The sequence below is a fragment of the Dermacentor silvarum genome, chromosome 1 (genome assembly GCF_013339745.2).
Source record: "Dermacentor silvarum isolate Dsil-2018 chromosome 1, BIME_Dsil_1.4, whole genome shotgun sequence".
NCBI lineage: Eukaryota > Metazoa > Arthropoda > Arachnida > Ixodida > Ixodidae > Dermacentor > Dermacentor silvarum.
In genome coordinates, this window is record NC_051154.1 from 284,592,312 (window position 1) to 284,719,578 (window position 127,267).

Here is a 127,267-nt window from a genome sequence, read left to right on the forward strand (position 1 = left end):
TCAATCACTCAGACTTAGTTTCGATAAGGAACAATAAGCGGCAGGATTCCTTCAATAGATAAGATGACTTTATTACAATGCGGTGCATTGTGTTCTATAGCATGCAATCCTGACCTTTTTTGGTAAAATATGGAAGCTGTCGGGAAGTAGCCTGATCAGTTTACTTGTAGCGTTCGCTTCGAATCAAAATGCTCTTGTTATGTCTCACAGCAATTCATTTGAACTTGCCGTAAGTTTTGTAAGTGATGTAGTCATTGATAATTAGCCTCCGATTTCTTGGTCAAACAGCTCCCAATAGCATTATTTTTGAGTTGTCATCCAAATTACAATCGAAAGCAGTCATCGTCAGTTTTTTTTCGCTCTTCTTTGCAGAGCGACCATCGTACAAGAGTTCAGGTGTATATACGCGGATCTGAAGAGCACGGTGAAATGGAGCAGCCTTCTGCCACGGAGACGGTGAACTCCAACTTCACCAAGATGGTGAATGTGTATTTTACAGAGATGTACATAAATGAATTTGTATTTAAAGGGAACAAGATGGGCTGACTGAATTCTTGGGACGCCGAGCTACTTCAACATCTGACATTCAAACTAGCCATTCAGCGTCTTTCATTTTTCAGCACTACGGTGGTTTTACAATATTGTTATAAAAATGACATTTTTTGTTCGTTACACATGTCTTTTTTAAGAAGGAAATGCACGAGACTGCTGGCTACCTGGTTACTGAGTCGAAAAAAATATGATTGACAGGACTCCGGCTCCTCTCGTCCTGCCGACGATTGCTTGATCGAATGAGTGAATGAGGAGACCGCAGCCGTTTGCCGAGCGTCTACGAAAGCAGTCGAGACGTTGAAGTACTAAATATGCTTAACAATTCTGCCTCCGCGTGGTGCACTGTACAGTGCATTGCCGCTCTGATGTGACTCCCTAAGGTAGGCGGAGTTCATTGAAATAAATACATGCATGCGCGTAATGAAAAGAAGTGCTACACGTACGTAAAACAATCATCAGTGTAGAGTCAGGTGAAACAGAAACAGAGCCGCCAAGAACATTTATTCTTCAAGGACGTGCTCGTGGCATAGGAAAACATTGAATCACACTACATTCGCACTGTTGCATAGCACCTTTTATCGTTGAGGTGTCCACCATCGAGTGAGGCCCACAAGTATCGGAGGAAGTACCGGAGGAAGTTCAGAGGATGAATTGGCGCTATTGGTGTTGTCCACCAATAGCCACTTCCTCTTCTAAAAACATATCCGTTGTTTACTTCATGTGGCGTCTATTTAAAGGCATGTTCGCGTAACTTCTAGGCTCCTTTGACGAAATACACTGCTCGTTAAAGGAGGTAAGTTGCATCACACTCAGACATCACTTCGTACAATTGTAGAGGATGTTAATGCGAATAATATCATGGCTGCTCAGCCCAGGTTTCTCGTAGACATCCATGAGCCTACTGCCATTTTTTGTCAGCATGGATGGGCAACAGCGACTACGGGAAAATGAATCCGAGCCATACAGCATAACGGAATCGTAGTCGAATGGCGTCAGCAAGCGGATGTGACTAGGCTTCACCTCCTTGAATTGAGACAGGAACCCTGCGAGTCAAAGGAGGAGCGGAAATTCATTGCGCACGGAAGAAAAGCGTTTGCCAAATGACGCGGTTTCAAGTTCATTTGAAAAACGTTTCAAATGTAACAATGAATACACCATTCTTTATTGTTATTTTAATGAAGCGTGTTATAATTTTTGTTCTAGCAATGCCGGCATATCGACATCAAATATCACCAAACACCCCGATTTAGAAGTGTGCATCAGCTTTTTCCTTTTCTTAAAGTTCCAGCCTAAAAGAAAAAGGGCTTTACATTTCGCTACATGGACGACAGGGGCGAACAGATAAATATGCAAGACATAAGAACAGGCAGGACGAGTGTGATGACTGTCGTGTCAGTCGTCCTGTCTGTCCTTATTTTCTGTACGTGTCTCGGTTCACGCCTATTGTCCATGTCGTAAAACTGCGTCGTTTTTGTTAGCTGTGCTGTTCAGTTTATTTGCTTAAAGAACCAGTTGGAGCTGTATTACACAAGTTATTCGCGCTCGCACGACTGGTGCCTCGATGCAAGGTGCTTCGATGCACGCGCGAGAGATGGCGCGTGCATCGCCCACCCTCGCTAGCGAAAGACGGCAGCAACGCTCCCCGCTCCGCTTAGGCAGCTTGTAAGCGGACCGTGATTCTCGCTCCGCTAGCCCGCTTGCGGCTAAGCGGAGAGCGCATGCGCATTCGTGCTTCCGCTCCGCTCAGCAGCTAAGCGGAGCGTAAAAACGCTAAACTAAAACTGTCTATTGTCGACTGTTATGTCATGAACTTGAAAAACAATTTTTAAAATTTGCATACCACGGATAGATACCAAAAACTCTGTGTTCATGTACGTGAAAAAAAATGAAAATCTCCATCATCATCCTCATGTTAGCTATGGTAAAAATTGCATTTCATTGTTTAAACGCTGAGGTGAAGATGGAACTACGTGTAGTACATTGCCATGTTGCAGCCGCGTCCGGTATTTTCGCGCAATCTGGGTGACTGCGAAACAGGCCTCGAAGTCTTTCGACCGTTTGCGACGACACAGAGGTCTAGACCAATTTATTGTCGAATTTCTCGAAAGCGGATGACAAGAATATGAGCAAACCACTTCTTTACCGTTACACATGCACCGTATTTCATACCAAGGGTGAATATTTTCCGTAATCACTTCCGGGTGAATTTCGAAAAAACGTTGAAGGCAATGTGCAATGCATTGTACAAGGGGTCTCAGGAAGATATAATTAAATTTCTTGCACAAGAAACCGCATCGAAAGGAACAATACATAGGCGTTTAATGAATGCTGATTGAATATTGCAGTATGGATGGAAATAGAAATGTCCAGAATGGATATTCGCAATTTAGTAAAGACCCTCGTTTGAACTCAGCAAGAGTTACATCTCTATGTCAGTGTCCAACAAGCCGGCATCGAGGGGAAAAAAAAACTGCACGAGGGAGCGTCACGTGACAATAATGAAGCCTAGTCATAAAAAAAAGATATATAATGGAGAACTCACGAAAGAAAATGCACCATAGTCACGTGACAGGCAAGCGTTAGTTCATTGCGCCTCACGCGGTCGCCCATCCGCCCTGCATGATATGTGCTGCGTACGTGCATGCGTCTGTTCAGTGCCGTGGAACGTTTACAGGAGGAACGCCGTTCCCTCTGCCGTTCCTTCGTAAAACTGACGAGTTACCGTTACAGTTCCACCGACCCTAAAGGAACGCGGTGGCGTTCCTCCGTTCCTCCCAAATTGAACTAGTTCAAGGAATGGCGTTCCATGGAACGCCGTTCTGTACAACACTGGTTCTAAGTACCATGTTTTGCAATATAAGCAGACTAGAAAGTGGGTGGTGTTGCTTGCCAAGAAATGTGCGTAACAAATCTTCTCTGCATTTTTTCTTTTTCATATTAAAGGTACAGAAAAGCAGTACCTGTCTTCACTTGACTCTTTAATTTATTATGCCACCAATATATATATAACGAATCTCCCAGTCACTATACATACTGCTGCCTGTGTTTGCTGAGTTTACTCACACGTTCCCCACTGCTACCCAACCACGCTCTTCGCTCAGTAAAAGCAACTTGTTCACTGTACCCAAAATGGTCTTCTGCAAACGTGACCAGTCCTTCAAAGTTTCAGTGGGGTGAACTTGAGGTAGAAGTCACAGTGTCTCCCCAGTCCAGCGTCTATCATACGTTCGACCGCAAGGTATATTTATTAATTTATTTATTCTGTTATCTCACAAGCACCCGAAAGAGTATTGCATTATGGGGAGGATACAAAGGAATTAGCAAAAAAGGAGTACAAAGAAATTACACAACGTTATAGCGGGTTACGTTGAAAGAACAAGTCTCTAATTTAAATAACGCAATAAATGAAGCAGAAATGATTGTATACAACTTCGCTAGAGATAACAGGTGCGTAGTAGGGTTACTTGCGATAAATTATAGAAATAATAGGCTTAAGCGTGCTCTCAAGGATGCAGGTTCAAGAATGTCAACTATGTCGTTTGGTAGGTTATTCCAATGCTCAATGGCACGTGGCTATGCGGATGAAACTAAAGCATTGGTTCGGCCAAGGATACGCTGGAAACTGAGATGATTATGCAGCCACTGAGATGTTAAATTAAAATATGGTATTTTACGTGCCAAAACCACGATCTCATTATGGGGGACGCCGTACAGGGGGACTCCGAAGTAATTTGTACCACCTGGAATTCTTTAATGTGTACCTAAATATAAGTACAAGGGTGTTTTCGCATTTCGACCACACCGAGATGTACAAGATGGACAAGTGAACGGCAAGGTGGACGGGCGCGTCGTATGGATTATTAAGTGCGAAGCACTTTAAGGGGACGGGCTGTCGGCGTCTAATGTGATGTCATGTCGTCGTGGTCACGCACAAAAACAAGATCTGCCGAAAACTCGCGTCTCGTTCACTTTATATATACCAAAATGGCATGGCTGATAGGTCATGACACCAATCACATTACATGCTCGTCAGTTAGGTAATTAACGATAATAAAATCAACTGTGGCGCATACCCGCATTGGATATGCGGGTATTTCCACGTTAGTGGAGCTGCATTAGCGCTGGATTTGAACTACACAAGCCCATAATTTGAATCCAGCGCCTAATGTAGCTCCAATCCTGCTCACAACCTGCTTTTGTGTAGTTCAAACCAACCGTGTGTTAACATAAGGTAAACACCGGCGCATCACTGCTTCGCACTTCCCCAGGTTTCACGTTAGTGGAGCTGCATTAGCGCTGCATTTGAACTACACAAGCGGGGAACTTGAGCAGGATTGGAGGCACATTAAGCACCTTATTTGAGCAGGGCTTGAACTACACAAGCGCAGGACTTTTAAAGTTTAGCCCAAATCAAGTGAAACACCACATACATTCGGAGCACAATTTAATGCGCTTTTCAAGATCCTTTCAATGTTGATGTTCAATATAGCTCCAACAATATTTTTTTTTGTGAAACAGGCAAAGTAGTGTTATGGTTCTTCGTGATTGAAGGATAACGATTACTTAATGCCGGTTACGCTAGAGTAGCGGTTATAATCTCTGACAATGAAGCGGGCAGCGCGGTTTTGAACTAGCTCGAGAGTTGCGATCAGGTAAGCTTGCTGAGGTGACCAGAGAGGGGCCGAAAATTCGAGTTGAGGCCTCACGAACGTCTGATAGGTGATTTGTCTGGTGCACCGCGAATGTTACGTTTAAGATAACCGAGCATACGTCAAGCTCTAGCAGTTACTTTTTCGATGTAGGCAGACCATGAGAGGTTAAGTGTAAGGAGAATACTGAGGTACTTGTTTGAGTTGGTGCGTGTAACGGGGTTCTTATTCAGTAAGTAATCGAAAGCAGAAAATGTCTTTTAGCGGGTGAATGTTATTAGTTTGGATTTATCAGTTATTTAGGGTCATTTGCCTAGAAGAGATAACCATTAGTAATACGGTCACGATCACGTTGAAGAACGACGTGATGATACGGTGATCAGGGCCGCGATCGGAGATCTTTGTTCATTTCGCGTTCTGTTCAGTTGCTGCGACGTCACAGAGTGGCAGTATGCAATTTTTTTTTTTGAGAACGGGAGGGAGAGAGCTTCCAATCGGCAAGTGGTGAAGCATGCCGTAGCCGCAGTCACCGTTTGGATCCAATGCCATGCGAAGCCGGTCTCGTAGCGAGCGGATCATCGCTCCTTCAATTTCTCTCATCGCGTTTTGCTCCTAGCAGACGACGTTCTCGTAATCAAAATGATTGACAGGAGCGTGCCGTCATTTTGACGTCATCAAATACGATGAACTCCCAGAACGCTCACCGATTGCCGATTGGCTGCTCTCTCCCTCCCGCTGTCACAAATTTTGCATACTGCCACTTCGTGGCGTTGCAGCAACTGAACAGAACGCGAAACGAACAAAGATCTCCGATAGTGCCCCAGATTTGACGATAGGTCACGCAGTCGTCTGCGAACAAGCGACAGAATGACGCTATTTTGGATGACAGGTGGTTAACGTAAATCCGAAAAAGTAATGGTGCGAGTACAGAACGCTTCCTTGTGGTATGTCAGATGTTTCGTCGCTAATACAGGAAGTGTAGTTATCGAAGATACCGAATAGCTTAGGGAAGGACAGAAGACTTCTTATCCAAAGTCCGGTTACGGAATCAATGTTTAAGCATGAAAGTTTAGCTATGAGACGTCAATGAACAACGCGAGCGAAAACCTTAGCGAAATAAATGAAATTGGGATATGTCTATGGGCCCGTATCCATGTTTAGAAAAATATCTGTAGTAAAGTTGATTTGCGGCGTTTCACATGATAGCCCATGCTGATGTTTAAAGAAGAAGGAAATTTCCAAATGATGTGCTACGTTTGAAAACATTATGTGTTCAGTTACCTTAAGGGGAACGCTTGTTAGTGATATTGGGCGGTGATAGTTAACAGCGATCTCATCACAGGACTTAAAAAAGGGTATAATTTACCGACCTTCGAGTCACACGTAACTCCCCCTCTTGAGAGGGACTGTTGAAACAAGCGAGAGAGGATTGTGCTAGACGGGGCTTCTCCATATTTTAAGATTTTTTAGTTTATGCCACCCATGCCGGAAGCAGTTGACATCTTGAGGTTCTTAATCAACTCAGCAACACGAGTGGTTGTTATATTGATAGGGGGCCATGTATGGATAGTCGAGTTCGATGGGTATTGGTATTTGCTAATGGTCTTCTTTTGTAAATATGCCCATGAATTAATTGTTAAAAACAGATGCAGAAAATTTTCGAACAATTGACAAGCCAGAACTATCAAGAAGTGGTGCAATGTCGGAATGTTCGGCAGGAGACATCGTTTTCTGAATTTATTGGGGGTAATCTTGAAGCGGAGACTTCAGATGCCAAGAGAAGTACTTATGCTTAGCCTATTTTAGCCAATTTCCATTCTTGGGGCAAATCTCTCTTGGCCCAGTACTCGCTATTTAAAATCTCTGGTATTATTCATGATCCCCAAACCAAAAAAGAATCCCTCGATCGATACTCTCCGGCCTGTATCGCTCACGTCCTGCCTCGGTAAGCTCTATGAGAGGCTGATCCACAGCAGACTACAGCGATACCTGGAAGAGCGGAGCTGGTTCCCAGACTCCATGATAGGATTTCGCACAGGTTTATCGTGTCAAGACGCATTCCTCCTACTTAGGGACGAATTCTAATCAATATGCCGTACGGTGACGAGAGACTAGTCCTAGCACTAGACCTCAAAGGAGCCTTCGACAATGTCGCTCACTGCTCAATACTCGAGGAACTCGAACTCTCGGGTTGTGGTGAGCGCACCTACAATTACATAAGGGCGTTTCTTTCCAATCGCGAGGCCAGCATCAGTATTGGCCAAATCACATCGCAGATATTTAAAATGCCGAGCAAAAAAACCCCTCAAGGAGCGATAATATCTCCTCTGCTATTCAACATGACGATGTGTCACCTCACGCGCGATCTCGATCGAATACCCGACCTAGGTTACACGATTTACGCAGACGATATCACGCTGTGGGCGAGCAGAGGTTCCCTAGGGGATAAAGAATACACGCTCCAAACCGCGATACTAGCGGTGCAGAAATTTTATCGAACGAGCGGGCTGAAGTGCGCGCCCGAAAAATCCGTGGTCATCCGGATACACGCGAAAGGTCACAAATCCAGAGGGTCGATTAACATTGTGGTTGAGGGCAAAATGGTCCGAGAGGTACCTACGATGCGAGTCCTGGGTTTGTGGCTTCAGAGCGACGGGAGAGCAGCACAGATGCTCAAAACCATCAAATCCGCAACCCCCAACATAGCCCAAATGATACGTCGAGTGACGTATAGAAAGGCGGGAATGCGAGAAATCGATACCCTAAGGCTCGTACAGGCCTTAGTGGTTAGTCGAATGACATATGGCTTGTCCTACCAAATCCTGAACAGGGAAGAGGAGAGGCAGGCCAACACGATAATTCGAACAGCTTTCAAGGCGGCTCTGGGCCTGCCTAAATCTACCTCCACGGAGCGCATGCTAGCTTTGGGAGTACACAATACTTTCGACGAACTGAGGCAGGCCACTCTGATGCGACAGAGGGAGCGCCTCATCTTCGCAAAAACTGGCAGGGCAATATTGGCACGACTTAATATCCCAGCATACCCGATTTATCTCACCAAACAGGCCGTACCTCTCCCTCATTCGGTGAGATCTAAAATTACAGTAGCTCCAATTCCCAAGAATATGCATCCCGAGTACAACAAGGAAAGGCGCAAAGCACGCGCACAACATATTCAATCGATGTACTCCAATAACGCTAGGTACAATACGTACTACACGGACACAGCTGCGTATGCAGAGGCTACTGGGCAGCGCTACCAAAGGAGGTACGCCCTGGCAGTCGTGAACGCGATCAGCCAGCAGCAAATCACCGCATCGACCACGGCGGGCTCTCCCACCTCGGCCGAAATGTTAGCAGTGGCGATCGCGCTCGCTCAGGTGGAGCGTTCGGAAAGGGACTCGGTCGTGGTCACTGACTCCCGGGAGACATGTTGCATGTTTCTCAAGGGGCACGTGACTGCGGCTAGCCTCGCGATAATCCCCAAATCGTTCAAATACCGCCATCGCCTACTCTGGTGCCCGGGACATGCGGGGGTACAGGAGAACGAACAGGCTAACGCGTTAGCTCAAGGGTCTACTAACCGAGCGATGGCGTCCTCTTCGAACCCCAACCCCTCACACTATCCCTCACAAAATCCCATCAATTTAAATGTCAAAGACATCCTTGCTCATCAGCGCGGAGTCCGCAGAAAATACCCGCCGCCTCACCCACAACTTAGCGGGGAAGAGGCCGCCGATTGGCGCAAAATACAGACCGGGGTATTCCCCCATCTAAAACTGCTAAACGCCATGTATCCCACCCGCTATAGGGCCACGTGCCCTTGGTGCGGTGGCATACCTACACTAATACATGTAACCTGGGAGTGTACTAAGCACCCTCATAGGCCAACCAATACCACAATGGAGCAGTGGGAGGCACAACTCGCCCGTTCCGACTTGGCAGGACAAAAGTCCTTAATTAGCCAGGTCAGCCAGGCGGCAGAGGCCAGTGGGGCCCTGGAATGAGGGGCTCCGACCACCACTCTTTAAAATATTTTCCAGTCAAATAAACTTTATAGATATTGTAATGAAGAAGAACGCCTGGACTTAGGCAGCAGGATTGCCAACAGCATCGCGTGCCGCAGAAGCTCGAGCTTAGAGATTGTGCTCGGTGGAACGCTCGACCCGTCCTCGGCCTTTCATTCAATAAACCTCCTTTATAATATATATATATATATATATATATATATATATATATATGCATGCTTAGTTTGACGCATAGTATAGCAGTCGGCTTTATCACAAATTTTATGTTTGCTCCAGGATTCAGGTGTGTCGTCATGTTTGGCAGACCTGCAGAGACGCTTTTTATTCGTTTTTTTTTTGGAGTACGCAGGGTTTTACTGAACCATGGTTTCGATGCGGTTACGCGAAATCAAACCTATGGTATATGTGCATGTGCTAGCTCCATTAACATTTTTTTTTTTGTACAGGCACCAATTCTCGTTCACTGCCCGCTCAGAAAAAGTTGTCGAGAATGACGACATGAAGCTTTCCGAACCACTGCTAATAGTGCTAACGTCTGCTCCTTTGTAATCAAATACTTGTTGAGTCTTCAGGTGACATGAGCATGAAGGTGTATGAACCGTTTGTCACTGAACCCATCCACAAAAGTGATAGTGTTAACCTTCTCGGGTGCGGGCGTTAGAACGAGATCCATAGTGTTATTGATACGAGTTGGTTGGTCGGTTAAATGCACAAGTGAAAAATCAAGTGTCAGTTGAGCGAACTCACAAGATGCACGTGATTGGCCTCGCAAGTTTTGCAAGTCAATGTCCGGAAAGTTAAAGTCACCAAGAAGAAAAATGTGGCATTGGATCGAAGAGAGCTAATGTTAACGTGTAATTCGAAAATGAAAGTGGATGTGCTCACGGATTGTCTGTAGCATACAACATAAACTGAACTTGATTAGGGCAAGGATATGCATGCCCACAAAATTTCGTGACTCGCAGGCATGGGCACAAGAAATGACGCGATGTTTTTTTTTTTTTATGGCCAGAAATCCCCACCTCCTCTTCTGTCGTCGCTATCTCGGCGATAGGTAATGTAATTGGCAGAATCGGATAGAGTTTCGCCATCAGTAATTTTAGAGCTGAGCCAAGTTTCCGTAAGTGCCAATACGACGCATTTACAATCATCGCAGTATGAAGAAATTTCAGTGCGATTAGGAAGAATGCTACGAATGTTAGTGAATGATATGGGTAGGCGCGAGGGCACGATAGGCGCATGTGGTGAATTGGTTTTTTTCTTAGATTTACGTGTTCCCAGGCTAGCTCATTGCTATCGGGGTAAGAGAACTACAGAGGCGGATGCTGCGTGATATGTGTAGACTATGTTATCAATTCACATTTTATCGAGAGTTAACTTAAATTGCGCATTTTGGTTTTTGCGAAGTCGATGGCTTTGCTTCGAGCGATACGGGTTTGCAATGAAAAATAATCCCCACGAACAGCAAAACTGGTGTCTTTGAACTTGTAGACTTTATCTATTACACGTTGCTTGTGCTTGAAAAATGTGAACTTGACAAAGACTGGTATATTCTTGTCACTGCTGTACTGGCTGAGGTCATGCGCGCGGTCTAATTTAGCTGGATCGATAGTAATGCCAAGGGGGTGGTTACTTATGTCAATGACTTATGATTTTGATTATGGCCTTGATTCGCTCTTCTCCTGGAGAATTCCAAAGAAGAGCTAGTTGCAGCGGCGAAATTTAGTTTATGTGTCTTCACAGCATGATTCTATTGTCTTTAACTGTGCGTAAATGCCGTTAGACATATGTTCAGTGATTCGAGCGATGCATTAGTGACGTAAATTTTTACTGACACAATACAGACTTCAAGAGCACGAAGCCTACTCGACAACTGCTTTACCTCGACATCAACTGGCGCCTGCCAATTTTTTAGTGTGCGCAAGTGATTACGAATGTCGTCCTGGCCGGATTAATTACGTTGCAAAATTGCGAGCACGTTATCGAGCACATCCGGCCCGGAGTTAGATTCGACACCACCGGATAGAAGTAGGCGCAGGCGACGTATGCATAAAGAAAACAAGTTTTTGCAATGCTTCAGTAATGACAGCAGCTCATTGGGGCACGACACCGCAAAAAGAATCTACAAGATCGAACAATGTAAACGCGTGGTATCACGCTCCTTTCAGAGTTCAACTAGAATATACGCTCACCGCTTATAATATTTTCTGGGAAGATGTCAATGTAGCAGTCTCTGTCGGGCCGGGTGTGCTCGTGGAAGAAGCCCACTGCGTGCAGCAGCTCGTGCATCACTGTGCCGTTGTAGAGGCAGCCGCGGCCCAAGGACAACGGTTGCTCACCGCCATTGCGGCCGACGTACGAGTAGCACCTGTGCATGGTGCACCACATTTCCAGCCAGGCAGGTGGCGGCGGCAAGAAGCACACGAAATTCAAAGCTTAGAATGATTGATGCCTTACACATGGTGTCGCATCTAACATCAAACGTACATGGATGAACTGCAATATTTTAGCGGTGCAAGAGAGACCTGCAGGCATGCGCGCTAACACGCAAGTAAGCACATGCAAACACGCACGAAATGTGCTTCTGATTATTGAGATCTATGAGCCTTGAACCTTACATTCGTGTTCCTAGAATAAAGCGCGAGTAAAGCATCGAAGTCAAAAGTTTCAACAGACGTATACTTTGTCTCCCGATATCTTCTACAGTGGGCCTATACGCCGGATCGCGGCAATATTACTGGGCCGAATTACGCATTTAACGGCAAAAGCTAACGCTACAGTTGCGTGCGTTTGCGTCTGACGGATCAATCTAATACAATTTTACTAGGAAAACAAATGTGGAATGTCGAAGCAAATGCTTAATTATTTCTCACTTCTAAACAAAGTGAAATACAAAGTTTTCGCGTATAGTCTGTGCAACAAAACAACACCTATTTAAATCCTGTAGTTTGCGCAACAGATAAATGTGTGTTTACAAGGCTTTGTTTATCATCATTACGACAAGCGCTATCCGCTGCAATTACGTGTGCGTACCAGCCCTGAAGTCTCCTACTGTTAATAAAATGCGCCTTGCAAGATGCGAAATATTCGCTAAGAAGCAGGACAATATCGGGACACCAAAAGTGTATCAAAAGACACTCAATTACTCTTAGCTCAACGCTCGTAACTGTTTATGTCGCATTCATATCGGAGCTAAACATCTATTTTGCCAATCTCAGCAGCCTAATCAGTAAAAATACTAATTCATATATGACAGACAACCCTTTATTTGCTGAAATGCACTGCGTGCTCTACTCACGAACTCGCTTTTCCCCTTATTGGTCCGGCAGGGTACGCTGATATCGCATTGAGTCGGTAGAGTGTACCACGTTACACTTAGCTTCATATATGCAATATGTCATCACATCTAGCCAAAACAAAAATAGCAGAAGCCCATTTCTCTTTTGCAGTGATTCCGGCGTTCCGCTGCCCAAAGAAGGCGTATTATGACGTCGTAACCGGTAGCGCCATCTAGTTCTTGCTCCGAAGATTAACTGCTGTAAACGATCTGCAGCGACGCAAGTTTTCGTTTGCACAACGGTGACCACGTGTAACCTAGCCGCGAAAAGTGGAAACGTCTTTAAAAGTAGATTGTCAATGCACTCTGCCGTATACCTCTGTGTCATCCAACTAATAACAACAGATGTTTTGTATGCTTGCGCCAGGTATGCGAGAAACAGAGCTCCATTCCCAAGTCACTAAACCGTATTTCTCATGACCACGAGAAAATTCGACTTTGCACTCCCTGTTGCTTAATGCCAAGGCCGTGGGAAAGCTTTGTGTAGGGATACGGGTGCTCATATCGAGGCAAGAGTCTTGAGATTCCGCGTCTTTCTAGCGTAGCATTCCTTGTTCGCGTCCGCGCTTTTTTCACACAGGGCCCGACTGTAGAGTTGGCTCCAATTTTTTTTTGGCGCGCTTCTATAGTGATTGCCGAGTGTAACGAAGAAAAAATTCCTCCTAATGCGATTTGGTCAAGGTTAGATTGCGTATATGCACATGCGTATTACTAGACAGGAACGCCAGCAGGCTAAGCCCGCTCATAGCGTCCCCGCGGAGAGCGACGTAGTACAAAGGCACGCAGCTTGCCTATGCCTAAATGTGACTCGAAGAAAGCGGCTCGCATGGAAGTCCCTGCGAGCACACTTGAGAGTTTTAAACTTGCACGTGTGTCTATTGCCGTTTATGGATACCGGAAGACCAGAAAAGAGAACGCAGGTTGCAGCGCTGGTAGCGACAACTCTTGGCGCTTTCTTTAACTAGAATATCTTAAAAACGTTTCGATTTTGCATGGCCGCTTGCGTCAAAAGGAAACAGGACTGTTGCTTAATTGATTGTGTTGCTATCGACGTCTTTATTCCAGCAGCTATGCACCACACAATCTTTATTGCATTAAGAGTTTGCAATAACATCTTGTAATACGCGCCACAATTAAGATGGGGAACCAGCGGTGGTGATCACGCTGACGCCTCCTGTAGTCGGTTATTCCATTAACTGCAATGCGCATACGAACGGGTTAAATTTCTCTACCGCGTGCTAAATAAAGAAACGTCCCTTACCTCACGTCTTCCTCCAGATATTCCCTTCAGTGATTTTTTTCTTCCTTTTTTATTCTCCTTAAGCTGGCTTCTTAGTGTTGCTTGCAATTAAAATGAATACCTTTTAAGTGCACGGTAGTTTTTATGTGTTGGACCAGCAGCCTTCTCGATCAATAGCTCGGCTGCTCGTGAGAGCAGGCGTGAAGGCACTGCACTGTGCACGAGTGAAGGCGTCAGTAGTGGTCAAGAAAGATCACAACCAAGTATACTGAGAAATTGAAGTGCAAATGGACAGCCCGGAGTCACCAAAAAGAAAGTGAGAGAAACAAAGACAGGAAATTGGCTGCAAATGACGGAAGCAAGTAAGACCGTGGAAATTTACAAATATGGCTAAAAACAAATCAGGAGGGAAAATCCGTACGATAACACAAAGGGCAGTGCCTCGTTATTTGATGTCCTAGCTGGTTGCCCGCGGACAAAAACATACAGCAGCAAATATTCGCAACAGGATCACGCATGCATCTGGTGCAGCAAAGGTCAGGAAACTAATCCGCACATCGCAATGGACTTCCCAGATATTCATCCAGTAAGGACCCTAGATTACATGGACCTTCCAAAAACGCTGAGATACGAAGAGCATGAAAGCGTTAACTGGTGAGCAGTCTAGATAAGCGAGACTCGTTCAGAGTAGTGGCGGCAAAAAAAAGCAGATAAGAGATTGATAAAACCGGAGTCGTCACAGGCATAGGTTCTAGAGATAAAGGTTCTAATTAAGAGAGAAATATCAAATAAAGGTAGGCAGAATGCTAGACTGCTATGCATGTATTTAATGTCTGATTAGAGCTCAAGCAGGCTAGGTGACTATTTGTCGCCGCCCCATTTCGAACGGCATGCCAATAGAAATAGTAGTCGTTATCATAATTATCATCATCATCACCGTCATCATAATCATGTCTGCTCGTTTCTTGTTGTTTTCCTTGCATAGATGCCACCTTTCTCACTTGTCTGTGCAACCCTATCCACACGTTCGAGCCATCTTATACACAGATATGTAAAAGGTGTATTCGGCACCAAGCGGAGAGGTTACCGGCATTATGCATACTTGTTGCTGCGCCAGTGTCGCTGTTGGGATAGGGAAACGTGTATGGGCAACCAGCACTAAAGACCCGCTTGCCAGCAGCAACGCCAAAACACACAGTCTAGTAAGCGCAGGAAACAGTTTTAAGCAGCACACGTGGCGATTTCGCGTCAGGAAATGAACCGCTTATCTTCAGGCGCTTGTGTGGAACTTCTGACCTGACTGGGCAATGGCGTGCTACGGCATACCGCCACGACTGTGGCTGGCAAGATGAACAAGGGAACAGTATGCAAAGCAATGCGGTTTCCTCAACATCCGCGTTGGTCGATGAGTATAGGCGAATCACTACTAAAATTTATCCTGTTATAGGTTCTGTTTTGAAAAATAGTAAAGAGTCACGGCAAACTTTTTTATTTTTATTTATTTCAAGACGCATCGATTATAAAAAAAACAATGAAAAGACAAGCGATGTTGGCGCTTACCCTTGTTTGGATGCAATGCGGACATAGTCTTTCTGGTTGTCCCGAGAAACAAAGCGTAGACAAGTCTTGTTCTCGATCCAATCCATCGCATTCCTGATTATGTCGATATTTGGACTTGTGCCTATGAGAGAAGGGACAGTATGCTTGTGGCGGTTAGAAATGAGCGTTGGGTTCGCACGGCTTTGCATAGTTTTGTTTGAAACAGGTCAGGGTGTCGCAGACATACCCAACGAAAAAATACCATTACCGAGGCAAACCACCTGTCTGTTTTATTGTAAGTGCCTTGCGTACGTCGACGAAACGTGAAACTTTGCTATACAGTATAAAAAACGAGAGCGATCAATGAAGATTCATGCGACAGTAATGCGTTAGCTTAGTTTACAGCGTTTCGAACCTTTTGCACGTTCCCGTTTTACGCGGAGTGATGAGACAAATACCGACTAAAATTTTGACATGGATGGTTGCGCTGTCTTTATTCAGAGTAAGTCGGACATGTCGGACGACGATATGCCGTCTACTCATAGTTCTGGAAAGGAGTCTTTTTGCAGAGCCACGAGCATGGCTTTGTGGTCCATGAAATGGCAGGTAAGGTACAGGGTCGTCCACTCTTGGGGTGAACACGGCTCAGCGTGGCCGCGCTCCGCGGAGCGCCAGTGCTTCCGGCGCACAGCCACCTAGGGGAGGTGCTTCGCGTCGTCTGCTACAGTGCTGGAGCGCACCGCTCTAGCATTGCTGTGAAGTACACTTCACTAAACGTAGGCGATCAAGCGGCCGAGGCGGCGTCGAGGGATAGCGCGCTTTACTAACTGGAGTTTTTTCCCGCTGGTTTTGTCTACAGCTTCTGAACAGCCTGTTTAGTCAATATGCGTAAACAGAAACAAGCTCCTCAGCACATAATCGACTAAGCGTTTTTTTTTTTTTGTATGAGGGTAAAATACCAGATAGGTATTGTTTGCGAGCTATTTATTAGGCTGGAAAATGTCACATGCATATTCTCAATAAAATTTAATAATTTGCTCATTGTGGCGTATACGTCCTGAAGCGACACATGGCCTCTGCGTTACGCCGTAGTGGTGGGCACGAGATAAATTTGGTGAATATTATGAATTAATTTTTTTTGGGGGGGAGGGGAACATCTGAATGTGAATACAGGCAAAATAACGCTAGTTACGGACAAGCTTTGTTGTTGCCGTCGTGCGGAAGTCACCGGCCTGTTTGTCAGCCAAACGCGGCCACGATGATGTAACCGACGGTCATGATGCCGGCCCGGTTTCGTCTGGCGACCGCTTACCGGTGGCCGGCAAATGGGCTGGCCATTTGTAAAAGCCAAATCCGGCCCGATCCGGATGCCTGAGGTTAGGCCGTCTACTTTTTAACTGGCCATGGGCGTCGGCGCAATCTACCGCCGGCCGAGCTCTTTTTTTTTTTTTTTTTGCTTGGGTAATGCTGCCCTCTCTTATCAGTTTACGATGCTGATACGCTGCTGCCCACGACTGCTCAACTAAGTGGCTGGTCGCTCGCAAGTGAAAGATTCTGGGATGGTTCGTTAAAGCGAAAGGACACATGAAAAACGCTCCTGAAGGGTTCTCCGGATGCACTAAACCAACAGCTGCGGCAGTAAAATAAAATGGCACCATAAAGACCAAACCCTGGCCGTCCAGAGTGCCCGCGATCGGGCCGTCAAGCTCGGCTTGCCGGTCCCTACGTGGGACTAGACGGGTGGCGCGGGGTGTCCCCTGCGTCTTCTCTGGACCTCAATAAAGTTATTTCACTCACTCACTCACTCACTCACTCACTCACCATAAAGAGCGCGCAAACATTACCTCTTTGTTCTTTTACCCTCATGTCTCCGAGTCTGCTAAGTCATGCTAAGTCTTTTATGCACAGAGAAGCTTGTTTCGGTTTATGCATATTGACTAAGCAGGCTGTTCAGAAGCTGTAGACAAAACCAGCGGGAAAATGTTTGAGTTAGTGAAGCGCGCTTTCCCTCGACGCCGCCTACGGCGCTCAGTTACCTGTGTTTAGTGAAGTGTCATCATCATCATCATCATCATCATCATCAGCCTATATATTTTATGTCCACTGCAGGACGAAGGCCTCTCCCTGCGATCTCCAATTACCCCTGTCTTGCGCTAGCGTATTCCAACTTGCGCCTGCAAATTTCCTAACTTCATCATCCCATCTGGTTTTCTGTCGACCTCGACTGCGCTTCCCTTCTCTTGGTTTGCATTCTGTAACCCTAATGGTCCACCGGTTATCCATCCTACGCATTACATGGCCTGCCCAGCTCCATTTCTTCCGCTTAATATCAACTAGAATATCGACTATCCCCGTTTGTTCTCTGATCCACACCGCTCTCTTCCTTTCTCTTAACGTTAGTCCTAATATTTTTCGTTCCCTCGCTCTTTGTGCGCTCCTTAACTTGTTCTCGACCTTCTTTGTTAACCTCCAAGTTTCTGCCCCATATGTTAGCACCGGTAGAATGGAATGATTGTACACTTTTCTTTTCAACGACAGTGGTAAGCTCCCAGTCAGGATTTGGTAATGCCTGCCGTATGCACTCCAACCCAATTTTATTCTTCTGTAAATTTCTTTCTCGTGATCAGGGTCCCCTGTGAGTAATCGACCTAGATAAACGTACTCCTTTACAGACTCCAGAGGCTGACTGACGATCCTGAATTCTTGGCCCCTTGCCTGGCTATTGAACATTATTTTTGTCATCATCTTCAACCCAATTCTTACACTTTCTCGATTAAGGTCATCTATCATTTGTTGTAATTCGTCTACATTGTTGCTGAATAGGACAATGTCATCTGCAAACCGAAGGTTGCTGAGATATTCGCCGTTGATCCTCACTCCTAAGCCTTCCCAGTCTAAGAGCTTGAATACTTCTTCTAAGCATGCAGTGAATAGCATTGGAGAGATTGTGTCTCCTTGCCTGACCCTTTTCTTGATAGGTAATTTTCTACTTTTCTTGTGGAGAACCAAGGTAGCTGTGGAATCCTTGTAGATGTTTGCTAAGATATTCACGTATGCCTCCTGTACTCCTTGATTATGCAATGCATCTATGACTGCTGGTATCTCTACTGAATCAAATGCCTTTTCATAATCTATGAAAGCCATGTAGAGAGGTTGACTGTACTCCGCAGATTTCTCGATTACCTGATTTATGACATGGATATGATCCATCGTAGAATATCCCTTCCTGAAGCCAGCCTGTTCTCTTGGTTGGCTGAAGTCAAGTGTTGCCCTGATTCTATTGGAAATTATCTTGGTGAATATTTTATACAATACTGAAAGCAAGCTAATGGGTCTATAATTCTTCAGTTCTTTAACGTCTCCCTTCTTATGGATTAGTATAATGTTGGCGTTCCTCCAGCTCTCTGGTACACATGAAGTTGTGAGGCATTGCATATAAAGGGCCGCAAGCTTTTCAAGCATGATATCTCCTCCATCTTTGATTAAATCTACTGTTATTCCATCTTCTCCAGCAGCTTTTCCTCTGGTCATGTCTTTCAAGGCCCTTCTAACTTCAGCGCTCCTTATAGAAGGAGCCTCTTTATCCGGTTCATCACTATTTTGAATGAAAGTAGCTTGACTGTTTTGGGCACTGTACAGGTCAGTATAGAATTCTTCCGCTGCTTTTACTATGTCATCGAAATTGCTGATGATATTACCATGCTTATCTTTCAGTGCATACATCTTGTCTTGTCCTATGCCAAGCTTTCTTCTTACTGATTTAATGCTGCATCCATATTTTACGGCTTCCTCGATCTTTCCCACATTATAATTTCGAATATCCCTTACTTTTTTCTTGTTGATTAGTTTTAACAGTTCAGCGAATTCTATTTGATCTCTTGAGTTCGACATTTTCATCTTCTGTCATTTCTTTATTAGGTCCTTTGTTTCTTGGAAGAGCTTACCTACTGGTTGCCTTGGTGCCCTACCTCCCACTTCAATTGCTGCTTCTGAGATCAACCTAGTTACGGTTTCATTCATTACCTCTATGTTTTCTTTATCTTCCTTTTCTAAAGCTGCATATTTGTTTGCAAGCACCAGCCTGAATTGGTATGCTTTTACCCTTACTGCCTCTAGGTTGGCCTGTTTCCTCTTGACTAATTTCACTCTCTCTCTCTCTCTCTTCAAATTGAGAGAAATCCTAGACCTCACTAACCTATGGTCACTGCACTTAACCTTACCTAACACTTCTACATCCTGCACTATGCTTGGATCGGCAGAGAGTATGAAATCTATTTCATTCCTTGTTTCTCCATTAGGGCTTTTCCAGGTCCACTTCCTGTTGCTGTGCTTCCTGAAGAAGGTATTCATTATTCGGAGCCTATTCCTTTCCGCGAATTCTACTAACATCTCTTCTCTTGCATTCCTAGAATCGATGCCGTAGTTTCGAATTGCTTGCTCACCAACCTGCTTTTTCCCCACCTTTGCATTGAAGTCGCCCATGACTAAAGTATACTGAGTTTGCACCTTTCTCATTGCTAGTTCAACATCTTCATAAAACTGTTCTATTTCTTCATCATCGTGACTAGAGGCTGGGGCATAGGCTTGTACTACCTTCATTTTGTACCTCCTATTCAGCTTTATTACGACGACTGTTGCCCTCTCATTAATGCTGTAGAATTCATCAATGTTGCCCGCTATGTTGTTATGCACTAGAAATCCTACCCCGGATTCTTTCTTATCTGGAAGACCTCTGTAGCAGAGGACGTGGCCGTTAGTCAGCACTGTGTAAACCTCACCAGTTCTTCTAACCTCACTAAGGCCAATAATATCCCAGGAAATGCCTGATAATTCTTCAAATAGTCCTGCTAAGCTAGCCTCACTCGAGAGGGTGCGCGTGTTGAACGTTGCCAGGTTCAGTTTCCATTGGCGGCCTGTCTTGACCCAGAGATTCTTAGCACCCTCTGCCGCGTAGCAGGTCTGACCGCCGCCTTGGTCAGGTGCTCCGCAGCTACTGGGATCTGAGGGCCATGGGTTAATTGTCGGAGTCATGACCGAGGTAGTGGCCGAATACTGCACCAGGGAGGCCAATTCCTGTTCTGGTGAGGGAGTGACTTTGATGAAGCTTAGTGGGCCTTCCTAGTTTGGTTGCACCTGAGCTAGTTTAGCCCCACTAGCTCTCGGCGATATCTTTTTTTTTCTTGCCGGTGTCAGGCACCACTCCACGCCTGAAGATGTGGTGGACTGGAGTAGTATTCGAACTTACGACCTTCAGATTTGAAGCCGGGTATTCTACCTCTGCTCCACGCCACACCTTCACGCCACACCTCCACGCCACTAGTGAAGTGTACTTCACAGCAAATGAACTGCAGTAAGGTTTCCACTTGGGCTTGTTGGTTTTCCATTAAGACCGTGTAGCATTGCGCGCAAACAACATGGACAAACGTGTGTGTAAAACGTGTTCCCTCTTTTGTCCATGTTGTTTGCGCGCCCCAATGCTACACGCTCTTCACAGCAAAGCAAGAGCGGCGCGCTACAGCGCTGTAGCAGACAACGCGAGTACCTCCCCTAGGTGCCTGTGCGCCTGCGCCGCTTCGCTTCGATGCGCGGCCGCCCGGTAGCACTGGAGCTTCGCGGAGCTCGGCCACGCTGAGCCGTGTTCACCCCAAGAGTGGACGACCCTGCACTTGACGGATTCTATGGGGGACGTGATGTAAAAGGCCATGTCGATGCACGCGCTTCGCTCGGTGGAGATGGTTCCGCTGGGCTTGGCGAGACGAAGGCCGCTGCTGTCGTCGAGCTCTTAATCGAGCTTGCGGTGCTTCTTGATGTCCTGGTTGAACTCGCCGAAGAGAACGACAGCTGCACGTCTTCATGGTATAGCCTCCCCATTGTAACAGCGGAGCTATTTAAGCCGGGCGTAATGTTTCTGCTGAATCCAAAAATGTGGGCTGATCCTGGCGGCAGTGCAGAAAGGGTCCAAGTGCAATGGCACATATCCCTGTCAACTAGCGAAGCTGAGCCTGGCTAAGTCTAGCTAAGCATGGTTGGGACTACTTAAGCTTACTCAGTCATCGATAGCCAATCAATAGCTAATCGATAATCGATCAATAATCAATAAATTACAGAAAATGTTGGGGGTGACATGGTAGTGCTTGCCTAGCCCAAATACATGGGCAACACCTTGCGATAGCCAATCGAAAGCCAATCAATAGCCAATTGATAATCGATCAATAATCAATAAATTCCGGGGAATGCTGGGGATGACTTGGTAGTGCTTAGCCTAGCCCAAAAGCCAGGACTAGCTAGGTTCCCATCAGCTCTGCTATCTCTTTAGCATTGCGCCTCCAGTGCAAGCATGGCATGGCAAGAACTTTATTTTGGTCCAGAGAAACTACGGCCCGAGGGCAATAGCCCCCAGACTAAGTCGGTGGCTCCACCCACGTAGGTACCGGTAGGCCAAAGGCTTTCCCGATGTCGTGGGCTCTCCAGACGGCCAGGAGTTGATCTTGGAGGACTTTGCTGGATATGCGCCGACTCCAGTCCTTCTCACTGTTAAGATGCGAAGCCCTTTGGTTGGGGCACAGCCAGAACATATGATCAAATAAACACTGAGTGTGTCCACAACTTTTACATTCCGCGGGAAAATCCTCGTCAATTTTGTTAAGCACAACAGCTGTGGGATATGATTTGGTTTGAATCATTCTTAATGTGACTGCCTGAGCTCGGTTGAGCTTCTGATGGGGGGGAGCTCCTTCGGTCCCTATAGTACGTGTGAGGTGGTCTCTTGAAAAGTACTAAGTGGGTCTTCGTAGGAGCCGCAGTCATCCTGGAGCAGTTACTGATCTGATGCGCGGCATGTGAGATCTTGCACAGCAGAGTGAGCTTGCTCGTTAGGATTGCAGCCATTTGGGCTGACCGAGCGGCCCTGATGAGCCGGAAACCAGACAAGGTGTGATATATCCAGTTGCTCGTAATTATGAGTGCTTGACTGTGTAGACGTAACTTGTGTGCTTCCATTCAGACGAAGCCGGCTGAGTAGTTCCTAATAGCTGTACGGGAATTGCAGAAAATCGTGGAGCTTCTCCTCATTGTAATTGCCAGTGCAATGCTTGCTTCTTTGGTGGCATGAATTGAGCTCGTTCTTAGTGACGCCGCGCTTATCAATTTGCCCTTCTGATCGACCACGGCAATAGCGTAGCGCTTGCCCGATCCATAACTAGGTGCACCGACAAAAGAGCTGAGCTTTGTTGCTGGTGCAGTTTACCATGAATGCATTTGGCCCTGGCATCCCTTCTGCCCTTGTTGTGGACAGGATGAATATTTCTAGGTATGGGGTCCACAAGTAATTGCGTCTCCACCTCCTTGGGTAGTTTGAACTTAGCGACGTCTCCTGCTCGAGGCAGTATTTCGACTTTTAGAATTTTGCGCCCTGACTTAGTGTTGGAGTGTCTTGCAATTTGTGACATAGAATGAGCCTCAATGAGCTCATCTATAGTGTTATGAAGTCCTAACTTGTTCAGGAGTTCGATACTCGTTCCGTGCGGGAGTTCCAGAGCCCTTTTGAGTCCGGAGCGTATAAGTGTGTCTAGTTTAGCCTTCTCTCCTTTCCCCCAGTTCAGGTATGATGCAATGTACGTGACATGACTGATGAAGAAGGCCTGATATGCTCTGATGATATTTTCCTCCTTGAGACCTGCATTTAGATTTGAAACCCTGCCCAGGAGCCTTAAAGTACTGTTGGCCTGCCCTGTGAGACGGTTTAGGGCCGTAGCATTACCGCTCCTTGCGTCAATGAGAATGAATGAATGAATGAATGAATGAATGAATGAATGAATGAATGAATGAATGAATGAACCTTTATTTGAAGCAGGGACTTGACAGTCGAGGTAGGAGGGTCCCTTATTCCAGGAACCCTCTGGCTTGGATCGCCCTCCGGGCCCGGGCGACGAGTTCGCGCGGGTCGACCAGGTCCGGCTTGGAGATCGCAGCCTCCCACGTCTCAGCGAGGAGGGTTGGGTCTGCGTCTGCTGCTATTGGTTGTGTCGTTGTGATGCTTGCTCGGGTGTGCTTGCATTGCAGTATAGAGGTGCGCCACGGTGTCTGGCACGTTGCAGTGTGGACAGGTGTAGGTGTATAGCGTCGGGTGGAAATGATGCAGTAAACTTCCGTGGGTGAAGGTATTGCTTTGGAGTCGCCTGGAGTCGGTGCCTTCGTTTCTCGTTAGTTTTGGATGTGGTGGAGGGTATACCCTGCGTCCATGCCGATAGTGCTACAGGTGTGTTTGGTAAGTTAGCGGTATTGTTTCCGTTTCCTCCGCTGATTTGGGTGGGTGGGATATGTCGTGAATTTCGTGCGGGGAGGCCCGGTTGACGCTTGCGCAGGCCGCGGTGTGTGCCGCTTCATTCCCCTCGAGTACCTCGTGTCCCGGAACCCACATGATGCAGGTGTAGGGGGGAGGAATGTCGCCACGTTTCAGTATGTTCATCGCTTTGATGGAAATCCTGCCCTTCATGTAGTTGCGTGCCGCTGTTTGAGAGTCGGTGAAGATCACTATGGCATCCTCGCTTGTATATGGGTGGCGAGTGCTATAGCGGCCTCCTCTGCTGTGTCCGCGCGTTTGGCGAGAATTGTCGCCAACGCCAGTGTCGTCCCCCTGTTGTTTGTGACGCTGATGGCGAAGGCGTTTCGGCCCGGATGCTTGGCTGCGTCCACGTAGCGTGCCTGCGGGTCGTTACGATGCATGTGTCTCATGGCGTTTACCCTGGCGAGCCATCTGCCTCGATGGTGTTCTGGATGCATGTTCCGAGGGATCTGATGAACTTGTAGACAATCTCAGAGCTTTGACATAATCTTTTCCTTACGTTCGCCATCGAGTTCTAGGTTGGTTGCGTATCTTGGGCATCGGAGGACTGCTCTGCCTGCGGTTGTGAGCTGGAGTCTCTCGATCTGGTTGATGAGGTGCGCTTCTGCGAGTTCTTCCCAGGAGTTGTGAACCCCCATGCGAAACAATCAGTCAGTGAAGGCGGTTGTTGGCAGTCCTAGGGCGAGCTTCGTGGCCTTTCGTATTAGGAGGTTTAGCTTTTGTTTCTCGGCTGTCTTCAGGTTGAGGTAAGGAGTTCTGTATGTAATGCGGCTGTAAAGGAGGGCTTGTACCATTCGCAAGGTGTCGTGCTCTTTGAAGCCATTGCGGCGATTTGCCACCCGTAGTATCAGATGAGTCAGCTGTGCCACGGTGTTCTGTAGCCTAGGGAGTGTGGCGGAGCCGGACCCGTCCTTGTGTATATGGAGTCCGAGGATTCGAAGTGAGTCAACCTTCGGTATCGGGACTCCCTGAAGAAGGACTTGTGGGTCCGGTGCGTCGTGGCTTGGGGGCCAGCCCCGGGTGCGTGCCCCGAGTACTAATAGCTCGAATTTATCCGGGGCACAGTGGAGGCCGCAGGTGTTCAGGTACGGTTCGATGATGTTGACCACCTCCTGAAGACAGTCCTCCTGTTCGCCCGTGTTCGCGCTTCTCATCCACAGTGTGATATCATCGGCATATAGAGCATGAAATAACCCTGGGAAGGTGTCTAGGAGGCGGGGAAGTTTGAGGAGGGCCACGTTGAAGAGGAGTGGCGAGACTACCGAACCCTGCGGCGTACCCCTGTTAGGTAGGTGAAATGTCTTGCTCCGGAGATTGACAATTCCCACCGTGGCCATACGGTTGGTGAGGAAAGCGCGCATGTAGGCGTATGTTTTGGCACCGCAGCCGAAATCTTCTAGGTTACGGAGAATGGCTTCATGGCTCACGTTATCGAAGGCGCCCTTTACGTCTAGAGCTAGAATGGATGACTTGCTGTGTTTGCTGAAATGGTGAAATCTTCCTTTAGCTGGAAGAGGACGTCCTGCGTGGAGAGCATCTGGCGGAAGCCGAACAGGGTGTGTGGATAGCGATTGTTGTCCTCGAGATGTGTGGTGAGCCGCTCGTTGACCAGTGTTCAAACAGTTGCCCGGCGCAGGACGTAAGGGAGATGGGCGGAGATTTGCGATGGAGATGAGTTTGTTCGGCTTGGGTACCATGGTTACCTCCGAGTGTTTCCAGGCTGTTGGTAGCTCGCCCTTAACACAGAAGTTGTTATAGCACCGAAGGAGAGCCGCCAACACCCGAGGGGGTTGCTGTCGAAGGTGTTTGTTGGTGACTGTCTTTGCCCGGGCTCGTATTGCGTGTTAACCTAGAGAGGGCCACCTGTAACTCTGCCTGTGTGGAAGGCCCATCTAGCTCTTCGTTCGACGCTCCTTCGTACTCCCTGGTGGTGGAAAGGTTGGTGGCAGTGGTTTGCGGGTTAGCTGGGCCGTGTAGCTTCGTCTGAAGTTCTTGGAGAAGCTGATCCTCTGTGCCACCATAGTTGTGGATTAGTCGGTGAATTGTATGTCTTTGTTGGGTTTTGGTGTGGGTGTCGTCGACCAGGGCTCAAAGTATATGCCAAGTCTTCTTTGTGCTGAGCATCCCTTGAAGTTGGTCGCAGAAGGATCGCCAGTTCTGGCTCGCTAGCTGTTCAGCGTACTCCTGTGTCTGCGTGCTTAATAGGGCAATTCGGCGCTGGAGCTTGCGGTTCAGCTTTTTCCGTCGCCATCGTTTGAGAAGTGATCACTGAGCCTCCCATAAGTGCAGTAGGTGATTATCGGCCACTGGATTGTCCTCGTCTATACGAATCGTCCTAGCGTAGCCGTCCGTAGCCGTCAGCCGCACCCACGATACCGTTTAGCCAAGCTTCAATGTCTTCAATGTCCGAAACGTCGTCAAGCTCATTCCTATACGTGTTCCAGTCAGTGAGTCATGCCTTTTCTGTCTTGAGCGCGCGGTGAGATTGTTCAACCTCGATTTGAATTATGTGGTGATCGCTCCCTAGCGTGCCCGGGAGTCGGGTCCACGTGGCATTTCGCACGTCTCGAGTGAACGTGAGATCAGGACTGGTGTCCCTCGACACGCTGTTGCCCACTCGGGTGAGTTGGAGCAGGTCATTCCATACCGTAAGGCCGTTCTGCTGTGCGGCGTCGTGAACCCGTGCCCCTTTCTTGGTGGTATTGGTGTAGCCCCAGGCTGCATGTGGGGCGTTAAAGTCCCCTACTACAACAAGCCGGTTGCCGTTAACGCTCTTGCGAAGGTCCCGGACGAAGTGGTCGTAGTGGAGTAGCTGCTCTCGCGGCGGGCTGTAGAGGTTAACCAGGTATAGGCTCTGTTGTTTCTTGCGTCAATGAGAAGACCCAGAATTTTAATTGTGTCTACCTTGGGTATGACCCGTCCTGTGTTGCCTGTGATTTTGATTGGCAAAGTTTTTAAAGGCGCAAGGTTCCTAATACCCTGTTTCCCCTGTCTAAAGAGCAGCAGCTTAGATTTACTGGGGGATAGCCTGAGTCCGGTGCCCTTAAGGACACCACTCTGTGGTGTCTACGGCTGCCTGTAGTGTCTGCTCTAGTGCAGCGAGTGACCCCCTGGGGATCCACACTGTGATATCGTCAGCGTATATGACGTGCCCCAAGCTCGGGAGTTTGGCCAATTCCTCCGAGAGCCTGTGCATGGAAAGGTTAAAGACGAGTGGGGACAATACCGAACCTTCTGGTGTGCCGCTGTTGCCTAAATTGTATGGACCTGCCTGTGACTGTCTCGAATTTGACCCGAGCTGTCCGATTAGCTAGGAAGAACCCCATATAATTTTAAAAATTGCTTCCAAGGTTCAAGGTTGAGATTTCATGTAGGATATGTATATCTGCCACCGTATCAAATGCTTTGGTAAGATCTAGACCTAAGAGGCCCTTACGTCCCTGGTAGGATCATCAAGAATATCACGTTTGATCATAAGCACGGCGTCCTGTGGGTAATGCCTTCCGAAAACATATGTGATTGTGCCTGAAAACCTCCTTGTTTTCTGTGTGTTCTACTATCCTGTTATGAATAGCATGTTCGGCTATTTTCTCATACATGATGTAAGTGATATTGGCTTGAGGTCCTCCTTTGTTAGTGTTTTGCGTGTTTCGGTATAAACCTCCATTCCGATGGTACTATGCCGGATCTCCAGTGGCTTAATTTTGACCGTGATTATGTCTATAGCATCATCGTCCAGGATTCGCCAAAGCTTATTTGTGATGCCATCTGGGCCCAGGGCAGATCAGCCATTTAATTAAAGAGTACGTGCCTTATCTCGGCTGCAGTGAAGTCACTGCCTAAGTCCGGTTGCGACAGTCCGTAGTAAGGTGCGCTCATTTCTTTTTTCTCATATTCATCTTTAACTGGCAGGTACATGTGTGCGAGGTCGTTTGCGACCTCTCTTTCTCTCCGCCCTATAACTACCTGCTTATTGACGAGTTTGTCTACGGCGAGCTTTGTAGTACCTCTGGAGAGCTTGTAATTAACGAGGCTCTTCAATAGGTTCCATTTGCCTCCTCTGCGCAATCTGCCGTCTGTTTCAGAGCAAGCTTCGTCCCATTGTTGACGTGAGAGTTGAACCGCGTAGGTTTCTATACCACGATTAACTTGGGCGATCTTGGCTCTAAGTCTTCTATTATATCTGTGATTCTTCCATTTGGTTAGAAGGGATTTCTTCGCCTCCAGCATGTGAGCTAGTTTGGAGTCCATTTTTGGGACTTCTATTTCTAGTGAGACTAATTTAGTAGCTTTCTTAATCGTTGCCTTTAGTTGATCTAAAAGCTCCTCATAAGATTCGCCATCTATGGTGGTTTCCTTAGGCAACTTACGAAAGAGATCCCAGTCCACGTACTCATGTTTCCTTAGTGGTGGTGGTTGTCTGTAAGATGACCTCAATTATGTATTGATCACTTCCGAAATTCTCCTGCAGATTGTCTCACAAGCCTTCAATTCCGCGAACGAATGTTAAATCCGGGGTTGTATCTTTGGTAGTGGAGGTACCAATTCCCGTGGGGAAGTTAGTATCTGCAATAAGGGCAAATTTTAGCTCAATGGCCAGGGTTGCGAAATTAGTACCCTTGACGCTCTGACCATAGCCCAATCCTTTGTTGGGAGCATTGAAGTCCCTAGCCGCTACGAGTGGAGCTGTATCTGCCTTATTGGAAATGCGGCCCAAGAGGGTCTTAAAATCCCTTTTTCTATCTGCCGGAAAGCTATAGACGTTAGCTATAAACACGTTAGCTGCTTTTTTGTTCTTCAATATGAGTTCGATAATTTGTGCTTCTAGACCAACCTTCTACTTGGGAAGCTCGTGAGCTTCATAGGAAGTACCCTTTCCAACCAAAGTCGCTATTCCCCGACCCTCTAGAATAATTAAGGTTTCGGAGCTGTAGCGCGGTAGAGAGATATCCTCCTTAGCTAGTGTTTCTTTTAAGAGAATAACGTGCGGCTTAACTTTGGCCGATCTAATGAGCTGCTGCAGGGGAGCCTTGCACCTTCGGAAACTCGCACAATTCCACTGCCAGATTTCAATGTCATTGCTGTCGTTCGCAGCCACTATGATGCCACGGGTTGACTGCCCGAACCTCTAGAGCCTGCGCTTGGGCTACCGTTCGTGCCTCCCTGGACTGCCGGCAGCCGCTGCGTTTACCTTTGCCTTAACTTTGGGCCTCTCTAGGTGACCCACTCTAGCATCTAGACTGGTGATGAGCTCCATGATTTTCGCCAGAGTCCTGTCTATTGTTGTAACCTTGCGGCTATTCTGACTTCTTTGGGTTTGTGGGTGCCTCACCCTCTCCCATCTCCTCTGCCTTAGTGCTTTCTAAGTATTCCTCCTCCGTTTAGCTAATGGGAACAGGGTGGGGGGCTTTACGTTTGGGTTTGCCGGCCAAGGGATTTGGAGCCGTCGTCTCCATCTGACTACGCGGTGTTTCGGACCCTTCTTTAAATGATTTGAAAGCTTCTCTTAGCTCAGACAGTTCTTGCCTCAATTTCCAATTTTCAGATTCTAATAGAAATATTCGGGGAATTGACTCACTACTGGCTGTGCCCTATCGTTCGTGCTCCTAGACATTGCCCTTGTCGCTTGTCCTGGTTTCCCAGGGCCTCCGTTCTTGACTCGGTCGGCCCAGGTTGCTCTTGTGGTCGACTGTGAACGGGACCTCGATCTTGCCCAAGGCCCCCGAGGTTGCGAGTCGACACCAGAAGATTCTCCGGAGCTGGGTTGTCCTCTGGATAGAGAGCGCCCTCTGGAGCGGGAGCGTCCTCGTGAGCGGGAGCGGCCTCGTGAAGTGGAGCGCCCTCTCGTGCGACAGCGCAAGTTGGCGCCATTTTCTTGCATAATCCGTTTGCGCTGGGAATCGTTGCTGTCGTCAATGTCGCCAGCCAGCTGTGCGTAGCGCTTTTGCTGTCGTTGGCGTCTTGGGCGCCTTTGTCTTACGATGTAAGGCATCTGGAACCTTCGACTGCATGTTTCGGTTCCCGGTTGGGTGTGCGCCACCACAAATAGCACACTTGGGATCACATTGATGATCTTCAGGTGGGTGTGATTCCACAACCCCTACATTTTCTAACAATTGCCGGATTTGGACAGACGCCGGATCTATGTCCAATTTCACCACAGCCGTAGCACACATCTATCTGTCGTCGGTAGAGATTACAGGGCATGAGTACGTTGACGCCAATAACGTGGTTTGGCACTCTTTGTGCCTCAAAACGTACCACCACCATTGTAGTTTGCTTGATCTGACGTACCTCGGCGAGGCCCGGATTTCGACGATTGACGAAAAGGGTTTTCAGTTCAACGTCACTAATGTCCAGGTCGATGCCGCGAGCAACACCCTTGCATGTATCATCTCCTGCTGCGGTGTAGGCCACCACTTCGAAGCGTCCATCCTTCGTTTTGGATCTTGCGTACCTTGGCGTAAGCTCTCGCGTTTTCCTCCCGCGTAGTCGGCTTACCCACCACCAAAATGTTTTGACAGCCATTCGGACAGTACGTGTCCTCCGTCGTATCTTTCGGCGCTAAGGCTGGCGCCATGGCCAGCACTCTGGAGCGATGTACCAGGCTGAACTGTTTAACGTCGAGGCCGCCGTGCGGGCTCACATCAAGATGTGAGCCCACGTGGCGAGGTATCACATCTTAAGGCGATCCCTCTTTAACATCGGTATCCTAAAGGCGGTAGCGACGCGGTTAATAAGCACGTTCTGCGAGGTGGCCGTGCGGCGACTACCTTTCCCGCCATGGTTGGTATCCTTTATAACCACTGATTTTCCACCAGCGGCTAATGCACGTCTCCTTCGGCGAGTGATGGCTGTGATCCATTCGATATCTTCCTCCGAGGTAATCTCCAGACTCCATGCCTTCAACAGCTAAGGTGTGTGAGCCGGAGGCAATGCCTACTCTCCGTCACGCGCGTGAGGCCTAGGCCTACAGCGCGAGTTAGGGTTAGCACCTCTTCTACGTGGCACGCAGAAAACAGTTTGTAAAAAGCGAAAAAATGGACCCACCAGTAACAAATGGGCATCCACGTAATCCTTGCGATAAGACGCGTCGAACGACACTAAGATCTCAGGGGCGGCGCAAAAATTTCGGCACAAAAACATTGATCGAAGCAGGAGATGATGTTTGCACGACCGCACTAGTCGGCTTCTTCTCCCCCCCCCCCTCCCCTCAGTGCAAGCTACGCAAATTTTTTCCCTCGACGCTCTTGCACAGGATCGCTCATAAAACTCGTAGAAGGCGCGGCGCCCACTGTTACATTTAACTATACAGCACATAGAACGCAAATGCAGCCACTTGCCCGGGAGTGAAGTGCATACTCGGTGTTGCAGCGTGTATCAGGAACCTAGCGTCTATTTTCTTAGCTTTTTCGTGCGCTAGATTGCGCCTAAAGGCTCATTCACACTAGGACGACACGACGCCGATTTTGGTCTGCCAACTGTTGGCGACAGCGTTTTCCTTTCTTTAAACCGTTGGCCACAGCGTTTTCCGTCCTGTAAACTGCTATCGCCAACAGTCGGCAGGACAAAATCGGTGTCGTGTCGTCCTAGTGTGAATGAGCCTCAACCGCTACACAAGCAGCAACGACCAAGCAAAGACTCACCGGTATTCTTTTTGGCTACATTGAATTGAAGCAGCTTTCAGTCCAGATACGTGTACGATACAGACCGCGTCCTGCAGGGCTGAAAATATCTACTTCTCGGCTTCCGGGCACGTCGCACCAGACGTTGATCTGCTAATTACTAGCTTAGGAACTGCTGTCTCTCTTTTGTGGCACTGTCTGGACGGACAATTAGCGACCATCTAGCCACATTTATGTTCATAGAAATTACATGCCCGACTCGGAAATTGATTAAAAGTGGTAAACCCTTAATACCCGCCGTGGGTGCTCAGTGGCTATGGTGAGGCTATGGTTGCTCAGTGGCTGAGCATGAGGTCGCGGGATCGAATCCCGGCCACGGCGGCCACATTTTGATGGGGGCGAAATGTGAAAACGCCCGTGTACTTGCACTTAGGTGCACGTTAAAGAACACCAGGTGGTCCAAATTTCCGGAGTCCCCCACTACGGTGTGCCTCATAATCAGATCGTGGTTTTGGCATGTAAAACCCCATAATTTAACTTTTAACCCTTAGTACACAAATTAACATCACAACTCTTAGCATGGTTTAGCGTAATGATTTCTGAGGCAGAAAGACACAGTGTTTGAGAGAATATTGCTCTCGGGAATGCCTACAACTGTTGTTTTTAGCATGCTCAAAGATCTATATAGCAAATGTTTCCTGCCCGCAGAAAACCGAAAGCAGAAAAACACGTAACCATGGGTCAATAATGAACAACTTCGAAAAAAGCAGAAATAATTGCCTGTTTGGAAATGTTCTTGCTGCCAAGGATATTAGCACACTGCACGAGTTCAAAACATGCAAACAAATGTTCAGAAAAAAGCTAAATAAGGCGAAAATAGCATAGTTGCAATAACCTCTTCTCTTCGTGTGAGGGGCAAGCCCGGATATCCAGGATATCGAATCACGAGGTCATCAACGATATTGCACTCGCGAATGCCTTTAACGAATGTTTTACCAATATATTTGATAGGGATGAGCATTCGGATAACTATGAATACATCACGAACCACACTGCTTGCACTAACTTGCTTTTGCTGTTACCACCAAAGAAGTGGTAGGTGGGCTCAGTAACTTGAACATAGTTACGCATGCGACGCAGAGAATATACAGATAGGGCCAGTAAAACATGTTCTCTTGGCTATCGCGCCTGCTCGCACCTTTATCTTTAATCTTGTCTTAGAGAAAGCTTACTTCCCCTGTCGCACGCAGGTTGCCAAAGTTCTTCCTATACTCAAAAAAGGAAATAAAAATGAGCTTGACAATTATCGACGTGTTTCCAGATTCTCTGTTTAAGGTAAGGAGTTCGAAAAATTATTAATAATATTCTTAAATTATTAATAATAAATTATTATTGTTAAATTATTTAATAGCAGTTAAACATCACATTTTCATTAACGCAAACCTTCCACAGAACTTGCACTAGTAAAGCGAAAATAAGTCCTTTTATAGTAAATGGAAAACAAACGTATCATGTTGAGTTTGTTCATAATTTCACAAAAGCCTTCGATTTTCTTTTACGCGAAATATTTTTTCCGAAATCCGAAGTCTTAAGGCTTGCAAGAGCACACGCGCAGAGCTATATCTATCGAATCAGGGGTCTCTCAGGTGAGTATTATTGGGTCACTTCTATTTAGAATATGCATAAACGACATCATACGACATCGACTGGACACTAAATTCATCATTTACGCTGACAACACATTACTTTTTTTCTAGCTCAGGTGAAGCCCGCCTAGTAGCTTTACCCAACAAAGCTATAATGGAACTTCATAAATGGTCCAAAAAATGGATTAACAATTACCATCTCTAATACCAAGGCGACATTTTTTTCATGCTAAGAACAAGCTACATGACGCTAACACGTTTATACCTTATGCTTCCAAACCAATTCAAGTAGTGAATGAATTCAAGCCCTGAGGTGTTAAATTTTCTAGTGCCTCGTCCTGGGACCATCACACTCAGTATATTGCTGCAAAACTCTCATCTCCAGTTGAGACTTAGTCGGTCCTTCGGTACACGGTTCCACTGCGTGTGAGGCTATTTATCTGTAATTCGTTATTCTTATCTCTTCTTAATTATTGTCATCTGGTTTGGGGCACAACGACGCATAATAACAAGAAAGGAATATATACGCTGCAAAAAAGAGCTGAGATCTATGATCTGGTCCTACAAATAAACATGGAGTCCTTTTCACGAACAAGCCTTGTAAGCATATTTAATGTGCAAGAACTGAGATTATTTCTCGCATATCGACAGACATTGTGGGGTAGTCGCTCAACACTATTACAACATGTATCGCTAGCAAAAAGAACAATTCACGCAAAGCGCTACCCGGAACAATGACATTTACAATGCTGGCGAGCAAACTACAGCAAGCAAAGAAAAAATTAAAATTAAATTATGGGGTTTTACGTGCCAAAACCAGTTCTGATTATGAGGCACGCCGTAGTGGGGGACTCCGGAAATTTGGACCACCTGGGGTTCTTTAACGTGCACCTAAATCTAAGTACACGGGTGTTTTCGCATTTCGCCCCCATCGAAATGCGGCCGCCGTGGCCGGGATTCGATCCCGCGACCTCGTGCTCAGCAGCCCAACACCATACCCACTGAGCAACCACGGCGGGTACAGCAAGCAAAGATTATACTGCACTCTTCTAACGCTACTGAACAAAATGCTGACCGCAAACACACGACCACAAGACTCCATGGGCAGTTCATAACTTAATAGGCGCTTTCTCGGTATCATGAGGAAAATATATCCAGATTCTCATTTATTGCTTTGTTACATAATTTTTTAACCGCTCCTTTCACCTATTCTTGGTGCATTGATAATATCGATTGTCTTTGATATGTTCGTCTTAAGTAACGCTTTCGCACCCCACCGTCTTCTGCTTTGAAGAGTGGTGAGTCGAAGGCTATTCAAGCTGAGAAGTTCAGCTTTTCCCTTTGGTTCGTCAACTTTCTGGACTTACGCAAATTCGACTTCAAATAAATTTGATGTGCAGTTAACCAGGGGTATTGGGACATTGAAAGGTGGTATCGAAGAGTCGCAGTCAGAGGAGCGTATTTGTTAGGCTAGGTTGTCTATAAAGCTAAAAATGTTTAACAAGTCGTAAGTCACCTTTCTTTTTTCTTTTTTTCACAAATGTACATTTTTTTCAGAACTCTTAGTCGCAGGTCTTTCGCACTCTGCAAAAAGGACAATGTAATGTTGCACATTTAGCTGTAGAACTTTTCAGCGTGTTTCACCTAACTTGGGGCAAATATTAAAACTATGCAAATGCTACGTAGCTGGACAGAATTGCATAATTAGGCTTAATGAATTATTTAACTGATCAATTATTATAATTAGAGGAAAGCTTTAAATGATAACATTATAGAGCAATATGAAAAACTCCCGATACAGCTTTCTGTTGCTCAACACGTGCTCCATAAAAGTGTTTTTCTGAGCGTGAAAGAAGCCTGCGAATCCACGCAATATTGCCGCGCGACTGGCCGCTTGATGTACTTTGCTCCTGCTTTCACCTTGATCTTGTTTATTCATCGGCTCCTGCTTTCACCTTGGTCTCGTTTTGCTCATCTGCTCCTGCTTTCACCTTGTTCTCATTGTGCTCAGCGGCTCCTGCTTTCACCTTGTTCTCGGTTTCCTCATCGGCTCCTGCTTTGACCTTGACCGCGTTTTACTCATCGACCTCAAAAAGAATCCTGAAACTGCCACCAGTTTGTAGATCCGTAATAGTAGCGCACGGTACACGAACACACACACACACGCACACGCACACACGCGCGCGCGCGCACACGCGCACACACACACACACACACACACACACACACACACACACACACACACACACACACACACACACACGCGCATTTCTCTCTATTCATTTTCTCTCTAAACTTAAGCAGAAACACTGCGCCACTCTATTGAGCCTTTTCGCGGCGATCCCCTGGGCGCTGCCATGTTTGATCACGTGGTGACGCGTCCATTGCTTGCCTCAGCTGCCTCCGATGCCTTCGTGTTTACAATAGATGCACATGACGCCCGGTGCGGATCAGCTAGGAGACCTCTGTTTCGGGAGATATCGTAGACGCTGACTGGGTGGACGACACGAAGCTTTAGGCCACAGCTTCAGAGGACATGTAAAAGCGCTTTCGAAGCTCATTAAGCTTTGTCCGAACGGCGCGAGCAGCGTATACGGTGCTTGTTCTAAATACAATGTAGTCCAAGCTTCGCGCTTAGGAATTGAATCAGGATCAGTGTATTTTGTTCTTCGTTCTTTATTTGGCGAATCCTTTGAAGCAGCGACTTGTCACGTTTCTCACTCAGTGAAGTTCGTCGGTGCGGTCACTATGTGAATATTTTCTGCCTAATCGCTCGCGGGTGTGCCCAGTTGCAATAGATTTCTACTTGCTGCACGCAAGGCTTGGAACGTAGCTGTTATGTTGTTTGTAATAGGTTGTAACAAATATGTAGTATCGCTAGTAACTCGCTTACTCTTGCGGACCGTCACGAAACGTTCAACTTCGACAATTTGTCTGCTGTCGGTGTAGTCGCTCTTACCTATTCTTCGGCTTATTGATTCAAGTGTGCGTCCTTTCACATATTCGTAATGCATTGAGGATAGAGTGTGCGTAAGTTTGCGTGCGAGTTGGGGTAGATGTGTGTAGATAACGTGCATGGAACTTACTATGCCAGGAAGTGGCGCTACTCCCTTTGTCATTGTTTAACGAGCAGTACTCACTCTTTCAGATGTTCCGGGGTTAAAATTTTTTCTTTGGAGGTTAGCGATACAACACTGACATAAATTTTTGTGAAAAGTGAATTTTGTTTATCCACGAGGAAAGTCGTACATTGAGAAGGGCCGGCAAGAGGATGTCCGTATGTAGCAGCGGTCCGTGAACTTGGTAAAGCATATTCATTAAATTCCTTAATATGCCAGTCACTATTTTGGCAGCCGACTGCTGCAGACGTCTTAATAGCGCCGCTCCACATTTCGCAGTATGAATGGAGCACAGTGCGTGAGCGAAAACCCAGTTGCATTTCCGACAGCTGATCGCATGGAAACGGGGCAGAAGCGGTAAAAAAGCGGTAATGGTTGCGTATTCATGCGCTTTCTCTGAGGCAGCGTATGGCGCGCCGCCGAAAGCACCATCTTGTTTCTCGAGGACAAACTGCTCCGCGAAAAGGGAACACGCACCCAAAAAACGTCTGACGATTACGATACTCCCTAATGCGAAATTTGAGCGCAGCTGTATACGTGTTTTCATTTTGCGATATATTGAGGCGAAGAATTTGAGACCGAAATCACCACACCGACTGGCAGTCGGCCAATGTCTTCAGCGCCTTCGTTAAGCGAGGGGCAGTATGGTAACGCTGGCATGATGAGCGGCATCGGAGCCAGCTGTGGAAGAAAACGACGATGACGAACACGCGAGGAGTGGCACGAGCGCATTCGCGCGGTTACACTGAGGGACGCCGACTCTCAACTCATGGACGAGCACCTTAGAGTTGCGTCCTAAAAAAGCCTCCCTCATTTAATTTCGCATTACGATGAACGGAACTCGAACGTATTTTGCGAAAGAGTTAGGAAGTGGGCCGAACGTGTGCGTCTCCCGCAGAGCAGAGGCGGTATTCTCGACTGGACGTCTCGGCGTCGACGGCGTTCCTCGCACATTTCCACGAACGTTTTGCCAAGCACCGCCCTTCAGTTGGCAAATCCTCACACGTGCACAGGCACACGTTGCAAGAAAGCGTTCGCCATCGGACCGGAGGATGACGAGCCGCAGCCGGGGCTTTCGCATAACAACGCTGTCGCATGACAAAGCACGAATAACAAAGCACGAAGCCGCAGCGCGGTGGCTGCTGGGTGACGTAAGTAGAACGTCGCCTCGAGGGACGCGGCTTTGCGCTCGCTGCAGCCTCCCAGTTTCGGCTGCGAGCGATCTGATAGCCGAAATTGGTCGGGACACAGCTCCGCGAGTAAACGCATTTTTCCAGATCCAAAAGTGGATACAGCTTGCACGGGGAACTCACTTCAATTTCCTAACTACGATGAGCCCGCTGAAACTAAAAGCTTACAAGTTAATTATTTGATTTTTGTTAATTAGCGACTATTTAACCCGTATCACCCGTCAACCCGTGGTCGCCACCACTGACGGCATGTCTCCGAAGGTACAGTACTTTTATTTCAAAACGGCTATTTTTAAATATTACTTTGTAGAAACATCCTGTATACTAAATATGGCATAACAAGCCAGCACTTAACAGAAGAAAGGTAACAACGAAAAGGTCAGACAGTTAGTTGACGTAAATGCACCTAAACAGCTCACCCCACAAATCACATGAGAAACAAACTTGAACCCAAGGTCACCTCCCGTAAATGCAGAAGAGGCAAGAGAGAATGCATTAGAAAGGAAAGTCAGCTCGCACACAATAAATGCAAATCACAACAGATGTCATACAAGACACGGTATTATCTGAGTCAGCTGTCATACACTGAATACAGAAAACAAGTGGTTGGCTCACAGCGATTCGAATGTTCATGGGCACAGAAAGGAACATAAAATGCTTTAATGCCAGGCATTTTGGTCGGATCAATCAACTGATCTACCCTTAGGTTTTATTAAAACAGCTTCAATCGCGTGTACGATTTCTTTAAAGCTAAACTTTCTTTCCTCTTTTCGCCACTATGCGGGTTCTCTCTTGTCAAGCAGACCCGAACTTGGTCCACTTTGTGTATTTCCCGGGTTTGTGCCCGAATTGACGACTTGGAGCACTGGGTATGTGCCCATAAGCAAGCTGTATGTATTCACACATCTGTCGTACTTCTCTGTCCCCATACACATCTCATCAAGATTGTTGTGTCGAGAAGCATACATCACCTGCGTCTTCGTGACACAGACAGCAAACGCAGCTAATACACAGACGACGAAGTCTGGCTCGTGTCATCCACTATTGCTGCTACGCCGTTAACTCAAGGAAGCCTCGCGTCATTCATATTCAAACATTGCGTTCGATCTGTTCTCCTTCTTTCTGGTAATTGGAATGGGAGTTAAGCAATGAATAAAATTTAATTTTTTTAGCATTATAAGGTCATCTTATTTCTCAATAATAAATTCGGCAGCATGTTACACTCCTGTAACACGTGAAGGCGAAAGCATGCTGCACACGTGGTAATACGTCAAGTTATATGATCGGAGGAGACTTCTTAGAAGACATAACGAGCTGCAGTGTGAAGTAAACGTACGGCGCTGTAGTTAGAGCTTTTCAACGACACATGCGAGCACCTAATGCACTACCTAAAGGTTCCTTCTTTCGTTCTCTTTTTCTTTCCGTCTTTCTCTCTTTCGTTCTTTAATTCTGTCGTTCCTTCGCTGCTTCTTGCGTTCTTTCTTTCGTTTCTTCATTAATATTCAGCCACTACATCTTTGCTTGCTTATGGGGGTATCAGCCATTCTTGCTGATGGTAATTTTCTTTTTTTTTTTCACTCGTCTACTTTTTTGTATCACTGGACTACCCGCCATTTTTTTTTCAAGTATGAGCCATTGCAACGAACCACTTAAGGCTTTCGCTTTAAAAAGGTATCCTGGTGACGTAAACAATCCATACTAATGCCACCGCATCTGCATGCCAATCTTGGCTAAGGCTTTATCACATGCATAAAGGGTGACGGAACTCACTCACCAAGTGTGGAATCTGTGGTGTAGGGTATCACTCCTTCAGGCCACAATCTGTTATCGTCCGAGGTTGCAGTCCGCTGCACAGATTCGATAGTTTCATGTGTTGTCATGGCCTCGAACAGCAAATTTATATCCGCTGTCTGGGATCTCAGTGTAGGCGTTTAAATCACCATATTTCTCAGAGAAAACAAATTAGTAACCATGTAGCAGTGATATAAGCAAGTACCGCAAGTTAGTATATATAAACTCTTCAGAGCGCGTACCACCAAGTCATTTGCATAGCGATTCCCCCCCCCCTCCTTTTTTTGTAAAATATACGCAGGTTTACTTTATGTCTCGCTATTAAATAAATAAAGAACAGCCGAGCCTTTCAAGAATTATTTAACGCACGTGAAATAATGATCGCGAACGTTCTGGTACGGCTGCTTAATGATAGTTTTGAAAAATAGGCTCACGCCAGTCTCGGGGTACCCTTCCATAAGGATGTCTCCTTCAAAGTACGCACCTCGCATCGCACGAATCCCTGCGTGCAAAAAGCATGTCAATATTAAATCGTGTTTATGGCAAGAGAATCGCTACCATTCTAACCAAATCTCATCGCGATTGGCAAGCGACTTTTTATAAGTGTACGAATTTCTTTTCTTCGGACACAGGACTTTTCTGGCAACAGACAGGCGCATCATTTGCCAGTGCAAGTAAAGACTGTGCCGTTAATTGTCTCACATATCGATAGACTTCTTTGAGAAGCTGCTATGTCCAGCGTTTTAGACCATTATTCAGGTAAGCTTCCAGAACAAACGTGTGTATTCTTTTCAATTCCGTAATGGTTCATTGCCTTAATAGAAATATTACGAATAAAGCAGTAGCAGCCACCAAATCTTGCCTGTACATGACTGATGAACAAAATTCGCACGGCTCAGAGAATCGCTCATTCTGTCCATTGAGCGAACGCGATGTGACCCAGAAGCACCGAACCACGCTACGAGCAAGTGGCGTGTCGGATCCTTTGCAGCGCTTGATTGGGTGTCATCAAACTATCTTACGCTGGGTCCGCAACCTGATTTATTCGATCCGTTCGTCCTTTAAATCGGCTCTACTAGACTTAGATCTAGCACAACATTAGCACCAGAAAACGCGTTTACAAGCTTTTTATTTGAAATCAATTTTCTCGAACACTGTTTATAACGGTAGCAATTATATGGACACTCCAGGCGCATTTCTGTCATCGGCGCCGGCATCGCCGTGATGTTCCGTATAAAGTCTAAGTGCGATAACATCTTGGCCGCGCGCCCTATACTGTGGGTGCAAGTGAAAGCGTGCGAGGGTGAGCCGAGCATGGTGGCTCGATCTCGCGCGCGCAAGGGAGGAAGGCGGTTAGGAAGCGCGCCGCGCCGTCTTTCATCGCGATCAAGGCACGGTGGCGGGCGTTCTACTCCGGCGGCGGCTGCGTATGGCGCGGCTGAGCGCGACCGCGCGGGCCTTGGCTGGAAAGCGATCTGGCGTGTATACAAAATCTAGGCACGCCGAGAGCTGGTAGCTTCGTGTGCGCTGTGTTCTCGCCGCTTTGTTCGCGTTGAAGCGAGAGGCAGCACGAAGGTCAATTCGCTCGCTGCTGCTGCCGCGCTTCCTGACGCCAGCGTTTTGAGAGCGAGTGTCCGCGGTCATCGAGTGAGATGCGTTCAATGTTTGCTTGTGCGCGCCACACCATGGTTGTTAATTTAGTTAGTAAGCGAATCTTAACAAGTTTGAAGCAACAAAACGACAGACACCGAACAAAATAAAAGTTAAAAAATTGTGGTTGTGAACAAGGCTTCCGTAGCGAAGCCGAAACGTCTTTTACTCAGTTTTTATTATTTTTTTAACTTTTATTTTGGTCGGTGTCTGTCGTTTTGTTGCTTCATGTTTCATCCCGACCAGACGGGCTTCCGTCGAACCCTCGATTCCTTAACAAGTTTATACGGCCGATAAAACTACTATCCTTACGTCGTATAGCACTGTAATAATTTGCTATCGCAATCGATGCTTCGACTTTTGGGTGACACTGCGACCTTTTTTTAACCTTGCGTGTAATATACATCAAAGGTTTTAGCAAGAAGCTGGCGTTTATAACGGCTAAATTTCTCGTAACAGTGGCTAATCGGAATAGAAATTTGAAAGAAACGAAATCAGATGTAGTGGCCATGCGAGTGGAAATACCATTCATTCTCGAGCAATATGTAGAAAAAAAACAAGGCTCGTTGAAATGTGGTTGAACAAGAACATGAGTTGTCCGAGTCTATGTGGCTGGTCCTGGAGATGCGGTGGGCTGGTGTGATGAACGTGTTTTCGGGAGGCGGAAACCTGTGCTGCAGGCAGAGCCGAGCAATTTTAATCCGAAAGGCAACAGCGCAGAAATGGTCTGGGAGAGGACAGATAATGCTGAAATTTCACTGCCGAAGTGCTGGTGTTGAAAGTACGATCAGAGGCTATGCGCCATAATCCTCCATTTTGAAAAAAATATAGGGTGTCAAAGATAACGGTAACCAAGCTGTTCAAATAAAGATTAAAAATCACATTGGAAGATACGATGTTGAGAACTACGATGTTGGGTTGTCAGACCTCTGAGAACCGAACACCGTAGGTTTTGTAATCGTATCATGCACCGCGATTTTTTATCTTCTTTTTTTTGAACAGCTTGGCTAACGTTAGCTGGGACACAGTGTATAGTGTCTACGTGTCTCCAAAATTTTCGAACCGGTCGTCCAATCCTATGTTGAGGCACAAGTTCCACCAGAACGACAGTGTTTGGTGTCAACGCGCGAAGCAGTACCGCACTGCCGCGGAACTGTTTGTGACTGGCCCTAAGATGGGTCAGAACAAAAATGAAAAATTTTTCCCAATGATTTCTGCTATCAAGACGAAGACACTTCAATACGCGATATAGTGTACGATGATGGTCAACTGTGGTCGCTCGTTATTCTCCATTGGATCGCAAATGAAATGGGGTTCTAATGCTGAGCTTGGGGTCACGAGTGCGATTCGCGGTCAGGTCGCTTGCATTCCGATGGGAGCAGAATGCAAAAACACCGTGTTCCCGTGTGCCGAAAGTGTGTGCCAAGCTTCGGGCGCTCTCTATACCATACGGTGTTTCTTATAGCCCATGTTGCTTTGCGACGATAAACCCGGTGATGTTGTGCGCATTGACGTTCAGACTGTTTAATGATTAAATTTATTCCTCTAAATACGTACTCGAGGCCTCGAATCAGCTTTACCTTCAGAGTCAGAGTCAGAAGAGGTTTTATTTGGGCATTAAATGAATTATAAAATTTGTTTACACAGAATGAGGTCCCATAGTCATATACTGAAGTGGGACCTCCTAAAAGCGAGTGGAGTCATTTTTCACATTCTCTGAACATTACGCCAAAACCCGCCACATTTATTGTGAGAGGGTATGTGCAAAGCCTTGTAAAATTCATTTTTGTCATAATTTCTGAGAAATTGTCAGTGCGCAGTAAATAAACACTAAACGCATTGCATGAAAAAAATGGAGGGGGGTTAATTCAACAATGAAAAAGTGGCGAAAGTCGACTGTATAACTGCGCCACACTTTTACCTTCGTGCATCTCGGAAAGGGTCGCCTCAGGAGTGGGACCAGACTCTGCTTTCCATACCGCTGTAACCAGTAGAATTAAAGCGAGGCTCTTCACCGCTGCCAGACTCATGGTGCTGGTCGTATTCTGCGTCAGATGTTCTACGCGGCCGAGCAAGAAGTTCACGGAACGGCACCTTGCTTCCAGAGACAGGCAGATATATGACACTTATGAAGGACTTTCACTTATCACGAGCGAACAGGGTGTCTACGACGCGCTGGCTTGGCCAACATCAGTTGGCTGCAGGTGCATGAGCGAGCAGTTTAAAGTCTCTTGTAGGCCAGCGAGAGGAAAAGGCGACGCATCCGGTGGAGAGCGTGTTGCAGGGATTGAGAGAGCTTTAGCAAATTTGGAAACTTCTCGCGTCACTCATGACCTCTATCGGTCGACCGTGAGAACAGCGCTTCGGTCCAAATGCTTCCCATGCTGTTGTAACAGCCTTGCGTTCCTGTATCCCAGCTGGCCGGATACTCAACCAGTGAAAGACCTTTGCCCTCCGGCACTACAGTTGTTGGCTGTTATGGTGTTTGTTATGTTTGTTATGGCATTTCTTTTAACTTCGGCTCTCTCTGTAGGGCGTTTTGGAACTGACTACTCTGCTTTTGTCGTCGAAGACCAAACAGTCATAAACGTTTATTAACCGTACTGGGAGTGATGGGTTCCGCGACCCCACCAGATGACCCTCAGTCGGTGCTGAAGGCGACCTCTTGGGCTCGTGCTGCGACCCAGCCTTCCCCAACTGGCCCGCTAGATTTGATGGTCTCACCATAGAGTACCTATATAAAATGAGAGAAGGGAAACTGTACCTTCTACAGTGCAACGAAAATAAGAGTAGCGGTGGCGTTGTGAACTGAAGTATACGACTGAAAGATGGAGCTGGAAAAATAAAAAATAACATCAGAATCATTACGTAGTGAGCAATATGGCCGCTGCGGTAGCGGCAGGTGAGGCTCGCCGCGTTGTCCGCTCGCTGGTTTTGGGCATTTTGTTACCGCTTTCGGGGCGGTATTCGTGTGTACGGTACTCTAACATGACTACAGATATATTTATTGTGTCGCCAGGTCATCGAGATGCCTCAAGTGGCAAAAAAAAACCGCTACAAACAAGTAAGCTTACATTGTTTATTGTCAATGGTGAATGAAGCTGTACATGCTAACAATGTTTGTACAGGTCAGGTGGAGTTAATGCTGTCAATCACTGAGTTTACAACATACAGAAACACAGATAGCCATCTATTTAATGAAATTGAAAGCTGAAATCGAGGGAGGTTTTCTCATCGTGTTCGGCATGCTGCTAAAGCAGGGAGAACGAAGCTTCAGACAACGATATTTATGCTGGGCTACCCTCGTGCTTGTACTTGCGTGCAGTACTGCTTGACATGTTTCATACTATACATATATTGTCAGCGTTCGACGATTTCAGCGAGACTAAAAAAACATAAAAAGCGCTCGGCGAAGATGTACTGTCAGCAAGAGAAGCTTGAGCTGCCTTCTCCCATTGTTTTTTTAGGGCATTGGCGAGAGGCACGTAGTGTAGGGCAAAAACAAAAACAAGAACGTTATGCTAATTTGTACAGCACATATTGTCTTCTGCGGCACGTTTAGTGTTCAGGTGTGGCAGTAAAGGCTTTGACACATGTTGAGTACTCGTAGAAAAGCAAGGAACGTTATGGAGATAACAGTGCTTACTAGGATCGACTTCTGCTAATATTGTGTGAATGAAAAAAAAATGCGGCTAGTTTGACACTAGCGGTGCCAAGTCTGAAGAAACAGCGGAGCTGGGTGACGTTCTTAGCAACTAGTTGATGAAGGATTAACGTGGCTTAACTTGGCTTTTTCTAGGCAAGGCTGGGCTATCAGGGCGAAGCTAGGCTATCGTGGCAAGGCAGGGCGTTGACGCTTGGCTTGATTCTCACGTTGTCGGTATTCCGGATCGGCTCCGCGACGTCGCATATCGGCGGCTTTGTTGGCGAGGTAGGCTGGATCGGCACGAAGACGGCGATTCCTTTCCCGCGTGGCTTGAAGGAGCTTCTCTCGTCGGGCAGCCTCTTTTTCCGGCGTCAAGGTGCGCTTAGGTCGTGCCAAATCTCGGTAGAGCGGAGAAATGCCCGGCCGCCGCCGCGCGCACGCTTTCATTAGCGCGGTCACATGACTCTGCTGAACACGTGCCATATCTTGGTAGAGCTGACAAATGCCCGGGCGCCGGCGTGCACGCTTTCGCTATTAGCGTAGTCGCATGACTCTGCTGAACAAGTGCTCCGCGCAGCTATGACGTCAATGTCCAGGCTCCCCTTCGCGAGAGACGTGGCTCCTCCTCGTTCAACCAGTTTTAGCGTTGCACACCGGAATTTCGTCAAGCTTAAACAGCTCCGCTGTTAAAATGACACTAAATAATCATATCAGCAAGCACAAGTAATGCTAACGGATCATTGGCAAATGCAATTTATAGTATCATGTTTAAAAAAAATATCACTTTGTGTATTCAAACAAAGCAAAGAGGTTGCAAGGAGATGAACACTTCAATTGAGCAACCGAGATCAGTAAGGAAAGTGCACAAGCAAACATATTTGTGAGGGCCGTGATGAAGACATGTTCCCTCGCTGAGGCTTCCCTTGCTCGTCCACTGTGGATTGGCTGACTGTTAATCCAAACTTACTCCTAGTATATTTCAAAATCTTTTTGGGAACAAACTGTGCTTATCATCTGCTGTTTGAACAGAGAGAAATTTGTTTTTATTGATTTGTCTGTTTGAGAAGTGTGGAGTAGGCCGGTTGTGAACTTACATTTTCTAGCTATCTCTTACGGTGCAGGGCTGGCCTAGTTATTCATTTAATGCAAAATGTACATGAACTATTTGTAAATAACAAATGCAAATTAATGCGCGTATCCAGATCCAATTCTAATCCTAGCACTTACCATCTCAACAATGTTGCCTTTGATTTCGTCATGTTATATAAATATCTTGGTGTACACATTACAAATAACTTAAATTGGACCATTAATGGTCCAATTTTAGGGGGAAAGTTATCATCTTTGCCAATGCCTCCACCCCGTTGCCAGACTAAACGCCGCACGCAACAGCCGCGTCACATCAGGGAGGAGCTTTGCGCCGATCCTCTCTTGCATGCGTAATCATGCGAACAATTAAAATTTTCAGTCGGATATGTCGGAGCACAGACACGCCAGAAGAATTCTTCCAACTGATACTGTGTAGAAACATGACTGCCGCTAACTTTTCAATACAAACATACCCACTTAGTGCAGTCAACAGAAGTTAATTATTCAATTTTAGTTCATTGGGCTGCTAACAGTGATAATTATCATCTCACTTTGTGCCCCCCTGGCCACATAACTTATCTGCACAGGTGGTCTTCACGTGCCTCCCAGTGCCTAATTTTAAGAAAACCATAAAGCTTAACTTTGAACACCCTGTATAATAAAGTTTTCAACTACTACTACAACTGTGTACCTTTTTTACTCACGGTATGTAACGAAGAAGAACCGCCGGTCAGCCAGGCGCATCACCAGCGTTTACATACGGGGTCGGTTCTGGCTGCTGGCAAGCGTAAAACCTCCGCACCAAGTTCGACATCTCCCTTCTTGCGTACTCCGTAAATAAACACCTTGACAATGGGCACTTTGCAAAAATGCTACGGTGTATGCGCGAGCAAGTATATTTTCCAACCAAATAACCTCGACCACAGGATAGCAGAACGCACTATTCTTTCCATTATACACTCGTCCCTGCCTTTCCTTTATTTCGTTCCTCCCTTTCTCTCTGTACACCGCGGAGCTTACAATGAGAAGGGACATTCCCGCAGAAATTTTTTGAAAAGCCTCTTTGGTACTTGCGCACCTTCGCTGGGATGTGCAGGTGTGAAATCACTGAGAGCGAGAAACGAAGTCTTTGAACGAGAGATTTCCGTGGATAATTTTCTTGCAGGAAAGTAGTAAAGTCCAGGTTCTTCTGTACCACTCCTCTACTTGGGCGTCCGAGACGCACCGCCAGAGCCGGCCTACGCAATTAGAGGATGTACTGCCGCTACGAATAACGGCGACGGGTTCGCTGAGTGCTTCTTCCGAGATTGAATTAGACAGAGATGACGAGAAAAAAAACACACTTTCTATTTACAACTATTTACAAGAATTTACAAATGCAAGTACACATACAAGGCGGATTCGTACGCATAGGGCGACCCTATATCGACATAGTCGATGGTGCATAGCACCGTAGTTTGTCCAGAACGCTTGGACGGGGCAACGGGGCCACGTTTTCTACCGTTCGGTGCCCCGCCCCAAGCATTTACCACCCAATAGCCACCGAGTGGCTATGAGTGGTCCGCCGACGCACCAATCACGAATCCTGGGGTGCTATGCAGGATGTGCCGAGTTTCTCGTTCGCACGAGTTTTACCCGAGTTCGCTCGATGGCAGTGAGTGAACGGAGATAGCAAGGAACGTGCAATAACAGCACTCAAAAATAAATGTCGAGATAAAGCCGCGTATGACAACATGAGCGCACCCTGCGCAGCACAGTGCTTCGGCGCTTCAAGCACAGAAGACTGCGCAACAAAACCCGCCAGCGCCGCGTATTGTTATCAACGTATTATCGCAATTTAGCAATACCGTGACTGTCCCACTGTCTATCTGCATACTTGCCGTGAGCCGCTTGCCACGCCTTTTTCGGGCGCGTCAAGGACGTGCCTCCTCTTTCGGGCATTATCTTTCTATCCTCCGTCGAATGCGAACAGGGCACATGCGGTGCATTCTTGCACCTACACTTTCCCTCTATCGAATACGTTGAAACGCAACAAATAAGATAACGAACATTTTATTTCTAAATGTAAAGGTTTTTCGTTTTGAATGCCATAAATTTGCGATGACAAACGGACATCGAGTGAATTAATAAATTTTGCACTTTTTTTGCCGCGAGTGGCGACAGTGAGGCGAAAGCTTACAAGCGGCACTTACAAGTGGCACGGCCAGGCTCGACTGGCGCGCGCGCTCGCGAGCGCGCGCCCCAGTCGAGCCCGGCCGTGCAAGCGGATACATTCTAGAGGGTCGCACGCACGGGGGAGTTCATACGGCGAGCAGTCACCAGGGGCGCTGCAGTGCAATTCTTGATAAAATCGATGCGATAATGACGAATAAAGTCAGTCATGACAATGATCTGTCCATTCCCTGTCTATTAGGGGAATGGCAACGCAGCGCTGCAGCATGGCTGTTCACTGCAGGTGCTTTCACTGAGGCGGCTACTAAGGCCGCCGCTTTACCAACTGAAACGACACTCCAGCCATAGAGACGGGGGCAACGGCTGTCGCTGCAAAATTGCTGTGCGGTATTGTAGGGTCCGTAGTGACGCAGCACAGTGGAAATTCTCCAGTTTATCTGCGTGCGCGAAGTCTCCACGATGCATTTCGAAGAAGAGCGTGCTGCCCAGTGACACAATTCATCGCTTGTCACCGCTTGCCCAGTGAAGGTGCCTCCGTGCGCATGTACGCAGAATTTGATTGTGTTGTTCACTCCAATGTGCTTGCCGATTGCCTCTGTTGCTTAAAGTCCCTATATAACAAAAGTACCGCCATCTACTCTTTCCTCCGCCGCTTCGTCTCCTAAAGCGCTTGCTTTTTTCTTTACTTTTTGCTTGCGAAAGCCAAGTCGACGGTGGCGCACCTAGAAAGTCCACGTTGAAGCTTTCAGGCCGGGCGCGCGCCGCCACCGCCGCCGGCGACTGCGCAGAGGACTTTCAACATGGCTCTGAGGCGGAAAAAAAGAAAATATAAAGAAGTGAAAAGCGCGCGCTATCATCGTCCAATCGGAGATACAAGAGAGAGAGAAGCGGCGTTTATCAAAGGATGGCGGTACTTTTCTTATATAGGGACTTTAACTGTTGCTGAGCTAACAGCGATCGCAGATGGATATGGTAACGACAGCGCAGCAATCGCATTTTGGCGGGTGAGGGCTCTTCTGTGCAGTTAGGAAATTAGACTTCGAACGCAGGAAGGTGTTGCAATTTTTTAGTGTGCCGTGCTTGTGATGAAGAAATGCCATCGCACTGGGTGTGTTTGCGCTGACCGGTGACCGTGTTTGCGACACTGTGCCGCTGATACATCACTGATGACAGAGCAGCCGTCTCAAATGACAGCTGCGATACTTTGTTGGAAAACACCACGCACTGCTCAGGATCGTCGTCCACCGTGGCGCATCGACGCCTTGCAAGCAGCTACAGTGACCTGCCGATAATTATTTGCTGTGCGCTACGTCGCCACAATGCAGGCAATGAACCGTGTTGTGGGGCCATCACAGCCCAAGAAGATATATGCATAAGCCAGCGAAAGTCGAGGCTTTTCTTTTTTTTTTTTTTTTTGATGGTGGTGCTCAGTACATCACCGATAACAGTGCGTTGTGCGTGTTTTATTTCGCCGATCAAGACTGTTAATGCCTTTCAGTTCCGCACCACGTCGCTGTTACCGAAAAATAAGTTGGGCGTGGCCCAACCGTGGTGGGCGCGCACAAGAGTTACATGCCTCGCGCGGGGCGTGACCTATAGTTTTGATTGACAGGCGAACTCGTGCCAAACTCGTACATCGCGAAACCCCCCTCGAGTTGAACTCGTGAACATGGCGGCGGCAGCAGCAGCCTGTGTCATCGCATCCAGCGGCAGTAAGCGGCAATATGACCGTCTGGAGCCGTTCACCTACATGACCGACGCAGAGTTTCGCGTCATTTCTGCCTTTCCAAAACGTGAGTGCGCTGGCTGTGTGACGAGTTAAGCGAAGGCCGTCGTCTGCGGAGATAGCGTGGCGGACAAATTATGCTTTCCGAGCACAGAGTGGTGTGACTAGGCTGCGGAGGAAAAGTTTGTGTGATCGCTTCGGCTCTCTCCTGTTTCAAGCGCTGCTCGTCCACCGCGCCCCAGCCTCAGGCCAGGTCCGACGTCGTCATCGGAGTACTGGGGCACCTGGGAGCACCTGGGGTTCAACCCGGACCAACCAACCTGCGCAGGCGAAGTGGTGACATTATATTGGAAGGCTTAGAATGGACGCCGGGCTGCCTTCCGGTGCAACAGCCACCGAAATCAGTTTTTGAAGTTACACGGTAGCGCTGCACTGCACGGGCAGAGAGGCGAAGGAAGTTACTTCGCCAACACGGACCTCCTCGGCCGTCCGAATGGCCACCTCTCCAGGCGACAAATGATTTGGCTCACGTACCGCGTGAGCCAAATCAGTTCTCGTCCCTCGAGAGCTTACCTCCGTAAGTTCTCGAGGGACGAGCTGTTGGCGCGACCTCCACTCGGTGGCCCCGGGTAGATAGCGCAAATTGACGAGTGCATTCTTCGCGGCGGGCAAAAGTACAATCGAGGCCGCCTAACGTCGGGCGACAACTTTCCGCCGAGCTGCCAAAATTACGGCAGTGTTAAAGATGGAGGCCCATGGGTCTCCGGCATGTTCTGCGCGACCAGAGGGGCACTGCGACTTTAAAGGTCGACCGATGAAAGGTGGCGACGCTAGGCGCCATTATTGCAGCCAATGTTCAACCGGGGACCATTTTTCATAGTGACGAATTGGCCGCATACAAATATATCCCAAATTTAGTGGATGCTAACGGGGCTATGCCTCAATCTGCATTGGGATATAGTCAACCACAGCGTGAACTTTGTGAACCCCATCACGGGCGTTCACACGCAAAAAAAAAGAAAGTTATTGTAAAAAAATGAAGCGCCATCTCGTCAGCGATGGGTACAGGGTAACTGCACTGATGCTGGAGTCCCACCTGGGATGGATGTGGTGGCAGTCAACGGCCACGTGCGCTTCAAAGACCCTTTCTTGCATTTGTTAGAAGCCACGGATCGCTCGGGCTACCCAATATAAAGACTCTTTCCTGCGGTTGTTAGAAGCCATCGCTCGACGCTTGCCATTATGAAGGTGCATCGCAAAGTAAAAGAAAATAAAGCGTAGTTTTCTGACCCTTTCCTACTGAAAAACCTCGTATTCCCGGGACATAACTCATATATCCAATAACATCATATGACATATAGGAAAAACGGGTTTTTGTATGGGATCATATATGTTTCATATGGGATTATTGGATATGGGAGTTATTGGGCATATGGATTTTTCAATAGGGTTGTATGAGTGCTTTCCGGCATTCCTGAGTGCTTACACGGTAAGGGCGCCGCAAACCACTTAGGCGCTAGCCGACGCTCACTTCATCTCGCAGCTGGCGCAGCTGCAGTGCCTCGATGCGCGCGCTGCACTCTACTCGCAGCCTTTCTTTAGCGCGAGGAACGAGCGATCTGTTAAAATCCCAGTGTGAAAACCAGGCGCACACCAATCTGTGCTCGGAAATGGGAGCGCAAGCACGTAGCGAGCTGCACCAATCCAATCCAGAGGAAAGAGAAAGAGCAACGAGCAATTTGTTAAAAGCCCAGTGAGAAAACCAAGCGCACACCAATCGGTGCTCGGAAGTGCTAGCGCAAGTACGTAGCGTGCCGCGCCAATCGAATCCAGAGAAAAAAAGAGGAGGACGAGTGTCCCCCCGTGGTATAACGCGAAACGTATTAAACTACAATTTAGTCTAATACACATTCAGTTACATCTTGTAAAATTTAAAATGCTTATGGCCTACATTATAGTGACTAATATTATTGTACTAAATGCATTTATTTTATAACTTGCTTGTGCCTGTAATGCACTCGGTGGAACGACCAACAAGTGAAAGAGGCACGACCATGCACCGACCGCATGATCACGTGAGCACCAGTTTGTCGACCGCCCATATGGCAACACCCAAAGGTTGATAGCCACCCAGAGTGAATCTAGATAAACCAATGAAACTGGAGGCGTGCCGACGGACAAACATTGTCTTGTTACCATTTGATCTTTCATCTTGGGGCGTCGCCAGAGCTCGTGAAGATCCCGAGTTTCGCCAAACTCGGCGCATCCTGCATAGCACCCCTGTGCTAGGATGGTCTTGATCGCCGGCAGTTCCAGTATTGCGCTTCTTCCAAGCGCCCTTTTCTCTACCACCTTTTGCGGTGTCTTTCTACCTCTCCCTCAAAACAACATACAAATAAAAACAACGTTTCAAGAAAGGGGGGGGGGGGGGTTGACAGATGCATAGCATGCGTGCTCCCGAGCAAAGCCACAGCGCCCAGCACAATGGGCTCAATAAAATCCTAACAAGCAGGCAGCACATGCAAGCCAAAGTGATTGACCTTTGATATGACCCCTTCCCCGCTCGCACTTATTAGAAAAACTGATGGCGCAGTAGCTGCGGGCATACGTCAATGAAACCTGTCAACCAACACTTTGGGCTCACGTACCCCTCCTCTGTAAATGCTTGCTCGGAGAAGCTTTTCACGATGGTCAATTGGCAACGGTCTCCGAAATCAAATGAAAGAATGGTTAGAATGGGAAAGGTGCCTGAGTACTGCGTTCGCGCTTTCTGTGCCCATTACACGCCTGGCACGCGCACATCAGGCGCCAGCGACGGTCACGGACATCTAAGCTTTTGCTGTCAGGGTGACTGCACGCGATGTACGTGACGAAGCAACGATATTACCTTTCTTTAGGTTGCTTTGTGTACTCTTGGGTGCTAATGGCGTCGTCACGCACCCTCTACGTTTGCTCAGTGCCAGCCGGCTCTACTCGCCTCACCACGTGTCAGGTATAATTGGCATGTCATGAGCTGCGCCTCTGCCTAATCTCGGCACCGTCGCCGCGACGGGCGCCCACCACTGGCACTTAATCCTCCCGTTGTATTTCGCTGGTCAAGCAACGATCATTGACAAAATGCGCTAACTGTCTCTTCCCTTTCTTCGCAGCCGTTTCACTTGGCGAGACCAGGTTGAACCAAAACACCCATCTTAAGCCCTCCGAGCAGCAATTAAACTAGCTAGCGCTTCTAGCAGCAGGCTTACAAAAGCCATCTTACAGATTTTTGCAAGCAGTCGATTGGTGGGGCGCGGGGTACGACTACATCAAAGCTGAAATTTCGAAGTTGAACCCTTTAACTATCTCGGTGCACGCCTGACGATCTAGGCCAGCAAGTTGCAGCCACGGCGCCTCCTGTTATCTGTCCCGGCGGCAACACTACATTTGCTAGTAGGTACAGCGTTTGACCGCTGGCGCCACGCTGCGCCGCTCGCACGTACCGCGTTTCTATGTGGTTCCGTTCACCGAGGGCGCTCGAACGCAATGATAGGGTTTGCACGAATGCAACCCTTTGAAGCGTGGCTGTATGGATAGAGTGTACTAGACAATGGTTGAGTGGGCCGAACGGCGCTCTCCCGCTGAGGCGCCGCGTGTGGAAAAATTGTGGGAGGGCGCTGCGAGCGAACTGGATTGGGGCGGAGACGCGCTTCGCGGCAGATTCAACGTACTTTCGCTGCGGGCGCCGAGGCCGATTGCGCATAGTAGCTTTTACACCATTTTGCCAAACATATATTTGAGGCATGGATTATACAACGCGACGTCGTCATTTTTGCTATCGTTGTCAAGCGCGTCGTCTGCTAGCGAGCGCGCGTTCCCTACGCGGACGCTGGCGGACGCTCAGTTTTTCTCGCAGAACGTCCGTGCAGTACATTTTTTTAAATGTTTAGATGCTTTGGTGCGCCCATGACTCTTGACGGCCGGTGCCAAATGTAATTTTAGCCAGGTGAACTGCTGTTTTTACCACTGCCTTCTAAAAGTAACTGGTATCTCTGCAACATGAAGCTACGTAAGAAACTTTTATTATTGATATCGTGTCATTTTACGCACGCTTCTTGTTGGTGGATGTTGATCAGGGACAATCATCGCAGAAAACAGCATTAGAGTGAAATAAACTAGGTTTATTAACTGCGTGGCGCGAAGAATCTATGTGTATGTGAGGCGTGCCGTTCCTTTCATTGTTTCATTATGATCGTTATCATAATGCACCGAATAACTGAAAGCAGCCGTTTATTATGTACAAGCTGCTGAGTTGAGCAGTCATTCATTTGGGAACGGTATTACATTTATGTATGAAATATAGGATAAGCGCGTAACATGTTTTTCTCGGAAATCAGACTGGAGAATGATTTATTTTACCACTAGAAAAAAGCCGAAGAACGCAGCCACCTACTTTTTTCTCTCTTTTTTAATTTCAACAAATTCTTTGCTTTTACGTAGCAAAACTATGATATCATTATAAGGCACCCGGTTTAGTTTTCGCCACCTGGGTTCTTTAACGTGCACCTAAATAGAAGTGCACGAGTCTTTTTCCATTTCGTTCCCATCGAATTCCGCGACCTGGATAGAACCCGCGAGCTCCAGTTTAGCAGCGTAACGCCGTATCCACTATATAGCCACTAATTAGGCTACCGCGCAGGCTTTCTTTCTCTTCATTTTTTTTTCTTTTTTGAAGTATCGACTGGAAAAAAAATTCCACGTTCGGCTTACGGCCAAATATTAGCATATAGAATGACTAACTAAAACCAATTCCGGTGCTCGATCGCGGTCCGACTGCAATAAATGACTCCGTACCAATTACTCCACATTCTGTTACGCGAGGAAGGCGGAAACTTGAATGGGATGTTGTGCTGCAGTTTACTCTTTCTTTTTTTTTAATCTATAACAATGCTTCCCGTAAATCTGAGTACAGGCGCCGGATGGGGCAGATATGCTTTACTTGTTTGAAGCGGCAAGCAAGAAGGTTACATATGTTTCTTCGTCTGCTTTTCACAAGACCTACTGATGGAAAACTATATGCGCAACAATACGCACGAGAGATACATGCTGCTCGAAGAACGCGAAAAACATTCGTTCTCCAAAGGGGACTGTACAATAACATAGTAGAATGAAAGCCGACACTGCGGCCGCAATGCACGCGCAATTACCGAGCGGCATTAAAAAATTTAATAAAATTTAAAAAAGAGAAAGAAAGGTATTTATTCTTAAGGCATAAATACATGTCATATGCAATTATGAACACCATTTGAGCGATCTGAACGCAAATCCGAGCGCGCGAAGTACTACGAATGACCCTACCGAGCTGTATCGCCAGCAGTTTCCAACGGTGCGACCTTGATGCGGCCCAATCCAGTTCGATCGCAGCGCCACCACAATATTTTTCCACGTCGGACGCCTCACTGCAAAGCATGCGCCGCCCCAGCCGCTCGTCCCACTCGACCGTATTCTAGTACACTCTAGTATGGCTGAGTGGTTACGGCGCTCGCTTCGGGATCTTGCGTACGAGGGTTCGGCCGGGCTGGACTGACGCGCGCGCTCGCTTCTTACGGCCTTCTCACCCGTCGGGGAAACAATGGGAGAGTTTCTCAGCAGGTTTCGCCGCCCGTCGGCGGTAGGGGCGCTGCGACCCTGACCCTTCCTCCCCTGCTCCGCGTGCATGCGCTTGCCTTCGCGCTCGCAAGATCGTTTTCCCGCGCATTTTATTCGGTGCTCTGTCAATGTTGTTCAGTATGCAGTAATTTCTGGGCTCCTGAAGACGGTCGTACAGCCTTTAGAACGCGCTGCCACAGCCAAGACTTGGCGCCGTTCATTACACATCGGTATATAACTGTTGTGTGATGGTGTATTGCTGTCTTCCGTATTGCAAGTCCCGTTCCGGGAAAACACCCGGTCTTTCTTTTCACCAGTTCCCAAGCAATGAGTTTCTAGCGCCTTTGGACAAGACATCAACTAATAAAGGGGAATTATAAGATGGACATAAGAAAGATCGTAGCCTTCTCCTCCGGATACGCTACTCGACAAAGACATAATTTCACTGTAACTCCTTTTTCCTCACGCAGCAACTCTTTTAAGTATTCTTTTTTTCCGCGCACAATAGTGGACTGGAACCAGCTAAAAAATGACGTCGTCTCTGAGCCAACATTAACTTATTTCTTATCATGTTTACAGTGACATTATTTTGTTTGTGCCATGTTTGCAGTTACAGTGTTTTACTTCTTTAGTGTAACGTTACGTGTGCCCAACCTGTACGCTTTGTATTTATTCAAATAACAGTTTTTTTATTAACATGTGCATTTTCTGTACAAACCAATGCATTCATCATGCTTGTACCACCCTGCTAAAATCACCGCATGCATGGTGATTGCAGTATTTATAAAACAAATAATAATCGAAGTAACCACCGCAACGTCATTGAAGTATACGTCGAAAGATTTCAAACATTCGCACTGGTCGATACAGGCGCAACAATCTCAGTGTTACGCGAAGGACTTTGCCGATGGATAGGGAAAGTCCCGACGTCACTTTCCGGACTGTATTTGAGTACTGCGCGCGCGCAGCCTGTCCAACTATTGGGAGCCTGCACTGCACGTGTTGTCATCGAGGAGTCTGTTTATCTCATTAAGTTGGTTGTGCTGCCGCCCTGCTCTCGCGATGTTATCCTAGGCTGGGATGTCCTTTCGTCCAACAATGTCATCATTGACTGTGGTCGTGCCGAGGTGGAGCTTTCTCTTGTTTCCGATGCCACCATGAACCAACTCCATGTGAAGTCTACAATAACGCTTGCTGCCGAAGTTACTGATACCCCTTCTCAGTCATCCGCCGCCGTCCCTGTATCTTGCATCTCAGCACGTGACGCAACCGTACTATTCACGCCATGTGACTTATTCACCCCTCGCCGTTCCTTTCCGTTGCCCTTTGCTATCATCGCCCTCAGTGCTGGCCGTGTTTTCATGCGTGTGTGCAATGTAACTTTCCTGCTGATTCGGTTGCATCGCGGATATGCCTCGGCTACGCTGAAACAGTGGAATCCTCAATGCTCTTCAACACTCCCGACGACGCACATTCGTCGCATCTCGCTGCGCTCGACAGTGCGACTCGACCGCCATCTACGTGTCGTGATTCTACGTGGTGTGATTCAGCTGTCCAATAGCCCTTGAACATCGCCAATCGTCCTCGTAAAGAATAAAGATGGCTCTGCCCGCTTCTGCGTTGATTGCAGACATTTTAAGAAAATTACAATTGAAACTCAATTTAGCCAAGTGATGACCACGTTCGAATTATTTAGTTAAATCGGGAAGTTCGTAAAATCGAGAAAGAGATTTTTCGGTCCTTCGAAATCTAAAATTATAACCTAGCGACAATGAAAAGCTACCGCTGCATTGTATTTGTCAATATATCCCACGCCTGCGCATGTGAAAAGTCCGCGAGGGCGGTCCGAATTGCTTGTACGATGTGCACTGCCGGCCAGGTTGATGGTCACGTGAAGCTTTGTCAGGTTGCCGATATGCAAAGGCGCGGAGAACGAATGCAGTGATTGTGCGAGCAGGCCGAGAAACTTCCTTGCTCGGTCTGCTCACGCAACCACTGCATTCAAAAGTAAAGTAAATCACAAAAGCCACCACCGCCGCCCATCGCACCATCGGGTACATAAGAGCGCTGCCGACTGCCGAGTCCGCTGTTCCGTGCATGGGCGCGGTACTGCAGCCTCGTCAAAATAAAGCTAGGGCTTTGACTAGGGTGCCTAGATGTTTTAACGCGATAGCATTCGGCCGCACGGTCGAAGAAAAACCCGCCTGTGTCAAAATCAGCGCATTTTTTTACTCATTTATTTCAGGAAAAGCTTCGTTAAATAGAGTTTGGTGGCCATTAGTTACGTTAATTAGGGTTGATGACAACATTGAACCATAAGGGCACCTGTAGGGGAATGGAAATTTCCTCGTTAGATCGGGGACTTCGTAACATGGGGTTTTGTTACATAGAGTTTCAACTGTATACGCAAAGGCGTATATCCCTTACCTCACATAGACGATGCCCTTGACTGCTTGCAAGGTGCCGAGTTCTTTTCCTCTTTGAACTTGCGGTCCGGATATTGGCAAGTCCCCATGGCAGAGGTCGACCACTAAGAAACCGCCTTCGTCACACCGGACGAAGTATAAGAATTTAATGTCATGCCATTCGTCCTATGTAATGTACCTGCTATTTTGAGCGAATGATGGACAGTATCTTGCGCGGTCTCAAGTGGCCCACGTGTTTGTGCACACTTAGATGATGTCGTTGTCCGCTCACCTGATTTCCGAACTCACCTCCTACAACTAAGAGAGGTATTAAGCTGTCTTAATCACCCGGGCTGGCCGGTAGCTTACCATCAAAAATTGACACTCACTTAAGTATTTCTACGTGATTTGAATGCGAAAGCATTAGGATTTGTCTAAGTTGTGACCTTAAATTAAAACTCCTCCTTAATCCACCTTAATCCGCCTTGCTCTAATTTGTACCAACCTTAATCCACCTTGATCTACTTTAATTCCCCTTAATCCAATTTTGGGAGTGGGTCAGGTCGGTTTTTTGCGTGTGGGTCATGGCGTTCGTCCGACGCCGCCGTGGCTTTCGCAGTGCGAGCCGCTGCAGGTTCAGCGCCGGGAATGTGACGTCATCATTTCGTCACGTGAGTTTTCTTGCCATCCAATGTTAACGCCGGACGCTCGCCGGATTTTTCGCTTCATGGGGCCTATAAGGCTATCGCCTTAAACATGTTTGTGCTGCTCGTAAGCTTACCATCTTAGGCAATGTAGTATCCAAAGAAGGTGTGCTCCCAGATCCGGCAAAACTCAGTGCAGTTGCAGTGCACTATGCAGCTTCAACCCGCCGGGGTTGCTTAGTGGCTATGGTGTTGGGCAGCTAAGCTCGAGGGCACGGGATCAAATCCCGGCCACGGCGGCCGCGTTTCGATGGGGGCGAAATGCGAAAACACCCGTGAACTTTGACTTAGGTGTCCGTTAAAGAACTCCAGGTGGTCCAAATTATTCCGGAGTCCCCCCACTATACGGCGTGCCTCATAATCAGATCGTGGTTTTGGCACTTAAAATTCCATAATTTAATTATTTAGTTTTAACTATGCAACTTCGTCCGCCTCTGCTCCTATTTTCTCCGCTTTATGAAAAACTTCGCTATGATCATCGCTCCTTTCACTCAACTTTTAGCTGCAGGCAGCGCCCTGTCCGCCTGGTCGAAATCCTGGGATATGACGCATTCACAACCCTACGCCGTCTGCTCATCTCACCTCCTATTCTGCGACATTTTCACCCCTCTGCCTCAACTGAAGTCCAGATAGATGCCAGAGGAGTCGGCCTTGTGGCGGTTCTCGCCCAACGAAAACGTCGTCTTCGTGAATACGTCCTTGATTATGCTAGCCGCACGTTCACAAAGGCGGAGCTAAACTACTCTTTTACCGAAGAGGAGAGTTTAACCATACTCTGGAATCTTACTAAATTTCGCCCTTATTTATACGGCCGCCCATTTGATGTAGTAACGGACCATCACACGCTGGCGATCCTCATTGAAAGACCCCTCTGGCCGCCTCCCACGCCGTGTGCCCCGTTAGCAAGAGTACGACATCCGGGTCGTGTACCGCTCTGGACGCAAGCATACCGTTGCAGACGCTCTCTCCCGCTCCCCAATTTCATCTGACGTAGACAGTCTTTGCCCACTTTGTGCTGTCAGCACTTGCCATCGATATTCATCATCTGTTTTTAAAGATGTTTCCACATTTCGCGGCTAGGTTACATGTGGTCGCCGGCGCGCAAACAAAAACTTGCTTGGCTGCAGACTGTTTACAGCGGCTACTTTGAGGAGCGAAAACTAGATGACACTACCGGTTGCGACGCCATAATACGCCTTCTGTATGCAGCCGAATGCCTGAATCGCCGCAAAAGGGGCATGATCAGTTCTACTAACTTTATTGATTGGATGTGATAACTTATTGCGCATATAAAACTCCCTGTGGCGTGGTATATAATACTGCTCTGACTCAATGCAATATCCGGCTACTCCGAAGTATCAATAACGAGAAGCGCGAGTTCGCGAGTTGTGCACACAGAGCCTTTTATCAAATAGTTGGTTGTCTGTCATTTACGTATGAATTAGTTTTTTTACGGATTAGGCTGTTGAGACTTGAAAAAGAGATATTTATCTCGGATATGAATGCGACGTAAACAATTACGAGCGTTGAGCTAGGAATAATGCAGTCTCTTTTCATACACTTTTGCTGTTCCCGGTGCTGTGGCGCTTAACGAAAATTTAGCATCCTGTAATGTGCATTTTATTAACAGCAGGAGACGTCAGTGCTCGGGTGTACGCATACTCGTAGTGGATTGTGTATGCAGTCATGAGGATAAACAAAGAACATCTCCCTTGTAAATACATATTTCGATGATGCGCAAAGTACCGGATTTAAATAGATGTTGTTTTGCGGTACATACTTCGCGAGAACCTTGTATTGCACTTTGTTTTGAAGTGAGAAAATATTTGGTATTTCATTGGATATTCGAAGGTCGTCTTTCTCGAAAGTTTGTTTTTGATTGATGCGTTAGAAGCAAACGCAAGCAATAGCAACGTCAGCTTTTGCGTCAAATTCTCCGCCGTGACCATCCCGCAATCCGGCGCAGGTCCACTGTAGGAGAAATTGAGAAACAAAGTATACGTGTGTTGAAACTCTTGAGATCGATGCTGCACTCGCGCTTTGTTCTACGATCTCGAATCGAAGGTTCTAGGCAGATTGACCTCAGTGAGCAGACGCAATCCCCGTGTGTGTGTGCGTGCGTGTTCTTGCACAGCTCAAATATCGCAGCTATTCCACGTTACATGTTACATGAGACACCGTGCATACACCATCAACCATTCTAAGTTTTGAAATTGGTGTCCTTCTTGCCGTCGCCACCTGCCTATCTGGAAATGTGATGCACCATGCACAGGTGCTACTCGTACCTTGGCCGCAATGGCGGTGAGCATTCGTTGTCCTTGGGCCGCGGCTGCCTCATATACAACGGCACAGTGACGCACGCATAGAGTTTCTCACTATATTACCTAGAGGGAAAACTGGCGCTGCTGCGCTGTGGTATCCAAGGGAATGCCGGTATATTGTGACTTCGGATTGGCAGCGTTCTCGGAGAGCCCAGAAAGCTTTGAAGACGCGCCTGGCTAGCACCGTTCCGTCTGTCACAATGATCAATTTTCTGTTAAAACAGCATATAAAAAACTGTTTTAGCTTTATTATTACACAAAAACGTGTTTTGTTTAATTTTGAGGACTTACTATTAGATGCACAATTATATGAAACGTTAAAAGTATCAGCGGGCCCCTAAAGTTGGAGGGCAGACGACAAGATTAGCGCTCGCTTTGGAACAACTTGTTGTCTGTTCTTGCTTTTCTTCGCTTGATCCTGCATTGTAGGTGAGTAAACTTTATTGAAAGATCTAATATGGGTGAATGAAAGCTTTTTATATAGACTTTACTTTAAGAACGCATAATTTGTGTAGCCATATCCACGTTTTCGACGAAGCCTCGTTCAACACCAGCCAACACAAGCCTCGCAGACACACATCCCGTTATTCCCATGACGGCACGGCGCCCTTTAAGAAACTCGCATAACCCTCTAGGTGTTATAGTGAGAAACTCTATGGACGCACTGAGCTGCTGCACGCGGTGCGCTTCTACCACAAGCACACGAGCCCCGACAGGGACGACTACGTCGGAATCTTCCCAAATGAGATTATTAGGGGTGATCGTACATTCCAGTTAAACTCTGAAAAGAGCGTTATACAATGCACGGGTTTACATTGTTCGATCTTTTAGATAGTATACCTTGCGGTCGTCGTTATGATAGAGGCTGGACTGGGGAAACACTGTGGCTTCTACCTCAATTTGGCCCTGCAGAAACTTCGAAATACAGATCAGGTTCGCAGATGACCGTTTTCGGTACAGTACACAAGATGCTTTTACTGAGAAAAGAGTGCGGTTTGGCTAGTAGCGGGAAACGTGTAAGTGAACTCAGCAAATACAGACAGCAGTAAGTATGGTGACACGGGAAGTCGATATATATGTGGGCGGTATGATAAACTAATGAGCCAAATGAAGAGAGGGGGTGTAATTCTGTACCTTCAATAGGAAAAAGAAATCACCGACGATTACGATATTCCCTAATGCGAAATTTGAGCGCAGCTCTGCACTTGCTGTCATTTCGCGATAAATTGACTGTCGCGGACAATCTGTCTCGTGCAGCACGTTGCAAACAGAGCGAAGTGTAGCGCGACTGCCTCGCTAATCGGGAGATCACGACAGGCAGCGCGTCGGTGACGCGTGGGCGCGATTCATAGGAACCGCCGTAGACAGACCTCAGGTCATGCAGCACTTTGTTTCCACACAAACGACGCGCGCTACCCTGGCGCCATCTCGTAGCCATTATCGCCAATAAGCCCGTCTTGCGCGGCACTAAGCTTTTCTTCTCAGGTTTTAAGAGATGACCTCACATACCCTCCTCCTCATACCCATACAGACATACCCTCCACCTCTGCTTTCTTCGTCGCGCTCTCTTCGCTATCGCCGTCTTTCATCTCCCGCTGCGTTCGCTCGGTTACGCCGAGCCACAGCGCCGACGCTCGCCGCAGGAAGGGGGCCCAACAACTGCGCTCTAAAATTGCGGAGGAGATTTGCTACCCATATTTCTTGGCATGCATCACCGCCCGCTTTCTTGTCGGCTTAAATTGCAGAACACGGTACGGAGAACCTTGTGTCTACTTAAGAGATTTGGCACAACCGCTTTTCGCTCACAGGTGAGGGCGATCGTGCACCCTTATGAAGAAGTGTAATAAGTGTGTCACTCAGTATCACCTTTGTATTACGAGAAGGCGTAGGGTTAAGTAATTAAAGCTTTTAATGCATACACGAGTTGAACGCGTTCACATGTCTAAGAGGTCGAATATATCAAGGCTATTGTTTTTCGAAAATTTCTTGCCATTCGCTGCTAGAACAGCGTCCAAGAGAGCGCAGAAAAGAAAGAAATAATAAATAATAATTGCTGGTGTCACCCTATTGAAAAAAATGTGGACGAGAATGTACGAGAAATAGTGTACGCGATTATTGCTCCGTAGACTGTGCGAGAAACTCGTTCAGTCTGCGAGAACTCGTTGAGTCTACGAGAACCTCGTACAGTCTACGCAGCAATCATCGCGTACATTTCTCGCACACGTGTACGAGATCGCGTTCTTGTCACTGAACGAGATTCTCGTACATTATGAACGAGTTGTTTCTACGAGCTGAGTGAGTACAAGATGACGAGCTTGTACGACCTGCGAGAGTATGCACTCTGAAAAAAGATACGCACCTCATATTCATATTTAGTATTATAATGCAAATACAATTCTTGTAAATACAAGTGTTCATGCATGAACACTTGTGCTGACCTTACTGCAGTGTTGTGTTGCTGTAATGGTTTGTTCAGAAATCGACAGTAAAGAGTTATGTTGAGGAGAAAAAAAATGTTAGGTGAGGTAATGGTTTGTACTTGTTAATAAACAAGTACACGTTACACAGGTTCTTCAGCACACCTATTCAAGCTTACATTAATAGTGAAGTCCTGCGATTTTAAGCAAGAGCACGTCACACATCTCGCAAGCGTTGTTTATTGGACCTTGTAATAGTACTTCAATACACTCAGTCTGTTGACAGAAGACCACTGGAATGTGTTGCTTGAGTGAGAGCTTGCCGCACACCTGAAAAAGTAAACAAAAGCCAACAGTTTTTTTTTCACACATGCAACAAAATAACACATAGGCAAAAGCAGTTTAGCTGACATTCACACAGGTAAGAATGCTTTAGCATTCAGAACATGCGATATTGAACAAAATGTATTGAAAATAAGTGGTTTCCTGCAATGCTTACGACTCCTAAGGAAACGTGCATTATAGTGTCGTAGAATAACCTGTTACATTAGCAGATCACTGAAACAAGTGTTATTACAGTAAAAAGGCATTATTTGAGTAACAATAATTACTAGTACTGAAGCAACAGTACTATCAGTTCAGGAGCACAAACATCTTGGCGTTTATTTCACACCTGTTCTTTCTTGGAGCCGTCACATTGATCACATCACAACTAAAGCATGCCGCGTTCTAGGTTTCCTGCACAGAAATGCAAAAAAGTTGCCACTGGAGACAAAGGTATCATTGTACAAATCAAATGTCCGATCTGTTCTGGATTATGCGTGTGCTGTGTGGGATCCGTGGTCGGCACGTGACGTAAACAGTTTAGAAAGAATTCAGAGCATAGCCGTTCGTTTTGTTTGTTCAAATTATGCCAGGAATTTCAGTGTTTCAAGAGCAAAAGAAAGCCTCGGTTGGGAATCGCTGCAGCAACGCAGGAAATATCTAAGATTGAAATTTTTTCACAACATATTCCACTCTCGAACAGGTATAGACCCCGGGAAATATTTTTTCAAGCCTCATTATGTTTCTGAATGGCTGGACCATGAAAATAAGGTTAAAGAAATAGCGTGCAAAACTGAAGCGTTTAAAATGTCATTTTTTCCCAAAACCATAAGCCAATGGAACAAGTAACCATCCGATGTCGCAACGATTTTTTCAAATGATGTATTTTCAAACTGTATACGCCCACTGAAGTAAGATAGTGTTTTTGTGTGTATGTGCGAGTATGAAAGTGTTCCGGGTACATGTTTTGTTTTGCCTGCTTTATTGATTGGTTCTTTGTTTCCTTCTTCCCCCCGCTGTAATGCCTACGGGCGCTGTGGGTATTGTGATATATAAAAAAAACATAAGTAACATGCATAAAATCTACTTTTAGAGAGCAGCATCAACAGGTCGAGCTAATTAAATTACTTGGAAACTGCTATTCTGCCAGCAAAACTAAAAATTGTGGTGACGTAGTGGCTTTGGCATTGCACTGCTAAGCTAAATGGTGCATGATAAAATCCCATGCACAACGGCCACATTTTGATGGCAGCAAAGTGCAACAACACCCCCATAAGGTGCATTGGGCACATACCCCCGGTGTTCAAAGTTAATCCAGAGTTCCCCACTACAGTGTCCCCCATAATCATATTGTGCAGAAGGACTTGGTGTTAGGCAAGTTGCTGTTTGCTGAACGACATAGCGCAAAGGCACAAATACACAGAAGATACATAGACACACGTCACAGGCGCTACTAACAACTTTATTTGAAGCACAGCGAGATACAGTATATGTACTCCTCATAACGTGCAGGCACACCAGCCACTTTGGGCAGAGCACAGAGGGCGATTATCAGGGCTAACACGATCATTTTGAAGATCTAAAGAAAGCAAGTTCCACATCATGAAAACAATATAGGTCAACTTTCACAAGCACTACTTTTTTCTTTTATGTAAAATGATTCCAACAGCTCACGTGCTGTTTTATCTTTAGTTCTGCCCAGGATCTTCCCATCATGAAATCTCACACGACAAGGACAGGCTTTACAGTGTGCTGAAAGATGCGCATTCAAGTCTTTCGTCGTGTTGTTAGCATGCTCCATGATTCGATCATTCATGCAGCGGCCAGTTTGTCCTACATAGGACTTTCCACAAGACAATGGGATTTCATAAACCCCTCTGGTAGCACATCGCCAGTAAGGTGTGACGTGTTGTACTTGGCAGCCTACCTTAGATCTGCCCATTATGCGGGGACACAGTTGGGCCAGCATATTGGGAAAAGAGAACACTACAAAAGCGGGCACACTGGTGAATGAGGCCAGAGCTGGTGAGCCAAGTGGCCCAAGACCGCAAGTTGTACCGTATGTGCATAAGTTGAGCCACAATTTAAAAAAAGTGGCGAACAGGCATGGAGTGCCTCTATTGTTCTCTGTTCCCAATAGGCTGGCGCAAACGTGTCCCCGCATAATGGGCAGATCTAAGGTAAGCTGCTAAGTACAACATGTAACACCTTACGGGCAATGTGGTCCCGGTGTGGTTTATGAAATCCCACTGCGTTGTGGAAAGTCCTATGTAGGACAAACTGGCTGCTGCATCAATGATTGAATGAGGGAGCATGCTAAAAACATGACGACAGACTTGAATGCGCATCTATCAGCAAAAAAAAGCCTGCCCTTGTCATGCGAGATTTTATGATGTGAAGATCCCAGGCAGAAGTAAAGATAAAATTGCATGTAAGCTACTCAAAGCGTTTTACATAAAAAAGTAGTGCTTGTGTAAGTCAGACCTCTGTTGTTTTGTACGACGTGGAACTTGCTTTCTTTAGATCTTCAAAATGATTGTGTTAGCATGGATAATCACCCTCTGTTGTCTTCCCGAAGTGGCTAGTGCGCCAGTGCATTCGGAAGAGTATATATACAGTATCCTGTTGTGTTTCGAATTAAGTTATTAGCAGCACCTGTGACATGTTTTCGTATATCATCTGTGTATTTGTGCCTTTGCCCTACAATATGTCGTTCAGCAATCATATTGAGGTTTTGACAAATAAAACCCAAAAATTTTATTTAAAGCAAATAGTATTGCATAAGGCCAAATGCTTATATAGAATCATCTGACAGCAGCTACGTTTAACAAAATTTAATACTTTCTAAAACAAGAAACTTTCAGATGGTTTGAGCAAAAATCTACTTATGCCAAAATTATTGTCCTTAATTTTATATGGCCCATTCCGCCTTTATTCTTTTTAACCAAAATTATATATGCAGTGCAAGTGCTCCCCACACCTAAAGAAATTGTCACCGTTCCTTAAAGTGCATGGTTTTGTTCCAAATGACAGCACAAGTATGCTTTGCGATTGTTAGCCAATGAAATGATTGTCAAACTTCTTGAAATCACGGACTCCTGGACAGGATAACTAGTCACATTGGGCACCCTTTCATCAGTTTTTGTCCACAAAATCAAGCAAGTAAAGACATTACCCTGAGTCTGCAACTGTTAATGCGTTCTGTTTGGTAATGATAATTTTATGGGCGTTGACCCAAGCCAAAAAAGCTCCCTTTCTGGAGCCGAGACAGGTTCCTAAATTACACCATGGAAGGTAAGCTCGTGGGCCCTTCTCCTGCTTCAGAAAGCTTACTGCTGGCACGTTACACGATGCAGCTTACTTTCGTCAGTGTTGGGTGAAGTGCCAGTGTTGAAGTTGTCTTTTGCGCAGAATGGCAGTTTCAGGTTTAGTGGGCTTGTAGGAAGACAAGCTCAAGATAACTTTCTGGTTTGAACAGGCTGTTTTGGTTATAATACATCAAGCTTTCTTGTGACTGCCTGCACAGGTGGTCCGTTAGCCTCGCTGTGAAATTGACATTCAGCTGTATGTCCCAGAAGACCCGAATAATGGTCTGCTCTAGTTCACACGCTCTTGATTTTCTGTCAGCACTCTTGAACTCTTGCTGCCAGTAATTTCTTCCCAGCTGGTCGAATTATCTCGAGGCCCCACGCTGACACTACCGATGCTTTCAAGTGTAGACTTTTCAGGATAAGGTTCTTTGCAGGAAAGGTGGCACTTACAGATTTCTATTCTGGACGCGAGTGAGACGAACCAGTAAGTCTTGGTAACAATGTTTTGTACATAAGTTTTGTAGAAGGTATTATCAAGGTTTCGACGAAAATTCATTTAGCCAGGTAACGACTATGAAGTTGTGGTGAATGACCAAGTGCTTATCATTGTGTTAGTGACGATACAATTTTTCGTAAAACGTTTAACTCCAACAGGACTACACACAAGATGTAACCAAGACTTGCCGGTTCATTTCACTCAGGTCTTGAATAGCCACCTGTAAGTGCCACCTTTTTTTAACCACACTTGCAAAGCCAGGAGTCTTATCCTGAAAAGTCTTCAATTGAAGACATCAGTAGTGTCAGTGTGGGGCCTCAGGATAATTCAGCAAGCCGAGAAGAAATTGCTAACAGTACAAGTAAAAGTATGCCAACAGAAAATGAAGGGCTTGGAAGCCGATGTATTCTTCGCAAAGTGTCAACTACAGGGTCATTGTTCACGAGTTCCCGGATGCGTAACTCCATGCCAACTTCATGCCGACGCTAAGGAAACACCAGGGTAGGCAGTTGCAAGAAAAGAAATTCAGTGCTCTAAGAAAAATGCGGCCACTCAAACCATGAAAGTAATGTTTAACTTGTCTTCTTGCAACTACACTGAACCTAAACATGCTGTTTTGGGCAAGGGAACAAACATCAACACTGGTGCCTTGCCTGACTCTGAGAGTCATCTGCGCCGTGAATGGTGCCATCAGTGCACTTCCTTTTGAAGATGAGGCCCGCACCTGCACTGTCAGTGCGCTGTACAAATTTCAGAAGCACATCCCACAAGCTTGTCTGCCTAGCAAAGAAGCTGTGTGGGGCTCCAAAACCCATAGAACCAACGAACACAAACCCAAACCTCGTCCTTTCAACTCTCGCTTTATATTGCTGTGCAAGCAGTAAAATTGGATGGTGTTAGTAGTGTTCTGTCCTGTCACCTCCTTGCCTTTCCTATGAATTTTATGCTAAATAAGGCTTTTTCTTGGTGAAAGAGTGCTAGTTTAAGGCATAAACCAGCTCCATGGCAGTTTGCAATTAAGGAATGTAAACAATTGCTGAAAACAGGTCCACGAAGAATATTTCAAAAAGAGCACTTTAAAAAAAAGACACTTGTATCTATCACCAAGGCCAACCCTTGTGTCTTCTATCTCAACATATTTCTCAAAACTCAAGCTCAAAACTGATATCCAGGTGCAAGCTCTCCATATCATATTACCTTGTCAATGATGAAGCAAAGCACGCTGGTGCCTGGATGTTGTGGGACCAACTCGGGCGTGGAGATCAGCACTGATCAGCAGCACAGCACAGTCTGCTTACACTTTCTCTGCAGGCCCAGCCATACCTGCATTAATACAAGTGGGCTTAGTGTCACGTGAGTATAATATAAAAAGTGACACCGTGAACAAATCAGTCCTTGTTCGGTATACATATGAAAAAATGTAGATATTCTCCATATAGCAAGCTTCACTTTGAGTAACAAATCCTGCACTATAAGAAAAATATGATGCATGAGCCATTTATGCAAGAAAATTAATTGAAGATCCCTTTTTTTGCCTCCCTCCTCTTCCTTGTGTATAGGTGGCAGTCAGGTTAAGTAAAGTAGGCCAGACAGCCACATAGTGTAAGCAAAGGTGGTCACTTGGTGGGCCAATTATGATACCATAGCACGACATGCATTCTGGAGGCACTGCAATGTTAAAGCACCCATATGCCTAGCAGCATTACCCAATAGGGCTAACCAATAAGTGTCCCCAGCAGCATAACTCAGCATGTCTACCAGGAGGCTTTCATTACACTTTGACAACTATCCTCCTACGGCTTGAGCCCAATTTTTGTCAACAGAAGACAAGCTTTAAGCATCTGCACAAGGGCACTTTAAACAGTACCACAATAGCTTCCTACCTAATCCCACCTTTAAAATGACATTGGTAAGTTCAGTACCATGTGTAGAACCAATCAAATTGTTCTGCAATAAAGTAAGCATCCCCTTGTCATACACGCAAATATCAGCAACACTACTACTGCCATATGGGCATTTTGTAGACAAAAACACCAAGCACAAGAGCTGAAGCTTGGGCAAGTTGGTAACAGTTCATTTTGATGGTGTTCATGGCACACACATGCCAAAAGAATAAGCGACAGGCAGACAGTGAAAAATAACTGTCCTCTTTCACACTCTGTGTGTCCCTTAGTGCCTTGGAATGTGTGAGCTGTGAATGCCACCATCTGCCTGTCCCTTATCTCAGAAAGTCTGCACTGTGAACAGCATGGAAAGGAACATAGAGACCAGATATTGCTACAATAAATGAAGAAAAGGAAACATGCTCTCTGATGCAGCACATCTTTAAGCAACTTAATTTTCAACCAACATCCTAAGCCTGCCGCGCTTAAAAAAGCTCACTCAAGTTGCTGTGTAAGACAACAGCTTGCTTTTACAAAAAATAGACTTAGACTTATTCTATTATTTTTGCAAACTGGTGCTTCAGTACTGTGAAAAGGTGGTATTATTGAAAACCAGCTTAATTTTTGTGTAATAAAAAAGCCTAGTCAGCTACAGAGATCAGGCTTGATAAAAATCTGCCAGTGAACACGGTAAATCAATATTTCCATGACTGTTGAGGTAAAAAGAAGCGTTGACAAATTCCCAACACACTATGCATGTTTTGTAGAAGACAGTGCTTTTCTACTGCAAGCATTTAACAGAGCCCCAGTGAATACAGTATGATATAACTTATTGCAGGACATTTCAAACAGATCCTCTTTATGGCTTCTTAGGGACTTGGGTAATGAAGAGTAAGTGCAGTGACATCTCTGAGCACCTCAAAGACAATACTGGTGATTACATGGCAACACAACTGCTGACATGCAAGATAACTTTCGGGCAGTGTTGTCTCATGCCACATCAATCCGACAAAACTTTAAAGGGACACTTAAGGGAAAAATAATTATTTGAGATGCATTATTGAATTACTTTTCCGCAAACCCAGAAAGACTGCAGTTATCCAAAAGTAGAGGCTTGATAAGCTAGAAAATACACAAGAACGATATACAGGTGGTGAAACCACAATAATGTTCCCACACCTGCTGGCTGTCTGCTAAGGCCTAGTTAATTTGTTTTTGGCAAAAATTGACTATATTGCATTCTAAAAGAGGCAAGAACTGAACTTAGCAATTTTGGAGCAAGTGTACTGAACCGCAACAGCCAAAATATACGAAAATACTCTGGAATGCATGATGTCCTCCAACGTACGATGTTTCGCCACAAAATTTGGCAGGAAATGCCATTTTAATCTTCATTTTCTTTTTGCAATAAATAACCTCTCAACACAAAACTAACACAAAAAGAAAGAATACATGATGCGTCTAAACTGTCTCCAAACAAAAAAATGTGTCCGGAGTCATTTTGTACACATTCAAACCACTTATTTTTGGCCTTGCTTAAAGTGCCTTTGTATGTCATGCAACATGAAACTGAAAAACAGGATTCACTGTAAAGGGAGAAATGAATGGGGCTCGCCTAGCGTGACGTATCTGCACAGGCTTAAGAGAAGTGTGACTCCATGGTCTAAATGAAAAAATAAAAATAAAATCACACTTTGGGCGGGTCTCAGGTTATAGTACTACTCAAAATCTTGGCAAGTGCTTATTCAGTCTGTACTTATCCCAAAAGCTTGGTAATGACATACGCCCCTTTTGCACTAATGGTGTCTGCGCCAAATGGGCTAAGGCTAAATGTTAGGTAGCCACACACATTTTAACAGTGAAATTCAAGTGCATTATGACTTTTGTCTGCCACTTTTAATAACATGTAACGGTCGATATAGCACATTATGATCTAATTATTGTAGGTCAGCATGGCCTGAGCACGGCGTGCCTAAACACTTTTGTTAGGTGAGAAAGTATTGTTTCTGGTACTCTTTCGGGAAGCAGCCTATGCCTTATTCAGAACAAAAACCTTGTTTCCCTGAGAATGTCAGACAATCGCATATTTCAAATTGACCATTTGAAATGCACACAAAGTACAGCATGGTTTTGAGGGTCCCACTAACTATTGAAATGCACATCATCCAAGTTCAGCAGTCAACATTATAACTAAGCTTGTAGAAGTGCATATTAGCAAGTTGACAGAATAATAAGGAGAAGGTGAGAGAGATGGTCCCAACTATAAGAGAAGCCCAATAGCAGAGTTCAAGCTCCCTCCCATGTCAAATGCGGAAGGGCAAAGCATACCCAGCTTTCGGTTACACTCTCACCTGCGACCACTGCACCAGGCTGACTGACATGCGTAACCAGCAGTTTGTGATACCACATTATCAAACCTGCAATTTATGGGACATCGGAGATCAGCTTCAAGCTTGATGCCATGCTGCTCTAGGGATGTATTATGAACTGACTACATTTAAACGTTATGCTTCATGGTTTGTTGCAAGCTTCAGGAATTTACTTATTCATTTATAAACATACCTCATAGGCTCCAGCTGGAGTACTGCATAAGGTGGTAGGTAGAACATTGTGAGCCAAATAAAGAACATACAATAAAACAAGTAAAAAAATAGAAATAAATACTCTTTCACACTGTGGTTTCTTATCTGGCAGCTAGCTTATAAAAGTGAACAGAAACGTGTTCATGCTGGTAGTGCTTTAGAAGAATAAATAATAAGAGGTTAAACAGAAAATTCAAACACTTTCAAGCCACCTTTCGTGGTTTTTTCTTTCAACGTCCCTTTAGGAATGGGAATCAATGAACAGCCGCCCCCCCCCCCCAAAAAAAAGAGAAAAAAAAGTGTAATACATGATTTTTGACTACTTAGAGAAATAAATCTAGGAACACAGAATCTTTGCAGGCATGTATGTAAGGAATTAAGTGCAGTAATATATGCAATAACTTGCAATGCCCTTCTGCTTTCGTCGGGCAACTCATAACAAGACATAAAAGGATATGTGTGCCTCAAAACACAGTTCCTAAAAAAATACGTCACTCTACAGTCAGTAAGTAGCATATCATGCATATCTACTCAAGGCCCCAATTATACTTGACTCAGAGGAGGCTACTTAGGTATATTGATTAAACTGAAGGTAGGCGATATTTTAAAATATACAGTTCAAGTAGTACTCGAATATTATGTCGAAACTGGAAGTTATGAATATGGCATCTAAAGCAAAAGTGTTGTACGTTATGCCAAACCTGCCAGCCTGTGAACTTTATGTTTTGCAAAAATCCTAGACACAATGCTGTGTTGGAAAGTCAGCATGTATTTTCTTAAGTTTTCTCTCAGCGCCTACATTGTTCAATAGAGACACATTATTAACCATTAACTTGGAACAGCAGAAACTGACAACATTGTTTTTAGACCAGTCTGCTTTTTTCAGTGCTTTTGCTGTTGCCGATTTAGCTGGCTTTACGAACTTATCTCAATAAGCTCGTCTAATACGGGTGTCATACAGTGCACTTTTCATTGCGATCAAGCCCAATCCGGATCAAATTTCTCACTTGTGATTGGCTCTTTTGTGCAAGCTGCGCGAGGAAGCCAATTGCAGTAGCTAATTTTGATCTGAATCGGGCTTGGTAGGAAGTGCCCCTCTGGTATACTCGTTAGGGATTTTGCATTGCTAATAAAGCAGCACAAGTGCCATCACAATTTATTGTTTTAGATGCAATTTTGCAATCTCATACCACCCCATTTTTCAAGATTCTTACAACATATTCCCAATAGAATTTCATTCTCATAACTCAATGCAACAATAGTAAAGTTGTAGAACGAGTCCAAATTCGTAAATCTCACCAAAAGATTCAGGACCGATGGCACGTACGAATTATACCAACAGAACCTAGAACTCATAAGTGGCAGTGACTGTTTTGTACACACCTTGTCAAAGCAAGCAGATCAGATTCCTTGTCGGGCTGCTCAGACTGCATTTTGCCACAGGCTCCCATGTGGTGCAGAGATGCCTCCGTCTCACGAAATTGTGACATCCCTAAACAATAAGAAATGGTCAGTTTATAGCAATCACTGCTGAAACTGCAAACTTGTGATTTAACATCACCGTGTTAAATTGTGAAAAGACCTCAGCCAGCTACATGGTTGTGCAAATATCTCATTCTGACATCACGGGCAGTTATTTAACCTGTCAAATGGACGAAGACATACAGAACACTCAACACAAGAAACACAGGTTGTCTTGACAATATATAAGCAGAAAAATTTGCATACAAGCTAAAATGTGCTCATGAGTCAGACAGAGCAATCCGGTGCCGTCTCGCGCAGATGTTAGCTGTGAAGACAACACGTAGCCACATATACCATTTCTTGCTGAGAAATTACGTACAGAAGCAGTGACATTCGCGGCATCAATTTTTGTGCCCGTTCAGACTAAACGATACTCGGCGCTAGTGTATTTCATAACAGAAAGCAAAGAAACAATATATGAAGCTCTTGGCAACATCCTGTACTTGTTTGAGGGTAATTTTCATAAAACGTTTTGCTAAATGTGTACTACGGCATTAATAACAAACATTGGGAAATCACTTTTATCATTTTTGTCGCTGTACTAATCATCTTGTGCTCCGCCTAACAAGGCACACTACACGAACTATAAAAATGCGCCAAGCGCCGGACTTGCCTTTCGAGACATACTCAGCAAACGCTCCTTCGTGTCAGGTCCGGCGGCATCGACTGCACGAACTGTCCTTCCGGCATAAACACTGTTAAATTGCGGATGAACGTAATAGTACAATTTCCAACACATTCTTCCGTGCACTGTGAACCGCTGCGAGATCGGCGAGAGTACCAGAGGCTGCTAATGAGCCGGGGACAAAGAGCACGAATGGACCGAACTACGATGACCAACAACGCCGCACCGCACGAAAGATACAGCTAGCTAGCAGCGTTGCACAGGCCCAGGGGCTTAGCGATCGCTGATGCGCACAAAAAAGAGCACATTTTCTCTCGGCAAAGCGTAAATATGATTAAACTACCACATCGACCGTCCGCAAGGAAAACATTCATTACAGTGTACTAGAATTCTAGTACACTGTACATTCAGCGTGCGTCTAAATGTCATACAAAAATCCCTCACGTGACTCGATCCTAGGCAGCTAGGGACACGATCATTTAGGGACTTTTGAGAAGGCGCGATGGTGGCGCCAAGCGACGACGGCATCATGGAGGAAGGTGGACGGCTTGCGTCGGCGTGTTCGTTCTCGGCGTGATCGTTCTCTGGGCCCGCGCCGACCGCGCGTTGTTCAACATTGCGTGTGCGATTGTGCCTGCGTTGCTTGTGTATTGGTTGTAGGTTCTGTCTTACTTGGCGGAAAACCGTGAGTAGTGCTTGTGTGGCAGGTCGGCTTTGGCCTCTGTGAGCTCTGGCAATACAGAATCTGCATTGTGTGATCCGTGTTCCTTGACAATGCGGCGGTGGTGACGATTGAAATGTCGAAGTGGCGTAGCGCCTCGGCAGCGCAGTTGAGCGAACCGCGATGTGGCGTCGCCGTGTCCGCCTTTGCTTAACGAACGTCGAGGGATGTGCTGCTCCCCTAGCAAAAATTCTAATACAAAAACTAATAGCCTATTAGGTTATTGACACTAATACAGTGTATTGGTATTAGACTAATAGCCTGTATTAGGCTAATAGGCTGACACTAATAGGACTAGCCTAATAGCCTGTATTAGACTAATAGGCCTAGCCTAATAGCCTGTCTTAGACTAATAGGTTGACACTAATAGGACTAGCCTAATAGCCTGTATTAGACTAATAGGCCTAGCCTAATAGCTTGTATTAGGCTAATAGGATGAGAACAATAGGCCTAGCCTAATAGCCTGTATTAGGCTAATAAGACTAGCCTAATAGCCTGTATTAGACTAATGGCCTATGAGCGCTGGTTTTAATAGGTGTATTACGACGCTCTATTCTGCATACAGGCACACCGGGTAGCTAGATCTTTCTCATGGCATGCATGTACACTGCGTGCAACACTATGACAACTGTAATACACAAAAAAAGAGATTTATTTTGCTTGTATACATATACAGTGCTCAATGACTGTTGGCATTTTCTTCGTCGCTGTCCCGCTGCCCTGCTGAGTTAACTTTCATTATGTCCGAAATCTTGATGGCAAGGATCTTATTCATCAGCTTTTTTCTTTTTTCCATTTCGCCAAGTGGATATCGTTGCAGCAAGAAGTTGCTGAAGAAATCTGGGGAACCAAACACACATAAGTAAATGAATTTCAAGTCCCACACACACACAAAACATGAAATGCACACAGCAAGACAACGATAATGTGTTCTTGATCAAGCTGTGCAAAAAAAAAAATCGCCAACATTGACATCCTGGTATTTATAACCTGCTAACTACACAATAAAGCAAATAAATTGTGTAGGCTAAGCAGACGGTCAAGACAATCGGGCACATACTATAATGGGTATTACCAAATTGATTTGACCATCTGTCTCAGTGAAGTTAGCAAATGTATAAATAAGACTTAGGTATAAATACTTAGATTAAACATACCACTCAATACTGAATACTTCGTCTTGTCCAACGCTGGCTTTGCGCCAGTTTTTGTCCGGTTGGACATTGCCCCGGTGACACTGTGGCCAGCCAAGCCTGCTGTGGAGAAAATGGCCACAGCAGCTTCCCGGACAAATCGGCTGTCAGTCTTGGCAGCCATGAGGCGGTTATACAGAGCCTCCGCGACGTAGACGTCCTTTCCCAAGTGTACCTGGAACAAGTCACATGCTAAATGCTCTATTGATCTTCTTTATGCAGCAAAAAGTAATCAAAAAGACTGATCATTTAGTAATTATTGTGACAAAATTGTCACAGCATGATGACAAAGGATCCATGGTGTTATCCCATCTTTACCAACAAACACAAAGTTGACACGTTCACCTATCAGACAAGTGTATGTGAAAACAAATACTTACTTGTCCTTCAGCAGTTTCATACAGGGAAGCTGCCAAATTTTTAGATTTTGGCTCGCCACTTTTATCGTTACTGAACGATACTGATTCTGCGTTCCGCTTCATTTCATCTACTCTTCCAGAGGGCAGGAATGGTTCAGGAAGACTCCTTAAGGGCTGCTGGGCTGGTTTCGGTCCATTGGGACTTCCGGAGGGCTCCTGCGCCTTCCTAACGTTTGCGGGTGGAGCTTTTTGACCACTTTCCGAGCTCTTATGTTTCTCTGGAATATAGGTTACGAAAAATTGTCATATGTGAAATACACAAATTTTAATGACAGAACACATTTTCCCACTGCAAGCGTCAGCTGAAGACAATAACACCATATCAGGCACGCACAGGCCCATCTACTTTTATGGTAGATGGTTAAAGCAGCAAAATAAATAAAATTTTGGACCCCAGCAGTTTTTTTTTTCATTTCGCCTTTGCAAACCTTTCTACTCCCACCAGCTGGAATTATCGTACATGAGAATGTGAAACTTTCAATGTTCAATAGTGCAGACATATAGGGAAAGAACTTGCACGTTAGCAAAGGAACTTGACAGATAATTAAGGAAGTTCAGGGCAATGCAGGGGAAGATGTAAAAGAAAAATGAAATTAGACATTCGGAAGAAAGCAAGCAGCAGGTCTGGGGAGATCTCTGCAAAACGCTCAATATGATAAAATTGGAACTCAAACCTGCATCGAAGATCTTGCTGCACAGAGCTTTCTCCAGCATCTCTATTCTTGCAGAGAGTTTTGAATTTTCCGATTTTAGCTTCAACACTTCCTGCTCCAGTTCGTTCGTCCTAGAGTCCTGTTCCTCAGGAAAGAGAATTTGCATGTTCTTCTTCCTAAATGCCGCCTCAACATTCTTTTGGCGAGACTTGGCCTTTTGTTTGTTCTTCTTCTCCTGTGCATTAACAAAAGAAAAAAAACATGGAGTACCACAGATGTGCATGCAGGCACATCTACCCAATAGCAGACCACAATGGTGTCGCCTAGAAATAACTGCAAGTTATGGTGCCAACTCAATAAGGTCACATGTGGACATGCTGCATTCAAAACTCCTGGCTTGCCCTGTTGAGCATGGAAATGTCATTTCTGGATGATAAGGTGCCTTAAATTTCGATAAATAATGTGTGTGTGTGTGGGGGGGGGGTTACTATGCATGGTCATTGTACGCGTTTACACACGAAAGCGATGTCACGTTACATCGCGTAACGCCGAAGAAGTCAATAAACCAATCAGTAATCTGCGCTCGATCTTTTTTTTTTTTCGCGTTCCTCCTTGGGTACTTCCCGGCTCGCATAATTAATGAACAATCGTTAAAATGAAGCAATTGCTAACCCGACATGTTCTACTCAATTGGCCTAACCGTGCAGCTAGCCGAGTTGCCGTAAACTGCCCTTCGCCCATTTCCCGGGGACCATTAGTAATGCCGCAGGGAAGATAGACAGTGAAAGCACTGAATTCGGGCCGCTCAATGGCCGCATTTTTGCACACGTGCCAGGCGCAAGCTACCTGACCATGCAGGCCACCAATAAATCAGCGCCGCTGAAAGGCATTTTTACGCCACCAAATAACTTAATGATGTTATATAGAGATATTTATACGTCTAACCTCTCGGAAGGATTCCTGGCTGGTGAAAGAATCTTCTTCCGAATCACTGTAGAGGGGCATTTTCGGGCACGAAAAGCGCTTGTCCACACCTTCCGTGCAAGCATCGGCCTCCTCCTTGGTTGCTGGAAATCACATGAAATTCGCACTTGTCGACATCCATAACAATCGCGTTATGAAACATTACAAAGAAAAGCATACTTACCAAACAGCTTCATAATCTGGGCCCGGAAATAGCCGCTGTTTTCTTCGTCTTCCCAGCGCACTCCATACCATTTTGTGGAGTTGAAGTCCCTGAGATTTCTCGGACAAAAATTCTTTATGCGCTCGACGGCCACAGCTACCTTCATGCCATCATCCCTGAAGCGCACAAAGGCATACATCGTGTCGGGATGTCGGGATGTCGCGATTGGTGTCAAAAACACGTGCCAATTGCTGCTGACAGCACAACTGCGACACCACAACACAAACTTCGTCGGCGAGACATGTGCGAGGCTCCGCGTGGTGATCGATGGCGATGACGATGGGTTGGGGTGGATAAAAAGATAACGAGAAAACAATATTGTTTTATTTATAATAAAGTTATTTTTGCGTTCACTATACTTTAAAAAACAGTAGTAGTTGCATCATTTTGAAGTTTTAATACATAATTTATGCTTTTACAAAAATTATATGTAACAGCCGTCAGCTTTTGTACTCTTTTGCGCAAAGCCGTCCTGTGTGGCTGTAGGTTCCAAACAATCATGCGTGTAACCGCAACGATGAATTTTTCCTCCACATTAATTTGGAATAATCCACCCATTTCTTGCCCAATCCCCCACCGTGGGTAGGAGCCACATGCGTGATAGGCTACAACAACAACAACGAGACTTCCAGTTTGTATGGATGTTCTGTGACGCCCATTCACGATTCTTTTGCCGCGCCGCCTTTGTCTGTCCGTCAGGATTCGCCGCTCAGTTCTTTATTTTTTCACTCTTACTGAGCCATTTTGTTATTTCTTCAGTTTTACCGTGCCGTGTACGATGCCGTGAATAGACATTTTCATGGTGGAGAGTCGAAAGACATCTTGGAGTTCTACATCATGGACCAGGCGCGAAGCACCTGCAACGGCGGCACGTCGCAACCTCCAAAGCGTAGGAAACGTTATTTAGAGCCAGGGGAGACCTATTCCTTGCCACGGACATCTTTGCGGTACCAGGAGAGGGTCCAGGACAGCCAGTCATCTTTGCAGACACCTCAGCAGCAGTCTCTCAGAAGCTCCGGCGCTGGAAGTGCAAATGCCGGCGTATGTAATAACTATTTGTCCTGCGAGATTTCTGACAACGATGATTTCGACGCCAGTGATCAAAACCTTTACCATGCGGAAAGCGACGAGGGAGATAGCAACAAACAGTACGACAGTGAATCCAGCTCTGCTGAAGACTGCAGTGGTGCAGAAGAGTGCGAAGGTGATGGAGATGAATTTTGTCGCCTGTTCTCAAGCGAATGCCTTCCGAACTCTGACATGAGTGTCAGAGATGCCATGCTGACACTGATGGCATATACTGCGTCAGTAGGCTTAAACTGGACCGACATGGAGAAGCTTGTGGGTGTTATAAACCTTTTTCTAGGAAAGCCTGTCCTTCCTACTTCGAGCTACATGCTTAGAAAAGTGTGGAAGCAGTGGATGGGCGGCCTTGTCGAACGGCACTACTTTTGTGAGGCATGCGAAGCTGTGATACCGAATCCTCGTCAAAAGGATTTTTCATGCCCACACTGCAATACCACCAACTCGGGACAAAATTTTTTTGTTACGTTGGACCTCAAGAAACAAATTGAAATCATGCTTATTGACAAATCAGTGTCAAAGGGCTTAATGGAATCCCTCAAGAAAAGGCAACTTCAATCGGACGAAGGCACTGTGAAAGACATCAGTGATGGGCGGCTTTACAAAGAACAGATGAAAAACTCGTCATGGTGTGACATCTCTCTGACATTCAACACAGATGGTGCAAAAGTTTTCAAATGCAACAAAGCTTCAATATGGCCAATTCAGTGTGTGGTGAATGAGCTGCCATTATCATTGCGGTGGAGTAATGTACTACTATGTGGACTGTATTTTGGAAAAGGCCACCCAAGAATGAGCCAATTTCTTGGAACTTTTGTTAAAAGCCTCAAACAACTGAACTCTGTCAAGTGGAAGTGTGATGAACAGGCGCTGTCCTCGAAGGTACACATCACATGCTGTTGTGTTGATGCCCCAGCACGTGCAGCGGTGCTCAATATGAAACAATACAACGGCTACTTTGGCTGCAGCTTCTGCCTTCACAGAGGTGTCCATATCCGTGGTAAGTACTTTCAATTACAAGCTAGTTTATGGCCTTTTAAGCACTTATTTGTTCCCATATATATAAAACAACATAGCTTGAGTTAAATTAGTCAGAATTGCAAAGGGGGCACTACAGTACATAATTCAATATGTAACATGTTTTGAATGTCATCTATGACAGCACTCATGCCAGTGTTATTTTACCATTTAGTGGACAACACAAATCATACAAGGAAACTGGAATGGGTATTTCCTAGTTTATTCATGCCTACATGCTAAATAGAACAGCTATGTTTGATGTGCATTTTGTCAACCTAACAGAGCCAGTTCAAGAAGCATAAAAGTAAGGGTGTGATATGTGATTTATGTTCCCAGGGGCCCTGAGATACCCAGTGCCAGAGGGAGGACGCCACCCAGACCTGAGGACCAACAGAAGTTTCAGGGAAGACATGCGGGTATCTCTGCAGTCTGGAGAACCATCCCACGGCATAAAGGGAGCTTCAGCACTTGCCCACATGCCGAACTTTGACTTAGTTTGGGCTGTTTGTCCAGACTACATGCATTGCGTGCTAGAAGGAGTTGCAAAACAGCTGGCCGACATATGGTTTGGGTCAGTAGATTCACCATCATATATTGGAAAGCCAGCTCAAATTAAGAGAGTGGACAAAAGACTGCTCAGTATCAAACCACCACAGTGGTTCACCCGACTTCCCCGCACTGTTCAGGAAAGAGCGATGTGGAAAGCAAGTGAATGGAAATGGTGGGTTTTGTTTTATGGTGCTCCATGCCTCGATGGCATCCTGCCATCAAACTACCACAGCCATTTCTGCTTGCTGGTGTCAGCAGTACACCTTCTACTCAAATCCAGCATTAGCAAAGAAGACATTAGTGATGCAATGGGAAAGCTTTCTAGTTTCGTCTTCAAAATGCAGAAGCTCTATGGGGAGACATCAATGACTTTCAATGTGCATCAACTTTTGCACCTGCCAAGGAGTGTGGTGGAACTTGGTCCTTTGTGGGCTCACTCCACATTTGTTTTTGAGTCCGGAAATGGGGTACTGTTGAAATTAATAAGCAGTGCAAATGGTGTGCCAATCCAAGTTATGGAACGCTTTGTGATGCAGCTACAGCTTGTAATGCTCAAGAATACTCTTACTTTGCAGCCTCAGGTGAAAGAAATTTGTGATCAATTAACAGCTCCAGCAGCTTGCAAAACTAATGAAACAAAAACTTTGGGAAGAGGGGTTGTGTGTGGCATTGTGGACAATGAGCGAAAGAATGCATTTCTTGCGGCGCTTGGCTACATACCGGATAAGGTTACCAGCTTCCAGCGCATTTTAGTTCGAGGCCACCTGCTTCACACCTGTGCATACCAGCGTGCAAAAAGAACCAGGAACTGTACCTTCAAATGCACAATGGGGCAATTCTACACTTTGCACAATGTGTATGAACTTTGTGATAGTTCTTGCATGTTGATGTGCACACAGTTGGCCTGTGAAAGGTATCGTAACATTGCGCACATCAGCTCCTGCGTGCTAAAGAGCGAAAAATTGTTAATGTCTCTTGACAGAGTAGATAGCATTTCTGTTTTAATGTCTCTGGGCAGCTCCTGCTATGTTGCAGACCTACCCAACTTGCTTGAGAAAGACTAAAACAAATGGTAGTCCATTTAATGAAGGCAAGTCAACAGCTGTTGACATCGAAGAAAGTTTACCAATTCAAATTAGTGTATCATGTGGTTTGTTATTTCACATTTCCTTTTTTTATTATTATTTGGGAGGGGAGGAAAGCTCCCCTAGAAGACCTTGGGGCTTTCTTCAATGTCAACCACTGCTGAGTCGCCTTAACTTCACCTATACCACCGTACCCTGCTTTAGTACCATCTTACTCCTACATAGAGCCTAATTTGCTTAACCTTTACTTTACTTTCATTTTAGACTGCACTACTTTTAGGTTTACCCCACATGTTTCACTGAATAATACCACACTTCTGGGGGCTATTCTGTAAGAGTCCACCTAGTGGACTGTCCATTTCGGCCGCTGCTGATTGGCTGGAGCTGCATGAGTGAGGAGGGGACAGGTGCCGCCAGCCAATCTTCTCACTCGTGCAGCTGCAGCTAATCAGCAACAGCCGAAATGGACAGTCCACTAGGTGGACTCTTACACAGTACCCCCACTGGGTCTAGCTTTAGGCATATGCAGTTTGAGTGAGCACATATGGGTTTAATCTGGGCCTTTCTTCACAAATTATGCATTATTAATGCTTTGTACGTAGCTCTATGCTAACTTTGTGTATCTTTTTGTTCCAAGCTTCATTTAAACAGCTTTCTCTTTGTCCTCTGTGCACTAGAAGCCCTAAAATCCTCTAATTTACGAGACAAAGGTGGTTATATACCCTGATCCCACCAACCTCAAATCGATCTGAACTTGCCAAGGAAGACATCTTCAAAACAACACTGTCGGCCACTTCTGTGGCACCAATTGAACAACTTTTATTTAGCCTAACTGTGCAATCTTTACGCTGCCCGCATTTTATTATTTATTTATTTATTTATTTATTTATTTATTTATTTATTTATTTATTTATATGACAATGGTGCAGGCTGCCTTTTAGAAGGTCACTTATATAATATGACCAGAATGCATACTTTCCCTTCAATGGAGTGTGAAGAAAAGCACAATTAACAAAATAAACATTTCCAAATACACATGCTGTGCATAGTAGTAACAGCAAAGTGTTGACGCTGTTACATTTTCTGTTAGAAAGATAGGTGCAAAAGATGACTCAGTACACAAATGCCTGAAATTACAAGTGCACCTGGACTGCAAATAAAAAGGACTTGGGAGTGCTAGAGTAGACCACATTTTGTGAAAGAGCGTTCCATTTGCTTATTGCTTTAGGAATTAACTATAAACCTTTTATGATTCTTGTCTGTGGCACTAAAATGGTTTTAATGTGTAAAGGTTGTTATATCTATTGTGTTTCTGTCACAGTTTATTAGATTGAATGCTCATTTCAGCGCACTTAATGCTCAACATCTGCAAGCGGTCTAATTTGCATCAAGCTTATAGTGTCTGGTATCCGTGACTGAGATATGCATATTGTATTCATTACAAGTAAACCTAAGTGCTTTCTTTGTATGCATACTATGGTACTAATTTCTGTCTGTGTGCTGCTCCTGGACAGCATCTATGTATTTTAACTATGGCCTGATGATTGTCTTGTCTTAGCTTGGTACACTGGTGCAGTGTTTCAAGCATTGTTTAGTAACCAGAACTTTTTCGTTGCCGCCGAGAAAATATACTGGCTATGTGCATTATATCTCACTGTAGAATCAATAGGTATTTCAAGGTATTGCAAGTTCATAAACTTGTCACATTTTTATATTGCTTATCCTGTACTTTCAAGCTAGCTACTTTGTCTAATGTGTAATTACCATGTGTGCACATTTTTTTATGTTTAGAGTAATTAGCTGTTTATTGCTACAAATTACTTGCTTAAAATTGATTGGTCATCCACAGACAGTACTTGAGCATGAGCTCGTGCTGTAGATTCAAGAGAAATATTGTTCTGATCAATAAGAGAGAAAGGCAGCATTTGATCACATACTTTACTTGTGACCTTCCTTTTTTCAATTCATCGAGTGTGTGAAAATAAAAGATTTGGAAAAGTAATTTTCTTAGTGATGGACTGTCTTTTTTGATGCCACTACAACTAAACTGACATTGAATGTCTTGCAATTTTTCTTTTTCAGCAACTTCATTCTGAAGCTTATTCTCGTGTCATATCAAAACCTCCTAAATACATGTTGGCTCAAAATTCTGCCGACTGCTAAATATCCTCATAAATGTCTCCAAGTTTCATTTCCTGCTGTAGCAGTCTACTTTTGTTAATCATTTATAACCGAAGCTAGTGCAAGCAGTGATTTATCTGTACTGAATAACAGGATTCTTTGCTGGGGTAGTTGGTGAACAGATTATATAGCAGTAGCAAAAAAATTTGTTGCCTCTGTTTTTCTTCCAAATCTTTGGGCTACTTTCTTGGGTATTGGGTAGTCGTCTATTGGGTATAAAAAAAAAGCAGCAAAATACAGGATGCCACAGCAAAACTTCGTATAATAAAAACCAGTATTAGAAAAGTAAGAAAATTTCTTTGGTAGCATTTGCAGGGTATATATTTGGATTAATCAAAAACATATACCAAGCATATAGCTTAACGGTTACCAAGAACTTGCTAACTACCTTTATAATTGTATTATAACAGAGAACTTCATGCTAGGCGATATGTGAAACATGTCTATTTGATGAACATTGCATAGGTCACTGGAGTTTTGTAATGTTTATACTTGCAAATGTGGGGCACATTTCATTGGTGTCTTACTTGATATGTCCCCCCATAAAACCATTTTTTATACAAAGTGTGAAAACGTATTGGCAACACCAACTCATTTTTCTGTGCTATTACTGAACCTATAACTAATCACAGGGTGTCTACCATATTATCACACTCAAATCCTGGCTGGCTTCAACTTTGCTATTACATAATGGCACCGAAGGCTGGAAATTATTAAGTTTATATGAAGTTTTTTTTAACAGCTTATGAGTAATATCGTGATGCATGCCTGACATGTGCAGCCACAAATATATGTTACCAAAAAATCATCCCTCTTCATAGCTCAAATTCCGCAATTTTAATATTTACTTCAAGCCCTCTTCAAAAAACTTTGTATAAAAAATCTCAACCGTATTTCTGTAATGTAGTAGGTACCACATCAAAACTAATACGACACCTATTAGGCTAATAAAAGTTTCAACAAGACTAATACAGCAGACTAATACAACCTAATAAAACTGATAGAACACCTATTAGGATAATGCAAGTGTCAACCAGACTAATACAACCTAATAAGACGGATAGAACATATCTATTAGGATAATATGAATTTTGCCAAGACTAATACAGCAGACTAATACAAACTAATAAGACTGATAGAAAAATGTATTAGACTAATACAAATACTAATAGGTGCTGCACCAAAACTGATACAAAACCTATTAGACTAATACAAATTTCTACAAGACCAATACAACACTAATAGGACTAATAGAAAAATGTATTAGACTAATACAAATCTCTATTAGAATTTTTGCTAGGGAGATGAAACACAAGTAGGTAAGTCGTTACTATTTACGTTACCTGTGGGATACCACTGCAGCCGAAGGTCTCACATCGGTCTGTCTCCTCTGTATGTGCTTTGAAATGAAAATGAGCCATGTGCCATATTTCTTCCTCGTGCTGTGTTCCTTCTCTGTAATCACACAATTGGCATTTGCTGCTTATTATTCTGTGTTGGCCAAAGACAGTTTGCCAGAAACTCCGTACTCAATGCCAAACTCGGCGAGACTTTTTTTTTTTGTATGGTAACACTCATTCATAGAAGGTCTTACTATTGTATGAAAGTTCCTTAGGAAAACTGTTGGACACTAGTAAAACAAAATTGTGGCAGGGGCCTATAGGCAGGGGGTGGGGAGGCAAGGTTGTTGTCAACTGGCTAGTGCTAAAAAAATGATTTTAAAGAACTAGGGCCAGGATGACTTAACAGTTCTATTCCTATTCGTTTTCTTTTCGGGCTTTGCCAGTGGTTCTTAGCGTTTCATTGCCCAAATTGTCACCAAGGTCGGCCATTTGTGTGGTGGTTAATAAAACATTAGGATGGAGTGAATGGATTTGCTGCATTACACCAGGCTAGATTTGTTTCCTTTATTTTTGTTGACAAGCAAGCCATATTTGCCATTGCACAGTTGACTCAATATTTCATGTATACAAGATGACTGCCTAAAGTGTACATAATATCGGTGTAACCATTGTGTGGGATCTGCAACAAATAGCTTTTCATGCTCTATGCAGATAAAACTACTCACCTCTCAATACCCATTCACCGGGAGCCTTTGTGGGAACAAAAGAAAAAGAAAGCACTTTTTTTAAAGTTGTCTACCGACGTATTTCCACAGCATGCAACTGACTTTGTTGGTTCCACAGACGTGGTATTAGAATGGATTGCCCCTGTTTCATAATTGACTTCAGAAGGATCACACCTTGTAGTTGGTAGTAATGCCTAGCTTGCAATAAAACATGCGCCACTCATTCATCTTTTAGAAATTCAGAAACATGGGGCACCAGCAGAGTTGTTTTGCTGTTTCTGTAGAAGAGCATGTAAATGGCATGATCATGGTTTCTATTGGAATGCGCTTCAAACCAAGGCGGCGACAAATAGTCACCTAGTCCGCTAGGGCTAATCAGAATTGGATACTTGCATATTGTCTGGTATGTTGTCGATCTCTCCTTGATCTTTCCTCTCTGCATTCAAACCTCTACATCCATGTGCCTGTAATGACACCGGTTCTATCAGTCTCTTTCCTGCATTTGTTCTACCAATTCTCTGAATGTCTCTTTCTTATATAGACTGCTGAGCAGTTAATTCTTCCATCCGCTTTGAATGCAACCTGCGTGAATCTGTCATGCTTTGCCAGAAGCCCTCGCCCGACGATAACACTATCGGGCTATTGCACACTTCTCACTAGAAGGATGGATCAGTGTGTTGCAATGCAAAGAAATCTGCATTACTGGATATTTGGGTGGCAATGCTAGTGAATTCCTCAAAAATGTGCAAGGTACCTAACCATAGTTGCTGTGTTATTGCTCTTTCTTCGGTGTGCAGCAGAGCACATGGGTACTCTTGATGGGAGTGTGGACGTCTGTACTTGCACAGGCTCACAGATTCATCTCTTCCACAAGCCATTTTCCATGGTTGGAGCCTTTAAAACACTCCTTCGAGCAGTCAATTGCTTTAAGCAAACCTCTTGACATCCTGGCTCTGAACTTCACACGTGTACATAAGGGAGACCAGAATCAGCCATTTGCTTAGAATCTTAGCCATTCAACGAAGCTGTGTAAGTCAATAAGTGTTTAGAAACAAAGTGTTTACTGCAAGCAGTTGCTCATTCAGGGGGTGCGGCTCAGAGCAGAAAATGCAGCATAGTAACACATGTTGCCGGCCTATAGTTAGTTCATACTTGCATATTTAAGAAGCTCACTCATTTTAAGTGGGACAGTGACACAAAACAACCGCTATCTTGAGCAAAATCTTTTTTAAAGCAGTGCTGTGATTTGTTTTTTGGTATGCTTTGACTCCGATGTTGCTGGTGCGGTCTGCGTGCCTTTATTGTGTCCTTGTCTTTAAGCTGCCTGCCCCAAATAAACCGTAGTTGCCGTCTCGCATCCACTTCCCTGTTCTTTCTAAGGTGTGTGCTTGTTAAACCTGCCACAAATGGAGGTTGCTAAAATCCTTAAGGAATGCAAAAAGTTTCTGATGAGGAAGTTCTCTTTTCTGGGAAAGATCTCTGCGGCAGTGACGAGGAGCACACAAAGTAACGGCAGAAAGAATGCTTTCGACAACCTCTTTGCATCTGTCGTCCCTTGTTTTGTCCCCCCCATGTTGCGCTGCAGCTCGTCCCAATTCGTCTGAATGTTTTTTTTTTATTCCTTATGTGGATCTAAGGATCCGACGCTGAGGATTTGGTGTGAGTTGTGTGTTTATCAATTACTGCAGATGGTCCCAACAAATTCACTTGATAACATTGGGGTACTCTTTACAGCTATGCTGAGAGCTGCAAACTTGATGCATTATTTTAAATTTTGTTTTGCAATTTTTTTATGTTCGGTAATTTTTGTAAAGGAAATTATAGGTCTAAATCAGAAACTTGTTCCCAGGAGTTTCCATGCATTCAGTTCTTTAGAATGCAACAAACCCTGTCAAAGCTGGTTTACTGGGTGCTAAGCAAATTGTGGCCCCAAAGTTGAAGTTTATTGTGATTTTGACAATACAAGATTGTCATGGCGCCGCAGCAAAAGGCGAGACTATGCACGCCTGACTAGGCTCCTGGTGCCACGAGCACAGAAGTAAGGCTTCTTCTTAAGAGGAAGCTCTAGCTTGGTGCCTATTCCAGTGCCACCTATTTCAAGCACATATACCATACAGAAGTGCTTTTATGAGACAACCACTGGACTGATTTGAATGGCATTTGTTGTATTAAGGAGAAAACGGCAAATTCTAGCAACTCTAGAAAGCATGAACTTTTAAAATCTATACCTCTGCACCAAGAAGAGCTTCATTCATAAGAGAATTAAGTGAAATTATTGCATTGTTTTTGAAGGTTTTAGAAAAGTCCTACTTGCACATACTGGCATATTTCAGAGCAGGTTACATTACATCAATTTTGTTCACTTCAGATATTTCAGATATTTGAAGTTTGCTAAAATCCTTGAGGAATGCGAAAAAGTTCCTGATGAGGAAGTTCTCTTTTCTGGGAAAGATCTCAGGGGCAGTGACAAGGAGCATTATGAGGTGTTTACAAAATTGTATCGTTTTTGATTGCTTAGTTATACTTGTAAATTTGACAGCTGAGTTTTCTGAAATTAATTTTTAACATTTTTTATTGAGATATTTATGGCTTAAATAAAAAAAGTCTACTTCACACAGTTACTATATTTTATCGTTTTCTTTTAAACTACAAAAACTTCATCGAAATCAGTGCAGTGATTGCTGAGAAAAACTCTTTCTCCTTTTGTATATATTTAGATCGGAGCTCCCAAGCTAAAGCTTCCTCTTAAGCCAAAAGTTATTGCTTGGCTGTTGCATGTGCGACACAGCTAACAATGCAGCCTGTTTAGACGAGGCTCCACAGGACTTAATGTTGTGTCCTCCTTACTCATTGCTTAATTTGAGCTGTTTGATTAACCACTTGAGCCAATTGTGTGCTGCTGCAGCAAGGAGAAGAGGGCAGTTGCTAAGCTGCAAGGCCTTGGCAGCCACTTTCAACAAGTTTGTGGGCCTAACAGCGAAGGGAGCGCAAAATGTCACTGGCCATCCAAATGAGCTTGTAATGTGCTCCCCTGTCTTTCTGTATACCTGTCGCGGTGGGTCAGTCAGCTAAGGCGTTGCGCTGCTGAGCACGAGGTCACAGAATGGAATCCCGGCCGCGGCGGCCGCATTTCGTTGGAAGCGAAATTCAAAAATGCCCGTGTGCTTGCGTTGTAGTGCACGTTAAAGAACCCCAGGTAGTCAAAATTAATCCAGAGCCCTCCACTACAGTGTGCCTCATAATCAGAACTGCTTTTGGCACGTAAAACCCCTGATAGAAGAAAAAAAAAGTATTTCTGTATCTGAAAAACCAATCCTTCAATGGTTTCAGATGTCGCCATCTGGTAGATGTTCTGGAAACTGGCGGATTTTTATTACCAAGTGTCTTAAACATTGGACAACTACTGTGGCAGCAGTAAACATTTTCACACCCTAACCATTTTGTAAAAGCCTAGCTTGCTAATGCCACGCTGTTATCTGCCTCATTATTCTTTTGATGTGTTACACTTGTGCAGGCCCACTAGCTTGTCACTTGGATGTTGCTCGTTCTGTCATGTGGAATAAGTAATTTTACAAGTTTAGAAGTTTCAGTGCTGGAGGTTTGGTGTGGTGATGGGCCTTGTGTCATACTTGGCGGCCTCTACCCCCCTGTTAAGAATCTCATGTTAAGTATCTTATGTTATGAATCCAGAGAGGCCACCACTGGAAACTGAGCCCTGAAGGTCTGACACACAAGCCCTATTGAGTGAATTATCAGGCTTTACCCGAGATATTGTTTGGCTTAGCGAGGTTAGGTTGAGGGCACACACAGTGCTGAGTAATGGCCATCTGTACAGTAAAAGTCCTCTAAATAAGATAAAATGCTATGGTGTAAGGTTTTGAAATTGTATAGGAGTAGGCAGGCAACTTTGACAAATCTCACAGCAATAACAAAAGGGTATTGCTCTCAGTGTAATAGAATAAGTGTTATAAATTTAAAGAGGTACATGACATTAAATTAGCGATGAAACAGGTCAGGATTCAGCATACTAGTGCATACGGTGGTCAGGGAAATAGCAGGCTGGGTGACATGGCTTTTGTGAAATCTTGTAGAGGAGACTTAAGATTGCAAATTGGGGCTAGTTGGATGGGATTCGTGATGGTTATGCACTTGTTTCTTCGTCCCTTGGCTTAGCTCAGCTGAGTTAAGGTTGTTAATTTGAGTAGAGGGAGATCTATTGCGAGATTTAGTGCAAAGGAGTCGGTTGCAAATAATGAATACCTTTTTTTTTAATGTGTATTCAGCAGTGTGTATTGGGAAAACGCAACTGGGGAAAGAAATTAGACTTCATTCCCTACACCTTTCCCAGCATTGTGCAGAATAAATAAGTGTCGAGCAGGCTAAAAGGCAGTGACAACATGCATTGTTCGTGTTTTCAAGGGAAAAGGGATACAATTGGCAATGAACTGGTCAACCTGGCAGCAGAGAAGGGAGAAGCTCAAAAGTTTGGGATGCTGCTCACAAACAAGTATTGAGTCTTTGGTACAAGAGAATGGTAGATCTTGGTCTCTCCTTTTACAAAGTCAAGTCTTTTGGTGGCTGTGCACTTCAGTAGGCTAAAGTCTGGCATACACTGGCAGCTCCACCTGTTTCGCAGCTTCCTTGAATGGCTACTAGCAGCGCTGCACAGCGGATGGGAAGGACGCACAGTTATGAGACTGGCACTGGGCTTCGAACTTGCATTTTAGTAGAAGAACCAAAACTAGAAAAACCAAAAATGTATAATAGATATGCATATGATGAGGTGTGGAGAAAGCAAAAAAAAAAGTAAAAACCCTAAGGGGGGGTTCTTACGAAAAGAAGATATATTAAAGAAATTAGCAAACTTCAACGATTCCTCTGGCACTGGACTCATGTACTGTGGCAAGAGCATGTTTTCAAAGTTGATGCCTCCATGTTTTGAAGAACATGTGTTGCATGTCATATTGTTTTTGTCTGCTACACTATAGCCTGTTGTGGCCTCTAAAATGTGTGCAGAGACGGCACCACTCTGTGTAATGCCCAAAACCTTGCACGAGTTGCTGAGAGGGAACATTTCCTGTGCTGGTAGGAAAAGGAAATACTTGAGGAGAGAAGACAACAGGAATGGTGCTGTCCTGTTCTGTTTCTCTCCTCATGTGTTTCGTTTCCTGTGATCTCTGGAAATGTCGCAGATGTCCCAGCTTTCATCTGGGCTAGTTAAAAAAGTTAACTCTTTCACGGGCAGTGGGAAGTACAGTAGAAGGCCATTGGAAGTATTATTTCCGCCACAGGGACTGTGTCACTAACTTACAGAACCTTTACAAAATTTTTTCAAGTGGTACTCTCTGTTGCCACAAAAATTATTCTACAGCACTTCGTACACTTTGAGCCGATCTCAGCAATGCCATCTCATTATTTAATTTTTGCATGAATTGCAGCTTCATGAGGCGGGTAAAAGCTTTGAAGAAATGTCCTTAGCAGAGAAAAAGTACTTTTTCATTAAATTTTCTGCAAGTATGTCTTGTTGTGGATATGTGCTGGCTCTGCAGCCTAGAGTGTAGCAGGGAAGCGGACGCAATACATTTGCCAAGGCAGCACTGTGCCATTTGGTGTTGATAGCTGCAGAGGGATGGAAAGGGAAGTTGTCAGGTATTTTTTTTTTCTTGCTTTGTGTGCCAGTTGTTATGTAGTTTCTGAATTAATACAAAAAACAAGTCTTTTTTTTTCTTACGTGCAACTATTGGGCAATGGGAAAGAGTACTTTTCACCAGAGTACTTCTGCAAAAATCGGACATTTTCACAGGGATCATTCATGACCATTTCTTGTGGAAAACCACATCGGTAGACTCCTGCAGCATGTATGAAAAATTTGCCTGTTAAAGAGCTTTTAAACCAAGCTGGAATTTAGCACAATAAGTGAAGTGCGGATTCTTGCAGGGACCTGTTGTTTAACTGAAGCAATGGTGGCGTGATCACAGAAGGAACAAATGTGACAATGGGAAAGACAAGCTGTGTTTCTCATCTGTGTCCCATCTGTTCGCAGTGCTAGTTGCCATTCATGAAGAACATGCAACAAAGTGCTGTGATGTTCTTTGGGTGTAGTACATTCTGACATGCTCTTTCGTGATATTTCTGTTCCTCTCTGGTCCCTGTTGTCAGCATTCTGCTGTACTGCGATGGAGTGGAGCTGACGTTCGAGGGTCCGGATGCCCACCAGTTCCATGGCACCAAGAAGGGGCGCATCTACCTCACCACGCACCGGGTGAGTGCCACCTGGTGTTGGCACCGGCTGCTTCGTGTTGTCCCAAATATCCTGTGTTCAGAAAGAGATATTCACTCACTCTGCATGGGACTTTCCGTTTACCAATGCAGATAAGTGAGCTGGTTGGTTGACATTCATCATGTGGACTTCTTTTGCTCGCAGAAAAAGATGAGAAATGGTTAAATCACAGGACAAGGCGTTTACTCTCAGCTGATTTGATTGAACAAGCTTGATATATATATATATATATATATATATATATATATATATATATATATATAGATGGAAGTATTCATGCATGAGGAACAGATCCTTGGAAAGAAACTATAGTTTATTGTAAAGAAACTTAAAAACCGAAAGCCATACTTGCATGTCTTAAAAGCCAATAAGTGCAAAAATGTGTGGCATGGCAAATGAATGGCTATATCATTAATGGCTATATCATATCATGCAGCCATATCGTCCCTTTTCCTAATATGAAAGGCCTCTGGTAATTTTCATGTGAGCTGATGTTTATTACTTCTGAAAGCTGTTTCATTAAAATTGGGATAGTATCCACACCTACTGCAATGGCATGTCAGATCAAATGGCTCGGATGGTGTTAGTGATGCCTGATGCTCTCTTAGATGGACAGCAGCCAGATGGACCCACACGGATCATGCTGCAGCTAAAGCAAGTCACGTATACAATGCCCGACGTGCATAGTAGGAAGTGGTAGATAATGTTTAGTTTCTAGAACCTTTCTTTAAGAGGCTCTTTAAGGGATGGGCTCAATTTCTGATATATGGGCGAAAGCATTGTAATTGTACAAACTACGGGTATGCATAACACCTGTTGTTATTTCAAGCCATGGGGTTTTGTGTACTACTATGTGGTGGAAAATCCAATGCAACACTCCACCACATGTAACTGTGTTTACATGGATACAGTATAAACAGTGGCGCACCGACGGGGGGGGGGTTCGGGGGTTGTAACCCCCCCCCCCTGAGGCCGACTTAACCCCCCTCTTTTGTTTAACCCCTTTTCTTTCCTTGCGCATTTGAGTACTGCAACTAAGATGTAAGACGTGCAATCGTCTGCACACTCACAAAAAGCGCATTTTTTGACAATTTCCCGTGAAGAAATTGAAATTAGTGTTATAGATGGTATTGGGGGGGGCAAACTGTCAACCCCCCCCCTGGCAAAGATCCTGGGTACGCTACTGAGTATAAATGTATCGTATAGTGTGGCAGCAGCCACCACTGGTTGTTCGGTCGATTGTTACCACGGCAAAGGTGTTACCATAATTCCTGATACAATATGCTTCTATGTACATGCACCTGCTTTGAGTACTGTTCACATTTATTAATACCCATACAAGCCTAATGCAAGTGATTAATAGAGACCGGATTTTAGGCAAATGCCTTTTTTGTTCCTTGCACTCCTATCGCCCCACTTTGATATATGAGCATGAATTAGAGGTTAAGAAGGGCTTTTATAGTGTTCTTATAGTGCCTATAAATGCCTATTTTGGCGTTTGTGCCTAAATGCCTATAAATGCCTATAAACGCCTATTTTCAATATCGGCGCCAATATGAACACTATTTAGCCTCAAGTTTTGCTTTCGAGTGCAGTTAGAGGTTATTAATCTTACTGGGCAGCATTGACTGTTCGGAACTTTATGGGATTCAACCTAGTTCTTAGTTCAACCAACTCTTGGAAAACAACAGCTAGCAGCATTGAAATGGGACGCGCTGGCCAGCATACGCCGCCGCGCTGACATTGCGGAGAGCCGTCAGGGGAAAGGAAAGTGAAGAGCAAAAGAAGAAAGAAAAATGTGATGTGCACGCGGATTTTGTTTGGCTTGTAATTTACTTTTTAAGGTGTTCACCGCCGTCGGGCATTCCTTCTCAACATACGAGATCATTTTCAGTGACAAGAGGCACAATTTTGAATCCAAAAATCTGGAGAAGGTGGTAGTTCACTATTGTTTCCGCGATCTTGAAAGTGATTCTTAGACTGCGTTCCGCGTGATCTCCAAATATATTTCTTCAAACATGTGCACTTCAAATGGGCGGAAGTGTATTTGGCAGTGTTGGGACGTCTGGCCTGTACTATTCGGATAATGTCATTGTATATGACATTATACAAGAGTTGTACCTAGAGAAGAGTTGTACCTAACGGTCCTCATGTAAGAATATGCGAATTTCTTAATAAATTGTAGTCTCTCTTGCATTTGTTATTTGTCTGTTTTTGTTGTGTCTTAATTTAATTGCGTCAGGCAGATATAAATTATCGTTTTTTTTTAATCAGTATTCCCAGCTTTCAAGTATTCTTTTTCATGCCTGTTTCACTATATGCGACGCTCGAGTACAGTGGCCATTCAACATGAATATGAGCAGTGTGCTTATAGAATGAAGCCAATTGATCGTCATTAGTCCAGCAGTTTTATGGGACAATTGCACGGCTATGTTCAACTGTTGGAGCCTTTGTGCCACCATAGACAATAACATGTCTTGTTTTCCTATCGTAGATATAGGCCGCGCACGTCTTCGTTTGAAATTATTTGCATTTATGTAAAAATTTATTGTGCCTATATTTACGACGTTGGAGGCCTAAAACATTGTTTTGCCTGCCTATTTTTGGCGCCTAAAAAGCGCTTTTTTGATGCCTAAAGATCCGGCCTCTAGTGATTATGTTTGAACAGTAGCATCTTAGCAGCAAGGTTTAGGTCGGGAGTTCCTGTTTAAGGTACATGGGAACTATTGTGTTGCGTGGGTCGAGGATGCATTGAAATTGATACAGGTATGCGCAACTGGCGCAACACAACAAAAAGCCGGAGCCAGCGGCTGCAGTTGGCTGTTTTATTGTTTTTTGCTGTCACCAGGAGGCAGCAGGTTCGCACCAGTTGCAGTGTTGCAAAATTCTTACTTCCACTGAATACAATGGTGGCTGGGCATGCGAACAAAACGGGATTGGAGTTGTTTTTCTCGGCAACCACTGCCCAAATTTTGACTAAACTTTTTTTGCATTTAAAAGAAAAAGTGAACATTCAAGTTACTTGAAAAAGTAGATGTTCAATTTATGCCACAGAGTTTCTAGAAAAATTATTTAATTTTGAAATTTCAGAAAAATGAAGTATCAACTCTTTTACTCAGCCTGACATCACACACCCACCTATTAAGAAGTTAGCTTCATGGATTGCTAGACTCCTCTATTTTTTTTTTTTGTCTGTGTTTGTGTGTATGTGTGCTCACAAGGGTTTTGGTAGAAATTTAGGGCGCATGCTCCTTTCCCAAGTGTACCACCCCTGAAGAGAGCCAAACCCCAGGCGTGTGTGTGTGTCCATTTGAACCACTGGGTTGAGGGGTGGCAGTGACAATCGAACCCACGACCTCCCAGAGCCGAGGAACATCGCAATCCTCTAAACTGCACCTAATATCAGATCTAAAATAGACAAAATTTATGTGTTATGTACTGCTCTGAAACATACCACTAATTTGTGGGTGGGACTTTGGAAGAAGTGTTGTATGCACTAATAATTACACATCAGTTGTCAACTTATATATCAGATTTGTCCACTATAAATGCTCTATCATGTGCAGTTCTCTTTTTACAAATTTATAAAGTTACAAATTTTACAAATTTGTGAAGCTTCTGCGTCTATCTTGTTTTGTACCTACCAATAAAGTTACAAATTTTACAAATTTGTAAAGCTTCTGCGTCTATCTTGTTTTGTACCTACCAATAAAGTTACAAATTTTACAAATTTGTGAAGCTTCTGCGTCTATATTGTTTTGTACCTACCAATTTTCAGCAATCTCTATAAAACATCTGAGGTCCAAAATTAATATTTGTTGCTGGGTTTCTATAATTGGCACTTTCTTTCTGAAATGAAATTCAAATCATTTTGGTAGTTTCTATGTGCTTGAATGGGGAAATCGAAGTTGGCCGCTAGCTCTTTTACAGGTCATTTGCACAGAAATTTTGGGCAGCATAAGAAGCCCATTAGTGCAGATATAGTGCGGCCGTTTACAAAGTTTCGCATTTTTAATAATAGTGGATGCATCACCTAAAGTTTGCAAAAATAGATGTTTTTGATACTGAAACTACAAAAAAGGACATGTCACTGCTTATCAGAAATTGCACAGAACCTGGAATGTTGAGTATATCAGCAGGCCTCCGAGATTGTGCGTTGCGGTGATGACCTTGGATGTCAGGGTCTGATGCCATAACCACGTACCACTGACTGCATGCATCATGTGCTTAGGTAGGGGTTGCTGTTAAAAAAATGGGACAGTTACCATCCTTGCAGTTTTGGCAAGACTGCTTCGATGCTAGTACTTATTTAGAACCAGCTTAGCCAAAGTTAATGCTTTTATTTTCTTTTTTTTATTCACAATTGCCCTTTAAATGCTATTTTAATTTGTTGTGACAATTGTGACAAGGCTGCCAGGCCATACTGGCATTTTTGTGAAAGCGGTCAGTGCATTTACTGGCATTTCTGTGCTTCAAACAGCCGCACTATTTTTCCCTTTAGGTAATACCCTCCAACTGAGGGCCTTTAGGGTATACTGAAATAAATTGCAATGAAGTTCAATGTTGCTCTTCTGCAAATGCACTTTAGTGCAAAATGAAGGAAGTTGTCAGTTATTTCAAGTTATTTACAAACAAAGCTAGTGTTGACTTCTTCTTTCCACATGTGTCAGCTTTTGTTTGGGCCGCAAACCTTGGAGCAAAATTTTGGCATTCTAAAAGTGCTTGCACTCTACTTATTTAATAAATCATGGGTTCTCAAAGTAGTTTCCGCGGAACCCGGGGGTTCTGCAAGCCCCTGCTCGGCGTTGCGCGAGCCACTGATAAATTTTCCGGGGTCCTGTGCTAATCAAGTGGCTAAAACAGCGAACACGAGGTGCGCTCAATCCACAGAACCTACATTACCCATGCCCGGGTGTCAAAAAGCACATCACAGTGCGTAATGGCAATGCACGAACTGCGCAATAAATCCGTAAGCAGCTTGTAGCCACCCAACCTCCGAAAACAGGCAGCCATGGGCAGCGCGCCTAAGCTTTTGCACTTGAATGTCGGAGGCCGTAACTTAGCACCATGCGTATTTCTCCCGTTTGTAGACAGGGTAGGTGCCGATAGCGTGTGCACGGACGTATATATCGGCGGAATAAAAAAAACACGCGGAGCACTGCAAATGCACGCTGCCAACGAGCAAAAACAGCGCTAGGGTCCAAAACGAAGCAGCGCATAGCACCGCATTGGTGGCTAGCCGCATGCCCTTCATAAGTACGTAATCACCATCTATGGTCGCTTCGATAGCCACCACAGTTTCGTCTGCTGCGGTTGCAGTAAACAGTAGTTTCGTTTTGACTCTGTGCGCGCGTCGGCTGCGTGCTTTCACAAATGCATAGTCGCCATTCATGATCGCGTCGATAGCGACCGCGGTTTCGTGCACACTTGTTGCAGCATTTCGTTTTGACTTGACGCGTGGGTCGGCCGCCTGCTATCTGAATTGCAAGGTCGCCGTCCATGATCGCATCAATAACGGCCGTGGTTTCGGCAACCAGTAGTTTCGCTTTGACTCAGTGCAAAGCTGTCGAAGATGAAGAGCACCGGCTAGATTGCGATAGACTGACAATTTGTTGGTGACCAGCTCACTAGCGAAAAAATAATCAGTATGAGAGCGCTGTAGGGAAAAGTGTGTCTCAGATGAAGACCCGCGCCGCATCCGCGCTGCGAAGGATGTCGCGAGGCCTTTGCCGCTGCTAGCTCTAATCAGTCATGAGATGACGAGAATTTCAGTTTCCACACTGCTCTTGTGCGAAATAGAAGCAAGACTTGCTGATTCATTCAGTTAATAAAAGTGTGTTGACGTAGTCAGCATTCATTTATTGTTTTCTTGATACCCTGGATAATTTGACATTCGGTTAATTTGGACCACCTTTTTAATTAGGTTTATTCGGGGGGGGGGGGGGGGGGTTCCGTGGAGCTTCATGGAGCTTAGCAGGGTTCCCTGGAATGAATATGTTTGAGAACCCCTGTACTAAATTATACTTCCTTGGAAATGTAAGTTTACGTTGAATTACATTTCAGTATGGTTGTTTGATACGTATGAGTAAATAACTTGCAGTTTTTAAGAAAAAGGTGTTTCCAGGCGCTCCAAAGTTTGACAACCTGCTTCGGTAACTGTGAATATCTTTGTAGCTTACCATGTCTGATTGTTGTTTTGGTTATCATCATTGCTCTTCACACTTTTGTTTGGATAGCTTCATAGCTAACGTCAGTCTCCCCACTCTCTCCTTTCAGATGGTGTTCACCAACGGCAACAGCAAGGACTTCCTGCAGTCATTCAGCTTCCCCTTCTTCACTGTGAGCAACCTCGGACTAGAGCAGCCCATCTTTGGCGCAAACTACATCAAGGGCACCGTCAAGGCCGAGCAGAATGGTGGGCACATTGGGCTCCGGCCACTACCCCTGTTGTACGCTGGTCGTGTTGATCTCGGCCAGGACAGAGTCTATTTGCCTCCTAGGCAATGTTGCACACTTGGGCCGGTATTTTATAGCGATGCCTTTCCGGATGCTAATGCCTTTTCGCATTTTTCGCACTTGGTCAGTGGTCAGAGCGACGGTCCGCTCACGTTATCAACGGGATCAGCCGGTTGTGAGCGGTGTATGATAAGACTAGTATAGAATAAGGCATAAGGCATCACTACAAAAAACTGGCCTTGGGCAGGCCACAACACACTGCTTGCGCTTCCTACCAAAATACAGTACATTCGACTCCTGTTTATTCGACCCTTGTGGGACCACAACATCTGGTCGAATTATCCCGAAGGTTATATCAACGAATGGTGGAAAAGTGAATGAATTCAAATATTATTTACTTATTTATTTTCATACTCTCAATCAGCCAAATGCATTACAGAGAGGAGGGCAAGAACTGATATACGCAAGTGTCCGCAGCTGTCTGGGATGTTCTTGGTTTTAGAGATGGCAGTGGTGGAGGCAGGCAGTTTCAGTCTTCCGAGGTTCTTGGTACGAACGAGTTCAAGTAAATTTTGGTGCATCAAGGGGTACACCAACTTTTGGGGAATAGTCAGTGCGAGACGATACGTGCGATGGCTGATGCTCGAGGCAGTCCGCAATGCATTTCTGCTTCTTGTTCTCGAAGCGTGAATCCACCGTCATGCACCAACAAGCGACGACACCTTTACACACTGCTTGAGCATTCAACTTAAAGGAAAAGTAAAGTAAAACAGCTTCACGCCTAGGGATGCAGTAGCAGCTGTATGCTGAATTCGTTCTTTTCATGTTTCCAAGCTGCATGCATAAGGGGACATTGGTTGGGCTCAAATTAACCAGAACAGCATACCTTCACATTCAAAAGTTTAGTGCAGGGATGGAAGAGCTGCGCCAAGCCTTTGCCAAATGAAACATAAAAACGCGAGCCCCCTTCGGTTGATACTGTCTCGGTAGATATACTGAAACCAAAACGTAAGGCACGTTGTCATCATCAACTTAACGGAAGTCAACAGAGTGGCCACAACCAGTGATAAAACTGATGCCATACTCTATTCGCTGTTTTCATGCTTTTGTTGCAATTCTCCAGTGGATGTTTCAATGTACTGCCACTGTTCTGGCCGTTTGTGCTACTGTACAGTATCCCTCGTACAACTTAGTGTGGCACAGACGAGCTCACTCAAGGAGGATGACGGATCAAAAAGAAGCCTCCAATAATCTCCGGTCGCATATTTTTTTGCATAGTTGTTGGCAGTGCAACTCTAAAATATGTCTCGTGGTATAGCTATCCAGCTGCTAACATATAATTTGCCTATTTATGAATGGGGACCTTTTTCGCAACCCTGTAAGATAGGAAAAGCAAATTTCATGCCTTTCATGGCACAGTGAAGCAGAAGAAATTGTGCACAAGAGAAAAAAAAACTATGGGCACCTTCCTTGTCACTTCGGTTTAATCGTGTGCAACCTTGAACATGGTCTTGTTGACGTGCTTTTTAGTTCTGTGATCTTTTCTTTCTTGCTCACTTGAAGCTCACTGAATAGGCAGCGCTTATTGCGAGTCTAAATCGTAGAAGTGGCTTTATAACACACAATATACATGCAGGGAACGCCATACTATTCGAAATTCATTAACCTCAACACTGTAGGAAAAGTTGTACAAATAAACTTCGATATAATGAAGTTGGTAAGATCGGCAATTTGCTTAGTTATATCGAAATTTTGGGATATTGAAATTCAATCTTTTATTCAACTAAGCACAGTTGCCAATGGATTTTTCTTGCGCGAAAGGGGACGCAAAATTTTCCGCATTATCGGGCAATTAAAAAACCAAATTTGAATGAGAAAAAGATTCATTTTGTTCAACTTGAGAATCTGCAAGAGAACATACCATATTTAATCGAATCTAACGCGTAATTTTTTTCCGATAAAACAGGTTCAAAAATCGTCTGTCTTCATGTTCTCTGCGTCTGTTCTATCAGCATGAAGTACCGAGTTCATCATGATGCCGCTAAAACGAAAAGTGAGCATGTCTGTAGAGACGGATGGAAATCGGGCCGCATCGCGGGCGTTCGGAGGATCCGAAACTTGCGTGCGGGACTGGCGTAAACAGGAGAGGATTTTTGCCAGCAAAGCAATGCGGAACGGTTTCAGTGGACCGAAGCAGGATGTAATCTGCGACGATCCACTTCGGTGATACTCTCACGTAGTAGTGACGGTAAATAAAACAGTCGCAAAACTGTGTATGACGAAACTCGTTGTTTATTGGGCGAACCTGTGCCCACAAAAGCAAGCTACACTCAAAGCACAACGATAGCGGCGAACACAGTCGGCGATCGTTGAAAATCTGATCAGCGGCGAAACGCGTCGGCTTTTATACCCGAGTCATCGAAGGTTCCAGATTAATCCCTGATGCCCGCGGGTCTTCCAGAAAGTTCTAGACAATTCGCGTCGGTCATACAATCAGATAGCATAAGCGTCGGTGAAAACAGGCAATGGAAAGACGCATCGATAACGTTCTAGAAACTTCCGATATAGGTGCGTCCTGCGCCGAGCGACAACGTTTAACATTTGTTAGCCGGTGGAAAGCGGCCATCGGCGAAAGATAAACATGTATACGTATCAATACGATTGCCTTGGTGCTATCTTGAAAGCAGTCTGCGACGGGGAAACTCCGCCGTGCGCCTTGTTTTTGCTGCTTATAGGTCACTTTGAAACGAAAGGCATGATAGCAGGAAGGTCAATTCGCTCGCCGCACTTCGTCACTCCAGCGTTTTGACAGTTCGTTTCCGCAGTCAACGAGCGAGATGTGTTCATGTTTGCTTGTGCGCGCGTGACACCGTGCTTGTTAATTTATTTAGTAAGTGAATGTTTCCAAGTTTATACGGCCGATAAAACTGCTATCCTTACTTCGTATTTGTTTACTAATTGGCTATCGCATTCGATGCTTCTTCTTTCTGGCGAAACTTCAACTTTTTTTATTTATCGCAACTTCAGTGTATTGGGAGGAAATCTGTTTTTCCAAATGAGAGAAAGTTGTATTTCTGTTTGAAAGCATGAGGTGCGCCGTACTGAAAAGGACGTTTTTTTTTTTTCGGTCATCACGGAAAACAGGTGCACGTTATAATCGAGGGCGCGTTAGAATTGAGTCAATACGGTAGTTTCATGCCGTGTCAACGATATCTTCACATCAGTGCTATAAACCGAAGCCAGCCAAGCTTTCGCACCCCCTCCGCCCCCGTGGCTGATAGTGTCGCCCGCAGTGGGATGATACTATTATGAAAAGGGCCGGCAGCGGGGAGCGAATGCTTCGTTCTGCTTCTCGCTTCACCGCGCCTCTAAAACTCGCGATTATGAAACCGCTAGTACTAAATGTGCGGGAAGACGGTTCACATGATGTCACGCCCACTCTTTGCACACATGGCAGATCACCTCTGCGTATGATCACCGCTGCGTATGCGTGCAGCACAGCCATGAGTAGCCCAGGTCGTGCTAAAAAAAAAGTTGTCGCAGTTTCACCTGAAAGGTGAAGCATCAATTGCGATAGCAAACTTGTACAGAGCTATACGGAGTAATGATATTAGCTTTATCAGCTGTATAAACTTGGACATGCAGCAGCATCGGCAACACGCAGAACTGTTGTCGACGCCATCCGCGTTTTGCCCGCGTTCGCTCAAAATGCGTGCGGCGTTGGTGACTGTTGCCGGAGCCTCTGATATAAATAGGCACTGCGTGCCGCAGCTAAACGTCGCCTCCTTTCCCTCCCCCTCCCCCACGGCCTCTCGCTCGTCGGAAGAAGGCGCGTTTGCTCTACATACATGGTGATTGTGAAGGAGAACAGAGACGCCTACTTCTGCAGCCCTTAAGCGAGCACGGCGCAGAACGCGCGTTTGTTCTCTGCCGTGCGTTCACTCCCCGTGAAAGACGCGCCCCTCGCGCCCTTTCACTCGCACATACAGCGTTCGGCGCGCGGCGACGATTTCTTCTCCAAATGACGTCATACGGAACCTCACGGCGACGCCGACGGCAGAAATCTGCTTTTGAGTGTCCATATAATTGCTATCGCAATAAAAGGTGATGAATGCCAATCTGTCCCCCACTTCCTCCCCTCCCCTCACATACACTTGATCGTGTTGCCGCCAGCTCGCTCTACTCCCCCCTTAGCTTGCGTGGGCAGACGGTGATCATCGAGCCACCATCCTTCTCGGCTGACCCTCGCATGCTTTCACTTGCACCTAAAGCAGAAGCACACGGGGCGCGACGATAGTATCTTACCACGCTTGGACTTTATATGGAACATGACTCTGCTCTGCTTCGGCGTCACTCTTGGTCGGGCGGATACAATTTGAGAGGTGCGTTCATAAGCAGTCACTTGTAATTCAACCATGTGACTGTCTATGTCCACTGAAGATTTTAGTTATTGTCTTAGTATTCCTTTGCAGTGGCAGTGAAATTTCGTTATATTGAAATAATGTATAAACACCCTTCGTTATATTGAGCTTTCTAAATACATGGTGTCCTATGGACAAGAGGCTATAAAAAGTTACATACTTCATTATACGTAGGAAATTTTATTATAATGAAGGTCGTTATGTCCAAATTTAGCTGTGTTTGTAACAGATGAAGTGGTTATTCCGTATAAGGCATTGCAGCTCAAGAACAACTGCACTGCAAAACATGCGGAGTGACTTCTCACTGCATTGTTTCTGCTGTGTTGCCTGCTGAGTATGGAATGGAATGTAGGTGTCATTGCTTATTTCATACGTGGGCCAAGAAAGGTGTGCCATATTCTTGTCACTTAATCGTCATTTTTGGGGATTCCATAAATTTCACGTGACCAGCTCGAGGGGCATTGGCATCTACAAGCAATGGCATTCTGGCACATTGCAAAAATGCAGCCACCCATCCACGCGTCCACCGCTTGTCACGCGAAATAAAAAAAATAAAAAGTCAGTGTCCAAGAATACGGCCCAAGATTATCAACACGTTGCTCCCACCATCACGAATATTGTTAGGCATTGTATTTTCATTGACAGTGTGTGGCACTGTGTTGACAGTTCTGCTGGGCTCGTGAGGCATGAAGTGATGTAGCTAATGCTAAAGGTGTGTTGCTAAGCTATCGTAGCTCAGAGTTGGGAGCCTTCAATTGCTTTCGCAGCAGCAGCTCAAGTGAGAAAGGGTTCTTCCGGCTCCTTGATGTTTCAGACTATTGTGCATTGCTCTCGTAAAACAGTTTGTACTATTCTTCTGGCAATGGCACCATTTAATTGCTGTTGTTTCTTTGTCTGAATGGGCTTCCTGGGGTAGCAGCTGTGATGGATAACTTGAGCGAGCACCGATTCCATTAGCCTGTATGGTGCCAGAAATTGTGTAATGACAGCTAAACTAGTAATTGTAATAGTTAAATGTGACGCATTAATTTAAATGAAGCAGAGCTAAAGTAAAACCTGAGATATACAGTAAAACCATTAATTCCACCCTCGTTAATTTGCAAAATCATTTAATTTGGACTTGTCCACTGGTCCCGGCACACCATATGCATTATTTAATATCGCCAAACCCTGGGTAATTTGGACGTATTTGGCTGCACAGTGGTTAATTCGGATAACCCTCAGAGAGTGGCAAGCGTGGAACACTACAAATGTGCTCCGCGAAAGAACAATAAAGAGCACTAACATCCAACCGAAATGAAGCGGCAGAGCCCGCATCCCCATACTGATCAATAAAAATCACACAGGAACAACGGGATCAATGTTTCATGCCAATTTGTGCCTTTTTAGCTTTTATTCTTGCATTTACTGCAGCCTGTAACACTACGTTGGCCGCATGCTTTCAGAACTAGGTGGTTGCCATCGGTGATCGTGTCGACAGTGACCGCGATTTCGTCTGCAATGCTTGGGGTCAACAGTATATAAAGTTTTGTCTTGAATCAATGCACGTTGACCTCGTGCCTTCAGAACTACGTAGTCAACGTGTGATTACGTCAATAGTGATCACGGTATAGCGAAACCTCTATACTATGAACACCACATTAACGAACTTTTCAGATGAACAATATTTTCGGAAATCCCCTGCTGACTGCTTACAGCTTCAATGGAAAAATATTTCACTACAATCGACTTCCGCTATTTCGACCCTGACGGGACCGATGAAATAGATCAAATTATCCATCGGGTCGAATTAAACAAGACGCAGGAAAAATGCTAGAACACACCGCTGATCCATTTGGCTGTATTTGGCCGATTTTAGCATGCCCCCAAGCCAAGCGCACACGAACTTTCCACTTGTCCAAAGTAGCAAACTAATGTAGAAATGACAATAAAGATCCTAAGCAAAGTAGAAACCTAACGTGCACATAATTTTTTTTAGCAAGAAAAATTATCGCACAATGGTGGCCTGTTTCTTAAAGTAAATTTCACTGCATCGTCCTTTTTTTTTGTTAGCTTCACTGCAATACATGTTATATGGCAAAGCATACGACTGTTTCGAAGGCAGTTTGGGTTTTGCTTTTGTGTCCGCATGCACCGCACAGGCAATTTCCGGCCCACTTTTCTTTAAAAAAAGAAGCGCACATTAGAATCGGGTAAAAAGTGTAATAGAACATTGAGAGGTACTGTTGTGGCTTGAAAATCTTCCTCGGGTGGGCCAAAAATGGCCGTTTTTGACGAGAGGTGACGTGTGTTCAACGCATTCACTGTCCCCTAAGCTCTGCCAAGACAGACACTGCCACTAAAGGGGTCGGGGTCACAATCGTGGTTAGGCATGTGCGTGCTGACTGGTCAAGTTTCAATTATCCAGTGAAGTTCAATTTTAGGATTGAAATAACGAAAGCTTGGGCTCATAGAAATTCATGGGTTCTGGCTGGGACCTGCAGCCATGATCTCGCAGAAAAATCGAATGATCAGGAGTCGAAATAATGAAAGTCTACTTTACTATGAACTTCAGAATAGTAAACCTTTCAGAATAATGATCGTTATTCAGCTTCCGTGTCATGTTAAGAATCCCTCAGTACTACCAATTACTGAAATCTTATTCATTCTTATTATAATTATTAAAAACTTATTCCAAGATCTAGGGATTCTTCCATTTCTCTATATCCTTCATGGCAGCGGGAACAGCAGGCTAGCTGGCGACAAGGCGTGGAAAGCGGACCTCGTGGCGCATGGGTGCGCAAAGCCAGAGACAGCGCCGAAGGAGAAAACTTCGAAGGGGATTGTTTTTTCTATTGAGAACGAGCCGACGCATAAGGTTTTGTGAGCGCACGCTCTTCCGAGCGTGCGCTCACACGCCTAGATAGATATGATGAGCCTGCTGGTGTCTATGACGATAAGGAATAGTGTTCTCAAATACCTCACGCACCCGGTATACTCTTTAGGTGGGGACACTTCTTGGCTTGCTTGCGAGACACGATCGACCAGATCAAGTAGCAACGGCGCGCGTCCATCGTCCCGGTGACGGCAGCAAATACCTATTGGCGGGACAACGCAACCTCAGTTAGAACGCAGGCGAGAGCTTGCGCAGACAAGAAAGATGCCTAGTGGTAGAACGCCCGCCTCGGCTGCGGGAGGTTGTGGGTTCGATTCCCACCGCCGCCGGGCACCCACTGGTTCAAAAGGGTACAAGCGTACCCCGGCCTGGCGTTCGGCTTCCTTCAGGGGTGATACGCTTCGGAAAGGAGCCTGCGCCCTGAATTCCCGTCGAAACCAACGTGAGCACGGAAAACAAGTGATGTCTGGGCCGCTCCCATGGCGGTCATTTCCCATGTGGCGCCCCAAGCACCTATTGAGGTGGGGGCACCTTCGGGTTGAGGTCAAACACCCCTTTCCAAGCGTTCAGGTCCCATAACGGCCGAGCACCAGGCCGGGAGCGCGCTTGTACCTATTTTACCGGTAGGTACCCGGCGGCAGCACTTGCCTCCCACAGCCGCGGCGGATGCTCGTCTACAAGGCCGTCTGTGGTTGGACAAGAGGCGCCCAGAGACAAGAGCTGAAATATCTATTGGGCCCTCTTTCGAGATGTGGACCCCCACAACAGCCGAGCACCAGGCCAGGGGACATCTCTACCCATTAGAAAAACCGATGGGTTCCCGGCGGCACCGGGATTTGAACTCGGTACCTCCCGTATACGAGGCGGATGCTCTACTGCTAGGCCATCGCTGCGGTTCGGCAGTCCCGGTGACGGCAGCAGATACCTATTGGCGGGACGACGCAACCTCAGTTAGAACGCAGGCGAGAGCTTGCGCAGACAAGAAAGATGCTGATAACACGAGCAACCGAAATTAATCCGGAGCCCTCCACTACGGCGTGCCTCATAATCAAAACTGGTTTTGGCACGTAAAACCCCAGAAAGAAGAACATGAGCAACCAAAAAAGAACAGCGTCTGCACGCAGCACCGCAGCGCTGTATTGGCTCCGTCGAAGCGCTGCCATCTTCCCCACGCTCTCTCCTAACCACGGTGACCTACTTTCGCACGTCACTCGCTCATTTCGGATTTCCCGCAAAGTGCCAGTTTAGCAACCATAGAGAAAACCTTTTCTTTCTTGAAGTTGTACCGTCCCGCCGATAGGTATCCGCTGCTGTCACCGGGCTAGTGGACGCGTGCAGTTGCTACAACCTTTGTCCATAAAGTTCCGAGACTGAGTCAATTAAAAAAATGCATTAAACATTGAAATAATTTGTGCAGCACCTCTTCAAAATAGTTTCCCTTGCAGCCTATACACAGCTTCCAACGCTTCTTGAGATCTTGGAAACATTTGGAAAATGCATCTTTTGGCAGAGCTGTCAGATCCTTTGTCATGACGGCGTCTTGAATGGCCTCCACGCTCCCCATCCAGTGACCTTTTAAGGCTCTTTTCACACGAGGAAACAGGAAAAAATCGCATGGAGAGAGGTCAGGCGAGTATGGCGGATGAGGAAGTACAGTAATGCTGTGCTTGGCGAGAAATTTTGTCACGCTGAGAGCAGTGTGCGGCCTTGCGTTATTGTCATGGAACAATAAGAACAAATAAGGCTGTCATGGAACAAACAAACAATAATTGAATTCAACTTCCACCACTAATTCTTTCAAATAATCATTCTTCCGTCTAGTGAATTGTGACTAAAGGTGCTTGGACATAGTGGTTAAGGATGCCTCAACATTATTTATTCATATACCCTAAGGGCCCTTGCGGGCATTAAATAGGCGGGGTGATTTTAATACATTGGAGTTACGTTCACAAACTAAAAATAAAAAGCACAAGTTCGCTTGCAACATGAAGATACAATACAGTGCAATGTACAGTGTAGACCGCGTATAACGTAAGTCGCCAGAGTTGCGAATATCCACACTTTAAGCGGTACCGCACTATAACCAAAACAACTATTTTATTGCGATAATGGACACTCCAGGCGCATTTCTGCCATCGCTGTCACCGTGCTCTAGGTTGTGTATTCGCTTATTAAATAAATTAACAAGCACGGTGTCACGCGCACACAAGCAAACATGAACACATCTTGCTCGTTCACCGCGGAAACGAACTGTCAAAACGCTCGAGTGACGAAGCGCGGCGAGCGAATTGACCCACGTGCTATCATGCCTCTCGCTTCAACACGACCTATAAGCGGCGAAAACACGGCACGTGGTGGACTTTCCCCATCGCAGATTGCTTTCAAGATAGGGCCAACGCGATTGTATTGCTGAAGTGGATCGTTGCAGATTACATCCTGCTTCGGTCAACTGAAACTTCTGCATTGCTTTGCTGGCGAAAATCCTCTCCTTCTGTTTGTGTCAGTCCCGAATGCAAGTTTCGGATTCTCCGAACACCCATGATGCGGCCCGATTTCCATCCGTCTCCGCACACATGATCACTTTCCTTTTAAATGCAGGATCATGATGAACTTGGTACTTCATGCTGATAAAGCAGACGCAGAGAATGTGAAGACAGACAGTAGACTATTGCCTAAGCACGTGTACTGCAGCACATGGAGGAGGTAGCTAGGCTCGACGCGCGTGCGAGGCGGCCATTTTGAAATGCCGACGGCTATATGGTGACGCAGATTTAGGGTCGTACTCGATTTTAATGCGCACACAATTTTTGGACCTGTTTTATTGGAAAAAAGTGCGCATTGGATTCAAGTAAATACGGTATTTGTGGCTTGAGGGAAGCATTCGCCATCTCTGCTGACTTCCGTACTCCCAGGCAGCCGCACTGTAACCGGTATTTCGTTTCCCGCAACTGCACTATAAGCGATACGTGTATACATGGAGTACTATGGGAAAATTAACGGGAGTCTGAAAAGACTGTATATTTGGTCCTGCACTATAAGCGGTTACCGTATTTACTCGCATAATGATCGCACTTTTTTTTTTAAAAATTGACGCAAATTTCGGGGTGCGATCATTACGCGGGGTAAATTTTCCGCGAAATAATATTTTGAGCACCGAAAACGCAAACAAGTCGCGTATCAGAATTCTTACGGTAGCTATCATGAACATAACCAAAAATAAAAGTAGAGTAAGGCTTACCTTTGTAATAAACGCACACATTACGCAGGAACTACATGCATTGCATATTGCCCTTTAATTTTTTTCATTCACTGACCCCCTAACTTTCATTCAGAGTCTGAAGCATCACTGGCGTCAGTGTCGTCGCCGCTCGATTCCTTGTCAGAACCGGCAGTGTCATCGCAGTCCCACAGAAGGTTATCTTCCGTTCCGTCGAGCGCGTTTGATATGCCTGTCTTCTTGAAGCTGTTGGCGACCACCTCGTCGGAGATGCTACTCCACGCTTCGACAATCCATGAGCAGAGGACTTCCACGGACGGTCTCCTGATTTTCCCGCTTGACGTGAAATCATGGTCGCCCGCCGCCATCCACTCTGCGTACAGCCTCCGAACGTTGTCCTTGAACGGTTTGTTCAGTGATACGTCCAGAGGCTGTAGCAGCGACGTTAGACCCCCAGGGATCACTGCAAGCTCCGTGCGCCGCTCCTTAAGTTCAACACGGACACTGTCGACAAGATGGCCTCGAAAGCTATCCAGCACAAGCTGTGAAGGAAGCAGAAGCGCTCCTGCTCTTCGTCCCCAGACCGTTCTAATCCAGTCTACCATGATTTCCGCCGTCATCCACCCTTTCTCTTGAGCGCGGATGTGGATCCCACGTGGAAACTTTCCCTTCGGAATAGTTTTCCGCTTTAGAATAACATATGGCGGCAGCTTCCGCCCGTCTGCCGTCACTGCGAGCATCACGGTGCATCGCTGCTTCTCCGCACCACACGTTTTTACAAGGACACTACGAGCACCTTTTTCGTTGACGGTAGTGCTTCGAGGCATGTCGAATGTCAAAGGTGTTTGGTCCACGTTGCCTATTTGTGACAACAGGAAGCCGTTCTTCTCGCGTATTCTCGTCACAAATCTGTGGAAGTCGATGACTTTGTCTTCGTACGCGGATGGGAGTCGCTGGCACGACGTCCGCCGCCTCAGTGATAGTCCGTTTCGCCGCATGAAGCGTGTCGTCCAGCCGGAACTAGCGCGGAAGTCCTTTGTGGCAATTCCCAGCCTCCGGGAAATTGTGCTTGCCTGCGTCTGTATCATTTCTAACGACACTGCACAACCGTCTTTGCGCATGTCCTTCACGTATTCTAGGACTGCCTTCTCAACGTGAGGGAACTTGCCAGTTTTCGGTCCGCGGAAAGCCCGGTGCGTGCTGTTGGTAGCCATGAGCTTCTCACGCTGATTTTTCCAGTACCTAATTCTGATTTCGTCGACGCTGAAATGCCTGCCGGCAGCGCGGTTGCCGTGCTCGAGCGCGTAATCAACCGCCTTCAGCTTAAACGCGGCAGTGAAACTCGCGTATCGCCCCATCGTGAACCGGCACTCCAACAAGCAACACCAAAGCACGCCACCACGCTACGGAATGGTGAAAAGACGCGGCTTTTTCAGGAATTATGGGAACACGTCGGCAGCTTGTTGCTGCGGGATGACAACAAGTCAACCAACAGGCGGCTGCCGCTGTAACACTGCGGGATATCAAAACCACGTGATCAAAACAAACATGGCGGCTGACGGAGCTAAGCGATCGCGTTTTTCCTCGTGAGTCATGGAGGTTATGAGTGCGTCACGCGCGTGAAAACAGTTTCTTCCGTCGAAATAATGAATTATTTCGTTTAAATCGGTAAATTTGCGGCAACAGCATAGCCATGTCCGCTTTTAGAGGACAGAAACAGAGATGGGCGCGTTCAGCTGCCACAGATGTAGAAACACATGGCAGGCATGTCGTGAAAACTACGGCATTTGTGTTTACTGCTATGCTAATACGGCACGTTTCCGTCAAGGGTTGGCAAAAATTAGGAATCTGTTTGGTGTGTGCAGTTCACTTGGTGAGTCTTGAAGAGTTATTTACGTAACGTTCGACAGATGGTAAACATGATGATCATCAGTTAGACTTGGCACACGACATATCGCTGCGGCAAGTTCGGGGTGCGATCATTACGCGGGGAAAAAAAATCGAATTTTTACGACACAATTTAGGGGTGCGATCATTATGCGAGTAAATACGGTACATTATAAGTGGTCTATACTGTAATACAAAATACAGTATAGACCACTTATAACGTAACCGCTTATAGTGCAGGACCGGATATAGTGCGGTCTTTTCACACTCCTGTTAATTTTCCCATAGCACTCTATGTATACATGTATTGCTTATAGTGCAGTTGCGGGAAACGAAATACCGGTTACAGTGCGGCTGCCTGGGAGTACGGAAGTCAGCAGAGATGGCGAACGCTCCCCTCAAACGGGCGCTCCAAGGAGTGCTCGAGGAAGAAAGAGAGACGAAGTGGAGGAGAAGGGCACGTGGTGCGAACGAACAGCCAGTGAGGCTGAAACCAGAATCTTGAGTGCAAGTCGGGAAATATCACGGCGCGCATAGCGAGCGAGGGTCACGAAATTGCCAACGCCAGCCAACGCTCGCTTCAAGATAACGGCAGTAACGAAACTTTAGGGAGCGGGCGGCGCCGGCACAGCACGCACGGCGAGGGGCGCACGCGGAGACCGTGGAATGTGAGGGAGGAGGGCGACAGGAAAGCGGTTGTCGCCTCAGCAACTCCGCCGCTTCGGTGGTTCCCCTCGCCCTTCCTCGTAGCTCCCTCACTTTCGACTGTCACCGTGCGTGCCCGCCGCCATGCAGGCGCCGCCGCTTCAGCCGGCCCGGTGCCAGCTCCCCGAAGTTTCGTTTTCTACCGTTATTGGGAAGCGGGCGTTTGCCGGCGTGGGGGCAGTTTCGTTGGCCGGCCTGGGACAGCACTGCTGCTTCCCTCTGCGCCGTAGCCGCAGCGTGCAAGGTCAACACGTGACTAGAAAGTAGAGGAAGCATAAAGGAGAAAGAAGGGTTCACTGCCATTTTCTACGCGTGGCTACGTTTTTTTCTCATTCTTTTTTTTTTTGCGTTTGCGCGAGACATTGAGGGGTCTCTCCTAAGATTTTACTCTATGTCGGTGCCAGAGCAATGCCGGTCGGAGGCGCCACCGCGTGATTTGGTTCGAATTAACGAGATTCGACTGTAAATTGAATGCAAACATTCTAGCCGCATTCCTTGACTGTCGCATACACGTGGCGGCTCGGTGCACATGTTTTGCATATGTGCGGGCCTTGAAAATTGTTGCTTTGGTTATAGTGTGGTACCGCTTATAGTGTGGATATTCACGACTCCGGTGACTTACGTTATAAGCGGTCTACACTGTACAACATATATATGACAGTACAAGTGTTAGGAATGGTGTGACATGACATTATACATATTATAAAAACAAGGCATCGGCTTGGAAGAGTCGAGCCTCAAGACTTCTTTAAATAAAAAGTTTTCAGGAAAATATAGCTTAATTACAACTTTACATTGAACAGGCGTTTTAATGCAATAACAAATGAGTCATGATCGCGCACAGTTACAACATCGCTTGGCAGCTGCGATAAATTCTATGATAAAGTGCAAGAAACAGCGCTGAGTTTCGAAGGTAGTTAGGGCGCGCAAACATGGATTGTATTTTATATACGTGATCCAAGCACAGAAAAATGAGATGGGCTGGTCTGATGTGTGAATGTATAAACGGCGAATCACTAAAATAAAGTCTGTGAAAGTGCGAGAGTAGCGCAATAAGGCTTCGCTTTTCTAGTGTGGGTAGATCCAATGAGGCTATGATAGCTGTCACACTATGGAAGCGTGACTATTTTCCTGTGATAAAGCACGCTGCTTCATGTTAAATGGTCCAAGTTTGTTAATTAGGTATAGCTGATTAGGGTTCCAAATAAGGGCGGCGTATTCTATTTTCGAGCAAACTAAGGTTACGTAGGCAAGAAGTTTGCAGACGGGTTGGCAGAGTGCAAGTTATGTTTAATAAGTCCTAGTGCTTTTGACGCCTTATTGGTTACTGCATCAACATGCGCATTCCATGAGAGGTTAGAAGAAAGATGCCTAAATGTGTTAGTGTAGATTCATTTTCGACTGCCACATTGTTAATTACGTAATAGTGCGGCTCGGGGATGCTAGACTTTGTAAATTTTATATACTTCATTTTTGAGACATTTATTTCCATCTGCCGTTGTTGGAAGCAGTGCGCTACAGTGCAGTCCACTTATAACGATATCGAGAAAAACGAGAAATCCAATCATTATAACCGATTATCGCTATATCTGGACTGCGAAAAAAAAAATGCCGAATATACCTTTGCAGTCCTGAAACCGAAACTGACACTTGCGATAAAAAATCGACGTTGTAGAAAGTAGGCCGTGAAAAATGAAACTTTTATTCATACCTCTAAATAGCGTCTCAATCGTTAGGCATGCTGAAATAAAAATCTGCACTTGCTTTCGCGGAAGTTTCGGAGTCACAACCGCCGTGTGCATCACGTCCATCTGCTGCGCGAACACTGGCGGCTATAATTTAGCGCGCATGAATTCAATGAGCGACTCGATCGATAATGTTGCACTTTGGTTGAACCTCGGGGTCGGTGTCAAAGGCGGGCAGTTGTCAGTCTCGTTGTCACTGCTGCTGCTGTCATCGCCTCCGTCGCACAACGCCGCCGTCTGTGGCGACAACGATCGCCCCCGTCGGAGTTCTCTTCGCAGAACGAGGCAGCACTATTTTCACTCAGCTCCTCCATCGAAGCACCACCTATTTCATCGTCAGTAGCGACGTGCTCCCAGAGATCGGACACCACCGTGTTGGTTTCGCCCATGGGGTTTTCGTCGTGGCGCACGAAGCCCGCCTTTTCCGTTGATCGGCATGGACACTGCTTCTAGCCTTCATGATCGTGGTGCTCCCGTATTTCATAATCGTCATATCATCCACTGCGCGAGCTCGTACTTCAAGTCTTGCAAAATTTGCAGCTTCGTCTCGAGAGACGCAGCTTTGCGCTTTGACGGCGCACCTCCCGCTGCTTCCGCGGTGCATAGGCTGCGCAGGCGCCGCTTGCTTATCGCTTTCTCTCCCCTCTTGCAAAATTAGTTTCGTCTTAAGGGGTGCACCTGCTGCTGCTTCCGTTGAGAGAGAGCGCGGCAGGGAGCGCAGGCGCACCTCGCCAGAGGAGGCGTTGCCTTCGCTTATCGCCTTTCTTCCACCCTCTGCTCGCGCGACCGCCGGGGACGCGGGGGTGAAGCAGCTGGCGCCATCTTGTGCACGCTCACCAACTTGCGATGCTCTCCGGGGCTTTCGCAATCGGCGCGCGGGCGGGATGCGCTGCGCGGTAATGGTGGCAGATACGAATTCGCGTAGGCAAACTTTTCGCCCCGTCTCGGTTAAGGGCAACGTAGGAACGCAATTTTCACGATTATTCTGCATGAAAAGCACTGCCCAGAAGCAAAATTTCAATCGTTATATCCGATATGTGGTGAGTAATATATCGTTATATACGTTTTTTTTTCTCATAGCCCCAATGCATAAGTTGATACTCTTAGGTCAACTCATCGTTATAGCCGATATATCGTTATATGTGGTATCGTTATATGTGGACTGCACTGTATTTGATTGATGTCAGATTGCAGTGCACTCACATCGCCAGTATTAGCAATCTGCCGGTGTACTACGCAATCGTTTGTGAATAGTCTGATTGGTGAAGACAAGTGGTTACTACTATCGTTAACATAAATTAGAAACAAGATTGTCCCTAACACAGGGCCTTGTGGAACGTCTAATTTTACCTTTATTCATGAGGATAAAGTCTAAAATTTCTTAAAATTATCTTTGAATAAATTATCAATGCAAAACATTGTCTCATTCTAGGCCCATTGCAGTAGGCAGGCAGGTTCCTGTCTTGTATCTATTTGAGCCTCTTACAAAAAAAAAAAGCCGGCACATCCCACGCCGTGTGGGAATTGATGTTATGCGAAGCAGAGTGCAGGGAGCCGACCAATTTAACGGAATGACCATGAGAGCACCAAGACGTAGGCGACTGTTTCATGACCTACATGACATGCAGGTCATGACATTCATGTCATGACCTATCATTTATGTCCGAATTCATTTTAGTGGATTTTGAGTGTTAATATCTTTTCAAGGAATCATTGCCATTTTTGCTTAGTCGTGCTCATGACTATGACTGCTATTATCGTCCTTTAGTGTTTCCTTCACTTAGTACCCATGTGCGAACCCATTCCAGTTACATACCAAGTTAACGAAACGACCATGAGAGCACCAAGATGAAGCCGGCTGTTTTGTGACCTACATGACATTCATGTCATGATCTATCATTTATGTTCATCATATACTCTTGTCATACTATGCCAATTTTGGTACACACCAAGTTAACGAAATGACCGTGAGAGCACCAAGACGTAGACGGCTAGATAGATAGATAGATAGATACTGTCGAAGTGGCAAATGTTTGCCAAGAAATGCTTCGCATTTAAAAAACTGAAAACCATGCCTGATGCTGGATTAAACCTCGGCCTCTCAGCAGGACACCCCAGTGCTTTAGCAATTTAGCGCACTCACGCGCATAGATCTCTCATGCCGACACCATCTAGCTCTTTGACATGACAAGCACGGGCGTCACATTGTGTAGCAACAGCATTTGCTGGAGTAGAGCCACGTTGCACCAGTTTCTTTCAGGCCACAAACAATGCATGACTAGAACACGCAAGTAATGGCCAGCTTTACCACTGTCTTTTGTGTCTGTCAAAACGCATGCGTGATGATGTGTGCAGCAGCCATTGATATGTGTGAGATGATCATGTGCTTGAAGAAAGCAATGCTGCACATAGACTGATGTCTTCCTCTGTGTCTGCAGGGAACTGGACGGGTAAATGCGCCTTCAAGCTGAAGTTCATGAAGGGCGGCGCCATCGAGTTTGGCCAGGCCATGATGGAGGCCGGCAAGATCGGTGAGCACCGCCCCTCTGCTGCTCCACTGGACTGTTCTCATGGCTTCGAAAAGATGCGTGGAGTGTGCACTAAAATTTTATTAATGGGAAGTGCATGTGCAAACTGTTAAAGCTAGGGTAGTGCAGGTACTACTCAGTTATGCCACTGGGAAATTTATAGAGAACAAAAGAAACAAATGCTAAAGAAAGCCACTTCTTGTATACAAAAAGAGAGAAAGTATGATACAGCCAAAGCTCGATATAACGAAGTTGTACTTGCAGCGAAAAACTTCATTATATCGAGAATTTCATTATGTCAGGGTTTCGTTAATTCCATAAAAGATGGGAAAATAAATAAAAGCCCGCAGATCCCACGCCCTGTGCGAATCGATGTTATGCGAAGCAGTGTGCGGAAGCCTACCAAGTTCACAAAACGACCATGAGAGCACTAAGACGTGGGTGGCTCTTTCATAACCTACATGACACGCATGTCATGATATTCATGTCATGACTCCTCAGGAGTCCTTTTAGCTACACCCAAGAGACCATCAACCTTTAGCCTTTCCTTCATTTAGTACCACATCCGAACCCATTCCATTGGTTTTTGAGTGTTAATCTTTTTCGGTAAGTGATTCTCATTTTTGCTGAGTCATGGTCATGACTATGACTTCTACAATCATCTTTCAGTGATTCCTTCACTTAGTACCCACTTCAGACCCCATTCCAGTGGTTTTTGAGGGGTAATCTGTTTTTGCTGATTCATTGTCATTTATGCTGAGTCATGCTCATGACTGACTTCTACCAGCATTCTTTAGTGTTTCCTTCACTTAGTATCCACATCCGAACCCATTTCAGTGGTTCTTGAATAAAATTTTTTCACCGAGTCATTGTCTTGACCTACATGATACGCACATCATGACATTTATGTGATGACCTATCACTTATGTTCATAATACGTTCTTGTCATACTATGCCAATTTTGGTACCTACCAAGTTACGGAAGGACCATGACAGCACCAATACGTAGCAGCTGTTTCATGGCCTACATGACACGCATGTCAGGACATTCATGTAATGACATACCATTTATACTCATCATATACTCTTGTCATAGTATGCCCGTTTTGGTACATACCAAGTTGACGAAACGACCACGAGAGCACAAGGACGTAGGCGTCTAGACAGACAGACAGACAGACAGGGCAGGGCAGGCAGGGCAGGCAGGGCAGGGCAGGGCAGGGCAGGGCAGGGCAGGGCCGGGCCGGGCAGGGCAGGGCCGGGCCGGGCCGGCCGGGCCGGGCCGGGCCGGGCCGGGCCGGGCCGGTTTAAAAATACATCCTCATTCTTGTACATCAGAGTCTCATGACGAAGCTTTGTTTTATTGCGATATGGACACTTCAACCGGATTTCTGCCGTCAGCGTTGCCGTCGCCGTGAGGTTCCGTATAGATTCCAAGGGCGATAAAATCGTCGCCGCGCATCGTATGCGCGAGCGAAAGCGTGCGGGGGACGCGCGCTATCACGGAGGGCGAACGGCCGGCGGAAAGCAAACGCGACCGTCCCGCGAAAGGCCGTTGGGGTATGGGAAGGAGGGAGGCGGGGCGGCGCTGTGCTCCGGCGCGTATCTTGCCACTCAATCTCCCACGCGAAAGCAAAAAACGGGAAGAGGGGGGGAGGGGGGGGGGCAGCTTCTCCTCTGCTAACAACTTCTCTGCCCGGCGGTCGCCCGCACCATCTCGTATCTCCACACGGCTCTGACCTTTGTATGGGCTGTGCATTTGCCGCTCAGTTTCCGTTGAAGCGATAGACCGCGCGAATTTGCGCTTGCTGCCAGCGTTTTGACAGTCATTGGCTGCGGTCATTCAGTGTGATCTATTCATGTTTGCTTGTTCGTGCTGACACCGCGATTGTTAATTCAGTTAGTAAGCCAATGTGTCCAAGTTTATGCAGCCGATAAAACTACTATCCCTACTCTGAATAGCGTCTACTAATTTGCTATCGCAATCGATGCTTCGCCTTTCGGGCGAAACTGCGACATTTTTTATATCTATTTAGTTGTGTTAGCCAAATTTTTATTGCTGTTTACCCATGCCACGAGCATAACATCGCTTGCAAATGAAGAGGCTCTTCATAACTTTACTATATACAGTAACCTGGATACAACGAAATTGACAAATTCCCGAAAAACTTCGTTATAAAGAGGATTTCGTTATATGCAGGTTTCTCACAAAAATTCGAAAAAGAAACACTTACCGTATTTACTCGATTCTAACGTGCCCTTAATTGTGACGCGCACCCGTTTTCCATTTTCGTCGAGGCACTGATCCTTGGAATGTCACACCAGGTACCGGATGCGTGGACGCGCGTTGTTTCGCACAAGCGCGAGGCATCGGAAACAAAGAGCGAGCGTCACGATGGCATCGTAGCGTCGTATAGTGTTGCAGCAGAACCCCGCTGTTACGTTCCCGGGTGCTGCGTTTTCCCGGCTGTTAGGTCGTTTTCGGCCGGTCCCGGCACAGCTCCCATAGAACCCAATGCAATGGTAACCCTGCTGTTGCGTCCCAACTGTGGGACCGTTCCCGCATGATACGTTGCGAACTGCCTCTCCGCGCCGGCCCGAGCGGCCATTTTGACTTTTCATGTCGCTTGGCTTGGTAGCTTGACGATGGCATTGGCTGCCCAAAGTGCCGGGGGCGACAACTATGACGTATTTTCGGTTTCCGCCAGCTAAACTATGGCCCTTGAGATCCGTATTTGCTATATAAAGGTGGTGTCTATGACACGTTGTGGCCCTAAAATTGGTTTTGGCTCATAGATATTCCGTATAAGGTCCAAGGACGATAACACAGTCGCCGCACGCCGTATACTGTATGTGCGAGTGAAAACGTGCGACCGCGTTGACTGCCTCTAAATCTCGTGCGCAAGAAAAGCAGGGAGGAAGCGCGCCTTCTTCCGTTGCGCTCGAGGCACTGGCGAGGGAGTGAGGGGGGAGGGATAGCGGGCAGCGTTGTGCTCTGGTATCAACTGCGTACTGCGCGGCGGCACACGGTCGCACGGGCCGTATCTTGAAAGTGATCTGCGTTGGGGTAGAGTCTATAGCAGTGTAGGTGCGTCGGCGGCTCGTAGCTTTGTGCGTGCTGTGTGTTCTCGGCGCTCAGTTTACGTTGGAGCGATAGACAACAGCACGAAGGTCACTTCGCTCGCTTCTCCAGCGGCGCTTCCACACGCCGCCAGCGTTTGACAGCGTTTGAGAGCGCGTGTCCGCGTTCATCGAGTGTGATATGTCACGGCGTGTACCAGCGCGTCGGCAACATCAACCGGAAAAGGAGAGAGTGCCGGCTTGGCGTGCTAGGCCAGCTGCAGCAAGCGGCAGGATCAGGCTTGAATGACGGGAGGGGGAAAGGTCACACCCGCGGCGGCAAGATCGCTAGATCGAGGGATGCAGGCCCGCGTCGCAAACGCACGGACGCACACTTCGCATTCCGTCGTGGCGGAGAAGGTGCTTCCGGTTGCTGCTCGCGCAATAATGACGAAATTTGGGGCGAAATCTCTAGGTTGTCAGAGGGGAATATTCGTTATATCGAGGGGGTCTCCCGCTGCCACTTCGTTACGTAGAGGTCTCAAATACATGTGCTTCTATGGAGTAGCGGCGGGGAATATAAAAACTTCGATATATCCAGGAATTCGTTATATGGAGGTTCGTTATAAACAGGTTTAACTGTAGGTTGCTGGTGCTAAAGCTGTGGCCCACAGTCCACTCTGGTTACCTAAGTGGGCTTGAGGTTATTGTAAGGACTGCCATGCACACTCGCAACTGCCACAGATAATAAACATTATGTGCTGCATTAAACTGGCACAGTTAGTGTTTATTAACTATTAGCTGATGCCTATTAAACTAAGTGTGATAAGCAATAAACTGATTTTTGCAGCACTTTCAGCAACCTGTCTGGGTATGGTTACGTTGTATACAATAATCTTTGGCCAGCATGGCCTCCTTACATGATGGCCATCATCTACGGAGCTTCATACATCAGCAGCATTGCATTCTTGGCTCGGGACATCCGTAGGCGGGCAATATGTGGGCACTACACAAACCTCCAGAAGGTAACACGAATCTCTGGTGGCTGAAATACACATTATGCTACCAACTGGGCACATTCTCTGCATGCTCAGTGAGGTCTCCAAATCATTTTTGAGTGGCATTGTATATCAGCTCCAGGGGCACCGGTTGTTTAACCACTTTTGATCAGTTCGTTTTTATATGGCCCTGTGTATTGTATATCGGGTGACACAGATTCCTGCGTAGTAGTCAAAGAATTTAGATGAGGAGTGCCTTCGTCTTCAGGCAAGTGCTTGAATGTCCCGGGGGAGTCTCTAATCGTGTCCTGCATTTACCTCAATTTCTTGATTACTAAGGCTCTGTTCGCGATAATATTGATGCCTTAGAGATTCTCGAGCGCTAATCTATGATGATCTTTAGCTTAATTTAATATTTGCCTTTAGTATCCCTTTAAACTGAGAACTTTGTTGAAAGCCAGTAGAAATCAGCATCACTAATTCATTAGTTTCAGAGAAAAAATCACTTCATTCTGTTCAACGGAAATTCTATTCATAAAAAAAAACATATTCCAGACCTTCATACCATACTAGAACTGAGCTGTAATCCGTGCTGGCATGCTACTTTGGTGTTGCCTTTTTAATAAGAGTAGGCCATACTGTATGGCTTGATTTCTATGTACCCGAGTTACTGATAGCTTTCTACATTCTTGTTATACAATGCTTGGAGACTCCTTAGCATGTGCATCACCGTGTTTTCTTGCCCAAAATTGGTAAGCATCAAATTTTATGAAAAACTTTCTGATATTCGATTAGAAATTAACTTTTTTTCTTAATTAAATTTGATTAGAAATGTGCTAGTCTGTTTTCACACGCGCCTAGTTTTTTCTTCATGAGTTTCGGTATTATGTATGAAGTTTCTGGCTGAATGTGTTCGGCCAACCCTGAATCACAGGCAGTAAGGGTCATTTGTTGGTTTAGAGCAAGAACACAGGACGAGGAGGAAGTTCGGCACGCGACTCACTTTATCTTTAGAAAGTATGCGCAGAGGAGACAGACCTATTCAATATCTTTGGCTGCAGTAGTGTCACACGTCACGTAAAGCAAATGAAATGTGCACCTATGGTTCACATACGATGAGAGCTGTCTGTACAAATTCCAAACGAAGCCTATACTGGCTTGGGGTGAAGCCCACTTCCAGTTTGCTGCCTGGTGTTTCCCCCCTATTGCTGAAAAATTTTACAAAATATTTTTTCTTTTCGTGGATTATGCTTATTCTCAATGTGTTTTCCACATTTAGATAAGTAATTTTTGGTGTATTTATATATGGTGCCATGCCGATAACATTGCCTACTGCATTTGTGTCATGCAACTCCCACTTGACATCTGTGCCGCTTGCAGTGGTTTCTTGCCTGTGGTTACTCGTGGTTTGCGTTTGTGTCTGTGTTTGTTATGTTTCTGTACAAGAAGTGACCCTGTGGGAACACATTTGGGGGTTGGGTAGTGAATGGGGCATTGCTGAGTGCGTCTCCCCTCATTCGCATCCATGCACTGCAGCGTCGCAGCATGCGGCTGGAATGGCTCCTCCGCCATACTTCCCGCCTCCGGGTCCGTACTACTGCCCACCTCCGCCTGCATACACGCCAGGACAGGGTGTCGACTACGGCTTCAACGTACCCTACAACGTGTTTCCCGATGCACCTCCAGGTAAACTGGTTTAGTTTACTTATTTATTGAATTTTATTTTGTTTATTTAAAAAATTGAAGTAGATCCCATGCACTGTGGGAATCGATGTTATGCAAAGCATTTTGCGGGTAGCTGGCTACCCAGCATCGTTTCGGATTATGCAATGCGTTCCCAGGTAGATCGACATGTTGTGTAAGACAAACGGCTATGTGTCTGATGCAAGCTGTTCGACGTGAGCATATGACATACAATACCGATTGTTGTGTTCTGCATACGTACTGGATGAGTGTAAGCGAGAGAAATATGAATTTTGATGTCATCATGTTATACAACTGTACATAACTATCATGTACATAACTGTCATGGGGTGCATGTTAAAACAACGATGGCGTTTGCACTCTGGCTATGAAACTTTTACATCTGTTCGACATCAATCATCAAGGCGGTACAGCATCGCACAGTTTCTACATAGTGTTAGCTGCTCTGAGAAAAGTACAGTGGAATCTAATTTGAACACGCTAAATTCAAACTGACACGGTTGTCCTCTCAAAATTATGTGTACAGTTGAACCCACTTTAACAATATTCAAGTGCCTCGAAACCGGGTTGCATGAAAAAAATGAAAATAAGGGGATGACGCAGCTGTTGTAATAAAACTATAATAGCGGGGTGGGCCAGTGCCCCCTCCTCACCACCTTCCTTCATCTTGCTGCCGATTGTGTTGACTCGTTGAACTGTTAACTCTGCTTCCTGCACAATCATATGTAACAAGCTACGGCTGTCGGCATTCAATAATGGCAGTGCTATTACAACTGCAAAGAGGAGCCACAGGCGGCAAGTGACATGCTAGCTCTGATGCTTCGGTGGCCCCAAAAGAGTCTTTTTAAAAAATGCGAGAAGGTTGCCGCAGCAGCCTCTCAGTTTGAGAAATCCAGAAAAATGCTGGGGCAAAATCGCCTTCACTGGCTTGCAGGAGAAAACCCCATGTCCGTCAGCCTTGCTTGCCTTATGCGAAGCTTGCTGTCGTCCTTCTCCAAGGCATCCAGGTGCTCCACGTAGCACAGCGAAAATGAAGCCTTGGAAGGACTGAATCATCTGCAGGGCGTCCAGCGAGGGCCTGCCCTACCGCGTCATTGCTTTCGTTATCACTGTCGCTGTCGCTATCTGATGTAAGCACGTTCGTGACGATCGCCTCATCAGTTAGAAGTACAGTAGAACCTCATTAATTCCGATTTCACGGGACCGAAAAAAATGGCTGATTGTCGAATTATCGAGGGTATCCAGAAAACAATAAGCAAATGCTTACTATGTCAACACGCCTTTATTTAGTGAATGAATGGGCAAATCCTGTTGCTATTTTGCACAAAAGCAGAGCGAAAGGTGGAATTCTCGCCATCTCGTGACTCATTGGCTCTTGCAGCGGCAATCGAGGCCTCGTGACTTCCTTCGTAGCACGGCTGCGGCATGCGCTTTCATTTGCAACACGCTTTGCACTACCGCCCGCACATCCCAATTATGTTTTCGCCACCAAGCTGATCGCCAAAAGATTCTCCGTCCATCGCGATGTTGCCGGTGCTCTTCATCCTCGACAGCTTCGCACCGAGTCAAAATGAAACTGCCACAACCGCTGTGGAGAAAACCGCGGCCGCTATTGACGCGATCATGAACGGCGACTTTGCGGTGCTGAAGGCATGCAGCCTACGCATGCACCGAGTCAGAACGAAACTACCGTTTGCTGCAACAACTTTGGACGAAACCAAGGTCACCATCCATGCAGTCATGGATGGCAACTACGCTGTATTTTAGGCACGCAGCCAACGTGCGTACCGGGTGAAGGCGAAACTACTGTTTGCCGCAATTGTTGCTGAAGAAACTGCGGCCGCTATCGACGCGATCATGGATGGCGACTGGGCAATTATGAAAGCCCACGGCCAACGCAGGTGTTATACGCGGCAATAAACGCAAGAATAAAGGCTTTAAAGGCACAAATAGGCACGAAGCGTTCCGGTGTTGCTGTCATTCACGTACGATTTTCGCTTATGACTACGGCGACGCGGACTCAGCGCTTTGTTCGGTTGGGTGCTAGCGCTGTTTTTGCTCTTTTGCGTCGCACATTTGCGGCGCTCCTCGCTCGCCGAGCTCGGAAAGTTGTCTGAATTAACCGATGTGCGGCCAAATATGTCCGAATTAACGAGAGTTTTGGTTGCATTGCATAATGCATACACCGGCTGGGACCAGATAACTAGTCCGAATTATCTGATTTTCCGAATTAACGAGCGTCGAATTATTGAGGTTTTACTGTACTTATTTTCCAAATCTACAGCAGTGCGCTTTCTTTTCACTGACAACATCGTGCATTGCGATGATCAGCAGGCGGATCGGCATCTTCCATTTTGGTGGTGAGACAAACGTGGCTCAGAAACGACGTGGCCAGGAATGACTTCGACATAACCAACAAAGACGAGCACGAGCGACCTAATCCGTTGGTGCAGAGCTGCACAGAATGAGGGGCCACCTAGCAATCTGGCAGCTGGGTGCGCAGCATAGAGTTATGGGGCGCAGCCCATTCATGTTCGGAGGGGTGGAAAGGCGACGGGAGAGAGAGGCATGGCGACGTTGGTGATGCAGAGAAGGCTGGAAAACAGGTTGTATGAGCGCTAGGTCGAATTTCTCTTTTTCTTTTTTCTTTTCAAGGATTTCGGATTCCATTACCTTTTGGCATGGACACACAGCAGCCAGATTTATCGTTGATAATGCGGCAGGGGGGCATTGTAGTAATTTGGTTATTTCACCATAGCAAACACACAAATGTTGCGGTGCAGCAGCTTCTCATTGTTATAGCCAGTATCGTTAGAAGTGGTTTCATTATACTGGTATCGTTATAAGTATTGATACTGGTGTTGAAACCGCGATCGTTATAAGTGGGGTTCGAGTGTATTTAAATGTGCGAAAACACCCGGTAGTTCAAATGCATAAGCGTTTGTGATGGGTAATTCGAATGCACTACAGTAAAATCTTGTCACTACAAACCCCACATTAACAAATTTCAGATTAAACAACTTTTCAGAAATCCCCTGCTGACCTCTTATAGTTTCAGTGTAAAATTATTTCAGTACTACGAACTTCAGAATACCGAACTTTTCAGAATACCGAATTTTCAGAATACCGAACTTTTCAGAATACCGAACTTTTCAGAACAACGATCGTTATTCAGTATTTATTTATTTCTTGAAAATACCTTACAGGCCAAAAAATGGGCATTGGGTAGGGGAGCTTCAAAAATTTTACATAGCGTAAGTAGCATACAATTATACAGAACATAAAGCACTTTGCTAATAATAAAACAAGAAAGACTCAAGTTTGAACAAACTCTAAAACCCTCAGATCAAAAAAAGAAAAAAAAATGCATACAAGAAGCATGTAGACAAGAAGTTATTTAAAGTAAGAAATGCATGTTTATGTCATGATGGAATTTTTCTTTGTTAGCTTCAGCTACAGGATATCGGGAAGGTCATTCCACAAGCGGATTACACGTGGAAGCGCAGATGAGTTAAAAGCGTTGTTTAACCATAGATGTGCGTGAAAGAAAGATGATTATGCAATCTTCGTGAGGTGAATGGAGAGACTTGCAGAGCTATTGGTGATGGCCTTGGTCCGTGAACATACTTGTGAAACAGCAGTAAAAGTGCTACATCACGACGAGTGTTCAAAGAAGGAATTGATAAATTGTTTTTAATTTGCGTTATGCTTTGTTGTAGTTGTAATTTGTGGATGAATCGAGTGGCTCTATTCTGAACTGATTCTAACATAGTGGTTAAATAAATGTAATGAGGGGACCATACTGAACAAACAAATTCAAGTTTAGGGTGAACAATGTAAGATAGGCTAATTTACGGACATTAGTCGGTGTCTTGCAAAGGTTCCGATGTAAATATCCCAAGGATGGGGAGGCATTCCCGCAGATGTTGATATGTGTAGTCCAGGAAAGGTTTGTCAGGTTTGTGCCTAGATATTTGAAAGAAGTAACTACAGACACAGGTTTGTTATTAATATAGTATGAAAAGTTGGGAAGGAAATGTTTACGAGTGAAAGACATTACTTTAAATTTATCTTGGTTAAGGCACATTAGCCACATGCTACACCAACTGCTAATAAGGTCAAGATCATTTTGAATTTTTTACGTGGTCATCAGTACTAGCAATTACTCGGTAAATTATACAATCGTGAGTCAGCAAAAATCCACATATGAGAAGATATGTTATTCGGTAAGTCGTTAATATATATCAGAAAAAGCAGTGGACCGAGGACATTGCCCTGTGCCACACCAGAGGAAACGTAAGAGAGCGGTGATGAAAAAATTGTTAACCACAGTGAACTGCTGCCGATTGGTAAGAAAGTTCCGAATCCAAGATAGCGTTAGTGAATCTAAGGGTAAAGAAGCCAGTTTAGAAATTAGTTGGCAGTGAGCTATGCGATCGAAGGCTTTTCAAATATCTAAAAACATGCAGTCAGTTTGCAGGTTTTTGTCCAGATTAAAATTTAATTCAGTCGAACTCAAATAGTTGCGTGTTGCACGATAACCTTCCTAAATCCATGTTGGTTTGCGAATAAAAACTTATATTCTCTAAATGATTGTAAATGTGGGAGGTGATCATATGCTCTAGCATTTTACAGCAGATGGAAGTAAGTGAAATGGGTCTGTAATTTAGTGGTGAATTTCTATTGCACATTTAAAGATGGGAATGGCCTTCGCGATTTCCAGTCTTGGGGAAGCTTTCCTGTCGATAGTGATTACCGGAATCTATGAGATAATATTGTACTCGAGACTGAAATGTGTTTTTAATATCTTTGAGTTTATGTCGTCATCGCCTGCTGATGTGGACACTTTCAGATTACAGTAAAACCCCGGTGATACGATCACAGCTGGTACGAATTTCGGTGTGATACATAGTTCTCAATATGAAAAAAATCGGCTTTTCCGAACGCGTTGCCGTGCTGCTCAGGATCATACGAACGCGTGAGCAACAGCGGCGGCGGCGGCCGAGCCAGCGGAGTGACCGGCACAGACAAGCTAGCACAGCGGGATCTGAGCGGGATCTGAGCGGGATCATAGTCTCCAAGCAACCGGCCACGTCACGCAGCTGCGTACTCTCATTGGTCCCCACGTCGAGCGAGCGGACCACATCACAGCCTAGCTGATGCTTGACGAGAGAAAGACGACGCGGCCCGTTGCAGCAACCACGACCATGGCAGCAGCCACGACGGCCAAAACACTCCTGCGCTTGACGGGCTCAGCCGTTCAGCCCGTGCGAAAACATTCGCGAGATCAGTGCGCGCACTTTAAACCTTCCAAAAGGTGACGTTGAAGATTTGGGCAAGAAGAAAGCACACACGGATAGCAGAACCCCATTGATACATTTTTCAAGGGACCGCGAAAAAAAAAATGCCGTTTTGATCAAAGGGAAGCAATGATTGCGATAGCAAATTAGTAAAGCTGCATGAAGAAGGATAGCAGTTTTATCGGCCGTATAAAATTGTAAGCCTAGGCATACTAACTAAAATTACGGTGTCACGCGCGCACAAGTAAACACGCACCATCTCACTCGGACACCGCGAAGTACGTAACGGGCGCGCGCACGCTATGTCACGTTGGCGAAACGAGGGGCATCGGCGCAGCCAACGTTACCGGCGGTTCCGATGGGCCCGGCGCCG

The 127,267-nt window shown here is 45.6% G+C and overlaps 2 protein-coding genes across 2 annotated transcripts; one reads left to right on the top strand and one right to left on the bottom strand.

Moving 5' to 3' along the window:
• Window positions 1–75,398: 75,398 nt before the first annotated feature.
• LOC119441176 (uncharacterized) lies at window positions 75,399–78,198 on the bottom strand. Its single transcript, XM_037705847.2, has 5 exons — window positions 77,694–78,198; window positions 77,492–77,613; window positions 76,568–76,781; window positions 75,855–76,111; window positions 75,399–75,649 (listed from the first exon to the last, which is right to left on the bottom strand). The coding sequence occupies exons 1-5, from the start codon at window positions 77,869–77,871 to the stop codon at window positions 75,410–75,412; spliced, it is 1,011 nt and encodes a 336-aa protein (XP_037561775.2). The 5' UTR covers window positions 77,872–78,198; the 3' UTR covers window positions 75,399–75,409.
• Window positions 78,199–78,569: 371 nt separating this feature from the next.
• LOC119441202 (postacrosomal sheath WW domain-binding protein-like) lies at window positions 78,570–121,605 on the top strand. The gene is made up of 5 exons (XM_037705860.2): window positions 78,570–78,936; window positions 91,853–91,980; window positions 98,275–98,413; window positions 115,743–115,835; window positions 121,427–121,605. Exons 1-5 carry the CDS (start codon window positions 78,570–78,572, stop codon window positions 121,588–121,590), a joined length of 891 nt encoding a protein of 296 aa, XP_037561788.2. The 3' UTR covers window positions 121,591–121,605.
• Window positions 121,606–127,267: the final 5,662 nt, after the last annotated feature.

What these genes read in the sequence shown, in the direction of transcription:
- LOC119441176 (XM_037705847.2), bottom strand. Translation starts at nt 77,871, where the DNA reads ATGTATGCCTTTGTGCGCTTCAGGGATGATGGCATGAAGGTAGCTGTG. An exon ending in CCAGATTATGAAGCTGTTTG is followed by an intron (nt 77,614 to 77,693) that starts GTAAGTATGCTT and finishes TGTGATTTCCAG; the next exon opens with CAACCAAGGAGGAGGCCGAT. An exon ending in GCCAGGAATCCTTCCGAGAG is followed by an intron (nt 76,782 to 77,491) that starts GTTAGACGTATA and finishes GTTAATGCACAG; the next exon opens with GAGAAGAAGAACAAACAAAA.
- LOC119441202 (XM_037705860.2), top strand. Translation starts at nt 78,570, where the DNA reads ATGGACCAGGCGCGAAGCACCTGCAACGGCGGCACGTCGCAACCTCCA. An exon ending in TCTACCTCACCACGCACCGG is followed by an intron (nt 91,981 to 98,274) that starts GTGAGTGCCACC and finishes CTCTCCTTTCAG; the next exon opens with ATGGTGTTCACCAACGGCAA. An exon ending in GATGGAGGCCGGCAAGATCG is followed by an intron (nt 115,836 to 121,426) that starts GTGAGCACCGCC and finishes CATGCACTGCAG; the next exon opens with CGTCGCAGCATGCGGCTGGA.